The 144,179-nt window shown below is 43.9% G+C and overlaps 1 protein-coding gene across 1 annotated transcript; it reads left to right on the top strand.

Moving 5' to 3' along the window:
- The first annotated feature begins 7,933 nt into the window (after nucleotides 1-7,933).
- On the top strand, nucleotides 7,934-110,666 carry C1QL1 (complement C1q like 1). Its single transcript, XM_040435763.1, has 2 exons — nucleotides 7,934-9,218; nucleotides 108,243-110,666. The coding sequence occupies exons 1-2, from the start codon at nucleotides 8,610-8,612 to the stop codon at nucleotides 108,420-108,422; spliced, it is 789 nt and encodes a 262-aa protein (XP_040291697.1). The 5' UTR covers nucleotides 7,934-8,609; the 3' UTR covers nucleotides 108,423-110,666.
- Nucleotides 110,667-144,179: the final 33,513 nt, after the last annotated feature.

A 144,179-nucleotide genomic window follows, 5' to 3' on the forward strand; every position in this document is an offset into this window, starting at 1 on the left:
CTCTATTCACTATGCACAGCCCAGGGAGCCAGGGTAAGGACTGCCATCATGAACTGTGAGGACTACTACCGCCATCATAGCCACTACCCCTAACTTTTCCTCTAGGTTGCTGCACATAAAGCAGCAAAAGGCACAGTTTTGAGATATATCACAGAGTAGGCTTTTCCCAATAGTTGCATATAGGCAGCATAGGGTGCAGAACTCAGATCCGGATGGCCAATCCATCTCAGAAGTGTGGCAGGTGCCGGAGACAATGAACCCTTTCCACAGCAGTAAAGTCTTTTGCCATAAACAAGCATTATTTTATTGTCTTTATCCAAGCATGGCCTTGAAAGTGGTCATCAACCATCAAAAATGTCCGTCCTCTTTGTCTATGGGGTAGTCTTTCAGTTCAGCAGTTTTTTCAGGCAGGTTTCAGTCTCAGGACTTGGCCTAGTTCTCAGGAGCTCTAGCCAGATACATCCTTCCACTTGGCCTGCTCAACACAGTCTCAGTAACTAAAGGGAGGGACCAGCCCATCACCGAGGCAATTACAGGAGAAAACGCTGTCATTTACCTATTTGTTATCCATACACAACGATTGGGGGGATTCAACATGCACAAGTAAAAAGAGAACACTTTATAGCAAATATGCTTAGGCAATAAAGCACAACATTTAACTCTTTAGCAGTGATCCACTGGGTCACTGCACAATGAGACATGTAAAGGGAGGGAGACAGACACGTAAAGCCCATTTTCCACATTGGCCATGTATGATACATGAACTGACTGTATACATACACCCTCTCAGTCCTTTCTTCGAAGTTATGCATGCTCATACATTCTTGTAATTTGTAGAAATATATACATGTTATGAACTGGAGGTGTTAAAGAGGGCCTGTCACTTCTGTAGACATGGCTACTGTAGTAACTACTTCCATTCCCCATGTAATTACAATTCTGGAGCATCTATTATGACTCCTTGTTGTGCCACCCCTTTATTATTTCTACTAGGAAGTTCATGAATGAATTGTCAGCAGCCTGCAGTAAAGGTACAAATGGGTGTTCCCAGCCCGGAGTGTGTCCCTGCACAGTCTGACACAGCAGCACTCATTGGACAGAGTCAGACACACCGGCTACTTGTAACATCCAGCAGTATCTTTACTGCAGACTGCTGGCAATTTATTTGTAAACTTCTAGCAGGAATAATACAGGAATGGCAAAGCACAGAGTCATAGGGAAAGATGCTCCAAAATGATTACATGCAGAATGCAGGTAGCTACTAAAACAGACATATAAGTTATGGTGACAGGTCATCTTTAAAACTGCGGTCCCTAGCTCTCCGTATACAGTAGGACAGTCAAATATGCAGGGCAGCAAAACTGTGTCTTCCGACTACAGAAAGTAAAATGTAAAATTGGAACTATCTCTGGACTGCCTTTGGCGTCATTGCCACTATTAAACATGGTTCCCACTATGTTTATAGAATATCTATAGGATTTGCCATAAATGTTCATATCTGATATGACCCCACTAATCTAAAGAAAAGGGGTCCTGTATTCACCATATGTAATGGACAGGTGCACATGAGAATGCTTGATCATCTCCTATAGACAGCGATGCAGACTCATGTCACCTATACACTGCAATCCATGCACACCTGACACTGTGTGGCCTTCATATAAAATCAATGGTCACCATTTTCTAAACAGACAAAAATCTACCTCTAACCTGTTTATTGGTGAAAACCTTCGTCTCATACCATGTCGGCACTCTCAGAAGAGATTGACATAATGTCCCTTCTTAGCATTGGTCTGTCCCTGTCTATAAAGCTTTGATTTTGCATTATTATCTGTCGGTGCTTTCTCTCTCTGGTGCTAGTGGCAGTGTTTGCAGATGAAGGCAGCCAAATGTGCAGCAGAAAATGTATTATGTAACTGTATCTCTCGGGAGGGAAACAACTGCAGAACCATAAGGAACCAGATGGGTAAGGGACCAAGGGAGATCCATGTCCTTCATATTTGCTGTATAAGCACTGTATTGGAGGTAAAGGTAAATCAGTCTCATTGGTGGTCCTATATGTCCTACGTAGACCTACTGTTGATAAATATACAGAGAATGGCTTCATAAACTTACTAGCTGCAGTGCCAATGAAAGAGTAAAGAAGGTTGTGATTCTGATGTTTAGCAATTGTTTGACCAGACATGCCCCGTCTATGGCACATTCTTGTCATTGAGTTAGATGGCCCCTACAGTTCCTTTGTGTATCCAGGCATTTTCTTAGATGTTTTACTTTGCTTTCATTATTGCGTGTTTTATTTGATTTTGTAGTTATCATTATATATGTCTCTCTAAGACATTTTACGTGGACGCCTGAGCCTTTGTGGCAATTATTACACCAGCAAAAATTTTATTTTAACTCTCCAGTGTGGTCTTATTTTTTGATCCTCCATGTACAGGTCAGACAAGGTGTCCTGCAGTTGAAAATAACTCTCTGGAAATCAGCTCCTGGGAGTCTCTGGGTTACCATAACATTAAGGTTTTACTTTCCCTGCTGCTTCCCTTGCTAACCCCAGAACCTCCTTATTAGAGAAGAGGCCAACATCTGGAAGACTGAATTGTCTGAAGTGTCTACATTTATGTTTTCCCTTGTCTGGACAGTCGGCCTTGTCTGCAGCTCAAGTTTGGGAGATATCTGTAGTCCTTGATTTGTTTCTACATTTATTGAGAATTTCTACAGAAGGTAGAACTACCTGAAGGGGATCATTTATGAATACAGAGCTGCTACACCATTCCCTATGTGTACAAAAGAACATAGTGGCCAATGACGTATATATGCAAAGAGCAGCAGAGATTCAAGTTACTGTAAACTCTTAGTAAATAATTCTTAGCTAACTGTCCAATCTTGGCTAACTGAAATCTACAAGACTATGTGGATTTACCCAGCATTTACCTAGACAAGCGTGTCTGTACCAGAGATTATACACATGCTGCTTACATGGACATCAGTGTATGTGCAGCGAGCCCCTGAGGAGCCGGTGTAGAGGATAGGAGTGGTAGTGACCCTATGCCACGATGTACTCCCTCAAGCTCTTGCTTCGTGCACTGTAAAGGTGATTTAAAGACTCAGGCCAGAAGTAAAATAATAAGTCTCTCTTGTAGTACCGTACATCCAGCAGTAGGTGTTAGAGTAGGTCCCATCTGATTAGAAGCTTCCTTGACGTCTGGTAAATGGGCCCGACATATTTTTGATCAATTATATGTGCTAAGAGCTTCTACCCCGCTTAATAGTAAGTATGGGCATCATGTATTTGACCCTGTTCACACATTCACCTGTTCACCCAGTATTAGTGCATTTAGTAGTTTGCTGCTACTTTCTTCGTGTTTTTATATATATATTTTAGACCAATGAAAGGCATTTTAAGTAGACGGGTGCTCTCCTGTATACATGGCCATTAAAAGCAGGCATTGATTTTAATTATTTCATATTTCAATGGGGTTCGCTTGGCCATGAAAACAGCTAAAAAGAGGAAATGTCCTATTTTTTGACAGCCACTATTCACTGGCCATTTAAAAAACAGACATGTGAATAGCCCCATAGACTGCAATAGTTCTTGAAAACGGCAGTGTTACAGCCTTAAAAAAAAAACTGACTTTTTTCACTGTCATGTGCATGTAACCCAAGGCTACATGGACATGAGTGGAAAAAAAACTGCCGTTAAAATTTGACACACTGTCAGTTTTTCATGGCCATTTTGAAAGAGTGTGTGCAGCAGCATTCATTTTAACGGCCTTTAAAGACAGCCATTAAAAACGGAGGCATTTCATTGGGTTTTTATTTATTCTGAACTCCTGGAGCGCCATGTTTACTCTCGCTTCATCCAATATCTCTCTGTTAACTCTCTCCTTGACCCATTACAATCTGCCCTCACCAAAATGACCTCCTGACAGATAAATGCAGTGGTCTCTACTCTTTACTAATTCTTCTGGATCTCTCTGCAGCATTTGACACTGTAGACCACCATATCCTATTCAGCATACTTGATTACTGTAACTCATTACTGATCGGTCTACCCTTCACCAGACTCTCTCCCCTTTCCAGTCCATCCTGAACGCAGAAGCCAGGCTCCTCTACCTGTCTAACCACACTACTCCGATGTCTACGCCCTGTGTCAGGCATTGCACTGGTTGCCCATACATTAAAGGATTCAATTTAAACTGCTCATTTTCACCCCCAAAGCTCTCCACAGTGCTGCACCCCCCACATATGCTCCCTCATCTCTGTCCACCGCCCTACCAGTGCTCTACAAATGATTTACGACTAACATCCACCGTAATCTGAACCTCTCACTCCCGTCTCCAAGACTTCTCCTGAGCTTCACCAGTTCTCTGGAATGCCCTGCCCCAAGCAATTAGGTTAATTCACAACATCCACAGTTTTAGGTGTTCCCTAAAACACATCTTTTTAAGTTGGCCAATTACAGCTCCTAATCAAACTCTTTTCCATTCACCCCCGCTTTAAAATCCTTCTTCTGAACCTGATCCATCGTCAAACATCCACACCCCATGCACTCAGAAGCACTACAGATATCGGCTAGTGACTGGCTCACGCAGCTTTATATCTGCTCCCCTATTTTGTTTAGATAGCTGGACCATTGTACAAAACACGTCCACCTTCTGTGTCACCCCTATCTCCTCATAGATTGTAAGCTCTTGTGAGCAGGGCCCTCATTCCTCTTGTTTTAATTTTTGACTTGTTTGTTGCTATGTAATGTGTAATTTAGTTTGTACATGAACCCTCTGATTGTAAAGCGATGCGGAATATGCTGGCGCTATATAAATAAGGATTATTATTATTAAATTCCCACCCTAGAGTGGAATTTATTATGGGGGAATTTACCATTGCATACAGTATATGGCAGTTTTCTAGTGTACAAAAGTCGCAAAGTTTAGAGCAAGTGGCTGTCTTATTTGTTTGCAACAAATTTTGCAAATGTTGTACACCAGTTCTTAAAGAGGTTTTCCAAGACATTATAACTGATTACCTGTCTTCTGAATAGGACATCAGTATCTGATCAGGGGGTCCGACACTCGGGACCCCTGCCAAACAGCTGTTTGAGAAGGCAGCAACACTTGGAGTAGTACTGCGGCCTTCTCACAGCTTCTCCTAGGCCAGTGACGGCATGTTCATCGGTCACATGGCCTAGGGGCAGCTCAGCCCCATTAAAGTGAATGGGGCTGAGCATGATACCAAGTACAGCCGCTATACAATGAACAGCGCTGTGTTGGTAAGCTGCGAGAAGGCCTGTGAGCGCCGCTGCCTTCTCAAACAGCTGATCGGCAGGGGTCCTGAGTGTTGGATCCCCATGATCAGATACTGATGACCTATCCAGAGGATAGGTCATACGGTAAGTAAAAAAATCCTAGAAAACCCTTTTCATTTCTGTGCTCTGGCAAACAGGTGCATTACCTCGAAAGAGTCTATACTGTGGCTGCACTGATTGTCAAAAGTCCCACACCAGGTGATAACTTTAGCGCATTTTGCACCATATCAGAAAAACTATAATAAGAAACCACAACACCTAAAACAATGGCTGACTGATGCATAGCATAACAAGCTAATATGGTAATTAAAGACATAAAAATCTAATTACGTGAACAATTCAAAGCACCCCATTTTACATATAAAAATAGGCAATAAAAAAATTGAAAAAATTCACAAGCTATCAGAATATACAGATTTTTTTTCTAAAGTGTTAAAACACGAGAAAAGCTATATGAACTTGGTATCACTGTAATCATCCTGACCAACGGAATAAAAGTACCATAATTTTTACCGCATAGTGTAAAAACGAAACCCATAAAAAAATGGTAGAATTGCGTTTTTCTTCCTATTTCCTGCATCCTAATACATCGTATGGAATATTTAATGATGTCATTAGAAAGTACTACTTGTCCCAAAAAAAGTAAGTCTTCATACGACTGTGTGGACAAAAAAATAAAGTTATGGCTCTTGGAATGCAGGGAGTAAAAAAACTAAAATGAAAACGGCTGCATCGGGAAACGGTTAAGACATCTTGACATGTTTCAAATGTGCTGGTTAAAATGCATGTGTAAAGTAAGAAATATGTTTGAAATCCTTCAATGGACACCATTGTGCCTTGTCTAGTTATTTGCGCTATTTGATAAATGTGTTTTTGTGCTTTTTATACTTATTAGAAAGGTTCCATCAGTTTCTATACAACCAAGGGACTTGAGTGGACTCTTTCAAAATGTCGCAAGTGATAAATATCGCTAAAAATTTAACTCCGCCCACAAATCAAAGTGCCAGGAATGGCACAAAACACAGAAAAAATGTGGCAAACACTTCGTAAATTTGTCACATTTCCCAAGTCACAGAAAAAAAAAAAAACAGCTAAAACACTCCATTTTCTGATGCAAAGCCTTTCTTACTCCCTCAGTTTTGCTGGAGTCAGCATTATGACAAGTTTATGAAAATGTCACACAAACTTGATAAATCTGTTGCATCTTTAAATGTGTCTAGGGATTTTCCTTCAATTTTCACCATCCGCATACTGGAGTGAGATTGTGTAGAAACTGTGGCCAAACGGCAACCCATGCCTACTTTTCACTTCACTTTTACAGATCGACATGCATGAAGAAAATGGCTCTAGTTTCTGGTGCACATGGTTATCCCATGAGTAATGTAAAACATGAAAATCCCATGTCATATAGTACATGACTATCTCTTTCTAAGGGCTCAAGCTCACGAACATGTGCCGCCCGTTCCGTGCATTGGGGACCACAAATTGCATAGGTCTAGAAAGATCCCACTGAATCCTTTGCTTGGGGTGTGTCCTTTCTGCTACAGCTCTCTCTCCCTTTAAGGCCTCATGCACATGACTGTATTTTTAGTCCGCGTCTAATCCACATTTTTTGCAGATAGCCTGAGGACACATTTATTTCTATGGGTCTGCAAAAAAGACAGAGAGCACACGGATGTCACCCACGTGCTGTCTGCGGCTGGGCCGCAAATGATAGAACCTGTCTTATTCTTGTCCATTTTGCAGACAAGAATAGGCTTTTTGACAGTGGGTCTCGTGAAAATTGCGAGAGGCGCACGGACTGCATCTGTATTTTGTGGATCCATGATTTGCAATACTAAATTCTTAATTACATCCAAATATAAAAGTATTCAGATCCAGGTGCTGTTTCATCAATATGTAGAATGTTTTTCGTGGGACATCCCCATTAATAAATATGTCCTGCGGCTAATAAGACATTTTTGGAGTGAAATGTGCCAGAAAAAAGGTGCAAACACCATGATAAATGTGTCCATAACAAACTCATACCTTCCTTTTCTTTGTTCCCTGTATCAGCCATATAACATATAACTGCATGGTCTGGGTGCAAATTCCCTTTGACATCCCATAAGCTGCTGTGGTGTGCAATAGTTTCACAGGATGCATATACAGTACATTATAGCTGGGAAGTCATTGAAGAGGTTGAGATTACAAAAAAGGGGCTTTTATTTTTCTGGAAATCGCGCCACCATTGCCTGTAGACTGTGACTGGCCTTGCAGCTTATACCCATTCATTCGACTCATATATTTTTTTAAATCTCAGACGGCTACCAAACCCAGTATATGTATGAGAAAGTAACGCCGACAGACAACATATATTCTTCTCTCACTCACAATATTGCTTTATTTGCCTGTGATTAATGTCTCTTACATAATCTTTAAACGGAATATTATGCATTCTGTGTAACAGTCTATTGTCAGGGCAAATAGCATAGAAGATGTGTGCACCTATTCCTGGATATGTTACACCTATGTATCTCCATGCATAGAGCTGCATACTGTCTTTCAGCCTTTAGGGGGCACTGCTCTGTTTCATATATAAGATTCAGGATGTGCGGACCAGCCTCTCACAAGTTAGATTCTCTGCTGCCTTTCTGCTTTGCCTCAGCAGCCTTCACCCTTTCTCGTAATCTTCTTCTTTCCAGCTCTCGTTCTTCTGTCCCTGTCTGTCACTGCAGCTGCTTCTCTCTCTTCTTCCCACTTTAATCCTCTTCTCTTTAAGTATTCAAATTTACCTGCTCCCCCTCCTGTTCTCTGCCCTACCCACCTTCTTATCCTGCTCATACAATTCCTTTTCCACTCTATTCTTAATCATTGCTTTCTCCACCGTTCTGTCACATATTATCCATTCACTTTTTTGTGTCACACATTTCTCCCGGCTCTTGCAGTTTTGTACTCATTCCTCTCAGAGATCCATTTTCTTTCTTTTTTCCTCTATTTGCATATTATTTCCCTGCAAGTTCTATCAACTTCTCACCTGTCTTTATATTTGATCGCTTTCTTCTCACTTTTGTCTTCTTTTATCCTTCCTAGTGTTGCTCGTCCGTCTGCTTCTATTTTGTTCCCTAGTCTCTGCATTTTTCTTTTACCACATTACTTGTGGTGACTTCTGTAAGACTACCTATCCCCTTCTTTTCTGGAGGGGCCACTTCGCCTCTCCCCCACAACATTCGGCACCATAGCTCCCCCCAGCCGTGCAACACCCCGTCCCTTGGCCCCATTTGGCCTTGGGAGGAAGACATTGGTGGCAGTGGCTATTGGCGTCGTGATGGTTCTAATATTGGTCATCCTAATTCCAGTGTTGGTCAACTCAGTGGGCTCTGATGGCCACTATGAAATGTTGGGCACCTGCCGGATGGTTTGCGACCCCTACCTCAGCAAAGCAGGGGCAACCACCACTAGTACCAGCATCAGAGCCGGGACTGGAGCAGAACCCTTAAGTGACAGAGGACAACAAGCTCCATCAACTTTAGTGCAAGGTCCTCAGGGCAAAGCAGGACGTCCTGGCAAACCTGGTCCACCTGGAGAACCCGGGCTACCAGGTCCACCCGGACCACAAGGGCCACCAGGAGAACGAGGAGAACCAGGGAAACCTGGACCACCTGGCTTGGCAGGAGGAGGTGTGAATGGTGCCATAAGTACAGCCACATATACAACCATTCCCCGTGTGGCCTTCTATGCTGGTTTGAAGAACCCCCATGAGGGTTATGAGGTCCTCAAATTTGATGACGTGGTCACCAACCTTGGGAACAACTACGATGCGGCAAGTGGGCGGTTCAGCTGTACAGTACCGGGCACTTACTTTTTTACCTACCATGTCCTAATGAGAGGTGGAGATGGCACCAGTATGTGGGCGGACCTCTGCAAAAATGGCCAGGTGAGTGTGCAACAATGGATTATTTATAATTATTTTGTCAAAATTGTAATCACAAAACAGTAATTACAGCAATATAAATAGATTTGAAATAATCACATTACTTTCCCTGAGTTTTAAAATACACAAATAACTTATTTTGCAAAGCTATACATATATATATATTTCACAAAATAACAATTATTATAAGACAATAATTACATAGCAATACGATATATAAATATTGTCTAAATAATAATTGCATAGAAAACTCATAATTCTACATTTTTACAAATGACAAAATATTTTCTGTCGCTTACAATATAGACGATAAGACAATAATTTCTGAATAATAAACACAATATAAAATGAGCACTGCGCTGTGTATTTGTCACGCTAGACGCCTTTTCTCTTCACTTTCTTTCCACTGGGAACTTGAATAAACTGAAAATATTCATTTGAAATCTGCACTAAGCTGTGGATGTTCTGTAGGGTTTTATGAGTTTTTCTCTATTCAACTTCCAAAGTGAATTAAGTGATGTATAGTGTAAAGAGTTTTGTGAGAGGAAAAAAAAGAAAATATCAAGGAGAGGCTAGGGATATTTTAGAAATTGTAATGGATCCTTTTGAATAAAATCTTTGTCTATTCTAGAACTTCCGCAGAATCTTCATATGAGAAGCCCATTGAAGATTCTGCACTTGAAGATTGACACTATCATTATTAATTAGCGTGGAAAAAAACAGCTAGCCTAGAGGGAAAATGTGCAATAAAGATTTACTAAGCAGGCTATGAACTTACATGGGCCAGCTACATTGTGGCTGTCAAAAAGTTTTTTTTTACTCATCAGCATAATGTGCTGTGATCCCTGTAAACATACATGTTCTTATTACCCTATCCCTATTACTATCCCAACATTGATTGATGCAGATTTTTTTTAGGAGCAGGAACAATGGTCACAATGGGCGACTTATTAAATAGAACGCCTTAGGGACAGCGATTATCCCTTCTTCAACGTTTAAACGTTAAATCACCCACAGACAAGGGCTAGATAGCTCAGTGGAGCAGGGAAAATGAGTTTACCCAGAGGAAGTGAAAAACTAGGTGCCTAAAGAAAGGTAGACAGTTAGCACATGGTGGGAAAAAGATCTCGACTAGACAAGCAGAGAGGAAACATATCTGGAAAAAGTATTGTCAAGGACATGTGAAGTATCATCAAGAACAGCTTACAGTTTAAACAAGAGATATTTAGGTGATGACAAGGAGGAAGATACTAAATATATACCGATAGAGTCCTCAAAGAAGCTGGACTAGAACAGAAAAAATGGACAGTAGTCCAAATCCAACTGTTAAAATTATGTTTATGGATGTTCCAGCTAGTGGAAAGAAGGATCTGTATTAGCTGGACCAAGTAGAGGAGGCAAAACATGTCAAGCATTAATGATAGCTAGCCAAGTGTAGAAGATGTAGGACATCATGAAGACAAAGCTACAAACAGATGGACAGGTAGTTGACGAATATATAGATAGACACTGAGAAGGTTCAGGCTCCTGATGACAGAAAAATAGACTTTTGAGGTGAGAATGAGACCTGGTCCAAAATACATGAATATACTCAGTCATAGAAGACAAGTGCTGGCCATACATGGTATGATTTTTCTAAAAATGTTTAATTTTGAGTAATTTCAGGAAATAAGTTACCTAATATGTGGTATTGTTTATCTTTTTGGGCAATTGGTCATTTGTTTCAACAGCTACCTTAGCGATCACAGCCCAAAAAGAAAAAATGATCACCGCTGTCTATGAAAATCATGCGAACAAACACAAAAAAATGCACTACCATGGCAATCTCTAAAGGAGAGTTTAGAATGGAGGGGTACTTATTGCCCATAGAGATCATGACACCAGAGGATATAAATACTTGTGAACTGCATAAAAAAAAAAGCACACAAAAGTCTAGTACTATATTTCCCAATACAGTATTCAAAATTCTATACAGCTAACTTCCCAAAGGGGAAGGCAGATATTTTATTATGGTTGGGACATTATTGTATTTACAATGAGGTGAATAAATTCCCATTTGTCATTCTTCTCCTAATCAGTACTTTGTTAAAAAGAAAACAATAAAATGCAAATGATGCTAGTTCAAAGAACACAAAAGTACAAGGACAGAACTAGAACATGAAAGGAACTGAGTGGATAGTAGAGACATCTAACACAAGGATACAAAGAGATCCATTACTAAGACAAGAACTAGTCAAAAGTAGGGCAAAAATATTTAGTCCTATAGAGTAGAAGGATTTATTGCAGAGAATATTCCTACTGAAGAAAGACCTGAGATTCTGAGTACATATAGAGACAACACCATAATGAGAAACTAAAAGAAGATGACGCAAATGGATGTAAAGACAAAAAGAACAGTGGTAGAGTGAACCACTGACGGGGAGGGTTATGAAGAAGAAGAGAAGGAGAGGTTGCATCATAATGATAGGCAAGAAGGGTTTGCCAAACTCAGGAAAAAGATATTGGGGGTCATTTACTATCAGATATATGGCAGTTTTCTGGCGTATATATGTTGCGCCACAATCTGTGACTTTTCCCCATTCATGCAGGTCTAAAAAAGGGGGCGTGTTCTAAATCTATGCCAGCAAGGAAGCTGGCGTAGATTTAGACTGGTGATGGATGCACTGGGGGACTGGGGCACCTCTACATAACTTCGGCAGATCCACCACCAGTTCAGGGGTTATTAAGACCGGCATCTAAAACGTCTGTCTTAATAAATGGCCCCCATAGTTCTTTATGGCTCTAAAGAAGATTTTGAAATGAGCAAATAATGTCATAGTGAATAACCGGGCAACATGATAGACCTTGAGAACCAACCATGAAACAACAGAGCCTAGCGAGGGGCAGGGGAGACTTAGAACCTATTAATCATAGGTGCTAGTTGAACAGGCAGATATGATTCACGGTGGGATTGGAGAGAGAACCCAGTAAGGAGTAGTCATGGTTGTCTTATGTTAGGACTAAAATGAGCCAATGTGGGCTAAATGAAGAACTAGCTTATACTTAATCGGGGGTGATATAACATTTATGAGATAGTTTGGAAGAGTTCTAGTCAAGTTAAGGCTATTTGAACCAGTCTATAATATGTGTGCTAAGACAGGGAAAGATAGCCAGTGTCGGGATAGGATTAGGTAGAAAAATGTAAAGAGGACTAGTTCAATAGCTATTGCTCGATTGGCGCTATCACTGATAGTAGCTTAGGATGTTTTTAGAAGTGACAATGCTAGCTTCAATAAGACAGGAATCCTGATAATTGGTGAATGTGATGATCCTGGATATATAATGTTAGGATGGTAACAATCGGCCTCCAGAATGCACCATTTTTCTCTTTGCCTCCTGTCTCTAGGATGGTAACCATCAATTACAGCACTTGAATATCTTTAGCAGGTCAGGTCATTATTAGCTCTAATGGATCGGATCATATTGCATACTTGTATATATTGGTTGTTGCTACTTTAATGTTTTTCAGTTGCATCACTGAGGAAAAATTGTTATTATGAGCCTAACAGGGGATAAGAATCCACATACTCCTAGAGGCAGCTAACCAGCTGATGTGAGGCCCAGCAAGGCCAAGAAATGTAGGAAGAGTAAGGGTCAATGATCCTAACGGTGACAATCAGAGGCGACACAAGATGACATCATGTATGGCTATCCCATACTGTTCCTGCACCCAGTGCAGTTCTCCTCTGTTTAAATGCCAGACAAGGGTTTTACTTTTAGACACTCAAGATTATCAGGAACGAAGCGCCGGGGACAGGAGCGCTCGTTGTGGGAGAGCTATAGAAATCACATAGTTGCTATTGGTAACACAAGAAAGAAATTGCAGCATTAAAAGGAATTGACTATAGCAGATAACATTTAGGAAAAACAGATATTTCATTTATCAAGAAGTATAGAAAAATATACAATGCACAAATGCAGTATATTTTCTATATCGTTTTCCTGTTCCATCTGTCATGTGTTTTCACAGATAGGTAGATGTATGAGAGACAGTTGTATGGATGGATGTATAGATATTTAGATATTAGATAGGTAGAATGTAGGCTAGGGTTCCAAAGTGGTATCGGTACAGTCCTAAAGCATGATAAAATCTCAGCATAAGGGCTCATTCACATGACCGTGCCGTGTTTTGCGGTCCGCAAATTGCGGATCCGCAAAACACGGATGCCACCTGTGTGCCTTCCACAATTGGCGGAACGGAACAGACGGCCCATTATAGAAATGCCTATTCTTGTCTGCAAAACGGACAAGAATAGGACATGATCTATAATTTTTGCGGGGCAATGGAACGGAGCAATGGCCCCATTGCATCTTTTGCGGCCCCATTGAAGCAAATGGGTCCGCACCCGAGCTCGGATTCGGATCCAAACCACATTTGCGGCTCGGATGCGGAACCAAACCACATTCGTGTGAATGAGCCCTAACTGTGAGTCGTCCCCATTCTCAATGTTTTCCTATTAGGAGAAATGTTTGCTGCAATCACAAGCAATCACAATTTTTGCTATTATCACATATAACCTCTTTTAATCTCAATAAAAAAACATTGAGGTAATGCTGGAATTTTATCAAGACTCAATACAAATGTGATAGATATATAAAAATATATATGATGTGATATATAGATGTGAGATAGTATTCAGTAAGTAGGTATAAGATAGATAGATAAGAGGTAGATAGATACATAGAAGATAAGGATAGAAATACCTGTAGATGGTGAGAGATAGATAGATAGATAGATAGATAGATGGATACATAGAATATGATAGACATACAGAGATAGATATAGATAATAGAATTATTATAGAAAGAATGAGATAAAAACCTCTTAAAAACTTTCCAAATAACGAGAGCTAGGAATAGTTAGGGTGCATTCATACAACCATATTTCTGGGTCCGCATCTGTTCATTTCAATGGGGCCACGAAAAATGCGGACAGACAACCGTATTTCTGGGTCCGCATCTGTTCATTTCAATGGAGCCACAAAAAATGCGGACAGACAACCGTATTTCTGGGTCCGCATCTGTTCATTTCAATGGGGCCACAAAAAATGCGGACAGACAACCGTATTTCTGGGTCCGCATCTGTTCATTTCAATGGGGCCACAAAAAATGCGGACAGACAACCGTATTTCTGGGTCCACATCTGTTCATTTTAATGGGGCCACAAAAAATGCGGACAGACAACCGTATTTCTAGGTCAGCATCTGTTCATTTCAATGGGGCCACAAAAAATGCGGACAGACAACCGTATTTCTGGGTCAGCATCTGTTCATTTCAATGGGGCCACAAAAAATGCGGACAGACAACCGTATTTCTGGGTCCGCATCTGTTCATTTCAATGGGGCCACAAAAAATGCGGACAGACAACCGTATTTCTGGGTCCGCATCTGTTCATTTCAATGGGGCCACAAAAAATGCGGACAGACAACCGTATTTCTGGGTCCGCATCTGTTCATTTCAATGGGGCCACAAAAAATGCGGACAGACAACCGTATTTCTGGGTCCGCATCTGTTCATTTCAATGGGGCCACAAAAAATGCGGACAGACAACCGTATTTCTGGGTCAGCATCTGTTCATTTCAATGGGGGCCACAAAAAATGCGGACAGACAACCGTATTTCTGGGTCAGCATCTGTTCATTTCAATGGGGGCCACAAAAAATGCGGACAGACAACCGTATTTCTGGGTCCGCATCTGTTCATTTCAATGGGGCCACAAAAAATGCGGACAGACAACCGTATTTCTAGGTCCGCATCTGTTCATTTCAATGGGGCCACCATGTGCTGTCCACATCCGTAGTTTTGTTCCGCGGCCCCACAAAAAATTTAGAGCATTTCTCTATAGGTCTGGCCATGTGAGTTCAGCAATGTAGCCTTATGGTTACAGCTACACACTGTCCCTCACCGGTTCTACTCCTACAATGACTTTATATACAGTATGTAGCCTATGTATCTGCAAAGCATTGGCTGGTTTTGGAAGAAACTCTTATTTACCCAGATGTGGCAAATATATAACACCTTGTCTGAAACCCACCGAATAATAGCACTAACTCCTCGGCCACAGTGCTAGCTATCAATCTGTTTTAATGACAGAAGATATTCTGCAGTGAAGGAAGTTGAAGCTTTGTTCTATAGGTCTGAAGTAATAGGCTTCTGTCTGCTAATAGAATTGTGATCTCTAAACCCCTGTAAGTTCGGCTTCCCACCAATAATTCTCAATTTATCCTGGTTGTTCCCTGGAGAATGGCAGCAAAATCCATAAGCAGCAGCATAACAATTATTCCAGCAAGAATAGAAAACAAAAAGAAAGATCTTGGAACTGAGGAGAAGCAAGAGAATCCTTGTTAAGGTTTCAATATGCACCCTGCAAAATGGTAAAACCCTAAAATCCATTCACTTATGTTCCTTGGAGATTCCCCAGAGCAACTCATGTTTCAGTGATAAAGCATCTACTGAATGTAGATGCCAAAATGGAACAACTTCTCCAAAGATAAAATGAAACTTTGGGCATCTGTAATTAATAAAAAATGTGTAGAGCGGTGGATAAATCTGACGTAAGTCGTGACTCACTGACACGAGAATAAAGATTTTAGAGAATCACATAGTACTGACTAGAGATAAGCGAAGTGCATTTTTTTGTAAGTAGTGGGTGCAATGATAGGGAACTGCGATAGCGCCGCCCCTCATCATTGTACCCCTAAGATGCCGCGTTCATACATGATTGCGGCATCTGAGACTAATAATACAGTGCAAAATTAACAGGAAAAAAAATAAAATCATACTTACCGCCTCCATTTGCTCACGACGGGCTGGCCACCGCCATCTTGCTTGAAGATCTTGCGCCGTCCGAGATGCCGTCGTCAAGCTGGCCTCCGTGGGGACGTCATACAGGAGAACAGGATTTAGGCCGAGATCTTAAATCAAGATGGTGGTGGCCGGCCCATCACGAGAAAATGGAAGAGGTAAATATGATTTATTTTTTTGTTTTTTTTTTACACTATTTCAGGTTAAATCGATTCACTACCACGAAGCACAAGGAAATTCGGCTTCGCGGTGAATCGAATTTATCCTGAAATTCTGATCGAATTCCACTTTGTTTGTTCGCTCATCTCTAGTACGCACCAACTCTATCTAAAAAGATATACCATATACCTAACCCACCCACTAGGGAGATAAAGAAAGAAGGGTAAACACATTTCTACCTGCCGTAATATCTATCTATCTCATATCTATCTATCTATCTATCTATCTATTATCTATCTCATATCTATCTATCTATCTATCTATCTATCTATCTATCTACTGTATCTATTATCTATCTCATATCCGCATATCTATTTCATATACTCATATCTATCTATCTATCTATCTATCTATCTATCTATCTATCTATCTATCTATCTATCTATCTATCTATCTATCTATCTATCTATCTATCTATCTCTATCCATTATCTATCTATCTATCTATCTATCTATCTATCTATCTATCTATCTATCTATCTATCTATCTATCTATCTATCTATCTATCTATCTATCTATCTATCATCTATCTCTCTCATATCTATCTATCTATCTATCATCTATCTCACTATCTATCTATCTATCTATCTATCTATCTATCTATCTATCTATCTATCTATCTATCTATCTATCTATCTATCTATCTATCTATCTATCTATCTATCTAATCATCTACCTAGCAGGAGACTCTTTGAGTTAAATAATAACAGTGACAGCAGGGCACCCCAGAGAGAAGGCAGGGACCGTTCCTGCGTGTCCCTGCCTTCTAAATCGTTGTATACACAGCGCTCAACGAGGGGTGTGTATGCAGATCATGAACGCTTATGGGGGACAAAAAGTGTAAAATAGAAAAAAAAAAATTCCCCCCCAAATCCGTTATTTAAAAAATAGAAGAAAAAAATAAAATAGACATATTTGGTATCACGACCGGCTCTATAATAATATCATATGACCTACCCCATCAGGTGAACGCCGTAAAAAAAATTGCTCCAAAACAGATTTTTTTAGTGAGCTCACCTCCCAAAAAGCATAATGTTAATCAATCAAAAAGTTGTAGGTACCCCAAAATGGTAGCAATAAACACCTCACGCCCTCACACAAGACTATAGCCAGAAAAAAAAATATATATATGGCTCTAAGAAAATGGCAACACAAAAAAAAAAAAATTTTTCAAAAAATGTTTTTATTGTGTAAAACGTAAAAATAAAAAAAAACTAGACATATTTGGTATCGTTGCGTCCGTAATGCCCGGATCTATAAAAATATCACATGATCTACCCCATCAAGTGAACGGTGTAAAAAAATGACACCAAACTGCTTTTCGGGGACTTCACCTCCCAAAAAAGCAACCAGAAAGCCAAATGTACCCCAAAATGGTGCCAATAAAAACTAAAGCTTGTTTCACATAAAATAAGCCCTCACGCAGCTAATTCAACAACAAAAAAGTTATTGCTCTTAAAAACTATGACAGAAAATTCCATGTTAGAAAATCCAGATGCCGCTCCTTCCCTTCTGAGCCCTGGTGTATCCCCAAATAACAGTTTATGACCACAATTGGGGTGTTACTGTATTCAGGAGAAAGTGGGTACAAATTGTGGAGTGATATTCTCTGCCCTATCATATGGCGCTTCTTCACTTCTGCGCCCTGTCGGGTGCCCATGCAGTGGTTTACGGCCACATATGGGGTGTTTCTGCAGACTGCAGAATCAAGGTAATAAATATTGACGTTTGTTTTGTTGTTAACTTTAGATGTGTTCCAGGAAAAATTTATTAAAATGGAAAATCTGCAAAAAAAGTGACATTTTGAAATTTCACTTCTATTTTGCTTTAATTCCTGTGGAATACCTAAAGGGTTAACATTTCTAAAATCAGTTTTGAATAGTTTGAGGGGTGTAATTTCTAATGGGTTATGGGTTGGTTCTAATATGTAAGCCCCACAAAATGACTTCCGAACTGAACTGGTCCTTAAAAAAGTTGACTTTAGAAATTGTCTTCAAAATTTAAAAAATTGCTTCTCAAATTCTAAACCTTCTAATGTCCTAAAAAAATTAAATACATTACTAAAATAATGCCAACATAAAGTAGACATATGGGGAATGTTAATTAATGAATATTTCATGAGGCATCACTATCTATCTTAAAAGCAAAGAGATTCAAACTACAAAACAGTGAATTTTTTTCGTTAACGTTTGGATTTTTTATAAATAAAGGTAAAACATATCGACTCAAATTTACCATTAACATGAAGTAAAATGTGTCACAAGAAAACAGTCTCTGAATGGCTTGGATAAGTAAAAGCATTCCAAAGTTATTACCACATAAAGTGACACATGTCAGATTTGCAAAATTAGGCCTGGTCAGGAAGGGGGTAAATGGCCCGGTCTGGAAGTGGTTAAATGGGCTGTGCTTGGCTGTTTCAGTCAGCCCCATTGACTTTGAATGAAGTTGCAATAACTGCCACTCCACTGAAGCTTCCCCCTGCACTGCCCCATGTGCTGCCTTCTGTTACTTTCCTCCACAAGCTACTAGTATCTGTGGCTGGTTTCACACGGGCGTTGCGGATTGGGGCCGGATGCGTTCAAGGTGCGCTCAGTGAAACTCGCACTATTTTGCAAGCAAGTTCAGTCAGTTTTGTCTGCGGTTGCGTTTAGTTGTTCAGTTTTTTCCGCGCGGGTGCAATGCGTTTTGATGCGTTTTTCACGCGCGCGATAAAAAACTGAATGTTTACAAACAACATCTCTTAGCAACCATCAGTGAAAAACGCATTGCACCCGCACTTGCTTGCGGATGCAATGCGTTTTTCACGCAGCCCCATTCACTTCTATGGGGCCAGGGCTGCGTGAAAAACGCAGAATATAGAACATGCTGCGATTTTCACGCAACGCAGAACTGATGCGTGAAAAACAACGCTCATGTACAAAGCACCATAGAAATGAATGGGTCAGGATTCAGTGCGGGTGCTATGCGTTCACGTCACGCATTGCACCCGCACAGAAAACTCGCTCGTGTGAAAGGGACCTTATGGTCCATTCAGATGGCCGTAGGTGTTTTGCGGTCCGCAAATTGCGGATCCGCAAAACACGTACACCGGCAATGTGCGTTCCGCATTTCGCAGACCGCACATCGCCGGGACTATAATAGAAACTACCTTTTCTTGTCCGCAACTACAAAAATAAGACGTTCTATTTTTTTGGGGAATGGAATTGCGGATCTGGAAGTGCGGATGCGGACAGCTCTCCGTTTTGAAAATTGCGCAACGGATCCAGACCTAAGTTGCGGACGTGTAAATGGACCCTAAAGCAGAGGTTGGTGATGTGTCTTTTGCTGCTTCATAGGTTGCACGCCCCTAAGACCAACACTTATAGACATTCAATAGCTTTTGGGCAAACACTGGTTATGACTCCCCCATACACACACACACACATTCGGCATGGCCGAGCATGCATGTATTTTCAATGAGGAGAGAGGAGAAAGCACAGACACAGCTTTACCGTTTACCATAATATTCTTGAATATGAATTAAGGTGATTTACTAATATTGTACAAACGTGTGATAATCTGCAGCAAGTAATCAGCAAGTGCCTGCAATAAACCAGGCTGGCGGTACACGGGGTCTACAGCACATTCCTAATTACCCATTATTTCAGTGTGATAGCTGGTCTTCCCTATATCAGTGTCACACACATCAAGAGTTAAATAATCAGATGGATTTCTGTCAAAAAAGGCAATGATCCAGCTATATTATTAAAAAATACTAATATAGTGAATGATAGTTACCGTGGAAATGGCACACTGAGTGCACACTGGGAGTGATTGTGTATGTCATACCGCTTGAATGGATGATTTATAATTCCATCATTGGTTTTGGAAATGGTTTTATCATGTCGTTAAAAGGGCTTATGCCATGATTAATGTAAAAAACGTAAATCAGACATCATATAGTATGTGACAACCTCTAAGACTGCTAGAACCTGCCCTGTACAGATATCCCCATTCATTGCTCCAATTGCTCGATTTATTAAGCTGGCAGCTCAGGGGGGGTGTTTTTTTTTCTGGGGATGTGTTTTTTCTACTTCAGCTCTGTACCGATCACAGCTCAAGAGGTGTGTCCTTCCGGCTGCAGCTCTCTACCAATCACAGCTCAGAGGGAGTGTCCTTTCTGCTGCAGCTGTCTACCAATCACAGCTCAGGAAAATGTCCTTTCTGCTGCAACTCTCTTCTTGTAACTAATACAGCTTCTAATAGGCGATCTGGCTATTGGTAGATGAAGGATGGAAGGAGGCCAAAGAAACAGCAGGTGGCGCTATACAGATATCGATTTAATTAAATAACAGTGGCTATACTACATGTTTTATTACATACATTTACAAAATTATTTAGATTAAGGTGCTGGTTTGAAAAAGGTAAAATATTTTTTTGTGGGACAACCCCTTTAAGCAGGTTCTGCCATCACTGAAGTTTATGGCGTAAGCCATTTAAGACTGATTGAACAAGATCTGCCCAGGCACCTCCAACATTCAGATTGATGATACTGTCTAAAAGAACAACTGTCCTGGTTTCCATAGCAACTAATCACTGCGCAGTTTGATTTTTGTATTCTGCTCTGGAAAAAAGAAAGCAATGCTTTGATTGGTTGTTATACACAACAAAAACTGTTTTCCAAAAACAGAAAAGCTCATTAAACTCAGTATAAGGCCTCATGCCCACGACCGTTGTGTGCATCCGCGTCCGTTCCGTCATTTTTCACAGTTTAGCGGAGGTCCCATTCATTTCTATGGAGCTGTGAAAAAAAACTGATAGTCCTCCGTTTTGTCTCCGCGTCCGTGATCCGTGATTCCAGTCCGTCAAAAAAATATAACCTGTCCTATTCTTGTCAGTGGAAAACGGAGGACGGACCCATTCAAGTCAATGGGTCCGTCAAAAAAAACGGATGCACAACTGGTATGTCACCCGTGTCCGTGTCCGCTTTTTTCTACAAGACCTTGGTGCAATAAAATTACACTTTTCATTAACCTTCCTTTTTGTCCCTCCTGTCAGACAAAAAAAAAAAGAAGACACAAGGAAACACAACTGAAGCAAAATCGGACACGGACCACTGAAGCCAAATCACTGACAGTGAAAAAACACTGTTGTGTGCATGAGGCCTTAGAAAAAGAATAGTTAACAGAGGCATACACAGATATCGTAGGGCCCCATTGCAAAACTTAAAGAGGTTGTCTCGCCTCAGACATTGGTGGCATATTGCTAGGATATTCCACCAATGTCAGATAGGTGCGGGTCACCCTTCTGGGACCCACCCCTATCTCCTCAATGGGGCCATTGAAAGTGAAGATAGCACTGTGCTCTGCTTTTTTCTTAGTTCCCATAGAAATTAATGGAGAGCACGCCATGTGCACTCTCCTTCACTTTCAGGGGCCCGTTCTGGACATAGATGCAGATGGAACCATACCTATCTGACATTGGTGGCAAATCCTAGCAACAATGTCTGAGATGATAAATACCCTTTAATATGGCCCCCTAGTGAGATTTTTGACAAATTTACCCTTTTTTATTTGTGGAGGAAAAAGTGAAGCAGACGCTTTATAAATATCACACTATTTCTGAATACCATATCTCTCAATGTATGTACACCATATCACAGGTATAAATACATTCATAAGACTCCTCTATACACCTCTGTGTCTCCTGCTTTCCTTGAAACAATATAACAAAATTGGTTACCTGCAACCACCACTAGGGGGAGCTCAGTGCTTAGGATTTATACAGTTACCACTTGAGCTCAGTGGATGCTGTAAAAATCTGTTTGCGCCGAGCTCACCCGAGTGGCAAGTGCAGGAAAATACTGTAGTCTCCACAGACCCCATAGCAGTGGTGTGGTCTGCCTCCATAGTAAGTAGGCCACGGGTAGTTAAATAAGGATAGTTTGTTTTCTGGGTTAGCGTTAAACAGAACACTAGTCATAAACTGTATATTTTGTAAGTGAATACATCTATTGTTTGTAAGGGAATACATCTATTGTTTCCTATTATCAGGCGTTCCGTACTTTTACTGTAGCATCCTTCAATATGATGACAGAAAGCTCAGAAAAGCTCCAGCCGCCATGCGTGATGTTAGCACAAGTGCAGTACTCTAGATAGGGTATCTGTAATTCTTTATTATATATTGTAATGTCATATTATGTTTTATGTATCTGTATGCTTCAGGAATGATAAGGTATGCTTGGCATTAAGAATGGAACTTACCATTTGATTCCTTCCCTCTTGGTAGAGGTGGGCTGGTACAGATGACAGCTGGATGTAATGTAACTCATCCTTCTGCACTCAGTGAAGAAAAATGTTTGTTCTACGTCTGCCTGATCCTTTTTACACCACCTTTACCAAACCTCAGGGAGCATCGGCGTCAGGGAGTACACTGTGACACAACATCTCATCAGGGCCACCACCACTCCCATCCTCTACACTCGCTCCTCAGGGGCTCGCTGCACTTTTATAGGCTGCTGATTTTAGGTTTTGTGCTCCTTTAAGCATCCACTAGCCTAGTATATTTTAAAGGGACTGTTCAGCATTAGAAAATAGGTCTTTTTTCTTAGAGATACAGCATCACTTTTGCTTTTGGGACATGTCTGATATTGCAACACAGTGCCATTCAAGTGGAAGAGGCTGCAATACCAGATAAAGTCAACGTACAAAAATGGCGCAGCTTCCAGGAAAAAAAAAGAAAAAGCTACAACCCTTTGTTCTAGTCTGTGACAATCCCCTTAAAATGCATTCACTATGTCTGAAATATACATTCTGGAGAACATTTATCATTTGAAGTACTGTACAGTGTTTTTAGGGGTAATTTGTCTCAAATTTTGTCTTAAATAATTTTCTGCGCAAAGTCCTGCGACGTTTGCCTGTGTACGCCACAGTTCGCCAGTTTTCTAAATGGTCTAAATGTAAATTTAAGGACTAGAATTAAACCTGGATTATGCTGCATTTACTGTTTACTTAAGAGCTGCATCTCTGTGCCAGGCATCCCCCTGGCGTACTTTTACAGACATAGGCATACACCACATTGTTGTTGCGTCAAAAATATTATTACTGTGCGCCATTTCATAAATGTGGTGTAACCTCACAAGGCAAAAATAGACTTCAAAATGACCCCAAAAAACACCACAAATGATAAATTCCTCCCTCTACATTTCCATTGCATATCGTGCTCTGGTCTTAAACTATATCATGTCATCAACTCAGGAAAGGAAAGTAGTTCTCAGTACCACTGTCAAACTTCACCTGACCCCAACAGGATATCCAAATGGCAACCTTCTCCCTGGCTGGGACCCTCTCTGCTGTGATTGGATCGTGGCACAGCCAGGGAGAAGGAAACGCCCATTGAGAAACCCTAAGAAAAAAAAACACAATGCAACAGCACTCTGCAAAGCAAATAAAGTACAATAATACCATAGTAATAGAAAATATTCTGGTGCTAATGCTACGCTTATTTTGTAAATGTGAGATTCTTGGCAAATACATTTTGTACAAAATGATTTGGGCCCATCTGCCAAACGTCAAGGCGATCTCTATAAGATGGGAACCTAACACTAAATGCTACCTTTATGTGCCATAACGGCCACCATAAAATTCAGGGAGTGCAGGTTCCACATGCATGCTGGGTCAACTCTGCATTCCCTGAATTTAATGGAGGCCATTTTGGCACCAAAATTGATAAAAAGCAGAGTTGACCCAGCATCCATGTGGGGCGTAGGAGCCATATTTTATCCAAAATAAAACAAACAATAAAAGGTCCGCTTTAAGGCCTGAATTCAACACCTATAATATTTATATCATGTATTGTACAAACGGCTGGTAAAAAAAGAGCACAAACCAGCATGAACCCATGCCACCCAACTTTTTAGACAGTCAAAGAGGGACGCTTAATGCTCATTATGTGAAAGATCCAATCACTGGCTGAGGCAGGTCATGGCTGCAGCCACTAATTTTACTGAACAGTGTCCACAGCCATTTCCTGCTATGTTGAGACAGTAGCAGGAAGTGGGGTGCAGCCGGGGACCCGGGACCATCAGAACTGCAGTGGCGGGGTAAGGTAGGTATGAGTTCTTTGGGGGGGGGGGGGGGGGGGGGAGTTCTACATGCACAGCTCCTGGGACAGCTTTTTCTTTTATTGCCCTGGAATACCCCTTTAAATCTTAGCACAAAAATCATCTGATTATAGTCAAAATTGCAAATAATGAAAAAACATACTGTATAAAGTGAGGTCTCATGTGCAGGTAGGAGGAACCAAACAGTTTATTAATGCTAATTAATTTCCAAGATCAAAAAGGGGGACATTTAAGGAGCAAAGAGGGACAGAGGGACTTGGGTTCAAATGAGGGACTGCTCCTCCAAAAGAGGAACACTTGGGAAGTATGTGAACCTCGTGCTCAACCATATGTAAATTGCCCCTGTCCATGGTCCTAATCTGACTCTACATAACACCCTGTCCACAGGGCTTTATCCCTGCGTTATCCACTTCTAAGTTGATTATTTATTACAGGATAGATGAGCATGCTGCAGATGTTCTAGGTAGTTTTTCGCCCTCAGACTCAATGGCTTGTCACTTATCACAATGCTGCAATGCAATAGGTAACTATATAACCGCTAATTAGCCCATAGTACTGACTGTAGCTCCGACAGCTTATGGCAGACTTCTTGAGAAAATAGAGCAACAGATATGAGAAGGCAAGACTTGACAGCGGAGAAAGTTGCTGCATCTCAGTATTCTCCTGATCACCTGTTCGTGAGTACAAAGGTGTGGTGCAGACTACTTCATTGGGTTGTGCCCTTAGGGGAAAAGTGCAGAATACATTATGCAGCAGGGTAATTTTTAGAACTTTGTCCACGTTTCCAAAAATACTGAAACTGTATGCATACATATCTGTGTAGTAATGTCCGTAAATTATAACATCCATGAATAATGCCATTGATAAGACGTACTGAATGTACCAGCAAGCTGGGTTTTATACACCAGTGTAGCATCCACCGCAAGTGCTATACGGGGCCCAGTAGCTCATAAGCTAAAAATGTCTCAGTCTTTCATATTGAAGCCAAGGTGATCACCCTGGGTTCATTTTCTGGCACCTCAGGAAAGAACTGACATTAATAGAGGAAGTGGCCAGCCAGACATCTCCCCCGCTGATGAAATGTAGTACTACATTGGTGGTCATTCCAGTAAATGACACAGCTTGAGACTCTTGGAAGTTGGAACCACAATGACAGAGCAGCTCCATATTTTGGCTCCTAGAGGGTGCTTCCGAGCTTAAAGGGGTTTTCTGAGATTTCTTAACTGATGACCTATCCTCTGGATAGGTCATCATTATGTGATCGGTGGGGGTCCGACGCCCAGAACCTCCAACGATCAGCTTTTTGAGAAGGCATTGGAGCTCACCGTAGCGTCACTTCCTTCTCACAACTTTCCCTAGTCCAGTGACAACACATTCATCAGTCACATGGGCGGCCTAGGTGCAGCTCAGCCCAGATTCAAGTAAATGGGGCTGAGATGCGATACCAAACACAGCCTCTATACAATGTACGGCGCTGTGCTTGGTGAGCAGAGAGAAGGCCGTGGTGCTACTGTGAGTGCTGGTGCCTTCTCAAACAGCTGATCGGTGGAGGTCCCAGATGTCAGACCCCCACCAATGAGATATAACGTATCCAGAGCATAAAAACACCTTTACCGTCCACATCCACTTACAGATTGTCCTGACCTTTAATTCATCTGTTGATGGTTGACCGTGGTGAGAGAAGTGAACTGCTGATAGTGGACAGCAGGAATCAAGGAAGAGCATGAGTTAGAGTCCGAGTGTGCACCGTTCACATAGTGGGTAATTATTTTTTTGCATTTGCTCCACAATTCTGCCATAAAAAAGTTGCAAATGATGGCGCATTTGCACAATCATTTGTAGCATTTTGCTGTTTTATGCTCCCACAAACGCACTATCATTTGCACCAGAAATTGGCACAAATTATAGCGGAAATCGACACCTGCTCATAGTAGGTGTCCGTTACAATTTTACAATTTCTGGCACACGAACAAAGAAAAATGCTCAAAATGCAATAAGAGTCATACGCCTCAGTCCGTAAGCAAGTCTGCCCCAAAGCCTATAAGGAATGCGACTACAACGCCAATTCTTGTTATTAAGAATAAACGTAACGTGCTATGATCTTACTGTGTGTCAGCCCCTGCTATTTTATTCTGAAGCAAACATTTTGCAAAGATCAACAAACTCTGTTATAATCTGCTGGGTCAGCAAAGTGGAGAACGGCGCACATTTAAACAGGACGACAATTAGATTTTGATGTAGTTTGTTTCCCCTAAGGGATTATTCAGACGAGCGATGTAAAACTTGTCCATGTTAAAAACTAAAATGACCACTAAAAACGAAAGATTTTCCATCCATGTGGAATCAGTTTTGTCCCTGACTGCATTTTGTTTTTTTTTATTTTTTTCAGTCCATATGGCATTAATATATCATCTGGTATCCATGTTCGTAAAAACCAAAAAACAGAAGGATGCCTATCCATCCAGCAACCATCTTTGAAAAATGGGTTGGCGTCCCTGTGTTTTTTTTTTACTCATTGACCCTTTGACTTGAATGGGTCAGTTGAGTCTAGCATGAAAACTGTACTAAAATGTTGCATACTGCAATTTTCACTGCATGGACTGATGTGAAATTGGACAATGTGAATTGGTCCATTGACTTTAATCTGTCAGCGTTCAGTCCATGTGCTGTCCGTACTGCACTTGGACATTACACATACATGAAAATCACCCTTCTGATTGATCTCTTAAAGTGTAACTGTCCTTAAAGTTAATGTCTAATATAATGCAGGGACAGTTGTGTTAAACATTTTTGTAATATACTTTATCAGGGAAATATATTTCTTTGTACTAGAAAACAGAGTGTAAAGAGTCTTCTCAGCAAAGCTGTAATTGACGTTGCTGAGGAAAGTCTGTCTTCAGCGTTCTACTGAGTACTGAAGATGCCTGTGTGTCACAAGTTGGATCGGCAGGGTGATGGGCAGTGATAGAGCACATGTACAGTCAGGGCCATAAATATTGGGACATCGACACAAATCTAACATTTTTGGCTCTATACACCACCACAATGGATTTGAAATGAAACAAACAAGATATGCTTTAACTGCAGACTGTTTTAATTTGAGGGTATTTACATCCAAATCAGGTGAAAGGTGTAGGAATTACAACAGTTTGCATATGTGCCTCCCACTTGTTAAATAACCAAAAGTAATGGGATAGAATAATAATCAAACTTTAACTTTTTAATACTTGGTTGCAAATCCTTTGCAGTCAATTACAGCCTGAAGTCTGGAACGCATAGACATCACCAGACGCTGGGTTTCATCCCTGGTGATGCTCTGCCAGGCCTCTACTGCAACGGTCTTCAGTTCCTGCTTGTTCTTGGGGCATTTTCCCTTCAGTTTTGTCTTCAGCAAGTGAAATGCATGCTTAATCGGATTCAGGTCAGGTGATTGACTTGTCCATTGCATAACATTCCACTCCTTTCCCTTAAAAAACTCTTCGGTTGCTTTTGCAGTATGCTTTGGGTCATTGTCCATCTGCACTGTGAAGCGCCGTCTAATGAGTTCTGAAGCATTTGGCTGAATATGAGCAGATGATATTGCCTGAAACACTTCAGAATTCATCCTGCTGCTTTTGTCAGCAGTCACATCATCAATAAATACAAGAGAACCAGTTCCATTGGCAGCTACCATGACACTACCACCACCATGCTTCACAGATGAGGTGGTATGCTTAGGATCATGAGCAGTTCCTTTCCTTCTCCATACTCTTCTCTTCCCATTACTTTGGTACAAGTGGATCTTGGTCTCATCTGTCCATAGGATTTTGTTCCAGAAGTGTGAAGGCTTTTTTAGATGTCATTTGACAAACTCTAATCTGGCCTTCCTGTTTTTGAGGCTCACAAATGGTTTACATCTTGTGGTGAACCCTCTGTATTCACTCTGGTGAAGTCTTCTCTTGATTGTTGACTTTGACACACATACACCTACCTCCTGGAGAGTGTTCTTGATCCGGCCAATTGTTGTGAAGGGTGTTTTCTTCACCAGGGAAAGAATTCTTCGGTCATCCACCACAGTTGTTTTTCGTGGTCTTCCGGATCTTTTGGTGTTGTTGAGCTCACCGATGCGTTCCTTCTTTTTAAGAATGTTCCAAACAGTTGTTTTGGCCACGCCTAATGTTTTTGCTATCTTTCTGATGGGTTTGTTTTGTTTTTTCAGCCTAATGATGGCTTGCTTCACTGATAGTGACAGGATCTCATCTTGAGAGTTGACAGCAACAGCACACTTGAAATAAACTCTGGAACTTTTATCTGCTCATTGTAATTGGGATAATGAGGGAATAACACACACCTGGCCATGGAACAGCTGAGAAGACAATTGTCCCATTACTTTTGGTCCCTTAACAAGTGGGAGGCACATATGCAAACTGTTGTAATTCCTACACCGTTCACCTGATTTGGATGTAAATACCCTCAAATTAAAGCTGACAGTCTGCAGTTAAAGCACATCTTGTTCGTTTCATTTCAAATCCATTGTGGTGGTGTATAGAGCGAAAATTTTTAGAATTGTGTTGATGTCCCAATATTTATAGACCTGACTGTACATAGTCAAGGAGTGGGGTAGTGACAAGAGGCAGTCTAGAACCAACTGTACGTTACACATATGCATCTTCAGCACTCAGTAAAATGCTGAAGACGGACTCTTTTTAGCAACACTGTTGAGCTTTGCTAAGAAGACTCTGTATACTCTGTTTTCTGGTACAAAGAAACATCTTTCCTTAATAAAGTATATTACAAAACTATTTAACATCCCTGTCCCTACACTGTATTAAAAATTAACCGAAACAACAGTTACACTTTAAAGGGGTTATCCAACCTCTATAATGCCCCCCAAGATGCCCGGGCACCTCATACAGGTTATATTTACCCCACCACCCATGTCGCTCCTGATGCCCGCACGGGTGCGATGCTAGGAAGGCTCGTCCCCGTCACGGCCGGATGTTGCCGGATATTTTGATCTGCAAAATATGTTGCCGGATATTTTGATCTGGTCTTCTTAAAGAGATGATCTTTTGGAGAGGTTTCAATGTGTATCATCATGGTTAGCAAGGAAATTTGTAAAATTCCCCATTCCACTTTGTCTATCAATATCTTTTTACCTGTCTGAACTTTGTCTTTCTTCAGTCTGGATAAATTTACAAATTATTTGGGGGTGCTCAGTTTTGCGTTATGGCACTATGTGACTCATGGGTATGGATACAGAGCTGGTGACTGCAGTGCTGCTCCCTCTGAAGAGAATGGGAGCAGTGCTGCTGTTACAAGCTCCATCCACTGTACAATGGACGGAGCTGTGTAATTTCGATGATGATTTCCAGTGCTGGAGCTGCTCTGAAACAATTGATTGGGGAAGGGGTAGGGGTACAGGGTTTCAGATACCTGCTGACCAGATATTGATGGCCTATCCTGAGGTTAGGCAATCAGTAGTAAAGAAGCGGACAAACCCTTTAAGGCCCTTTTACATTGTCCAGTGTACAGGCAATTATTGGGAATGAACCCAACGTTCCTCATAATTTCCTGATTGATAAATTTGCATGGAGCAATCATATCCTCTGCATGGGGATCAAGCAATCACTACTGTAATGGCTTCTCCCCATACAGATTATTTTTTTGGCAGACGCACATGCCTGTTTACAAATTACAAATTTTGTGCCACATAAAAAATGCAGTCGTTCATCAGGTGATTGGCTATACTTCTACATGGGGCAATTATCTAGAATGAGTGTTTGAATTGATGCTGATCCCCAATAAGTACCCTAAACCTTGACCATGTAAAAAGGCCTATACTCTTTATTCATTGAGCTTAATAATACAACAGTATACAGTAATCTTCTAAGCTCCCCCTAGTGGTGGTTATGGGTAGTCCTATTTATATAATTTATCTCTATTGCTGTGCAGGGGATGAGGAGCGCTGTGTTATGGAGCTCCGACTAAAGATATATTTTAAAAAAAGCTAATCAACTCAGAATGTGTTAAAATCTGGACATTCTCAACATCCTTTAGAATCAGAATTCTGCCCCAGACCCCCCCCTTCCCACATCATATTGGATCTGGTGGTATTATCAGAGGGTGGCTTGAGGCTATTATTTTATCCAGTAGTATAGGAAGGACATGAAACTGAGCTACTGTATGTACTGCAATGAGATTCTAGAGGAGTTAATGCTTTTTGTGTCCATTTACTCTACTTTGCTTCACAGTCGGCTGTCTCCTTGTATAATTCTGCTTATCTCATCTCTTTCCCTCTGTCAGTTGTTATCTTTCTGTGTTTCCTTCTCTCTCTGTTTCTCTTTTTCTATCTGTCCGTTTCCGTCTGCCTGCTCACATCTGTCACTTTCCCCTTCTCCCTGCAGCCTCTTCTCTCTCTCTCTCTCTCTCTCTCTCTCTCTCTCACCCACTCACCCTCTCCTCTGCTTCATTCCCATCTCCCTATCCATTGCACTTAATTTCTTGCTCTTTTCCCCTCCCAGATTTGCATTTTTAACCCATTCCATCTAGAATTAATTAAAAAAAAAAAGTATTTAATATACACAGCTGTTAAAAATTGGAATAACAATAGAGGTAGATGCTCCAGCAACCTCTCATGGGTCCGTCTAGGGTACCCGGACCTAATGGTTTCCCAAGTATAATGTCTATATGATTAGGAGTGAAGATGGAGTTTAAGCATTTGAGGGACAGGTAGGAAAGAGAAAACTGGCATAATGAGAGCACAAAGGAAGAGATTGGCATAAAGAATTTAGAAGAAAGTAGATATTGTCATGAAACAGTTACACGAGTCTGAAGATTGGATATGCAATTTAGAGAAGAGAAGAAAAAAAGAATTAACCCCTTTAGCCCCCGGCAATTTTCCATTTTTGCGTTTTTTTCACTTTTCACCCCCTGCCTTCCCGGAACCTTACTTTTTTATTTTTACATTCATTTTTATTTTTTCATTACTTTTTATGGCACTGCATACAATGTAGTGGGAAGCTGGAAGAAAATCCAAATGGGGTGGAATTGGAAGAAAAACAAAAAAAAAAATCCATAAATCCGCAACAGTTTTATGGGTTTTGTTTTTACAGCATTGTCTATGCAGTAAAAATGACTTGTTACCTTCATTCTCCAGTACAATTATGGCGATACCACATTTATATAGTTTTTCTTGTGTTTAATAAATTTTTTCTTTTAATCACCATATTCTGACCCCATAACTGTTTTATAGCTATGTTTACGAAATTGTGTAAGAATTCATGTTTTGCAGGACAATATATAGTTTTTATTGATACTTTTTTGGAGTGTGTATGACTTTTTGATCACTTTTATTAATTTTTTGGGAGGTAAAGTGACAATAAAATGGCAAATCAGCCATTTTGATTTTTGTTTTTGTTATGCCGTTCTCCGTATGGGATAAATATTTTTAGATTTTAATAGTACTAGTATTTTTGGACGTGTGATGCCCATGATGTTTAGTTTTTTTTTATTATTTATGTTTTTTTTTATTCTAGGGAAAGGTTTTTTTTTTACTTATATATTTTTTTATTTTTCTTATATTTTTTAAAACTTTTTCTTTTTTATGTCTGTGAAGGTTCTCATTTATCCAGGTCATGGTATATATGTAAAGAATAAATCAAGGCAACTGGACTTACTATAGATTTCTTGAAAACATTTCACTCGTTCTTGCAAACAAGCTTTCTCAATTCTGAGAATTGAGAAAGCTCGTTGGAAGAACGAGTGAAACGCTTTCAAGAAATCTACAGTAAGTCCAGTTGCCTTGATTTATTCTGATCTCCCTTTAAGTTCACCACAGCATCTGAGGGGTTAAATGTCCACAATCAGCATTGCCGCTGATCGCAGTCATTACCCCAGGGCATCTGCTGTGTAAAACAGTAGAAACCTGTTGGCTATGGCGTTCGTGAGCTGGCGCCATTTTTAAAGACTGGACTTCCGGAAGTTTCAGAGGTCTAGAAAAGGTTACAGGGGTATTTCAATCAGAATAAGTTAGCCACTATAATCTGGAAATAACAATGCAGATGTTAGAATGCTAGGACCCCCACTGATCACAAGATTGGGGTTGATTTCCCCCATTTGAATGAAGCCCTGGTTGAGCATGTGTACTGCCACTGTTCAGCTGTTATCTATGGGATTTGGCATCAATTGTTCAATTCCCCTTAACACCACCACAATGGAAATTAGGAATTACATGATGTTAATCGAAACTGATTGGCTGTCCCTGTAATGTATAGACATGTTATGTCCTCCAGAGCGAGGGACTGGCTTACTGATGGGGGTTCGAATGTACTTCCATGCCCCCTATTAACTCCGATTGACTTAAGGGGGTATGCAACAATGGATTTTCCAAGCCATACAACCACAAAAGCGTTGACAATGGCAGAACAAAGGGTACATATAATGGAGGCCATGGTAAAACTAGAAGAGGTTTGTGTAGAATCTATTAAAAAGTTTGTTCAGGATTACAAAAAAGAGCCTACTTTTTCCCAGAAGCTACTACACTCTAAGGTTTAGCTGCAATACCAGATACAGCCATTGGGCAATAGTGGCACTATTTCTGGGAAAAGAAGTAGACCATTTTTTTTTTCTAATCCTGGACAACTGCTTTAACCAGTTGGACCACTTGTTGACTATACATGCCCAGGCAGTCTGCATTTAACTCTGAGATTGTGCAGCTGCTGAAGCGGGGACCCACTGTGAGCGACAGCTGGGTTCCCTGTAGAGATGTTTTTTTTGCTGTTCCTGCCTTCACTATTGCTCAATGAGCGCCGTGTATAGAGATCAGGAAGGAATTAGCGATCATTTGATCATCAGAGCCCAGGTAACTGCAGGAGCAGCTGGGTCTTGCAAACCTCAGGTGTATTCCCCTTGTAACTGGATCTAATGTCAGGGGAAATCAGAAAAAAAATAAAATAAGAATAATGTTAAAATGCCAGTGACGATCTTGTATGACATTATAGGGGTGGGGCACCAAATGTAATATAAATAATATAAAGTTAAAGAGAATTTAAAAAAAATACCACCACCATACTAGCCCATTCAGCAGGTTATAGTCCTGCCCCCAGCGACTGCAAACTACACTGCTCAAAAAAATAAAGGGAACACAAAAATAACACATCCTAGATCTGAATTAATTAAATATTCTTCTGAAATACTTTGTTCTTTACATAGTTGAATGTGCTGACAACAAAATCACACAAAAAAAAAAAATGGAAATCAAATTTTTTAACCCATGATGGTCTGGATTTGGAGTCACCCTCAAAATTAAAGTGGAAAAACACACTACAGGCTGATCCAACTTTGATGTAATGTCCTTAAAACAAGTCAAAATGAGGCTCAGTAGTGTGTGTGGCCTCCACGTGCCTGTATGACCTCCCTACAACGCCTGTGCATGCCCCTGATGAGGTGGCGGACGGTCTCCTTAGGGATCTCCTCCCAGACCTGGACTAAAGCATCTGCCAACTCCTGGACAGTCTGTGGTGCAATGTGACGTTGGTGGATAGAGCGAGACGTGATGTCCCAGATGTGCTCAATTGGATTCAGGTCTGGGGAACGGGCGGGCCAGTCCATAGCATCAATGCCTTCGTCTTGCAGGAACTGCTGACACACTCCAGCCACATGAGGTCTAGCATTGTCTTGCATTAGGAGGAACCCAGGGCCAACCGCACCAGCATATGGTCTCACAAGGGGTCTGAGGATCTCATCTCGGTACCTAATGGCAGTCAGGCTACCTCTGGCGAGCACATGGAGGGCTGTGCGGCCCTCCAAAGAAATGCCACCCCACACCATTTCTGACCCAATGCCAAACGGTCATGCTGGAGGATGTTGCAGGCACCAGAACGTTCTCCACGGCGTCTCCAGACTCTGTCACGTCTGTCACATGTGCTCAGTGTGAACCTGTTTTCATCTGTGAAGAGCACAGGGCGCCAGTGGCGAATTTGCCAATCTTGGTGTTTTCTGGCAAATGCCAAACGTCCTGCACGGTGTTGGGCTGTAAGCACAACCCCCACCTGTGGACGTCGGGCCCTCATATCACCCTCATGGAGTCTGTTTCTGACCGTTTGAGCAGACACATGCACATTTGTGGGCTGCTGGAGGTCATTTTGCAGGGCTCTGGCAGTGCTCCTCCTGTTCCTCCTTGCACAAAGGCGGAGGTAGCGGTCCTGCTGCTGGGTTGTTGCCCTCCTACGGCCTCCTCCACGTCTCCTGATGTACTGGCCTGTCTCCTGGTAGCGCCTCCATGCTCTGGACACTACGCTGACAGACACAGCAAACCTTCTTGCCACAGCTCGCATTGATGTGCTATCCTGGATAAGCTGCACTACCTAAGCCACTTGTGTGAGTTGTAGACTCCGTCTCATGCTACCACTAGAGTGAAAGCACCGGCAGCATTTAAAAGTGACCAAAACATCAGCCAGGAAGCATAGGAACTGAGAAGTGGTCAGAACCACTCCTTTATTGGGGGTGTCTTGCTAATTGCCTATAATTTCCATCTGTTGTCTATCCCATTTGCACAACAGCATGTGAAATTGATTGTCACTCAGTGTTGCTTCCTAAGTGGACAGTTTGATTTCACAGAAGTGTGATTGACTTGGAGTTACATTGTGTTGTTTAAGTGTTCCCTTTATTTTTTTGAGCAGTGTATATATGCTTCATTAAAATGACTGTAAGGGACTTCATTTTAATAAAAATGTTTTATTTGCAGTTTGTGCTATTTAAAAAAAAAGCTTACGGTACATTCCCTGGGTATAAAAAAAATACTAAAATAAAACTGAAATTAAAATTATGCCCCATATATCATAGAAAAAAGACACACAAATTACTTAGGGTACTTTCACACTAGTGTTTTTCTTTTCCGGTATAGGCTACTTTCACTCTAGCGGCACGGACCTCGGGCAGGCTGTTCCGTCGGGTGAACAGCCTGTCGGATCCGTCCTGCCGCTAGTGAACATGTGCCCCCGGACTGCCGCTCCGTTCCCATTGACTATAATGGGGGTGGGGCGAAGTTCCGGCGGAGGCACGGCAGCGCACGGCGAGAGCCTGCCGGAATAAATGTCAGACATGTCGTAGTTTTATTCTGGCAGCCTCTCCCGTACGCTGCCGTGCCTCCGCTGGAACTCCGCCCCCCGCCTCCATTATAGTCACACGTTCACTAGCGGCAGGACAGGTCCATCAGGCTGTTCACCCGATGGAACAGCCTGCCGGAGGTCCGTGCTGCTAGTGTGAAAGTAGCCATTGAGTTCCGTCCTAGGGGCTCTATACCAGAAAAGAACTGATCAGTTTTATCCCCATGCATTCTGAATGGAGAGTTAAGGCTACTTTCACACTTGCGTTGTTCTTTTCCGGCATAGAGTTCCGTCACAGGGGCTCTATACCGGAAAAGAACTGATCAGGTATGTCCCCATGCATTCTGAATGGAGAGTAATCCGTTCAGTTTGCATCAGGATGTCTTCAGTTCAGTCGTTTTGACTGATCAGGCAAAAGAGAAAACCGTAGCATGCTACGGTTTTATCTCCGGCTAAAAAAACTGAAGACTTGCCTGAATGCCGGATCAGGCATTTTTTCCCATAGGAATGTATTAGTGCCGGATCCGGCATTCAGAATACCGGAATGCCGGATCCGTCCTTCCGGTATGCGCATGCGCAGACTGAAAAAAAGGTGAAAAAATAAATGCCGGATCCGTTTTTGCCGGATGACACCGGAAAGACGGATCCGGCATTTCAATGCATTTTTTCGACTGATCAGGCATTTTTAAGACTGATCAGGATCCTGATCAGTCTTACTAATGCCATCAGTTAGCATACATTTTGCCTGATCCGGCAGGCAGTTCCGGCGACGGAACTGCTTGCCGGATCTCTCTGCCGCAAGTGTGAAAGTAGCCTAAGCCGTTCAGGATGCATCAGGATGTCTTCAGTTCAGTCTTTTTGACTGATCAGGACAAAGATAAAACTGCAGCATGCTACGGTTTTATCTCCAGTCAAAAAAACTGAGCACTTGCCTGAATGCCGTATTCAGCATTTTTTTCCATAGGAATGTATTAGTGCCGGATCCGGCATTCAAAATACCGGAATGCCGGATCTGTCCTTCCGGTCTGCGAATGTGCAGACCGAAAAAAAGGTGAAAAAAAATAAAAGCTGGATCCGTTTTTCCGGATGACACCGGAAAGACGGATCCAGCATTTCAATGCATTTGTAAGACGGATCAGGATCTTGATCAGTCTTACAAATGCCATCAGATGGCATACGTTTTGACGGAACTGCTTGCCGGATCACTCTGCTGCAAATGTGAAAGTACCCTTAAATAACCAAATAGAAAAATTTGTTATGGCTTTCGAAGACGCATGTACTAAAAAAAAATGGGAAATGCATCTGGTCAGAAGGGGGGATGGGAGTAAATGGCCCGGTCTTGAACTGCTTTACATTTTGGTTCTTAAAATGCCTGGGTTGTTGATCATTGAGGAGAAAAATGGCCGTGTCTAAATGCAGACTACAACAGACACAATGCAAAGTATGTCAGGAATATAGGGAAGTAATAGACCATAAGAGCCAAATGTTGGAGACTGTGTGTATAATTAGTCGTGGAAGGATAATTAGAGGACCTGGCTAATGAGTTGTAACTAGGGTTAGCCACCAAAGAAGCAACATATGCCAGGCAATCAGGATGCCAACCTTTAAAGTGCATTTTCCAAGTCCAGTCGTGCTCCTGCCCTTCATAAGCCAATGCTAGATCTGAATCAGTGCTGGTCGGAGAAGTATTGTGCCCGAGGAGCCCAGCAGCTTCTGTATGAAAAAATATTATCAATTTTAGTTTTCGGTATGCAACGCCAGCGTTTTGGAAAATTAGTAGGCAAGAAAAGGATGGCCTGCAGGAGCTTGTGTCTGTTTGATAAAGACATGGAGCCCCTCTTGTGTTAGGCAGATGTGACAGGCAGAGCAGATACATGCTGATCTCTGCTGAAACTCACAAGGGGGATTTGCCTTATTTCATTGAGGTGAACGAGGGAACTCAACACAGAGAAAGAAAGAAAAGAAACAGACGTTCATATAATAGTTTTGTACATTTCCTTCTAGTTTCCGTCTTTCCTGGTGTACAGTATGGTTATGGAATTAACTATCTAGATGTAGCAGAGCTACAATTCAGAATGTAGAAAGTAAGGAGTGAGGGAGCATGCAATCCATCTCCTGCACCTCCAGGCCATGTGGACCACAGAGGTGGCTCATCTAAGAGGACATCATTGCCCCAGAGAGATTGCAGGGTCCTAGGCTACGGGAGATTTGTAAACTACGGTGACTTGTATAAAATGCTGCATACAAATTTAGAGGCTATGGAAACCATTGGGGACATTTTGTATTATTGCATTTTACTTATCTTGGGCTGAAAATAATCTTTTCAGTTAATCTTTAATAAAGAGTTTCACTCCATCTGCAGACTGTTGCTTCTCACTGAATTCTGTAAGAGAGCTTCTCTGATGGTTCGATCTGTAGCCCTTACCTCTGAACTCCTGACAGTGCATGAACTCATTTAAGCTACATTAGTTTAAGTAAGTTTTTAAGGCATTATTCTGCTTATCTTTATATTGGTGCAATCAGTGTTTGGGGGTTGGTGTACAAAAACATTGTCTGATATTTCCCTGAGAACAGTTCTTAAAAGTTGGTTACCTTGGCTCAGTTACCTTTCAGGTGACTGATGTTAAAACAAGACCATGTAGATATGGATGAGCTTCTAAACAGACTGTACATGGATGTTGTCCATGTCCTGTCAGTTTTTCTCACAAACTCAATCACCGATGGTCCAAGTAGAAAATCACTGATGTGACTTGGCCCATTGACTTTAAAGGTGTTGTGCAAGTGCATAATACTGATGACCTATCCTCCGTATAGGTCATCAATATCTGATCATCGGGGGTCGGACTCCCATCGATCACATACTAATGACCTACGCTGAGGATAAGACTCAGTATTAAACACTCGGAAAACCCCTTGACTGGTTCAGTGTTCACTCTGGGTGCTGTCCGTTCTACACTCAGATAGCACTTGGACGTAAAAATCACTCATCTGAATGAGCCCTGCAATCAAAGGAAAAAAATATCACCCGATAGAAGCAAAGAATCTATGTTATTGTTGGCATCTATGGGCAACAAGGCCACCTCCTCCGAGGCCCATGTTGTGCCCTCTTCAATGAACTTTATTTCTTTTATGCAGTCCAGGAATGCAAAATTGATGTTTGCAATTTCAAGCTTGATTGTATTTCTTTTGTATCTATATCCGGTGGACTTTATACTGTTTACTTTATATCTCATTCAGAACCGCACAACCTTGGTTTTTGTAATAGGAGAAAATGGGATAAAAGCTGAACTGATACAGCACTTTACACATCTACACAAATATTTTATACATATCATTTATTTATTCAGCTGTCAAATAGTCAAACTCAGTTGGCTTTATCCAAGAAGTTATTACTGACAACTGTTCTCCTGATCCAGCATTATTAGAGTTAATGCTTAAAGTGAACGTTTACCTTTTAATACCATTATGTTTTTAGATGCAGAATTCTATCTTGACCTTTTACATGTGCGCTTGGCAGCTGAAGTTATCTGTGTTGGTCTCCTGTTCATATGTGCCCGCATTGCTGAGAAAAATGAGGTTTTAATATATGCAAATGATCCTCTAGGAGCAATGGGGGCGTTGCTGGTACTCCTAGAGGTTCTGCTCTCTCTGCAACTGCCACACCCACTCCTCTTTGATTGACAGGGCCAGGCGTGATCACATTTTCACTGCCTGGCCCTGTCAATCAAAGTGCAGAGGGCACAGCAGTTGCAAAGAGAGATGAGCCCCTAAGTGTAACCGCAACAACCCCATTGCTCCTAGAGGCTCATTTGCATATATGAAAACTTAATTTTTATCAGCAATGCGGGCACATATGCCTTCAGCTGCCAAGCACACAAGAAACAGGTCAGTCAGTTCTCTGCTGACAGATGCCCTTTAAATCTTTATCTGTATACCGTGTTTCCCTGAAAATAAGACATCCCCCGAAAATAAGACCTACTTCCAGTTTTGCCTCTTGCTGAAATATAAGGCATCCCCCCGAAAATAAGGCCTCCCCGATAATAAGGCCCCCCGGAATATAAGGTCCCAGAAGTTACTGTAAGGCGTCTGACTCCTTTGGATCGTAGCGGCGGGCGCCGCCGCGCAGCTCACTGATTGGCCGGAGCGCAGCCAGAGCTGTTCAGGCGGTGCGAGGTCTCTTTAAATCGGAGAGCCCGCGCCGCCGCCACGACAAGCTGCCCCCTTCAGCTCGCTCTGCCCTGACGGAGTCTGGCTGACTCACATTTAAACAGTGAGTGAGTTGTGCAGGGCAGGAGTCGGGCACATTGTGTGGAATCTGGCCGGCACGGACACAGGGGTGACTGAGGTAGGGGGGGGGAATGTCTGATAAAGTGGTTGTGGGATGTCTGGTGAAGGTGGGAGGGGGAGAGACTAAATAATCCACTGTCCGCTGGCACAGGGGAGGGGGGGTCACGTAAAATGACACAGGGGGATCAGAGGGGGGAATCAAAATGACACAGGAGGATAAGAAAGGGGTACTAAAATGGTAATCCCTCCCTCTGATGCTCCTGTGTCATTTTGATTCCCCCCTCTGATCCCCCTGTGTCATGGAAAAATAAGACATCCCTGAAAATAAGACCTAGCGCATCTTTTGGAGCAAAAATTTATATAAGACACTGTCTTATTTTCGGGGAAACAGGGTAGTTATTTTAATACAGAGCTGCAAACCCCTGTAAAGTAAAATTCTTCAGCAACCACTAGGGGAGCCAAGGAATTTACTGAATACTGTTTTACTGTAAACTCAGTAATAAAACGGTATGTATTAAAGGGGTATGCCAGTTACATCAAATTATCCCCTGTATACAGAATAGGGGACAACTATTAGTTTTGTGGAGATCCAATTGCAATGACCCCCATCGATCATGAGAATGGAGGGGCACTGTAGCCTGCAGGGACCTCCAAAATGAATGTGACAGGTCGGGCATGTGCACTGCAGCTCCATACATCTTTTATGGGACTGCCAGAGATAGCAGAATCATAAGAGCTTGACTATTTCCGGCAGTCCCAGAGCAGTGAATGGAGCGGCGGTACACATGCCTGGCCTGCCGCTTTATTTTGGAGGTTCAGCAGGGCATGATGCCCCCGTTCATGTTATTTGTGGTGTCAGATCTACATATAATGATCTGATCTGTGGGGTTGTGGGGTGTCAGAGCCCCACCAATCTGATATTTATTTCTTCAACATTCATTTTATCAAATGTGTTAATATGTAAGAAGACATTATTATTCAATTTAATTTGTAACTTCCAGGTTAGACAGCTGCAAAACCCAGCCACTGATTAATAAGGTAGTACAGGATGTACTGAGAATTACTACTGTTTGCTTAAGCATCCATCAATGTAGATGAAATTCTAACAAAATATATAATTGTAGATCCAGAAAACCCTGCACCGACATGTTAAATCAACTGAAATACCAGTTATTTTGTGTTATCAGAATGTTAGATGTGCACTAGACATCAATAATTAGTACTAGACATGGAAATGATCAGTGGGATGCAGAAGACATGACTGTGCTCAAATAGAATGCATTCTTGCCTCTGCCTTGGCTCCATTGTCTGTCTCAATACGAAGTCAAGCAGCCATGCGCACAGTGACCAGCAGAAGCCTAATGCGCATAATGACCAGTATAATCAATAACACTCTGCAGAATCAGACAGGGAACATTTCCATCCATAATAATTATTCTGCTCCACTCATTCATAGCCATTGCAGCCATTGGTTTGGGATATCAAGTTCTGGGATCTGGGATGATAACAAGACTTAGGCCTTATTCACATGTCTGTATCCATGATGATATCCATGAAAAAAAACTCATCTTTCATTCTTGACAATATCTGTGATTTGTCTGTGTTTGGTCTATTAGTCTGTTTTCGATCCTCTCTGTGTCATCCATTTTCCACATGCATTCATAGGGGTTTCCAATGATCTCCTATCAGTGGTCCATGAAATACAGACTGACCACAGATGGCCATACACATTCTACTTTTGTTGGCCAACACACTAATGTGTGTAGGGAGCTCCTGACTCTCCACCGATGATGTTGGGAGAGACAAGGATCGGTTGAATTTAATAATTTCGTCTGATGCTTTTGTTCCCCCTGGAGATAAACTGCCGCCAGAACTGTGTGGAAGTGGCTTTCTCAGCTCTTCCCACCGAATAGACAGACACGTTCGGCTGAGCCAAATGTGTATGGGGAAGCTGGGAGAAAGCCTGGAGAGATAGTGCAGTAAGCCGGATTGGGACAGATGCACACTGGCGCAATATTAATAGTTTTTAGTTCGTGACGCCAATTGCAGCTTGCGCAGGTACTGTAACAGGGCCCTTTAAGATGTTATCACTCACGTACCAGGTGAGGAATGCCAGAGGGGGATAATGTCTCTGTGTAGTGTCAAAGGTGTCTCCTACCTTGGTACGGCTGGACTCCTGGATCCTGGCTCACTTGCAATAAAATTAGTGTGGTCAATAGGAGTAATTGAGGAATTAATGCAATCCAGACAGGAAATATAATCCAACTCGTCTTTACTTAATGCAGCTTTGAATCCATACAAGATACAGCAATAGTCTGGGGTCCCAGCAGGTATTGGCAATATGTGGCAGGAATCTATATGTATTCTGCTTCTTATCATATGCCTAGTAGAACTGGCAGGTATCTATCTTCTGCTCTGTCTGTAGTCTGCTTAATATGGGCCTGACTAGCTGAAGGAGGAATTTGGCTTCTCCTGGTCTTTGGATAAGTACTCACAGGACTGCTCGCAGGTTATGATGGCTTCTTCCTGGAGATCTTTAGTTCTGGAGATGGCTGCTTGCTTGTCAACCAACTGAGGAAGATGACTCAGGCTGGGAAGGGTGATCCTGGGCCTCAGCCAAGGCTTGGATCCTAGATTGGGATCCCTGTTTCTGGGAGCTCCTACCAACACAGCCTTCCCCAAGGAGGGGGCTGGTACACACTGGATCTAACTGGTTTCTTCCCTCCCTATGAGGCAGGATGTGTGAACATTCCTCACCTCCTCAAAGAGGGGGGGGGGGGGGGAGCTAGATTGGAATGGACTATTCCAGTCTAGCAATACTAAACTGGCTAAGATCCTGTTACATACTGCTGCCACCTGCTGGTGTACATGGAAAATGACAGCAATAATATGAAACAGGCATAGAAAATACATATAATGGAAAATGCAATGTTAGACTACACAAGATGACAATACATATGCACCGGACATGTTGTAGCAGGGATACAGAAGTTTAGTGACATACTTCAGGATGTTACATACCCGCTTACTTTAAGATAAGCCGTCCTCGGCGGATGTTGAGGAGGTGAGGAATCAGCTCTGGGTACCCAATACGATACAAAGTGCTGCGTGAATTACATAAAATGACATACATAGACAAAACATTTAACGGCTTTCTCAAGGTTCCTGCCCGCTAGAGTAAGGTGTCCAACACACAGTTTCCTTCTCTTGGTATAACCAGGTAACCTAAATACTGCACAAAGCAAAACGTTCACTGACTGACTTTGTATGTCCTGAGCTCGGTAGACATCAAAGAAAGCATGGGGGGTGTCTTTACTCCGTAATCCCACCATTATGTAATGGAATGCCCGCAAATAGAAGGGTGGCTTTATCCTGTATTCTCTTCCCTGCACCATAGCCTGAAGAAATTTGGCTTGTAGCACGATCACTATGATGACTGAGAGGAAGCTAAAGTATGGCTCTAAGGCTTGAGGCGCCTTACCTTAGGCAAAAGGCTCAGAAGGGGAGGTATTTATCATCTCCGTACACTTCCGGCAAGTCACAGGAGGAGGTCCTTTAATCCCGTGCGCTCCTGGAAATGAGACACCTCCGGATGGAACAATCCGGAACATTTAACTAGCGGGAAGGAGCAGCCTAGGGCTTCTAACGATTCCCGAAGCAGCAGGGGTACCTGTGTAGTAATTGGATCTGCCAGGACTTACCACTTGGTCCTACCCTGGGTACTTATGGGTATATATCACCGCATATAGGCCATTAGTATTCAGTGTCCCTATGAAGACAGTCCATATGAAGGGGGAAGAGAACAAGAGCTGTAAAAAGGCACACTTTAGGTAAGTTGCTACATTTTTGTTAAGTGCAATGGTTAAGTGCAATCATTGTAAACAGTGCATAAATTCACATTGCGGCATCTGGAATGATAATACACACAATGGGCATGTTATCTTAAACGTTGCATAACTTGTAAACTTGAAAAATTAGTGCAAAAACATTATGCAAATATCAATGCAATAATACACTCAAATATCACTTGAGTCCTTTTACTTGAGATGCTTGACTGTGGACAGGAACAAAAAGTCCATAAGTCACTTGTAATCCAAACAAGGTAGTGGTTAATTGTTATAATGGGTAGTTTTCCTCACAGGAAAGTCTGGAAAACATCCTCCTGGATCCCATATTTCAGGATGCAAAAGTTTTTCTTTAAGCTGTCTGGTGCTCTCTGCAGCTGTAATGGTGCACCACTGCCATCTTGTGGTGTCTTTTGGAATTGGCTGAGCAGTCAGCCTGGTGAATGCAGCTGTGACATGCTGCAAGCCGGGATCCATTACCGGTGCAGAGGTGGACAAAATCTCTGGCTGAAGAGGCTCTGGTAGGTAAACTGAGGGTGCCTGTGGCAGCTTCCAGGGCAGAATGTAGGGTTGCACTCTGGGATTGAAAGTCAGGACAGAGTTATTTATTTGCTCCACCTGTAGAGTTGGAGCCGCAGGGATTTCAGGGCTCACTACGGGGACCTCAGGATTGAGACGTCCCGCTCTGGCAGTAGTCGCAGCACTGGGCGGCGGAGTGGAAGTTCCGGCCGCCTCCGCCGCACCAGTAAGTGTCCTTGGCGGAGCAGGCCTAGGCCTGTTTGGGGCATCGGGACCCCCAGGGAGCGGTGCAGGGGCAGGTACGGCCCGGGCCTGGGCCTCAGGGAGCGGGGTCCAATCACCGTCTGCGGTACAGGCTGGTCCAAAGCCTGGGCGACTGTATCAGCGGCATCCTCCGCGGGAGCAGGCTCAGCATCGGCGGCCATCTTGGTTTCCGGGTTGGCGGCCATCTTCTTTTCCGTCATGGTGCATGCAGGAGGTGAGGGTGGAGCCCAGAGGGAGGAGTCTGCACTCCCTTGGTTCACAATACAAAGTTCATGGTGGGCAGTCTTTAGTTTTCCCGCTTCTAGGGGGGCGTATTCGACATCTTCGCGCTCTTGAGAGGGTGTTCTTGTCTTTTCCCGCCTCCGACAAGCATGGAGAGGAGGCGCCATCTTGCGAATACGGCGAATTAACCCCCTGAGTACTCGTGGAGCACCGCATGGTGCTTTCTGGCACGGCAATAAAGTCAATTTTCTGGGTTTTTTACACAAGTTGCAGCTCCTGCAATACTGTGAGACATGCGATGGGATCCGTTTTAACACACAATTGGATCCGGTTCTGTTGGACAGGGATGGCACATAATTCAATCCAATCCTGTTCACAGTGACGCCAAAATACAGTCATGTGAAAAAATTAGGACACCCTTTGAAAGCATGTGGTTTTTTGTAACATTTTTAATAAATGGTTATTTCATCTCCGTTTCAACAATACAGAGAGATTAAAGTAATCCGACTAAACAAAGAAAACTGAAGAAAAGTCTTTTCAAGATCTTCTGTAAATGTCATTCTACAAAAATGCCTATTCTAACTGAGGAAAAAGATAGGACACCCTTGCCCCTAATAGCGAGTGTTACCTCCTTTGGCTGAAATAACTGCAGTGAGACGGTTCTTGTAGCCATCTACCAGTCTTCGACATCGGTCTGAGGAAATTTTACCCCACTCCTCAATGCAGAACTTTTTCAGCTGTGAGATGTTTGAGGGGTTTCTTGCACGTACAGCCCTTTTCAAGTCACCCCACAGCATCTCAATGGGATTCAAATCTGGACTTTGACTTGGCCATTCCAGGACTCTCCATTTCTTCTTTTTCAGCCAATCTTTGGTTGATTTACTAGTATGTTTTGGGTCATTGTCATGTTGCATGGTCCAGTTCCGCTTCAGCTTTAATTTTCTAACTGATGGTCTCACATGTTCTTCAAGCACCTTCTGATACACAGTAGAATTCATCGTGGATTCTATGATGGTGAGCTGACCAGGTCCTGCTGCAGCAAAGCAGCCCCAAACCATGACACTTCCACCTCCATGCTTCACAGTTGGTATGAGGTTCTTTTCTTGGAATGCTGTGTTTGGTTTACGCCAAACATGTCCTCTGCTGTTGTGTCCAAATAATTCAATTTTGGACTCATCTGTCCAAAGAACATTATTCCAGAAGTCCTGGTCTTTGTCAACTTTATCGCTGGCAAATGTCAGTCTGGCCTCGATGTTTCTCTTGGAAAGCAAAGGTTTCCTCCTTGCACACCTCCCATGCAAGTTAAACTTGTACAGTCTCTTTCTGATTGTAGAGGCATGTACTTCTACATCAACAGTAGCCAGAGCCTGCTGTAGTTCTCGAGATGACACTTTAGGGTTTTTGGATACCTCTTTTAGCATCTTGCGGTCTGCTCTTGGGGTGAACTTGCTGGGGCGACCAGTCCTGGGCATGTTGGCAGTTGTTTTGAAAGCCCTCCACTTGTAGACTATCTTCCGGACAGTGGAATGGCTGATTTCAAAATCTTTTGAGATCTTTTTAAATCCCTTCCCAGACTCATAGGCTGCTACAATCTTTTTTCTGAAGTCCTCTGACAGCTCTTTTGCTCTCACCATGGTGCTCACTCTCACTTCAACAGTCAGGAGCACACCAAACTAAATGTCTGAGGTTTAAATAGGGCAAGCCTCATTCAACATGCAGAGTAACGATCTACTAATTATGTGCACCTGGTGTGATATACCTGTGTGAGATCTGAGCCAATTTAATAGGGAATACATGTGAGGGTGTCCTATCTTTTTCCTCAGTTAGAATAGGCATTTTTGTAGAATGACATTTACAGAAGATCTTGAAAAGACTTTTCTTCAGTTTTCTTTGTTTAGTTGGATTACTTTAATCTCTCTGTATTGTTGAAACGGAGATGAAATAACCATTTATTAAAAATGTTACAAAAAACCACATGCTTTCAAAGGGTGTCCTAATTTTTTCACATGACTGTATGCAGTAAGCCGGATTGGGACAGATGCACATTGGCGCAATATTAATAGTTTTTAGTTTGTGACGCCAATTGCAGCTTGCGCAGGTACTGTAACAGGGCCCTTTAAGATATTATCACTCACATACCAGGTGAGGAATGCCAGAGGGGGATAATGTCTCTGTGTAGTGTCAACGGTGTCTCCTACCTTGGTACGGCTGGACTCCTGGATCCTGGCTCATTTGCAATAAAATGAGTGTGGTCAGTAGGAGTAATTGAGGAATTAATGCAATCCAGACAGGAAATATAATCCAACTCGTCTTTACTTAATGCAGCTTTGAATCCATACAAGATACAGCAATAGTCTGGGGGTCCCAGCAGGTATTGGCAATATGTGGCAGGAATCTATATGTATTCTGCTTCTTATCATATGCCTAGTAGAACTGGCAGGTATCTATCTTCTGCTCTGTCTGTAGTCTGCTTGATATGGGCCTGACTAGCTGAAGGAGGAATTTGGCTTCTCCTGGTCTTTGGATAAGTACTCACAGGACTGCTCGCAGGGTATGATGGCTTCTTCCTGGAGATCTTTAGTTCTGGAGATGGCTGCTTGCTTGTCAACCAACTGAGGAAGATGACTCAGGCTGGGAAGGGTGATCCTGGGCCTCAGCCGAGGCTTGGATCCTAGGTTGGGATCCCTGTTTCTGGGAGCTCCTACCAACACATCCTTCCCCAAGGAGGGGGCTGGTACACACTGGATCTAACTGGTTTCTTCCCTCCCTATGAGGCAGGATGTGGGAACATTCCACACCTCCTCAAAGAGGGGGGGGGGAGCTAGATTGGAATGGACTATTCCAGTCTAGCAATACTAAACTGGCTAAGATCCTGTTACATACTGCTGCCACCTGCTGGTGTACATGGAAAATTACAGCAATAATATGAAACAGGCATAGAAAATACATATAATGGAAAATGCAATGTTAGACTACACAAGATGATAATACATATGCACCTGACATGTTGTAGCAGGGATACAGGGATAGTGGCATACTTCAGGATGTTACAATAGCTGTCGGCCGAACGATCGTTCAGCTGACAGCTATTGAATGAATATAAGCTGCTTTAGACTTCTTTGGGCGTGTTTGGTCTACAAGGATGTGTGGCCAGACAATATACCACTTCATGCTGTATGTTTGGCAGAATTTGTGATAGAGTCCCCTAATGGAACCTCCACCACAGATGTGCACCTAGCCTTAAAGGGGTTATCCTGGAAATAATATTGATGACCTATCCACAGGATAAATCATCAATATCACATTGGCAGGAAGTCCAGTCACTCCCATCAATCAGCTGTTTCGGGAAACTGCTGTGCTTTCTGGAGCTCTGGTGAGCATAGCGGCTTCCCGGGCTCTTTCCAAGCACAATGTACATCGTATAGCAGCTGTGCTTGGTATTGCAGCTCAGCCCCATTGACTTGAATGGGGCTGAGCTGCAACTCGACCATGTGTACGGTGAGATCAGAGGTTGCGGCGCTCACGGAGTACCTGGCCTCTTCTAACGGCTAAGATATCCTGAGGATAGGTCATCAATATTAATTCCTGGATAACCCTTTTAATATGTGACCTACAGGTAGTAAATCTAGTTGTGCTTAAAAGGAAAAAATATCTTCTATCCCTTCTAGTGTATTACTTTACATATACAGTACACCCTTTCAGATATTATTTTGTTTGATATGTAGATGCTGCATTCTCATACAACTAAGGCCTGTTCACATCACTTTTTCATGTTTATCATTTACTCCGGGAAGACAGCCAACATATATGTTAAACGTGTCTATAGGTCCAACGCCCAATGGAGACCAAAAGAGTGTCCTTTTGGCTTTCAAGTACCGTAGCTGGTATACATCAGTATATTACAAAAAATGTATGGAATAGTGTATAAGTCTGTGCTGATCCATCTTAAAGAGTCCAGTAAAAATGTGTGCTTTTTTTAAAATATGGTAGCCTACAGGTAATCATTTAACATATACATCATGAGCATGGACATACACAGATCTCATAGGGCCTCATAGCAAAGTTTAGTATGCTCTCCACCCAGCGAGATTTCTACTGAATTTACAATATTTTTTACAAATTTTAGAGAAGACTTTATAATACTAAAAAGTTGCCTTCCATGTCACCCGCTTTACCCGTCTTTTGTGTTGGAAAAAGTAGAACAGGTTCTTTATTAATATGGCACTAGACACCATATTGCTCAATATATTTACACCAGACAACTGGCATGAATACATTAACAAATCTCTCTACTCCAACTCTAGATCCTCTGCTTCTCCTAACCTACTATAAGAGAAAATTGTCTGCCTGGAGCCACCACCACTAGAGGAAGTTCTGTGCACAGTTTATACAGTTACCATTGAATGCAATGGCTGCTGTAAATCTATTTGCACCGAGCTACTGGCGGCTGCACAAAAAATGCTGTGAATTTCAGCAAGAATTCACAGCCGGGCTACCAGAGCCCATAGTAGTCACGTGGTATGCCTCTATAGTTGGTACATGACTGGTCAGCTTTTTAATAGCTTCTCATGATATATCCATTATACAGATGCCAGTTATAGTCTATGGGTGATGGATTAATTACATGAATGCCTTACAGTGGCAGCTGTCCCTCTTCAGTTATATTGGCATCCATTTAACGAATACGTCATTAAAAGCTATTGAAAAGCTCACAACATTATAACCTATACATGACAGATGGCACCGTTAGGCATCCACTACATCTTAACATATACAGTTAGGTCCATAAATATTGGGACGTCGACAAAATTCGAGCATTTTTGGCTCTATACACCGCCACAATGGATTTGAAATGAAACAAACAAGACGTGCTTTAACTGCAGACTGTCAGCTTTAATTTGAGGGTATTTACATACAAATCAGGTGAACGGAGTAGGAATTACAACAGTTTGCATATGTGCCTCCCACTTGTTAAGGGACCAAAAGTAATGGGACAATTGGCTTCTCAGCTGTTCCATGGCCAGGTGTGTGTTATTCCCTCATTATCCCAATTACAATGAGCAGATAAAAGGTCCAGAGTTCATTTCAAGTGTGCTATTTGCATTTGGAATCTGTTGCTGTTAACTCTCAAGATGAGACCCAAAGAGCTGTCACTATCAGTGAAGCAAGCCATCATTAGGCTGAAAAAAGAAAACAACCCCATCAGAGAGATAGCAAAAACATTAGGCGTGGCCAAAACAACTGTTTGGAACATTCTTAAAAAGAAGGAACGCTCAGCAACACCAAAAGCAACACCAAAAGACCGGGAAGACCACAGAAAACAACTTTGTTGGATAACCAAAGAATTCTTTCCCTGGTGAAGAAAACGCCCTTCACAACAGTTGGCCAGATCAAGAACACTCTCCAGGAGATAGGTGTATGTGTGTCAAAGTCAACAATCAAGAGAAGACTTCACCAGAGTGAATACAGAGGGTTCACCACAAGATGTAAACCATTGGTGAGCCTCAAAAACAGGAAGGCCAGATTAGAGTTTGCCAAACGACATCTAAAAAAGCCTTCACACTTCTGGAACAACATCCTATGGACAGATGAGACCAATATCAACTTGTACCAGAGTGATGGGAAGAGAAGAGTATGGAGAAGGAAAGGAACTGCTCATGATCCTAAGCATACCACCTCATCAGTGAAGCATGGTGGTGGTAGTGTCATGGGGTGGGCATGTATGGCTGCCAATGGAACTGGTTCTCTTGTATTTATTGATGATGTGACTGCTGACAAAAGCAGCAGGATGAATTCTGAAGTGTTTCGGGCAATATTATCTGCTCATATTCAGCCAAATGCTTCAGAACTCATTGGACGGCGCCTTACAGTGCAGATGGACAATGACCCAAAGCATACTGCAAAAGCAACCAAAGAGTTTTTTAAGGGAAAGAAGTGGAATGTTATGCAATGGCCAAGTCAATCACCTGACCTGAATCCGATTGAGCATGCATTTCACTTGCTGAAGACAAAACTGAAGGGAAAATGCCCCAAGAACAAGCAGGAACTGAAGACAGTTGCAGTAGAGGCCTGGCAGAGCATCACCAGGGATGAAACCCAGCGTCTGGTGATGTCTATGCGTTCCAGACTTCAGGCTGTAATTGACTGCAAAGGATTTGCAACCAAGTATTAAAAAGTGAAAGTTTGATTTATGATTATTATTATGTCCCATTACTTTTGGTCCCTTAACAAGTGGGAGGCACATATGCAAACTGTTGTAATTCCTACACCGTTCACCTGATTTGTATGTAAATACCCTCAAATTAAAGCTGAGAGTCTGCAGTTAAAGCACATCTTGTTCGTTTCATTTCAAATCCATTGTGGTGGTGTATAGAGCCAAACATTTTAGAATTGTGTCGATGTCCCAATATTTATGGACCTGGCTGTATACATCTGGAGCTTTTGCTAGAGACAAAAAACTTGATATAAATAGGGCCTTAGAAGGTAATGTTTGCAAAGTACAGGATTGGTACATCAATGAACAGGTTTAGTGCAGTTTAACGGTTGAGAAAGAATCCCTGGTGTAAGCATAATCCTCTATATGGTTAGACTTAACTGTTATGGATCTGGATCGACTGGATATAGTGCAGAAACGCTGGTCCCCATCCATAATCCTACAATTTCCAGGTCATGGTCCTTGGACAATTCTTTATTTCATGCCAATGGTCATGCACCAGAAGAGCAGAACAGAAAACGTAGTGGAAGATAATGCTTCATTACCAGGAGGCTGCGTGGTGCCAGGCTGGTCTCAGCATATGAGAGTCAGGATACAAAAATTAAAACTGGAATCAAAGAAAAAACCAAAACCAAAGCAAAACCTGACAACTAAACCAGACAACTAAAGCAGGCAAAACCAGAACCAGTATCTTAACAGCCAGCTGGTTAGGGTCAGGACCAGAAGATTGAATCATCTTGTAATAACCAGCCAGTCAATGATTTCATAGTAACATGTTGAGACCAAGGGTCTATGAACCAGTGTCCTCCTATAATACAATAATTAAAGGGGTTCTGCACTTTGTTTAAACTAATGATCTATCCTCTGGATAGATCATCAGCATCTGACCGGCCGGGGTCTGACACCCGGGACCCCTGCCGATCAGCTGTTTGAGAAGGCAGCGGCGCTCCATCAGCGCCACGGCCTTCTCACTGTTTACCGCTGGCCCAGTGATGTCACGACTAGTATCAACTGGCCTCAGTGGGGCTAAGATTGGCTGATCGGCGGGGGTCCCGGGTGTCGGACACCCGTCGATCAGAAGCTGATGATCTATTCAGAGGATAGATCATCAGTTTAAACAAACTGCAGAACCCCTTTAAGGTATGTGCTGCTGTTATGAGATAGTAAGACTAGTGGTGTTTTTCTCTAAAGTATAAAATTCAAAGACAAAAACAGAATGGAGAACTGGAAAAGTTTAATAAAAGAGTAGTAGGTGGAAGTAGGACTCATACCGTGAAGATTTAAAACCATCCAAATATTGAAAACACCTCCCAGTAGTTAAGAACAAGTAATTAGCTAATTAAGCCAAAGACAGGCGCCTGTTTCCAGCATCGGGGGCGTGGGATTCAAAACATGCCATCCCTGGAGAATTTCTCCGGTTCTATGTCTAAAAAAATGCAGGAACATTTCCAAAGAACAGATGTCTTGGAAGAAACAGGATGAGAGATTAGAGATTTTATTATATTGATGTGGTAGAGCGAGGAAGAGGCTGGAAGTGACAGTCTTGGATGATGGGGATGTCATTAATGGGCCATTATTCTAGAAAATAAGGACTGTATTGGAAGTGACCTTTTACATAGGGTTATATCCTGCCATAGGAAAAGAATGCAAAGTAACATTTATTTATAGACACCAGACACAAGGCAAGGAGGGTTCCACATGAAGGGGGGGGGGGGGGGCTAACAAATACAGACAGGCATGAGAACTAAAGATACATTAATATTGGTGGGGGCATTTTGTCCTTCCCACGCCCTCCCCCAGTCTAGATTCTACATCACTCCTCCAGAACTTATTTTGACTTGGACATTGACCCAGGAAGGGACTATAATAATAAAAACCTAAAACAAGAGATTGGGCGTGTTAAATGATTGGCTGAATTTGGCCAGTCATGTCTTACACTTGCATAAAACCAAGCTGACAGATCACATTATTGACAGACAATGGCAATGACTATGGTGTATAATTTCAGCCGAGATTTATGTGTTTTAGCAGCTTTTCAGGGATAGTAGGAGATATTCAAGGATGTCTGGTAAGATTATTCTGGACCACTGCGCCAACATCATGATTTTTAGCAAAATAGGGGCATTCCTACCAAAAATGACACTACAATAATCAGTCATTGTGACGCTTAGCATTGATGAGTTTCCAGGAGCCGTTGTCTTTATTTATTAACACAGCTTATGGGTTGAGGTTCAAACTGGCCCACCAGAATACCAGAGGATCCTCCGGTGGGCCCAAGTTCTGACAATAACAGACAACCAATAAAAGGGGGCCCGTAAGGTCCTATATACATGGAGGGTGTCCTCCTTTTGTGGGCCCAAGGGACTTCAGTCCGACGCTGCATGGATTACATTGAATGGAGAAAACAGATGAGATGTCAAAAAATCTTTTATCTGCTACCATGTCCAACTGCAATTCAGGAAAAAGTGTAGAAACCCTAGTTGAACCAAAGTTGTGCCAAGAAACCCTAGTTGAACCAAAGTTGTGCCAATTTGTACCACTTTTTCGATAGATTTTAGGTTCAGATACATTAGTAAATCTGGGCCAGTGACATAATGTAGTAGTCTGGAGGTGCTGAAAATAGATCATTAGGAATAACCTGTTCACAGTCTCCCATCGACAGTGGACTGGATATTAGTCAGCATTTATCTAAATAGCTCTTACAAATTACTCTACAGAGGAGAGAATAATTTATAAAAATCCCATAATTGTTCTGTGCCCAAGTTGTAACACTCATCTGTGCATGATATATAATGTTCTATTTCTTGTAGAGGGCCCATAGAGAACTAGTGTTCATAAATCAAAATCCCCCCAACTGTAAGTAAATTACAGCCACGATCTTCCTAAAGCAAGAGGTATGCACATAAAAGTGAGGAATGTAATTCTTATCTCTGCATCAGACTTGTGAACAAGTATCTTTAGATGCTTTGGTTCCACCATGGTCTTCCATCTTCTGGCTTTTGGGATCTGGAGCTTTACTCTGCGTCAGTTATTTCACATGTATGTCACAATGTATGTATAAACAAATACAATACGTATAGCCCTCTAAAGGTATAATAACAACCAGAATTCGTCTTTCCATTCTTTGCATTACGTAATTCAAGCTGTTCCTATGCCCTCTCCACCTTTTATTCACACCATCATCCCAGTAGCGACTTTCTGTCCTTTTGTGTAAAAGCTTTGATTACTTTGGAATAAATTCTTTCCTTCAATAAGCTGCTTTTCAGTTGACCCCCCACATGCGTATGATAGGGGGGGTCCTTGGCACTTCCAGGCAGGTTCTTTATAGGACACCCCCCATACCCCCCCTTCTTCTCTGTTGCATAAAATGAATACATCTGCTCCACATAAACATGTTGGCAGCTGCTGGGACAAATCCACCTCTTCAAATGTCGCTTCTGATTAGCTTGTCTTGGCAAAGCTTCGTCCTTCTCCTGTGTGACAGAATATTCCTCCTTGTCTGCAGCTCCCCCTACCCCTCCTTCTCTTTCTTGATCCCTCATCTCCATCCCTTCTTTCAGTGGTTCCTCTGGATGTTTTCATCCTTCTGCAAATGCCTGCACTTTATCTTCAATCCCCTGCTCATTCCACTTCATTACTGCATGCATCCATATGTCTACATGGGAGACCATGGTGGAGCACTTACCTTTCCGTGTAATGTCTAACCAATTGCCTGGTATTCTGGTTTGAACTTTACACATCCTTACAAACATTTCTACAGTGTTGCCTCCATAAATGTACCGTATATGCCTACAGAAAATATTTATAGGGCACTAGTCTGGAGGATTCTGGCTATACTTTATATGCTTTGTATACATTCTATCTCAGGAGAAATGAGTAAACCCATAACATGGGCATAGTCAAAAAACATTGTTTGCTGCTACATTCAGTTCCCCAAAAAGCATACAAAAGACCACACTCTCCTGGATGCGTTTATTGACTTACCTTCTTGGTTGAGAGCCACATCTGATATACATTGATTTTTTCCTTGTATACATATGTAATGTGTTAATGCTGAGGTTAATAATATTGTAGTGCTACAAATTCGACAGTCCTGATCTGAAAGCATGTTATCTTTCAGTAAGGAACAATATGTTACATGGGATTTGTGACTGCCCCATTCTGTGGGAGCGTGACGGATTAGGTCCGGATGCGTTCAGTGAAACTCTCACCATTTTGCAAGCAAGTTCAGTCAGATTTGTCTGCAATTGCGTTCAGTTGTACAGTTTTTCAGCACGGGTGCGATGCGTTTTGATGCGTTTTTCCCACGTGTGATAAATAAACGGAAGGTTTACAAACAACATTTCTTAGCAACCGTCAGTGAAAAACGCATCACACCCGCACTTGCTTGCCCTGGACCCCCGCCAATCAGCTATTTGAGAAGGCAGCAGCGCTCCAGCAGTGCCGCGGCCTTCTCACTGTTTTCCGCTGGCCGAGTGACGTCACGACTTGTATCAACTAGCCTGGGCGGGGCTAAGCTCCATTCAAGGGAACAGAGCTTAGCCCCGCCCAGGCCAGTGATACTAGTCGTGATGTCACTGGGCCAGCGGTAAACAGTGAGAAGGCCGCGGCGCTGCTGGAGATCCGCTGCCTTCTCAAACAGCTGATCGGCAGGGGTCCCGGGTGTCGGACTCCCGCCAATCAGATGCTGATGATCTATCCAGAAGATAGATAATCAGTTAAAACAAACTGCAGAACCCCTTCAAAAGGGCAGGCCCATCGCAGATATCAATGGCGTATCACTAGGATATGCTATCAATGTCAGACAGATGCAAGTTCTACAACTAGGACCCATTCCTATCTTCAGAACAGGGCCCCTGAAGTGGAGGAGAGCACATGTGTGTGTGCTCTCACTTCTATGGAAGTTATGAAAATAGTCAAGCGAACATGCTCAGCCATTTTCCGAAGTCCCACAATGGTGAATGGAGAGTGCACATCGCATGTACGCTGCCTTCCCGTATTTCTCCACACATAGGCCAAATAAAACAGGCAATATGACCTGCTAACAGTACCCATTTGAAGTGGGTTCCATGGTTGTCCACATACAGTCTTTATAAAGTCATTCCATATACATAGATGGATTATAACTACTGTTTGGGACCTGTGTATGCAGGCAGGCTACAGACATGGCTTGTCAGATGATAACGTTTTTTGCAGGGTCCACATGGGTTAGACTTGTGGAGAGGGGTGGGTATCTACACTATAGGCAATATTTGGATGTTCCAATTTTTGCAGCAATCAGATGAATGGGAACTAACAAAAACTGTTTTAGAAATATTTCCTCTGAATCTTCAGTAGAGGTCTACCAACATTGCACTGTGCCATCCCAGCCTTGTGCAGAAAGCGGTTGATATACCTTTAATTGGTATGCATATAAATAAGACTCTAATTACTTGATGGTCTCTAAATAATTCATTGAGGGCAGCACAATTTTTTCATTGTTTTTTCCCTTTTATTTGAATTAAGCTCAAATACCAAAAAGCAATTTCATGCTCCACCTGCTTAGAAGCTTTACGTGGTCACTACTCTTTTATTTGATGGGAATCAAGCTAAGACATATTTTAAATGTGAAAGTCATCTGCAAAATATAGGTTTCGCCTATGACAGCACAATATTAAGGCCCCTTTCACACGAGCGAGTTTTCCGCGCGGGTGCAATGCGTGAAGTGAACGCATTGCACCCGCACTGAATCCTGACCCATTTATTTCAATGGGTCTGTGTACATGAGTGTTGTTTTTCACATATCACTTCTGAGTTGCATGAAAATCGCAGCATGTTCTATATTCTGCGTTTTTCACGCAGCCCTTGCCCCATAGAAGTGAATGGGAATGCGTTGCATCCGCAAGCAAGTGCGGGTGTGATGCATTTTTCACTAACGGTTGCTAAGAAATATTGTTTGTAAACCTTCAGTTTATTTATCACACGTGTGAAAAACACATCAAAACGCATCGCACCCGTGCTGAAAAACTGTACAACTGAACGCAATCGCAGACAAAACTGACTGAACTTGCTTGCAAAATGGTGAGAGTTTCACTGAACGCATCCGGACCTAATCCGTCACGCTCGTGTGAAAGGGACATAATAGATCCGTGGCGAGTATAGCATTCACATGGGCAGCTAGATAGAGACTTGGGACATGATACATACTGTACACTGATGGAACCTGAGCAGGATAGGGAGACCAATTTTGAAACGGAAGATTCTAGGAGTGGCTGACGCCCAGATTTCTTGGGCTTCTGAAACTGTAATGTGCCCAATTACGCAACTGTATATCTTCTGCTGCATATCTTGCAGGTTTGCCAGGCGGGGGTTTGGAAAAGCCAAGACACCGCTATGCAGAGTGAAATATTATTGGCGGTGAAGATTTTGGTGCAATTTTGTCCTACTGGTTTATCTATAATGTGGCAAATGCTACATTGTCTCTGCACTATATAATTCCCAATGAAAAAACTGCACTGCTAATATATGACGTATGGTAGACACAAGTGCTCCAGAGATATACGGTATGCATTTATCAGACCTGTTCTTAGCCAATCTAGTCAAGCGATTGTATGCAGTCCTGGAACAGGAGTTTAAGGGTGTATATCTTTGTTCTAGATGTGAGCAAATTACCCGTTTGGAATCGCAGATCGAGTCTCTAAATGGGCAAGTTGCAACACTGAGAGGCATTGATAATTTGCAAAAGAGTTTGCTTCTCACCGAGCAAGCACTCTTTGGGGTAGATGAGGGGGAGGGTGACAGAGAGGAGGCTGAGGAAAGTGAGGTAGCTAGCTGGGTAAAAGTTAGAAAATGGGGTAGAGGGAAGAGTGCCAGGGAGGCTAGCCCTGATCTGACACACCCCAACAAGTTTGGCAGATGAGGGGGATGTCAGTCCGGGGACGGCACTGCTGCAGCCAGACACTTCCTCTGCCAGTCAGGGGAATGTCAGCTCCAGTAAGCAGGGAACCAGGAGAGCAGGGCAGGCCAGACAGGTGCTGGTAGTGGGAGACTCCATTATTAGGGGAACAGATAGGGAAATCTGTCACAAAGACCGTGATCGCCGAACAGTGTGCTGTCTTCCTGGCGCTAGAGTTCGACACATCGCGGATCGGGTTGACAGATTACTGGGAGGGGCTGGAGATGATCCAGCGGTCATGGTCCATATCGGAACCAATGACAAAGTTAGAGGTAGGTGGAGAGTCCTTAAAAATGATTTCAGGGATTAAGGTCAAAAGCTGAGGGCAAGGACCTCAAAGGTAGTATTTTCCGAAATACTGCCTGTACCACGAGCCACACAAGAAAGGCAATGGGAGATTAGGGAGATTAACAAGTGGCTCAAGAACTGGTGTAGGAAGGAGGGGTTTGGGTTCCTGGAGAACTGGGCCGATTTTTCTATCGGCTACAGGCTCTATCGTAGGGACGGGCTGCACCTCAATGGGGAAGGGGCAGCTGTGCTGGGGAGAAAGATGGCTAGAAGGTTGGAGGAGTGTTTAAACTAGGGACTGGGGAGGGTAATTACGTTATAGGAGGGGAAGACAGTGCAGATAGAGACCGGGGGCAAGGTAATAAGAATGGGGGAGGAATGGAAGGAGGGACTAGAACAGTTCAGAAGGAAAGGTGTAGGGTAAAAAATATACATAAACCTCTCAAATGTATGTATACTAATGCCAGAAGCCTGACTAATAAAACTGGTGAACTGGAATTAGTGATGTGTGAGGAGGACTATGACATAGTGGGAATAACTGAGACATGGCTGGATGATAGCTATGACTGGGCAGTTAATGTACAAGGTTACAGTCTGTTTAGAAAGGATCGTCAAAACCGGAGAGGGGGAGGGGTCTGCCTTTATATAAAGTCCTGTCTAAAGCCCACAGTCCGAGAAGATATAAGTGAGGGACATGAACATGTGGAGTCACTGTGGGTAGAGATACATGGAGCTAAAAACAACAATAAATTACTAATAGGAGTTTACTATAAACCACCTAATATACCAGAGTCCACAGAAAATCTACTACTAAACGAGATAGACAAGGCGGCAAATCATAATGAGGTGGTTATTATGGGGGACTTCAACTACCCAGATATAGACTGGGAAACTGAAACTTGTACAGGGAGTGCAGAATTATTAGGCAAGTTGTATTTTTGAGGATTAATTTTATTATTGAACAACAACCATGTTCTCAATGAACCCAAAAAACTCATTAATATCAAAGCTGAATATTTTTGGAAGTAGTTTTTAGTTTGTTTTTAGTTTTAGCTATTTTAGGGGGATATCTGTGTGTGCAGGTGACTATTACTGTGCATAATTATTAGGCAACTTAACAAAAAACAAATATATACCCATTTCAATTATTTATTTTTACCAGTGAAACCAATATAACATCTCAACATTCACAAATATACATTTCTGACATTCAAAAACAAAACAAAAACAAATCAGTGACCAATATAGCCACCTTTCTTTGCAAGGACACTCAAAAGCCTGCCATCCATGGATTCTGTCAGTGTTTTAGTCTGTTCACCATCAACATTGCGTGCAGCAGCAACCACAGCCTCCCAGACACTGTTCAGAGAGGTGTACTGTTTTCCCTCCTTGTAAATCTCACATTTGATGATGGACCACAGGTTCTCAATGGGGTTCAGATCAGGTGAACAAGGAGGCCATGTCATTAGATTTTCTTCTTTTATACCCTTTCTTGCCAGCCACTCTGTGGAGTACTTGGAAGCGTGTGATGGAGCATTGTCCTGCATGAAAGTTCATGTTTTTCTTGAAGGATGCAGACTTCTTCCTGTACCAATGCTTGAAGAAGGTGTCTTCCAGAAACTGGCAGTAGGACTGGGAGTTGAGCTTGACTCCATCCTCAACCCGAAAAGGCCCCACAAGCTCATCTTTGATGATACCAGCCCAAACCAGTACTCCACCTCCACCTTGCTGGCGTCTGAGTCGGACTGGAGCTCTCTGCCCTTTACCAATCCAGCCACGGGCCCATCCATCTGGCCCATCAAGACTCACTCTCATTTCATCAGTCCATAAAACCTTAGAAAAATCAGTCTTGAGATATTTCTTGGCCCAGTCTTGACGTTTCAGCTTGTGTGTCTTGTTCAGTGGTGGTCGTCTTTTAGCCTTTCTTACCTTGGCCATGTCTCTGAGTATTGCACACCTTGTGCTTTTGGGCACTCCAGTGATGTTGCAGCTCTGAAATATGGCTAAACTGGTGGCAAGAGGCATCTTGGCAGCTGCACGCTTGACTTTTCTCAGTTCATGGGCAGTTATTTTGCGCCTTGGTTTTTCCACACGCTTCTTGCGACCCTGTTAACTATTTTGAATGAAACGCTTGATTATTCGATGATCACGCTTCAGAAGCTTTGCAATTTTAAGAGTGCTGCATCCCTCTGCAAGATATCTCACTTTTTTTGACTTTTCTGAGCCTGTCAAGTCCTTCTTTTGACCCATTTTGCCAAAGGAAAGGAAGTTGCCTAATAATTATGCACACCTAATATAGGGTGTTGATGTCATTAGACCACACCCCTTCTCATTACAGAGATGCACATCACCTAATATGCTTAATTGGTAGTAGGCTTTCGAGCCTATACAGCTTGGAGTAAGACAACATGCATAAAGAGGATGATGTGGTCAAAATACTCATTTGCCTAATAATTCTGTACACAGTGTATATCTCATAAGGGAAACAGGTTCGTGGCAATAACCAAAGACAATTACCTCTCCCAACTGGTTCAGGACCCGACTAGAGGGACGGCCATACTGGACTTAGTATTAACCAATAGACCTGACAGAACAACAGATGTGCGGGTTGGGGGACACCTGGGAAATAGTGACCATAAAGTAATAACCTTCCAATTATCATTCAAAAGAGCGTTTCTACAGGGAGGAACAAAAATACCAAACTTCAAAAAAGCTAAATTTAGCCAACTAAGAGAGGCCATAGGCCAAACTAACTGGGACAAAGTCCTCACAAATACAGACACAAAATGGGATATCTTTAAAAACATCCTAAAAACTCATTGTGAGAGGTACATACCATATGGTAATAAAAGGTTAAGGAACAAAAAGAAACCAATGTGGATAAATAGAACTGTAAAGAAAGCAATAAATGACAAAAAGAAAGCATATAAAACACTAAAACAGGAGGGTAGCACGGAAGCACTGAAAAACTATAAGGAAAAAAATAGAACATGTAAAAAACTAATAAAAGCGGCCAAACTAGAGACCGAGAGATTAATTGCCAAAGAGAGTAAAACTAACCCTAAAATGTTCTTCAATTATATAAATGTTAAAAAGTATAAATCTGAAGGTGTTGGCCCTTTAAAGAGTAATGAGGGGGGAGTCGCAGAGAGCGACGAGGAGAAAGCAAAGCTGTTAAATATTTTTTTCTCCAATGTATTCACTAAGGAAAATAAATTGTCAGATGACATGCAGAATGCAAAAATAAATTCCCCATTAAAAGTGTCCTGTCTGACCCAGGAAGAAGTACATCAGCGACTTAAAAAGATTAAAATAGACAAATCGCCAGGACCGGATGGCATACACCCCCGTATCCTAAAGGAATTAAAGGGGTTATCCGAGTTATGGGAAAAAAAATGAAACCTAACAAAATTAATCAGGATATACATATACATTAGTCAAGCTTGATTTTTGGAGAAAAAAAAAGATCTTTACACCTTTTCTAGGTTCTGTTATTGGTGTGTTTACATGCAGCAGTAACAACAATGACTCATCTCTCCCTCATGAATATTTGTGGGAGGGGTTGATCTGACCTTCTCCTCACCCTGCTCTGCACATACTGACCTTGCATAAACATCAACATCTTATATCTCACACAGGCAAAAGATTACCCTGTCACATTGCTGCCATCCACAGATCCCCCCTCCCCTAAACAGTGCCATCCACAGATCCCACCTCCCCATAAAAACAGTGCCATCATGATGATCATGGCACTGTAAAGGGGAGGGGGGATCAGTGGATGGCACTGTTTACGGGGGATCTGTAGATGGCACTGTTTATGGGGGAGATCTGCGGATGGCACTGTTTAGGGGGGATCTGTGTATGGCAGTGCCATCCACAGATCCCCCTACAGTGCCATCCACAGATCCCCCCTCCCCTAAACAGTGCCATCCACACAGATCTCCCCCCTAAACAGTGCCATCCACAGATCCCCCCTAAACAGTGCCATCATGATGATCATGGCACTGTTTAGGGGAGGGGGGATCAGTGGATGGCACTGTTTACGGGGGATCTGTAGATGGCACTGTTTATGGGGGAGATCTGCGGATGGCACTGTTTACGGGGGATCTGTAGATGGCACTGTTAATGGGGGAGATCTGCGGATGGCACTGTTTAGGGGGGATCTGTGTATGGCAGTGCCATCCACAGATCCCCCCCCTAAACAGTGCCATCCACAGATCCCCCCTAAACAGTGCCATCATGATGATCATGGCACTGTTTAGGGGAGGGGGGATCAGTGGATGGCACTGTTTACGGGGGATCTGTAGATGGCAGTGTTTATGGGGGAGATCTGTGGATGGCACTGTTTAGGGGAGGGGGGATCAGTGGATGGCAATGTTTAGGGGGGATCTGTAGATGGCACTGTTTAGGGGGGAGATCTGCGGAATGGCACTGTTTAGGGGGGATCTGTGTATGGCAGTGCCATCCACAGATCCCCCTACAGTGCCATCCACAGATCCCCCCTCCCCTAAACAGTGCCATCATGATGATCATGGCACTGTTTAGGGGAGGGGGGATCTGTGGATGGCACTGTTTAGGGGGGAGATCTGTGTGGATGGCACTGTTTAGGGGAGGGGGATCTGTGGTCTGTGGATGGCACTGTAGGGGGATCTGTGGATGGCACTGTAGGGGGATCTGTGGATGGCACTGTTTAGGGGGGAGATCTGTGTGGATGGCACTGTTTAGGGGAGGGGGGATCTGTGGATGGCACTGTAGGGGGATCTGTGGATGGCACTGCCTGCCATCCACAGACCACAGATCCCCCTACAGTGCCATCCACAGATCCCCCTCCCCGACGCTCACAGCAGCAGTACTAATCATTCACTTCATTTTTCTATGCAGAGCTATTTTATTATTATTTTGAAATCTATGAGTCTCTGACTCTTACTTTGGCTGAGCTCCGGTAACAACAGCAGGCAGTGCAGGCAGCGTTCATTCACTGACGTCACGCGCCTGCTCCGCCTAGTGGGAGGAGCAGGCGCGTGACGTCAGTGACAGTGAGTGAGCGCCGCCCCCCGAACTGCCTGCTCTGCTATTACCGGAGTACAGAGCCAAGAATGCAAGTAAAGAGCTCACTACAGCTCCCTGTATATTCTAACCCCCAGGCAAGCGTCCCTGTCACCATGGGAACGCTTGGGGGTTAGAATATACCATCGGATTTGAGTTTTTTACGATCTCACTGAGCTCGAAAAACTCAGATCCGATGGTATATTCTAACCAGGCAAGCGTCCCCGTCACCATGGGAACGCCTGGGGGTTAGAATATTTTATACCATTGGATGGATCTTGTGACTGTTACTCTGCTTGGCCAGCTCGGGGCCCCAACCAGTTCGGGGCCCCAAGCTATTGCTGGTTTTGCCTGACCTATTAGCCGAAGGGAGGAACTTTGAGGTAGCCGCGGCACAAGTGAGGATCGCGCATGCGCGATCAACTCACAGCCGCACGGACTGTAATCCAGAGAGGTGGGGGCGTGGCCAAGGCTGATGACGTTCCGTTTACATGGCTTAGTCACTCCGACAAGCAGAGAGCTCCATGTAAACGGAACGTCACAGCTGATGACGTGGGCGGTCACATGACTGTTTAGTGTAGCAGAGAAACGGCACAAGATAGGTACTGCAAGTTATTTAGGAAAACTAATGTATAGGGGAAATAAAGCCATAGAGAGAAATTAAGTTAACTCGGATAACCCCTTTAAGTAATGTCATAGCCAGACCCTTATTTCTGATATTTGCAGACTCTATACTGACAGGGAATGTCCCACAGGATTGGCACGTGGCATATGTGGTGCCAATATTCAAAAAGGGGCCAAAAACAGAGCCTGGAAACTATAGGCCGGTAAGTTTAACATCTGTTGTGGGTAAACTGTTTGAAGGTTTTCTGAGAGATGCTATATTAGAGCATCTCACTGGAAATAAGCAAATAACGCCATATCAGCATGGCTTCGTGAGGGATCGGTCATGTCAGACTAATTTAATCAGTTTCTATGAGGAGGTAAGTTCTAGACTTGACAGCGGCGAATCAATGGATGTCGTATATCTGGACTTCTCCAAAGCATTTGACACTGTACCACATAAAAGGTTAGTATATAAAATGAGAATGCTCGGACTGGGAGAAAACATCTGTATGTGGGTAAGTAACTGGCTGAGTGATAGAAAACAGAGGGTGGTTATTAACGGTACACACTCAGATTGGGTCACTGTCACTAGTGGAGTACCTCAGGGGTCAGTATTGGGCCCTATTCTCTTCAATATATTTATTAATGATCTTGTAGAAGGCTTGCATAGTAAAGTATCAATTTTCGCAGATGACACTAAACTGTGTAAAGTAATTTACACTGATGAGGACAGTATACTACTACAGAGGGATCTGGATAGATTGGAGGCTTGGGCAGATAAGTGGCAGATGAGGTTTAACACTGATAAATGTAAAGTTATGCACATGGGAAGGAAAAATGCAAGTCACCCGTACATACTAAATGGTAAAACACTCGGTAACACTGACATGGAAAAGGATCTAGGAATTTTAATAAACAGCAAACTAAGCAGCAAAAACCAGTGTCAGGCAGCTGCTGCCAAGGCCAACAAGATAATGGGTTGCATCAGAAGGGGCATAGATTCCCGTGATATGAACATAGTCCTACCACTTTACAAATCGCTAGTCAGACCACACACGGAGTACTGTGTACAGTTCTGGGCTCCTGTAAACAAGGCAGACATAGCAGAGCTGGAGAGGGTTCAGAGGAGGGCAACTAAAGTAATAACTGTAATGGGGCAACTACAGTACCCTGAAAGATTATCAAAATTAGGGTTATTCACTTTAGAAAAAAGACGACTGAGGGGAGATCTAATTACTATGTATAAATATATCAGGGGTCAGTACAGAGATCTCTCCCATCATCTATTTATCCCCAGGACTGTGACTGTGACGAGGGGACATCCTCTGCGTCTGGAGGAAAGAAGGTTTGTACACAAACATAGAAGAGGATTCTTTACGGTAAGAGCAGTGAGACTATGGAGCTCTCTGCCTGAGGAGGTGGTCATGGTGAGTACAATAAAGGAATTCAAGAGGGGCCTGGACGTATTTCTGGAGCTTAATAATATTACTGGATATAGCTACTAAAGAGGGGCCTGGATGTATTTCTGGAGTGTAATAATATCACAGGCTATAGCTACTAGAGAGGGGTCGTTGATCCAGGGAGTTATTCTGATTGCATGATTGGAGTCGGGAAGGAATTTTTTATTCCCCTAAAGTGGAGAAAATTGGCTTCTACCTCACAGGGTTTTTTGCCTTCCTCTGGATCAACTTGCAGGATAACAGGCCGAACTGGATGGACAAATGTCTTTTTTCGGCCTTATGTACTATGTTACTATGTTACTATGTTACTAATCTAGGGGCTTCAGCCTCTTTCTTTCCTAAGCTAATTACACCCATGCTTATTATTTAGCAGCATGCTGACCTAAATGAATAAAATAAAAAACATGCATTAGTATGGGCATACAGCATCAAAATTTAGTTTTCTTATTACATAAACCCCCACATACAAAAAGGAAAATTCAACTGCCTATGCACCTTCCCTGTAGTTGTGGCTCATCTGCCAAAGCTCATGGCATTGGCTAATAGAGAGATATTTCAAGCAGATTATACAATGTCCAAATGCCCTAATAGAGCTTATGTGCAGAGGTCGTCCTTATAGGACAACCCCTGTATTTACTGTATTTGGCAAAATTTTCTACTGGTGTCACACATGGAAAACACTATATTATGTAGGTAGATAGCTAGCACTGACAATGCTAGGCACATGTCACAGATGGAAAACAACAAATACAAGTTAGCAATGGAAAGCTAATTCTATTCTTTGCTGTGGCACAATGCGATTGTGTATTATATATGGGGCAGGCTCGGACTGGCCCACAGGGTTACAGGTGATTCCCCCGGTGGGCCCCTTGTCTTCCACCCCCTGCACAAATTGCATACAACACAGTACACTTACTGTACTACATATAGACAGGCAGTGTACAGCACCTCAACCAGTCTAAGTTCATATAAAAAACTGGGTAGAATATTTAAGAAACTGCCCAGTTTATTGTTAAACACGTTCATGTGGCTGAGATGACTTAGGCTACTTTCACACTTGCGGCAGAGAGATCCGGCAAGCAGTTCCGCCGCCGGAACTGCCTGCCGGCTCATGCAAAACGTATGCCAACTGATGGCATTAGTTAGGCTACTTTCACACTAGCGTTATTTTAATCCGGCGTTCAATTCCGACACCGGAACTGCCCGCCGGATCCGGAAAAACGTGTGAAAACGGATTACATTTGAATCCTGATCAGGATTTTGATCACAATGAAAAAATGCATTGGAAAAAACGGATCCGCCATTTATGGACTTTAACTTTTTTTTCACATTTTTCGGGTTTAACATGCAAAAGCCGGATCCGTTTTGACTGAACACACAGCGCCAGATCCGGCGTTAATGCAAGTCAATGGGAAAAAGGCCTGATCCGGCGTTCAGTCAAAGTGTTCAGGCTTTTTGGCCGGAGGTAAAAATACTGCATGCTACGTTTTTCTGAAAAGCCTGATCAGTCACAAAGACTGAACTGAAGACATCCTGATGCATCCTGAAGGACTGACTCTCCATTCAGAATGCATGGGGATAAAACTGATCAGTTCTTTTCCGGATTTGAGCCCCTAGGACAGAACTCAGCGCCGGAAAAGAAAAACGCTAGTGTGAAAGTACCCTAAGACTGATGAGGATCCTGATCAGTCTTAAAAATGCCTGATCAGTCGAAAAAATGCATTGAAATGCCGGATCCGTCTTTCCGGTGTCATCCGGCAAAACAGATCCGGCATTTATTTTTTTCACCTTTTTTTCAGTCTGCGCATGCGCAGACCGGAAGGACGGATCCGGCATTCCGGTATTCTGAATGCTGTATCCGGCAGTAATACATTCCTATGGGAAAAAATGCCGGATCCGGCATTCAGGCAAGTCTTCAGTTTTTTTCGCCGGAGATAAAACCGTAGCATGCTGCGGTTTTCTCTTTTGCCTGATCAGTCAAAACGACTGAACTGAAGACATCCTGATGCATCCTGAACGGATTACTCTCCATTCAGAATGCATGGGGATAAAACTGATCAGTTCTTTTCCGGTATAGAGCCCCTGTGACGGAACTCTATGCCGGAAAAGAAAAGCGCAAGTGTGAAAGTACCCTAACAGGTACAGAGGCAGGACAGCCAGTGGTCTCCTTTCCCAGGTACCTTGCTTCTAAAAGTTGCTGCAGGGACCACAAAATCAATCATCTTCTGGCGTCTTGCTGTCTGCTGCTGTGTGAGTAGGTAATGTTTGGATGTATCCATATGGTGGGCCCCCAAAATAAATTTTACTGGTGCGCCCTAGACAGCCTAGTCCAACACTGTATGGGGGTGTTGTATGATGTGTCTGACATGTGGTTTTGTGCTTTCACTGGACCTCAAAATCGTTATGCCCATCTCTAAACATACAGCTTTATTCACCCATAATATGTAGCTATCCAAAGTATTATTTCATACCAAGCATAAAATATCACTAAGGCCTCTTTCACACGAGCGAGATTTCCACGCGGGTGCAATACGTGAGGTGAACGCATTGCACCCACACTGAATCTGGACCCATTCATTTCTATGGGGGTGTGCACATAAGCAGTGATTTTCACACATCACTTGTGCGTTGCGTGAAAATCGCAGCATGCTCCATATTGTGTGTTTTTAGAAGTTAATGGGGCTGCGTGAAAATCGCAAGCATCCGCAAGCAAGTGCGGATGCGGTGCGATTTTCACGCATGGTTGCTAGGAGACGATCAGGATGGGGACCCGATCTTTATCATTTTCCCTTATAACATGGTTATAAGGGAAAATAATAGCATTCTTAATACAGAATGCTAAGTAAATTAGAGATGGAGGGGTTAAAAAAAAAATACAAAATTAAACTCACCTCATCCACTTGTTCGCGCAGCCCGGCTTGTATTAATTTTTCTTGTTTGATGACCTGGGAGGAAAAAGGACTTTTGGTGATGTCACTGCGCTCATCACATGGCCCATCACCATGGTGATGGATCATGGTGATGGATCATGTGATGGACCATGTGATGAGCGCAGTGACGTCACCAAAGATCCTTTTCCTCCCAGGTCATCAAAGAAGAAGAAAGAAGACAAGCCGGGCTGCGCGAACAAGTGGATAAGGTGAGTTTAATTATTATTATTATTTTTTTAACCCCTCCATCTCTAATTTAATTTGCATTCTGTAATAAGAATGCTATTATTTTCCCTTATAACCATGTTATAAGGGAAAATAATAAAATCTACACAACACCTAACCCAAACCTGCACTTCTGTGAAGAAGTCCGGGTTCAGGTCTGGGTACCAAACATGCCGATTTTTCTCACACGCGTGCAAAACGCATTAAAACGCTTTGCACTCACGCGGAAAAATTGTGCATTTTCCCGCGAGGCAACCGCATCCTATCCGACCCTTACACGCGACGCCCGTGTGAAAGAGGCCTAAGGGGCAGGTAGCTGTGCGCAGATTATGTATATAGGTAATGTATCGTGCAGTATAGACTTCATCTCAGACTTCAGCTCATCAACAAAAGTATTCCTGGATATTATTTTTAAAATGTTGGCAGCGATGATACGACACCTGCTTAGATTGAAACATAACCGCAAATACTTCATACTCTAATTCTGTGCATTCATTAACGGATACAGTTACTAGAGCAATGGAATGATTCTGATTCTGTGAAACAGATAAACAGCATATTGACATCTGTCTCTTTGAAAATATTTTACTTCACCGAAGCAAACATATCCTCAGTGTTTTGGTCAGCAGTCCCACGTGATGTGGGTCACATATGACATTAGCCCTGAAGAAAGGGGGTATGATCATCTATCTATCTATATATCACGGATGTCACTCCACTCACCCTGATCCAGTGGTCTGGAGAGCATTTGCTGCTTTTCTGCACTAGGTCTGGCCATCAGAATCCTGTGTATGTGCTTCCTGCAGGACACGGCCTGCTCCTGCTCCACAAAACTATAAGGCGCATGTGATTGCACCTTCCAGCTCTTGAAGGGCCAGCATGCACACCCTAGTTTGCCCCTGCCTATATCTGGTCATCTCTGGTTATTTATGGCACCTTCCCCAGTGGGAGGGTACTTGAACAATAGGTGTTTCTAGCTTGCTAGTCTCTACAAAGGTGTCCTGCTTAATTTATCTTCCCGTGTACTGACCTCTGCCTGATTCCTGACTCTGATTCTCCGCTACCTGACCTTACTTGTGCCCGATTACCGTATTGACCCTTTATTGCCTGTCCTGACCTCCGACCCGTTCCAAAGATCCTCACATACTCTGCCTGCCCTGACCTTGGCCTGTCCTTAACTACAAGTTTTGCCTGATCTCTTGGTGTCTCTGACCCCGTCGGTTGGCTGTCAATAACACAGGGACTACTCAAAGAGATTGTAGTCTGGTGGCTCCCCTACAGCAAAGTCCAGATTCTTGTATAGGAGTTAAAGGGTGAAAACCAGGGAACTGCTAGGGTAATACCCTTAGGATTAGCCCAAAGTTAAACCTATTGATTGACACAGTGGTTCCACACCCACTGCCCTGAACTATCTATCTATCTATCTATCTATCTATCTATCTATCTATCTATCTATCTATCTATCTATCTATCTTTGCTTCCATGTAAAGTTTGGTGGTTTTAAAGGTAACCCCCACAGAGGTAGTTTACCACAGTAAGCTGGGGAAACTGTTTGGTAAATGCCCCTTTAAAAAAAAAAGACATAAGCTGTCCTTTATAACTAAAAGGCAATATTGCTTTTTATTCTAGTTGACAGAGGTGGGATGCATATTGGGTCCTATTGTGCCTAATACAGTCGTGGCCAAAAGTTTTGAGAATTACATAAATATTGGAAATTGGAAAAGTTGCTGCTTAAGTTTTTATAATAGAAATTTGAATATACTCCAGAATGTTATGAAGAGTGATCAGATGAATTGCATAGTCCTTCTTTGCCATGAAAATTAACTTAATCCCAAAAAAACCTTTCCACTGCATTTCATTGCTGTCATTAAAGGACCTGCTGAGATCATTTCAGTAATCGTCTTGTTAACTCAGGTGAGAATGTTGACGAGCACAAGGCTGGAGATCATTATGTCAGGCTGATTGGGTTAAAATGGCAGACTTGACATGTTAAAAGGAGGGTGATGCTTGAAATCATTGTTCTTCCATTGTTAACCATGGTGACCTGCAAAGAAACGCGTGCAGCCATCATTGCGTTGCATAAAAATGGCTTCACAGGCAAGGATATTGTGGCTACTAAGATTGCACCTCAATCAACAATTTATAGGATCATCAAGAACTTCAAGGAAAAAGGTTCAATTCTTGTTAAGAAGGCTTCAAGGCTTCCAAGAAAGTCCAGCAAGCGCCAGGATCGTCTCCTAAAGAGGATTCAGCTGCGGGATCGGAGTGCCACCAGTGCAGAGCTTGCTCAGGAATGGCAGCAGGCAGGTGTGAGCGCATCTGCACGCACAGTGAGGCGAAGACTTTTGGAAGATGGCCTGGTGTCAAGAAGGGCAGCAAAGAAGCCACTTCTATCCAAAAAAAACATCAGGGACAGATTGATCTTCTGCAGAAAGTATGGTGAATGGACTGCTGAGGACTGGGGCAAAGTCATATTCTCCGATGAAGCCTCTGTCCGATTGTTTGGGGCATCTGGAAAAATGCTTGTCCGGAGAAGAAAAGGTGAGCGCTATTATCAGTCCTGTGTCATGCCAACAGTAAAGCATCCTGAGACAATTCATGTGTGGGGTTGCTTCTCATCCAAGGGAGTGGGCTCACTCACAATTTTGCCCAAAAACACAGCCATGAATAAAGAATGGTACCAAAACACCCTCCAACAGCAACTTCTTCCAACAATCCAACAACAGTTTGGTGAAGAACAATGCATTTTCCAGCACGATGGAGCACCGTGCCATAAGGCAAAAGTGATAACTAAGTGGCTCGGGGACCAAAACGTTGACATTTTGGGTCCATGGCCTGGAAACTCCCCAGATCTTAATCCCATTGAGAACTTGTGGTCAATCCTCAAGAGGCGGGTGGACAAACAAAAACCCACTAATTCTGACAAACTCCAAGAAGTGATTATGAAAAGAATGGGTTGCTATCAGTCAGGAATTGGCCCAGAAGTTGATTGAGAGCATGCCCAGTCGAATTGCAGAGGTCCTGAAAAAGAAGGGCCAACACTGCAAATACTGACTCTTTGCATAAATGTCATGTAATTGTCGATAAAAGCCTTTGAAATGTATAAAGTGTGTGTAATTACAGGGAGTGCAGAATTATTAGGCAAGTTGTATTTTTGAGGATTAATTTTATTATTGAACAACAACCATGTTCTCAATGAACCCAAAAAACTCATTAATATCAAAGCTGAATATTTTTGGAAGTAGTTTTTAGTTTGTTTTTAGTTTTAGCTATTTTAGGGGGATATCTGTGTGTACAGGTGACTATTACTGTGCATAATTATTAGGCAACTTAACAAAAAACAAATATATACCCATTTCAATTATTTATTTTTACCAGTGAAACCAATATAACTTCTCAACATTCACAAATATACATTTTTGACATTCAAAAACAAAACAAAAACAAATCAGTGACCAATATAGCCACCTTTCTTTGCAAGGACACTCAAAAGCCTGCCATCCATGGATTCTGTCAGTGTTTTGATCTGTTCACCATCAACATTGCGTGCAGCAGCAACCACAGCCTCCCAGACACTGTTCAGAGAGGTGTACTGTTTTCCCTCCTTGTAAATCTCACATTTGATGATGGACCACAGGTTCTCAATGGGGTTCAGATCAGGTGAACAAGGAGGCCATGTCATTAGATTTTCTTCTTTTATACCCTTTCTTGCCAGCCACGCTGTGGAGTACTTGGACGCGTGTGATGGAGAATTGTCCTGCATGAAAATCATGTTTTTCTTGAAGGATGCAGACTTCTTCCTGTACCACTGCTTGAAGAAGGTGTCTTCCAGAAACTGGCAGTAGGACTGGGAGTTGAGCTTGACTCCATCCTCAACCCGAAAAGGCCCCACAAGCTCATCTTTGATGATACCAGCCCAAACCAGTACTCCACCTCCACCTTGCTGGCGTCTGAGTCGGACTGGATCTCTCTGCCCTTTACCAATCCAGCCACGGGCCCATCCATCTGGCCCATCAAGACTCACTCTCATTTCATCAGTCCATAAAACCTTAGAAAAATCAGTCTTGAGATATTTCTTGGCCCAGTCTTGACGTTTCAGCTTGTGTGTCTTGTTCAGTGGTGGTCGTCTTTCAGCCTTTCTTACCTTGGGCATGTCTCTGAGTATTGCACACCTTGTGCTTTTGGGCACTCCAGTGATGTTGCAGCTCTGAAATATGGCCAAACTGGTGGCAAGTGGCATCTTAGCAGCTGCACGCTTGACTTTTCTCAGTTCATGGGCAGTTATTTTGCGCCTTGGTTTTTCCACACGCTTCTTGCGACCCTGTTGACTATTTTAAATGAAACGCTTGATTGTTCGATGATCACGCTTCAGAAGCTTTGCAATTTTAAGAGTGCTGCATCCCTCTGCAAGATATCTCACTATTTTTGACTTTTCTGAGCCTGTCAAGTCCTTCTTTTGACCCATTTTGCCAAAGGAAAGGAAGTTGCCTAATAATTATGCACACCTAATATAGGGTGTTGATGTCATTAGACCACACCCCTTCTCATTACAGAGATGCACATCACCTAATATGCTTAATTGGTAGTAGGCTTTCGAGCCTATACAGCTTGGAGTAAGACAACGTGCATAAAGAGGATGATGTGGTCAAAATACTCATTTGCCTAATAATTCTGCACGCAGTGTATATTTCACTACATCACAGAAACAACTGAAACAAAGATCTAAAAGCAGTTTAGCAGCAAACTTTGTGAAAACTAATATTTGTGTCACTCTCAAAACTTTTGGCCACGACTGTAGCTTAAAGGGGGATTACTTTTAAACATATAAGACATCTTTAAGCCCTACAGGAGAGGTTTTCCGGTGATTTTGGGCCTGCTTGTGCCAGACATCTTGGGTAGTCAACCAGACTTGCTCTGGGACTCCTCACTAGCATGGATATTTATGTGAGGCACTGGCCATCTGATCTTCTATGATGGCTTATAACTTGATTATGGCATAAGGATTAGGAAACTGGTCATTATGAGAAACAGAGATGATGTTAGTAAAAATATTCACTTTACTTATTGAAGTCCATTGAGGACAACACTTTGAATTCTTTGTAGCCATCTTGTAGATGCCAAGGTTGAAAGTGGACTACTCCCATCACAGGCGGACTAACATTGCTTGGATAACAAGGTCATTGACATAACCATAAATACATAATATATGTAAAATTCCAGAAACCAGTATAATTTCATTTTGACAGGCTGTTAGAGTTTAGTTTTTGTGTAACCAGCTGCTTATGACCTTGATTTCTTCAAACACTGCTCCACTATAGTCTCAGAGACTTGTACAACTGAGCAGGTGTTTGAATACAAAAGACAAATTATGAATACTGAACAAAAGGCTGGAATACTGAAAGCCAATTATGAAGAATGGTTCATATTTTACTATTAAAACTGGTGTTGAAAATGAGTGTTAAAGGGAGGTAACAACCCTAAGCCTGAGTCTACACATAGGGGAGCTGGGGCAACAATGGTGTATAAAGCATTCAAAAATTACATTAGATACAGCACAGGACATGGTTTGATAGTTGCTAGGTCATTATAGGGAGCTACTGTAAAGGGAGCAGTTATGATTTTATTATTCCTCTAGTTTTGTCACCACATTTGGCACTGTACATACCATATTTTAGCCCTACATCAAATATGTATGACCTGTAAGAAGGTACAAGGAATCATCGTGGATGATAGGTACGTGTCACTGAGGTTCCTGGCCTCGGTGGAGTAAGAGCCGCTTTTTATGTGTCAGCAGCAGTTGCTGTTTGACACCTTAATACTTAGTATGGCTGTATAGCTGATCTGGGACGGCTCTTACTGGGAGTAGTCAAAGAGCTGGGTGGGTGACTACTCCCCATGTTCCAGACCGGGTTTTGCCAGGCCTAAAAACCAGCCAGCACTGCCAGGTGAGGAAGAATACCTCAATCTGACACTGGAGTTCAGGAGGTGTGTGTGCTGGGATCTGAGGCTTGTGCACCCGTCTATAAGAGAAACTGGGCTCCTAAAAGCCTGCTTTGGACTGCTGCATGCAGAACTGCTAACAAGGTGATTTCTGCTATGTGGACTTTCCATTGTGTGTGAACTAACACCAAGACTACAAAGTGATGTTTTGTTTTTGCTTTATGTGTGAATAAACACGGAAGTTTGATTTAAGAACTGGTAATTTGCCTGTGTACTGCGTCCACACACCCTGTCTACCAGAGCGAATCCTCACATTTGGTGGAGGATGTGGGCAAGAGCAGTGAGGCTGGCGTGAACGCCGTTATTTTTGGGTTTTGCATTTTTCCAGGCACGGTTGTATGTTGTACATTAAACCAGCTGTATTACAACCAGTGCCCGATGACAAAATGGAGGCTGATGTAAAGGCCCTCATGGAGGCTAATCTGCAGCAGTGAGAGAAAAATCTGCATCAACACGAGGCTAATAAGCAGCAGCAGAAGACCAACCAGTTGCTGCTACAACATGTGATGGCTTTGCAGACAGCAGGAGCAACCCGAACGTCCACGATGCCCGGAAAGCAGTCCAAGCCACGATTCCTAAGATGGCCCCCGAAGACGACATCGAAACCTACCTGGCAATGTACAAGAAAGTGGCCATCAGGGAGAAGCTACCCCGAGACCTGTGGGCTGAGGTCGTCGCTCCGTTCCTGGCATTCGATTCCCAGTGAGTGTATTTCGACTTGCTGTACGATCAAGCGGCCGACTACCAAAAAGTAAAGGGTGAGATTTTGGCAAGACTGGGGGTGAATGTGTTAGTCCGGGCCCAGCAGGTACATCAGTGGGGGTTTAAGCCGGCGGAGCCTGCGAGACCCCAGTTCTATGACTTATTCCACCTCCTGCAAAAGTGGCTACAGCCTGATGTGCTGAGTCCCACGGCTATGCTGGATAGACTATTGGCTGATATGTTCTGGAGGGCTCTGTCCCCCCCTCTCCAGCACTGGATCGGCCAGGTGTCTCCTAGCAATGCCCTGGAAATGGTGGAGCGCTACGAGACTACTAAGAATCTTGTGGGGGGTTCTTTTGGGAGGGGGGCAGTCAAACCCCGTAAATCTCCATCCCAGACCCGGCGACTAGTACCAACCAAACCCACCCGGGATTTACCCCCTACGTACCTGGCTCCGATAGTCTGCTGGCGGTGTCAGGAGCCTGGCCATGTAAGAGCTGACTGTCCACATCAGGTGGAACCCATGGATACTAACTATGGCTACCATCAGAGTCTGGTGTCCCTAGTAAGGGCTCCTCTGGTAATGTCCACGGAGTATACTGGCAGGAAAGTCAGGGTCATGTGCATCCATGGAGATTTAAAAGACTATCCCACCGCTCTGGTGTCTCTAACACCAGGGGCCAGCCGGTGGACTCACGAAGTGGCAGTTGCCACAAATATGCACTACGAACTTGTAATGAATGTAATGGTGGGAGATGTAGAGGACTTGCCGCCGTCGCCTGAGCTGGCCGAGTCAGTGTTTCCCCGTTTTTTGGTTCATCAGAATATGTTTGTATCGGGTAAACCAATATTGAACATATTGAACAGTTAGTGGTGCCCCAGCTTATCGCAAACTCGTGTTAGAGTTATCCCACCAACATGTGCAACACACCGGCCACAGGGGGATAACTCGTGAAGTCGACGGTGTACCGAGGAATAATAAACAGTTAGTTCTTTAGTCACAGTTTTGACGCTCCCTGGGCCGGGCTGCAGTGGAAGGGGAGAACAGCACCAAATTCTCCGGGGCACACTCTATTACAGGGGCCAGGTGGTGATCGAGGTGCCCTTGATGGTGATTTGATTTTCTGGGTGCTTGTGCGGCTTGGCCCCTGAATTAGGTAATGTCGTGACGCCAGCACCTTAGTGGTGGAAAATGATGAGAGTGGTTGTAGTATGGAGATGGAAGAATGAGGCATGGTTTGAATCCAACTAAGAACTTTACTGTAAACAGGGTCTTCACAGCAATTTACATCCAGGTATAAACAGTCTCTCATGTATATGGAGGTTGAATGCTGTAAATCCCGGTAACAGGCTGTATATGATGCTATATTTCAGGCTATGGTAGGAGGTTGTGTACTCACAGGTATTTAGTCCTGAATCTGGTCCTGGTCTCAGTGACGGTTGTTTTAGGATCCCAATCTTCTACTTCAGTGTTGCTACACATGGTCCTTCCCCCTGCTCCTCACTCCTCCTTCTGCTACATCTCACCAACTAACTAACTAGGCCAGTCATAAAGCAGTTTTTAATACACATGCACGTTGGATGTGATGAATCCCAGTAACAGGCTGTGCTGGTAGTATGTTAGGCTAGCGTAGTTAGTTATGTACTCATTGATATTCAGCTCTTTGCCTTGCTTCAGTCTCAGTTGAGGCAGTTCAAGTCTTAATCTTCTACTCACAAGTGACGCAACAGAAAATCTTATCTGTCCTTACAATAACGGTGAGGCTGCCAGAAGCTAATAAGTCCTTCACCTAGATACAAAGGCGCCTAGTGCCTAGAATAATGGCTTTGTCCTTCCTTTGTCTTTATCCAACAATAAACTTGACCAGAATTCACTTGCTACTCCTGAAGAGTGAATGGTCGAATTTACACTTTCCTGTGCCTGTCTTTCCTGGCTTGGAACTGAGGTCCACGATGGCTCCTCTGGGCCGTGGAGCCCAAGAGATTGAGCTGAGAGGACAGCGGACCTCTCCTTCCCCCTAGCTCCTCACTCCATCTCCTTCTTCTTCTCTCACCAACTCCCAACTAAAAACTAGGCCTGAACTAAACTATATTGTCATGGTCTTACCTTCCTGCTGTTCTCCTTCGTTTGACATGTGCTGGCGGCCATCTTGGTTTCTGGGTTTCTTGTAGCCTTCCACCCTGCGGCTCCTCCTTCCCACTGGGAGGAGCTGGATGCCTAGCTCATATATATAGGAGGTCTGTGGCTTCAGTTCCTTGCTTGGTCCTCTTGTGTTCACATGCTTCTAAGACTGCTGCTGCTTCTGGTTCCTGATCCTGGCTTCGTCTGACTACCCTGCTGGTTCCTGATCCTGGCTTCGTCTGACTACCCTGCTGGTTCCTGATCCTGGCTTCGTCTGACTACCCTTCTGGTTCCTGACCTCTGGCTTCGCAAAGACTCTGCTCGGTTTCACCATCCGCTTGGACTTTTGCTTTACAGCTTTATTTTCAATAAAGCCTTCTTATTTTCACTTATCTCTTGTTGTACGTCTGGTTCATGGTTCCGTGACATTAGGACCAAGCCATGAATTCTGACGGTACAGGGCCATCCTCGCTACCCACGCTGGTAGCCAGACTTGATCAGCAGGATCACCTGTTGGGTCGGTTCGCTGTGGCGTTGCAAACCCTGCTTGAACGCACGGCTCATTTCGCTCCCGTTGCCGATGGGTCGGTTGTCGCTCCTGGGCTTGCTCCTACTGCCGCTCCGGTTGTTGCGCCAGAGTCTACCCTGACACCTGTTGTTGCGCCTGCGGTGTTTCGGGGTATGATCGGTTCTGCCCCTCTTCCACAGCGCTTTGGGGGAGAGCCAACTCAGTGCCGAGGTTTCCTTAACCAGGTGGGCATTTATTTCGAGTTGCTGCCACATGCCTTTCCTACTGAGAGATCAAAGGTGGGCTTCTTGATCTCGCTGCTCTCGGACAAGGCCTTGGCCTGGGCCAGCCCTTTATGGGAGAACAACAATCCGGTGGTTGCCGAGTTTTCCGGTTTTGTTGCTTCTCTTCGGAAGGTATTCGATGTGCCGGCTCGTGCTGCCTCTGCTGCGAAGCTCCTTATGTCCATCAGACAGGGTTCACGATCCGTAGCTGAATACGCCATTGAGTTTCGTACCCTGGCAGCAGAGGTGGGCTGGAATAATGAGGCTCTGGTCGCTGCTTTCTCTCATGGTCTCTCGGATGCCTTGAAGGATGAGGTTGCAGCTAAGGACCTACCAGTTGAGCTCGAGTCTCTTATTTCTTTCCTGATTTTGATTGACACCAGACTCAGGGAGAGACCTTCCTTTAAGGAGAACCTGCGGAGGTCTTCTAACAGATTGGTGCCTACGTTTGCTGTCCCACCCGTGCCTCCCTCTCCTCCCACGCCTCCTGGGGATGACTTGTCTGGGGGTGAACCCATGCAGCTGGGGTTTGCTCGCCTGTCCGAGGGGGAGAGGGCACTCCGGAGACGCGAGGGCCGATGCATGTACTGTGGTCTCGGTGGGCATTTTCGGTTGGCATGTCCGAACCGTCCGGGAAAACGCTCGTACCTGAGATCCTGTCGGGGGCAGATCTTGGGTGGAGTCTCCTCGTCCCCGGTTTCCCGTGTTGACAAACCACTGATCACTGTTGTCCTCTCCTGGGTCGGGGGCTCGGTGACGACCCAGGCGTTGGTGGACTCTGGTGCTGGTGGTTTGTTCATTGATAGTGTGTTCGCTGCCGCCAATTCCATTCCTCTGCAGGCTCGAGGTTCCCCACTGGCTCTTGAGGCGATAGACGGCAGACCCCTTCTGCCGCCACACGTGACTCATGAGACCCTTCCAGTGGGGATAGCCATTGGTGCCGTTCACAGAGAGTCGGTCTGCCTCCAGGTTATTTCGTCTCCACACTACTCGGTGGTCTTGGGGTACCCCTGGCTCCAGAAGCATAATCCGACTTTCGATTGGAGATCGGTCGAGATCCTCTCGTGGTCACCGCAGTGTGGGGCTAGTTGCATCCATGGGTCTGTCAAGTTGCTGTGTACTTCCTCGGACTCTCTGTTGCCTCCTGAATACGAGGAGTACCGGGATGTATTCGATAAGGTGCGCGCGGTTGCCCTACCTCCGCACCGCCCATACGATTGTGCCATAGAGTTACAATCTGGTGCCGTTCCTCCTCGTGGAAAAGTCTATCCACTGTCGGTAGCGGAGAATGAGGCCATGGAGGAGTATGTGAGGGAGGCGCTTTCACGCGGACACATTCGCAAATCTTCGTCCCCGGCAGGGGCTGGATTTTTCTTTGTGAAAAAGAAGGGCGGTGAGTTGAGGCCTTGCATCGATTACAGGGGTCTCAATCGCATCACGATCAAGAACGCTTACCCGATACCCTTGATTTCCGAGCTGTTCGATCGCCTTAAAGGGGCCACGGTCTTTACCAAACTCGACCTGAGGGCGGCATATAACCTGGTAAGGATCAAGGCGGGCGATGAGTGGAAGACCGCGTTTAACACCAGGACCGGTCATTATGAATCCTTGGTTATGCCCTTTGGGTTGTGCAATGCGCCCGCAGTCTTTCAGGAATTCATCAACGATGTTTTCCGTGACCTGTTGCAGCAGTGTGTGGTGGTCTATTTGGATGACATCTTGGTATATTCTGAATCCATGGAGGCCCACATTCTGGATGTCAGACGAGTGTTGCAACGGTTACGAGAGAACAAGCTGTTCGGTAAGCTTGAGAAATGCGAATTTCACCGATCCCAGGTAACCTTCTTAGGTTACATCATTTCCGCTGAGGGGTTCTCCATGGATCCTGAGAAGGTTTCGGCTGTCTTACAGTGGCCCCAGCCCAGTGGTCTTCGTTCCCTGCAGCGCTTTTTGGGCTTCGCCAATTATTATCGGAAGTTCATCAGGGACTTTTCCATGCTGGCCAAGCCTCTCACGGATCTGACCAGGAAGGGCAGTAATTCCCAGGTCTGGCCGCTCGAGGCCATCCGAGCTTTTGAGGCCCTAAAGTCCGCCTTTGTGTCGGCTCCGATTCTGTCGCATCCCAACCCTGGGTTGCCCTTTGTCCTCGAGGTGGACGCGTCTGAGACGGGAGTAGGCGCCCTTCTGTCTCAGCGTAGAACACCAGAGGGTCCTCTGCTTCCCTGTGGGTTTTACTCCCGGAAACTGTCTTCCGCGGAGTGCAACTATCAGATTGGTGACAGGGAGTTATTGGCCATCGTGCAGGCCCTCAAAGAATGGAGGCACTTGCTCGAGGGTTCGGTGGTTCCGGTTCTCATCCTGACGGACCACAAGAATCTGACCTACCTTTCTGAGGCCAAGAGATTGACACCACGTCAGGCCAGATGGGCTCTGTTCTTGTCACGTTTTAATTACGTGGTCTCCTACCTACCCGGTTCCAAGAACATCAGGGCGGATGCCTTATCACGGCAGTACTCCGAGCTGTCCAGGGAGGAGTCGATTCCGACTTCGGTCATACCTCCGAATCAGATCCTGGCCGCCATTCGCACCAGCCTGACCTCTCCCCTGGGTGAGCAGATTTTGGCGGCTCAATCTGGTGCTCCCTCTGGGAGACCCAACGGCAGATGTTTTGTGCCTGAGGAGTTGCGCACTCGGTTGTTGCGAACCTACCATAACTCCAAGACCGCGGGGCATCCTGGAAAGAATCAGCTGTCCTGGGCTGTTTCACGTCTGTTCTGGTGGCCTTCCCTACGTTCCGACATCGCTGCATATGTAGCGGCATGCTCCGTTTGTGCCCAGAGTAAGTCCCCTCGACACCTTCCGTTGGGCCTTCTGCAACCCATAGCCACCGGGGAGCGCCCATGGTCACACCTGGGGATGGATTTCATTGTGGACCTCCCTGCATCCCGAGGCCATACGGTCATTCTCATGATTGTGGATCGGTTTTCCAAAATGTGCCACTGTGTTCCTCTCAAGAAGTTACCCTCTGCACAAGAGTTGGCCACGATTTTTGCCAGGGAGGTCTTCCGGTTGCACGGTTTGCCCAAGGAGATTGTGTCGGATCGGGGGAGTCAGTTTGTGTCCAGGTTCTGGCGCGCCTTTTGCTCCCAGTTGGGGATTCATCTCTCCTTCTCCTCGGCCTACCACCCTCAGTCCAATGGGGCCGCAGAACGATCCAATCAGGCCTTGGAGCAATTCCTTCGTTGCTATGTCTCCGATCACCAAGACAATTGGGTTGACCTCCTGCCTTGGGCTGAGTTTGCCAGGAACACGGCGGTGAACTCTTCCTCTGGGACGTCTCCCTTCATGGCCAATTATGGGTTCCAACCTGCCGTGTTACCGGAGGTATTCTCTCCCCAGGATATTCCGGCTGTGGAGGATCACCTTTCCGTCCTACGTGCTTCTTGGGTACAGATCCAGAAGTCCCTTGAGGTCTCTGCGCAGCGCCAGAGACTCCAGGCTGATTGCAGACGAGCGCCTGCTCCTTCCTACCAGGTCGGAGACCGTGTATGGTTGTCCACCCGCAACCTCAACCTTCGAGTGCCCACTCCCAAGCTGGCGCCTCGCTTTGTTGGTCCCTTCCGAGTGCTTCGCAGGGTAAACCCGGTAGCCTATGCCCTTGCGCTTCCTCCTGGCATGCGGATCTCCAACGTGTTTCATGTCTCCCTGTTGAAGCCACTGGTGTGTAATCGTTTCACTTCCTCGGTTCCTCGGCCTCGTCCGGTCCAAGTGGGCAATCGTGAGGAATATGAGGTGAGCAATATCCTGGACTCACGCCTGGTCCGCGGTCGGTTGCAGTTTTTGGTCCATTGGCGTGGTTATGGTCCAGAGGAGCGTTCCTGGGTTCCCTCCGCAGATGTCCATGCTCCTGCCTTGCTCCGAGCCTTCCACGCACGCTTCCCTCAGAAACCGTTTTGTGCTCCGCGGAGGAGGGGCCCTTGAGGGGGAGGTACTGTCATGGTCTTACCTTCCTGCTGTTCTCCTTCGTTTGACATGTGCTGGCGGCCATCTTGGTTTCTGGGTTTCTTGTAGCCTTCCACCCTGCGGCTCCTCCTTCCCACTGGGAGGAGCTGGATGCCTAGCTCATATATATAGGAGGTCTGTGGCTTCAGTTCCTTGCTTGGTCCTCTTGTGTTCACATGCTTCTAAGACTGCTGCTGCTTCTGGTTCCTGATCCTGGCTTCGTCTGACTACCCTGCTGGTTCCTGATCCTGGCTTCGTCTGACTACCCTGCTGGTTCCTGATCCTGGCTTCGTCTGACTACCCTTCTGGTTCCTGACCTCTGGCTTCGCAAAGACTCTGCTCGGTTTCACCATCCGCTTGGACTTTTGCTTTACAGCTTTATTTTCAATAAAGCCTTCTTATTTTCACTTATCTCTTGTTGTACGTCTGGTTCATGGTTCCGTGACATATATATACTGTGGGGCTATCCCCATCTAGTGGTGGAATCTGTGTAGTGCACCTAACAGCCTGTTAACAGGGATCTTTATACAAAAGTGCAATACAACATGGTACAACATACAATATAACAAGATTTGCAGTGCCCACATATACTAGTGGGACGCTGCACATGTTCTTGGGGGTCATCTGGGAATGCAGAAAACACAGGACCGGATACTACAACATTTTTACTAGCCCAGTGTGTTTAGAGAGGTGGACGAATTCTGTAAATCTTGCCCGACATGCCAGGCCACTAGCCCCCAGCAACTTTTCCGCAGTCCCTTGATACCTCTCCTGATCATCGAGGTACCGTTTGAGCGAATCGCGATGGACCTCGTAGGCCCAGTACCAAAGTCCGCTAGAGGACACCAACACATCCTGGTCGTCCTATATTACGCCACTTGGTACCTGGAGGCGGTACCACTGCGACATACATCGGCTAAACCGATAGCTAAGGAGCTAATGGAAATGTTCTCCCGAGTGGGGCTACCTAAAGAGGTTCTGACTGACCAGGGGACCACTTTTATGTCTAAGGTCATGAGGGAGCTCTGTAAGTTGCTGCATATCAAACAGTTACGGGTGTCCGTTTATCATCCGCAAACGAACAGTCTGGTTGAAAGGTTTAATAAAACATTAAAAACCATGTTGAAAAGGGTGGTGTCTAAAGATGGGAAGAACTGGGACCTTCTTCTGCCCTATCTCATGTTTGCTGTGCGAGAGGTGCCTCAGGCCTCTACTGAGTTCTCACCCTTCGAATTGCTATATGGCAGACATCCTCGCGGTTTGTTAGACGTAGCCAAAGAGGCTTGGGAACAGCAACCCGCTCCTCATAGAAGTGTCCTTGAGTATGTTACCAAGATGCAACAACTGATAGAGACCGTTTTGCCTCTTGTCAGGGAGCATATGGAGGGCGCTCAGTGATCCCAGAGTCGGATCTATAATCGGCAGTCTCGGGTCCGGATCTTTAATCCGGGTGATCGGGGTTTTGGTTCTGGCGCCGACCGTGGACAGTAAGTTCCTGGCCAGGTGGCAGGGGCCCTACAAGGTGCTTGAAAAAATTGGAGAGGTAAATTACAAGGTACACCAGCCAGGGAGGCGAAAGCCGGAGCAGGTGTACCATGTGAATCTACTCAAACCGTGGAAAAATAGGGAAACCTGTACTGAAGACAGCCCGCGGCCCGGTTTTCTAGGGGAAGCAGTTTCGGACCCTCTTTCTGAAGCAAGGGAAGCGGCTGCCACAGTAAGAATTGCTGACAGCCTCTCCTCTAAGCAGGCTCAGAAGGCCAGGGAGTTTATTAGCCAGAACACGTATGTGTTTTCGCATCTTCCTGGACGCACTTCCACAATTCAGCATGACATTGTCACTGAGCCTCATGCGAAAGTCCGGATAAAACCATACCGGATACCCGAGGCTCGGCGACAAGCCATCTCCGAGGAAGTGCAGATGATGCTGAGGCTAGACGTCATTGAGGAGTCTAAAAGTGAGTGTGGCTAGTCCTGTAGTGCTAATACCCAAGCCGGACGGGACACTTCGGTTCTGTAGCGATTTTGGTAAACTGAACGACATTTCCAAATTCGATGCGTATCCCATGCCCTGGGTGGATGAGCTTATCGAGAGGTTAGGACAAGCCCGGTATTTTTATGCTTTGGACCTCACGAAAGGGTACTGGCAGGTGCCCTTAATGGAGGCTGCCAAAGAGAAAACTGCCTTCATCACACCTGAAGGGCTGTATCAGTACAAGGTGCTACCCTTTGGTCTGCATGGTGCCCGCGCCACTTTTCAACGGCTTATGGACATTGTGCTGCATCCACATCATGGGTACGCTTCGGCTTACCTGGACGATATTGTCCCAAAGTGCAGGCTGTAGTTGACTCCCTTCGGAAGGCGGTACTAACCGCTAACCCCAAAAAATGTGCGATAGGGTTAGAGGAGACTAAAAAACCTGGGTTATGTCATTGGGCGTGGAGTGATCAAACCCCAAGTAAACAAAATAGAGGCGATAAGAAATTGGTTTGGAAGAAAAATTGAAATTTAACGTGCTTAATTAGAAAACTTGATACCTTTATTAATAAATGGGTATGAGCAAGAGTGGTCGATATGCTCAGATGCTCTGATGTATAAAAAGAAGCGAACCTCCTATTATAGATAGGTGGTAAAATACTGAATCACTAAAGGGACGGGGGTAATATTGGGTCAGTCTGTGGAAAATTACTCTCCCTAGACGACCCTATGGAGCTATGTCCTTAGCACAGGGATGTCCCCTGATGGTGGAGACACCCTGCCCCCGTACCTAGGCCTAGATATGGCCCTAGTGATGCCCTACTTAGAAAAGCTGGATCGGGAAATATTGATCCAGTGAACAAAAACAAAAAGAATAAGTCTAATATAAATAAATATAAAGACACAACCCCAACGCGTTTCGGCTGCATACAGCAGCTCATCAGGAGGTGATGATAATGTACTATACGTAGGGAATGAAGAAAGCAAGAAGATAGTGCTTCAAAGAAAAATGGTACTTAGCTCCTTGGCATACTTGATGGCGCTGTGTATACAGATATGTACCTCTTGTCCGTATGTATGATGGAGTCTGAGGGTAAAAGGTATTCTATGTCAGATGTTTATGCAAATCAAAAGATATAGACGCTGTATGTCAGACATTAATTGCATTAGTATACTGATCTATAGTATATTAGTTGTATGTCCATTGATGCTTAACATAGAACAAACTGGTAGATAATGTTATGTATTCACACAGGTGTTTATGCAAGTCTGAAGATATAGACGCTGTGTGTAACACATTCATTGCACTGATCTATAATATATTAGTTCTATGTCAATTGGTGCTTAGCATAGAAACAACAGGTCCATGGTGTAAATGATGCTGTGTACTTACCAGACAGAGGGGGGCCCTTTAGAAGGTACAGCACGTATGCTAGGAGACTGGAGGGCTCATGGCATTGTGTCCGCGCTTGCTTTTTAAGCGCTGGTGCTGACACGTGTTTCCGGACGCCAAGGAGAAGGCACTTCCGGTTAGTGAACCGCATCGCAATGACGCGATGCGTCACTTCCGGTCCTTGGAACGCATATTGGAACGCATATGCGGCCGGCGATGCTGGAAGTTCCTGGTCTGTAGATACTTCTCAGTAACTATTGAATTGGCCAAAATAACTGGACCGAAGTGGTTGTATAGTCCCCTGCACATATAGAATTAGTTGTGGGAGGACTGTGTTATATATTTTGAGCCCTAAATTACCGCACTATGGTTGGAGGCATAAGTATGATATTATAATGTAGAAATCATTACGCCCATGTAGCTGAATTTATAGGAGCCACATGAACGTGAGGAGAAGAGATAGGAGTGACAATGATAAATGTCATCTTTCCTAAGGTGTGGTGCTTCACGCACCGGCATGGACAAAGGGGGACAACAAACTAGGGGTATTTATATAAGATAAGAACAGAGGAATAATCTCCAGTAAAGGAAAAAAAAGGGTTTAAGAAGAGATACATAAATCAAATGAAACATGTATATGTAAGTCGCTCATTGAGACCATTTGGCGACTGAGACCCGAAACGATAAATCCATTCGGATTCTTTTTGGAGTATCTTCCGGTCCCAGTCGCCTCCCCTTAGGGGTTTAGGGATAACTTCGAGGACTGAGAATTTAAGGGAACTCGGGTCTCCCATATGTTGATCATTAATATGATTTGCAACAGGGGTGTCTTTTTTCTTTGCTACGTCGTTGATGTGTTCGCAGACTCTACGTCTAAACTCCCTGATGGTCTTGCCGATGTAATCTTTCGGACAGGTACACTGACATACATAGACAACCCCCTGTGTTTTACAATTGGCGAAGGAGCCTAGTGTTTGAACGATGTTAGTTTTGGAACAAGTGACCGTTTTTGAAATGCGTATATATTTGCAGGCCTTACAGCCGCCGCACTTGAATGTCCCCTTAGGTTGTCTGTCCAGCCAAGTACCCTCCTTTTTTATGCCGGTGTAGTGGCTGTGCACAAGCCTATCTCTAAGGCTTCTCCCCTTGCGATATGTTATTTGGGGGTAACTGGAAATGGCCTTGGACAGATCTTTGTCCATCATAAGGATTGGCCAGTAAGTTTTTAAGATGGTATTAACTTCGCTGTTAGCCGTATCATAAGTGGAGATTAGGCGAATTATTGAGCTGTCCTTGTTGTCTTTGTTTTTCGGTATTAGTAAGTCGGTCCTATCTCTGTTTTCGACTGCCTGAAAAGCTTCTCTTAGAGTGGACTTGGGATACCCTCTCTGTAATAATCTCCTTTTTAGTTTCCTTGACTCCTGGTAAAAGTTTTCTTTGTCCGAGCAGTTGCGGCGCATACGTAAATATTGGCCTTTTGGAATGCCTCTTTTTACTGCTGGTGGATGGTGACTGTTCCAGTGTAGAATGCTATTGGTGGCAGTCGGTTTTCGATATATACGTTTGTTGTCAAATTTCCTGCCACACAATTTACTTCTACATCCAGGAATGTGATACTGTTAGATTTAATTTCGCTAGTGAATTTTAGTCCCACGTTGTTGTCATTGAGGGCAGAAACGAAATTTGTGAATTTTTCTTTGCTGTCACTCCACACTATCAAAATGTCGTCAATATAGCGGGTCCAGAAGACAATCCCACTGTTCCACCACATTTGGTGGTCAGGGAACACGAATTTGTCCTCCCACCAGCCCAGGAAGAGATTCGCATAGGCAGGGGCACACGGACTGCCCATGGCGGTCCCCCTGAGCTGGTGATAAATGGACCCGCTATATGTGAAAAAATTATGTGTAAGGGTATATTCCAGAAGGTTCATGATGAAATTATTATGATTTTGAAACTGAGTGCCCCTCGATCTCAGGAAGTGGGCCGTGGCTGCTAGACCTTTATCGTGTGGTATGGATGTGTACAAGGATTCTACGTCGATACTTGCGAGATGACAATGAGAATCGACGGAGATGGTTTCAATTTTTCGAAGGAAATCCATCGTATCACGTGTAAAAGATGGTAAACAGGACACGAATTCTTTTAGTGTTTGATAGAGGTATGTCCCACAATGATGGATCAGGGAATCCATACCCGATACAATTGGGCGTCCCTTAAGGGGAGTAACCCCCTTATGGATTTTCGGGAGGCAGTAGAATGTGGCCAGCTGTGGATTTTTTGGAAAGAGGTATGCATATTCAGATTTTGTAATCACCCCCTGTTCTAAGCCCTGCTGGAGGATCCCTTTGAGTTGTCGCTGGAAGACTAGACTAGGGTCATTTGGTAGAACTTTATAGCTGGTGGGGTCCCTAAGTAAATCAAAGCACATTTTTTGATAAATAAGATGGTCTAGAATTACTAGATTCCCACCTTTGTCAGATTGTTTTATAATGATGGTATTGTCCGTCTCGAGGTTCCTAAGGGCCATAGACTCGTCTCGGGATAAGTTATATTCTCTCGGACGGTTGACATTTAGTCGTTCTAGGTCATTGCTGACCATTTTCAGAAAAATGTCGATATGTTCCGAGTTCATAGGGGGTGGTAGTCTAGTACTCGTGGGGCGAAGATCGGTGAAGGGACCGTCTCCGGGATTTCTATTCCCCTCCTCACATAGATCCATGAGGTTTTGGAGATCGGGAAAATCCTCTAAGTCAATTCCTAGGTCATGGCATGTTTGTCTGTTACTATTCTGGTAAAATTTATGCCATTTAAGTCTTCTGCCAAATAAGTTGAGATCCTTAATCCAGGTAAAGATGTTGAACCTAGTGGTTGGCACGAAAGAAAGGCCCTTCTGGAGAATAGTGGTTTCAATATCTGTCAGTGATCGAGATGACAGGTTGATAACCTGCAGGTTATCATTTAAGGGCGACTGTCGCCTGCCCTCACCCGATCCCTTAGTTGGTAGGGGCCCTGGCTGTTGGTTAAAAAAGGAACCAGTGGTTGTTGTTGGCTGACTGTAGAGGAGGAGGAGGCAGAAGATGAGGAGGGAAGAGAGGGCTGGGATGGTCCTCTGCGTGTTTGACCTGAGTATCCCCTTTGTCTCCCCCATTTCTGCCACCTTCGTCCCGGTCTCCGACCCTGACCACCTCTATTATAATAGTTCGCACCCTGATACACCCTAGCTGGTTCAGAGTCCGAGAGGTCGGCTTCTGACGAGGACACTTCGGATTCTGAGAAGATTGGTGTCTTGGTCTCAAGATTATAAGCCCGGTTTTCTCGGAACTCAGCTAGGTCTTTTGTGAATTGGCGGTGCTTTCTTTCTTTCAGAAGGTTTTGAAAACGTTCTACCGATGTCTGCAATGAGGACTCTCTCTTATTAAATTCGGGGTCTGCTTTAAATTTTAAAACCCCTTCAGTAAGGTCTTTGAGACTAGTTGAAGTTTTCTCAAAGACTTTTTTCTCCTCTTCCAGAAGTAGGGTCATTAACCTAAGGGAGCTAGAGGTTAATTCCTGTTCCCACTTAGTGATCAATTGTGCTGAGAGGATACGGACAGCTGGTTTAATCGGAATGCGTAATCCTCTAGGAACAATTTTATGTTCTATATAGCTCTCCAGGGACCTGATCTCCCACCACGACTTGATGTTGTCTTTGTAGCCGGAGTACAGGTCCCTGAAGGCTATCTTGCAGGATGTAGATGAGGCTAAACCCGGTATTTCCTTATCAGAGAAGATATCTTTCGCTTCTCTTAATAATTCCTCTGTAAATAGAGTCCCGGACAGGAAACTTGCCATGCTTTATGTGAATTAATATTTGAAAACACTTAGAAGGATATCTATTGATAAATTACACGTGGGAAATACGTTTGGAAGAAAAATTGAAATTTAACGTGCTTAATTAGAAAACTTGATACCTTTATTAATAAATGGGTATGAGCAAGAGTGGTCGATATGCTCAGATGCTCTGATGTATAAAAAGAAGCGAACCTCCTATTATAGATAGGTGGTAAAATACTGAATCACTAAAGGGACGGGGGTAATATTGGGTCAGTCTGTGGAAAATTACTCTCCCTAGACGACCCTATGGAGCTATGTCCTTAGCACAGATAAGAAATTGGCCCGACCTGTCACCACTAAGCAAGTAAAGTCATTCCTAGGAATGATAGGCTATTACATGATATTTATTCCGCACTTTGCTACTGTAGCTGCACCATTGACAGGGTTATTGAAGGGACTCAAGTCAGTGATGGTTCACTGGAATGACCGGGTGGAAGAGGCTTTCTCTGCTTTGAAGTCGGCCCTGTGTGGGTCCCCAGTTCTGGTGACGCCCGACTTCAAGCAGGAATGCATAGTCCAGACAGACGCTTCCGAAGTAGGCCTCGGTGCTGTACTGTCTCAGGAAGTCAATGGGGAGGAGCATCCTGTTGTCTTCCCAAGCCACAAGCTCACCCCAGCCGAGACCAGGTACAGTATAGTGGAGAGAGAGGGCCTGGCTATCAAGTGGGCATTCAAGTCTCTTCGCTATTATTTGTTGGGGAGAACATTCCGCCTGGTGATTGACCACTCACCTCTCAAGTGGATGAGCCAGGCCAAATTGAGAAATGCCCGAGTCACCAGGTGGTTCCTGTCCTTACAAAACTTTAAGTTCTCCGTAGAACACAGGGCAGGCTGTTTGCAGGGAAACGCGGATGCCCTGTCCCGAGTATACTGTATGGCATGTGTTCACCCTCACAGGGTTGAACAAAGAGGGGAGGTATGTAAGAAGGTACAAGGAATCATCGTGGATGATAGGTACGTGTCACCGAGGTTCCTGGCCTCGGTGGGTAAGAGCCGGTTTTTGTGTGTCAGCAGAAGTTGCTGTTTGACACCTTTATACTTAGTATGGCTGTATAGCTGATCCGGGACAGCTCTTACTGGGAGTAGTCAAAGTGCTGGGTGGGTGACTATACCCCATGTTACAGGCCGGGTTTTGCCAGGCCTAAAAACCAGCCAGCACTGACACTGGAGCTCAGAAGGTGTGTGTGCTGGGATCTGAGGCTTGTGCCGTGCTGGAGGGCTGACACCCGTCTGTAAGGGAAACTGGCCCCCTAAATGCCTGCTATGGACTGCTGGAGGCAGAACTGCCAACAAGGTGATTTTTGCTATGTGGAATTTCCATTGTGTGTGAACTAACACCAAGACTGGAAAGTGATATTTTGTTTTTGCTTTATGAGTGAATAAACACGGAAGTTTAATTTAAGAACTGGTAATTTGCCTCTGTACTGCGTCCGCACACCCTATCTACCAGAGCGAATCCCCACAGACCATAAAACCTAGTTTTATGTTTTACTGCAATGAGATTTAAAATCCACCACTAGTGGGAGCATGAACACTGACTGCATACCCTCTATACATTAAACTCAATAATAACACAGTATGTAGTATGTTCCCTGTAGTGCCAGCCAAATGCAGTCAAGGCATGTTAAACTTTAAATGAAGGTCCACAAATTAAAAAAAAAAAAAAGTCTGTAACCCCCTTAAGCACCAAGCCTTTTTTAGCATTAGGACCCACAGAAATTTTTTCATTTGTGCACGACCTCACTCTCAGAGCCGTAACTTTATTGTTTTTCTGTTGACATAACCAGGGGCATTGCTAGGACCTTAAAATATACTGGGCCCAAGCCCCAAATGCATATGGCCCATATATCTAAGTCGAACCAATTGCCCCCCACCCCACCCCGCACACTCTAGCACTGAAGACATTTTACTATACTTTCTAAACAGCAACACATACCTGTCACATCCAGTGCCTCCCAGGTGGCGTCTCTTCTGATGTAGATCTTCTCTGTCATCATCGTCTCCATTCTGGCCTTGCCAGAGTTTTACACACAGACATCTTAGCTTCCTCACTTACCAACATAGAGTCCCAACAGTGCTATCCTGTTGCTTGCTGTGCTCCCCAATACCCCCAAATACTATCCTGAAGAAAAATAGTGCTATACGGATAGTCCCCCCCATAATAATACTGCCCCCTACAGTGCCCCCAACAGTAATAATGCTCCCCAAGCATGCCTCCATTAGTAGAAAAGCCCTCCAATATTAATAATGCCCTCACAGAGCCCCTAGTAGAAATAAGGCACCCCTATTGTGCCCAGAATGGTAATAAAAATCTCTCCAGACCCCTCAGTAGTAATATGGCACACCGCAGTGCTCTTAGTAGAAAAAAGTTGTATCTATAAGTCACTCCAATAGAGTCCTTAGTAGTAATAAGATCGCCTATAATGTCCCCTGTATTTAAAATGCCCCTACAGTGCCCCCAGTATTTATATTGCCCCCTGCTGTTATAATGCTTGCGCTGAAGTGTCCCCAGTATTTAAAATGCCCCCTGCAGTGCCCCTGTAGTTATATTCCTCCCTTTAGTGCCCTCAGAAATTATAATTCCTCAGTCCCTCCACCATACAGTCCCATGTAAATAACATTATTTTCCTCCCTCCGCCATAGAGTACCATGTAAATAACATCACACCATCTCTCCTGCCCCCTCCAAAAGCAGGGTTAGGTTATAAAATATCCCAAGCTCTGAACATCTCACAGAGCACTGTTCAATTCATCATCTGAAAATGGAAGGAGTTTGGCACAACTGCAAACCTACCAAGACATGGCCGTCCACCTAAACTGACAGCCCAGGAAAGGAGATCACTAATTAGTGAAGCAGCCAATAGGCCCACGGTGACTGTGGAGGAGTTTGGGCTTTATGGAAGAGTGGGAAGAAGAAAGCCATTTTTGAAAGCAAGCCATAAGAAGTCCTGTTTGCAGTTTGTCACAAGCCATGCAGGGGACAGAGCAAGCATGTAAAATAAGGTGCTCTGGTCAGATGAGACCAAAGTTGGATTTTTTTGCCTAAATGTAAAAGCTATGTATGGCAGAAAACTAACACTACACACACACACACCATCCCCACAGTGAAACATGGTGGTGGCAGCATCATGCTGTGGGGATGTTTGTATTCATCAGGAACATGGAAATTGGTCAGAGTTGATTTGAAGATGGATGGAGCTAAATACAGGGCAATCCTGGAGGGAAAACCTTGTAGAGGCTGCAAAAGACTTGAGACTGGGGCAGAGGTTCACCTTCCAGCAGAACAACGACCCTAAACATAGAGCCAGATACAATGGAATGGTTTAGATCAAAGCATATTCATGTGTTAGAATGTCCCAGTCAAAGTCCTGATCTAAATCCCGTTGAAAATCTGTGGCAAGACTTGAAAATTGATGTTCACAGATGCTCTCCATCCAATCTTTATTTATGTATTAAACATTTTGAAAACCATGTATCATTCTTTTTTCACTTCGCACATACTTGCTACTTTGTGTTGGTCTATCACATAAAATCCCAATAAAATATGTTTAAGTTTGTGGGTGTAACCTGAAAAAATGTGGAAAAGTTCAAGGGGTATCAAGGCACTGTGTATTTTTTGTCACAGCATTCCAAGAGCTATAACCTTTTTATAGCCATATAAGGGCTTCTTTTTAATGAGAAGAATTGTATTTTAAGTGCCACAATTTTGGGGTACACAACCTATTGATTAACTTTTGTTAACTTTTTTGGGAGTGGTAATGGAAACAAAAACGCAATTCCCTCATTGTTTTTTGCACTTTAAACTTTCAATGTTCATCGTCATTACTATTATGTTTCTTTTATTCTATGGGTCAGTACGATTGCGATGATAACAAATTTGTATAGTTTTATTTGTTCTTTACTAGATTTGCACAATCATGTAAAAAAATGTTTATAGTTTTTTTTCGCATTACATAACATCCATCCATGTAGTCGTTGGTGGGTCTCTTTTTTTCACTAATACCATCTGATATGATTTTGGAGTACATTAACATTTATTATCTTGGGGGGGGGGGGGTTGGTAAGAAAGGAATGTTGTTATTTTTTGAATTTTTCTACGAGTTTTAACCAGGCAGTTTAACTATTTTTATCAGTAACGCTAAGTAAGCAATATACACAGATGGTATTAAAAAAATGTATTTATTTTTTATAAAAATACGTTTAGGAGCATAAAAAGTATATAGAAGTTCTAAGGATGTAGAAGTTCTAGAGGATGAGATTCGAAATTATATATAAGAATCTTCTGAGGGATAAAGTTCAAAAATTAATAGAATAAAAAATATATAAGATCATAGGCAGCGGTGGAGGTGCACAGTAGAAATTGCGCAGGCGGCAGTGTGACAATGCGGTGATTGTCAGGTGGTGACAATACAGTGGTTGTCTGGTGGTAGTTTTCACCTACTGTAGGTACAATATATGGCTCTGTCCATTTGTGTACAGTTCATCAAAATGAAAAAATGTGGGAGTAAATATGTATAGGCAGACCGGAAAAAGATAAGTAAAAAGGTATGTAAAAAGGTATATATAAACGAAAAAAACATATATGAATATATGAATAAAAATGAAAAAGTTTGTAGCAGTCAGGTGCTGGGCTTAGTGTGGCGTCCCACACATTGGAAAGAGCTGCACCCTGACTGTGTACCTTCTTTGTGAGGTTTTGGATGTCCCGGCTGTTGGAGCGATCTCAAAGCGCTCTGTTGTGTCTGTTTCCCGGTCTTCTCGGCGTGCCGCGTGGGTATGACGTCACTTCTTTGGCGTCTCGCTTGTCTTAGTCGGACTTGGTTGAAGACTTTCGCTGGGGGTCTTTGTCGGTTGTTGGGAAGCGCTTCCAGGGTAGAATTCTTTTGGCAGTTAATAGAGGGAGGTCACCAGACGCGTTTCGAAGGACTTAGCTGCCTTCTTCATCAGTGGTAGCCCTCTGACTGCCGTGTATTACCTTTTATGCTGCTGGTGGATCTTGCAAAGACCTGGACTGGATCTCGTTTTGTATGGTCCAGACTTTTTTGTATGCTGGTACTATCGAAGATCTGGGTAAGTACTAGTCGGATATCTTCTTCTGTTTACTCTTTAGATACACATTCTTTATATACATATATATATATATATCTCAGCCCACCTCGCTGCGGTTTGATGTCCTTACTGGTTTAATCTTAGTTCTGTGGGTGTTTTCAATATTTATGTTTGTTGCGGTGCCGTTGTGTTTTCTGCTGGATGATCATTTCTATATGTGTGGGCCTGTTTGGGGACCCTGGTTTGGGTGCTGTAGTTTTTCTTTTGATGCTCTGTGTTTTCGGTGGTTTATTCTTTAATAGTTTTGTGATCTCTGATTTGAGCTGGATTCTGTGTTTTTGGGTTTTTCTGCAGTGTTAGGATTTTTCTGAAGTGTTGGGACTTTTCTGCGGTATTTTGTCCGTGCGGTGTGCTATCCGTGTGTCCTTAATGTTTAGGGGGCCTTCATGTGGTTTTTGTTGCCCTGCGGTATTGTTGCGTTTTCTGGTGCGTTTTTTTGTCGTTGCATTTTTGGGTTGCAGTGATCATGATTTTTTGCGGGGTGTGGGGGGGGGGGGGGTGTGTGGTGACTTTGGTGGCCAGTGGTGTGGGTGGTTGGGGTGGTGCGTTCCATCCTAGGTGTGTGTGTGGGAATAAATATGTGGTGGTGTGCTGGTTGTTCTATCTGGTTTTTGCTCATTTTGCTCAATTTGGTCCAGGATTTGGATGCGGTTTTTTGGGGATCCATTGGTGTTGTATCTGTGGTGTGTATTTTGGATTACTGGTGTCTGAGAATCCATGTGGAGGTTCTTGTGTTTTTGTTTGTGTGTTTTCTTGCGGAGCCTCTGCGTTTCTATGGTGCGTTTTTCCATGGTGCGTTTTTAGTGCGTTTTTCAGTGATGCGTTTTTTTGTTATAATTTGTGCAGGTTCTGGTGGTGCGTGTGTACAGTGTCTAGGGTGCTCTCTAGTGTGGTGCTAGTACTGTGGTTTTGGGAACCTGGTGTAGTTTTTATTTGTGTTTGTGTGCTTTCTAGCGGTGCTGCTGTGTTATTGGGGAGTGTGTGTGGGTGGTGACGTGTGTTGGGTGCTGGTTAAGTGATTGGCCTCTTTGTTTGTGTAGTCCTATGTGGTTTTGCTCTTTTTTGTCAATTTTGGATGTGGTTTTTAATTTTGGATGCGGTTTTTAGTTGCGGTTTTTAGTTTTGGATGCGGTTTTTAGTTTTGGTGTGTTGTGTTCTGTCAATGGTATGTTTGTTTAGATTGCTGGTCGTGGTATCTGGGGGTCTATATTGGGATCTCTCGTGGCATCGCTGCATGTTTTTGGATCCAATTGTGGGGTCCAATCTTGGGTTCTGCAGTTTCCGTTTGGCCTTGGAGTGGTGGGTTTCTCATCTTTGAGTGGCGTTTAGTATTGGTTTTTCCTTTTTTTTTTTTTTTTCTCAGCAGAACTTCATTCTTCAATGACAAACCCGAAAACAAACCAAAAACACAAACACAAATAAATGAAACCCCAAAGCTAATACTACCCTTCAGCTCACAACACAAAAGTATTGAAAAAATCATCAATACCCACTGGCACCACATCCAAAAGGACAAAACGATAGGCCCCTCCATCTCCACAAAACCTCACATCATATACACAAGGGCCCCAAACCTAGGCCTGAAAATTGCACCGTCTGTCAAAACACAACAGAAAAAACAAAATCTCACAATAAACACATGGCAAAAACTCAAAGGATTCTACAGATGCAACCAATGCTCCAATTGTAAAATCAGTACTGAGAGAGTACAATCTACAACCACAACACTAGAACATGAAATAAAAGAATTCCTCACCTGCAGTAGCACAAACTTAATCTACATCATCACCTGTCCCTGTAAAAAACAATACATTGGTAGAACAAAAAGGACTCTAAAAAAACGTATATCAGAACACATAAACAATATCAAGAAAGGTTTTGAAACCCACTCACTCTCCAAACATTTCAAAACACATCACAAACAAGACCCATCTGGATTATCATTTGCAGCACTGGAAAAGGTAAAAACAGACTGGAGAGGAGGAAACCACATAGCCAAGATGTCCCGTATTGAATCAAAATTCATTTTTGAGTTCAACACAATCATACCAGGAGGCCTAAACGCTGACTTCGAACTATTTGGGTTCCTATAAACTATCCCAGAGTGGCTGCCCCTGTTTGACTCGCAGTAGGCGTCCGGCTGCATACCAGCACCCCTACTGACACTCGATACGTGGTCGCCACCCCACAAAGCCAAAAGAAAAAGAAAAGAGGAAAAAAAAAGGAAAAACCAATACTAAACACCACTCAAAGATGAGAAACCCACCACTCCAAGGCCAAACGGAAACTGCAGAACCCAAGATTGGACCCCACAATTGGATCCAAAAACATTCAGCGATGCCACAAGAGATCCCAATATAGACCCCCAGATACCACGACCAGCAATCTAAACAAACATACCATTGACAGAACACAACACACCAAAACTAAAAACCGCATCCAAAACTAAAAACCGCAACTAAAAACCGCATCCAAAATTAAAAACCACATCCAAAATTGACAAAAAAGAGCAAAACCACATAGGACTACACAAACAAAGAGGCCAATCACTTAACCAGCACCCAACACACGTCACCACCCACACACACTCCCCAATAACACAGCAGCACCGCTAGAAAGCACACAAACACAAATAAAAACTACACCAGGTTCCCAAAACCACAGTACTAGCACCACACTAGAGAGCACCCTAGACACTGTACACACGCACCACCAGAACCTGCACAAATTATAACAAAAAAACGCATCACTGAAAAACGCACTAAAAACGCACCATGGAAAAACGCACCATAGAAACGCAGAGGCTCCGCAAGAAAACACACAAACAAAAACACAAGAACCTCCACATGGATTCTCAGACACCAGTAATCCAAAATACACACCACAGATACAACACCAATGGATCCCCAAAAAACCGCATCCAAATCCTGGACCAAATTGAGCAAAATGAGCAAAAAACAGATAGAACAACCAGCACACCACCACATATTTATTCCCACACACACACCTAGGATGGAACGCACCACCCCAACCACCCACACCACTGGCCACCAAAGTCACCACACACACCCCCCACCCCCCCACCCCCACACCCCGCAAAAAATCATGATCACTGCAACCCAAAAATGCAACGACAAAAAAACGCACCAGAAAACGCAACAATACCGCAGGGCAACAAAAACCACATGAAGGCCCCCTAAACATTAAGGACACACGGATAGCACACCGCACGGACAAAATACCGCAGAAAAGTCCCAACACATCAGAAAAATCCTAACACTGCAGAAAAACCCAAAAACACAGAATCCAGCTCAAATCAGAGATCACAAAACTATTAAAGAATAAACCACCGAAAACACAGAGCATCAAAAGAAAAACTACAGCACCCAAACCAGGGTCCCCAAACAGGCCCACACATATAGAAATGATCATCCAGCAGAAAACACAACGGCACCGCAACAAACATAAATATTGAAAACACCCACAGAACTAAGATTAAACCAGTAAGGACATCAAACCGCAGCGAGGTGGGCTGAGAGATATATATATATATGTATATAAAGAATGTGTATATAAAGAGTAAACAAAAGAAGATATCCGACTAGTACTTACCCAGATCTTCGATGGTACCAGCATACAAAAAAGTCTGGACCATACAAAACGAGATCCAGTCCAGGTCTTTGCAAGATCCACCAGCAGCATAAAAGGTAATACACGGCAGTCAGAGGGCTACCACTGATGAAGAAGGCAGCTAAGTCCTTCGAAACGCGTCTGGTGACCTCCCTCTATTAACTGCCAAAAGAATTCTACCCTGGAAGCGCTTCCCAACAACCGACAAAGACCCCCAGCGAAAGTCTTCAACCAAGTCCGACTAAGACAAGCGAGACGCCAAAGAAGTGACGTCATACCCACGCGGCACGCCGAGAAGACCGGGAAACAGACACAACAGAGCACATTGAGATCGCTCCAACAGCCGGGACATCCAAAACCTCACAAAGAAGGTACACAGTCAGGGTGCAGCTCTTTCCAATGTGTGGGACGCCACACTAAGCCCAGCACCTGACTGCTACAAACTTTTTCATTTTTATTCATATATTCACATATGTTTTTTTCGTTTATATATACCTTTTTACATACCTTTTTACTTATCTTTTTCCGGTCTGCCTATACATATTTACTCCCACATTTTTTCATTTTGATGAACTGTACACAAATGGACAGAGCCATATATTGTACCTACAGTAGGTGAAAACTACCACCAGACAACCACTGTATTGTCACCACCTGACAATCACCGCATTGTCACACTGCCGCCTGCGCAATTTCTACTGTGCACCTCCACCGCTGCCTATGATCTTATATATTTTTTATTCTATTAATTTTTGAACTTTATCCCTCAGAAGATTCTTATATATAATTTCGAATCTCATCCTCTAGAACTTCTACATCCTTAGAACTTCTATATACTTTTTATGCTCCTAAACGTATTTTTATAAAAAATAAATACATTTTTTTAATACCATCTGTGTATACTGCTTACTTAGCGTTACTGATAGATGTAGAGTGCCGGTCCTTCACTATATACATTACTGTTATAAACCGCCTTTTCTGACCGGGTGAGTCAGTTCAGAACCAGAGCACCTACCCATTGTATAGACCAGGTGAGCCACCAATAACCCACCTTTCTTCTTCTCAAGTTTAACTATTTTGTTATCTATATTATACAGGTTGTGATACCATCTATGTGGGTATCTGTATTTTTTCCCCTCACTGTTTCATAAAATTTTTTTTTTTTTATTTCAATAAATGTTATTAACCTTGAATTATTTTTTTAGTCCCACTAGGGGGACATCACAATGATCCGCAGTGATCTGTGCTCACCATGGGATCATCATGACGTAACTGTATAACCTGGAGGCTTGATACAAGCCTATCCATGATGTACATAAAGGTGGCTTACTGGGTAAAAGGTAGAAATTCATTAGGATATGTATCTTTTTTATTTTCTGTAATGGAAGTCAATAACATGGTGCATGTGGTATATATTTGCATATGTTCCCTTTTATGTAGTATATGTCTGACTTTGGGCATGCAACGTAGTTTGTATAGAGCCTTACAATTAAATCAGTTTATTATTCTATCGCATCAGCATTCCTCATAAACGATGACCTGTCAACTGTCATTCTGTAGGCAGAAACAAGTAAGAAGATCTGCACATCTGCAGAAAATACAAGTTTTCTTGTACCACGTGATGTTGTACTTAGAATATTTGCCCATATGTTCCTAACCATTCATGTAGGATGTGTGAAGTGTGCGGGAATGAAACAGATACTGCTGAAAATGCACACATATCACAGGTATTTAAAGAACATCTGTCACCATGATCAGCCCTATTAAACCAGGCATACTAGTTGGCTATGTTGAGTTTAGCTCTACCTTCCTTTCTGCAATTGGATGTTCTTTTTGTAGAGATATCTTTTATTAAGGCTACTTTCACATCTGCGCTTACCTTTCCGCTATGCAGATCTGTCATAGGATCTCAATAGCGGGGGAAAATGCTTCCGTTTTTTCCCCATTCATTGTCAATGGGGACAAAACTGAACTGCTGTCACCGCCAGTTCTGTGAGAAGGTCTGGCAGACGTCCTTCTCTACCTCTTGCATGATGTTCTTTGTTTTGGTTTCACTTTGTCATCTCCTTTCCTTCTCCCAGGTGTCACCTATTTAGACTAATTTCTATAGTCTCCCTTTTATATTCCCTCCCATACTGCCTCACTTTGCGGTTTATACTACTTCCTGGATGAAGTGTTCACTGCTGGAGGCTGCTGCTGCTGTTTACTCAGATAAGTCTTTTCATGTATTGTGTTTCCTTGCTGGCTTGATTCTAGGTGACCCTGACTCCGTCTATATTAAGTGCAGGGAGCCGGTGGTCGTGTCCCCTCACTATTATAGGGTTTTCAGGTGTCACACAGTCTAGGTACGTGGGCATGCAATCGTCTACCATTGAGACCCTTGCATGGGCATAGCAGTCAGGGAGAGCTCTTAGGGTTTTATAGGGCTCACCTATATGCTCCTTAGTTTGGGATCAAGCCAGTCGGATGTTTATTCATAAGTTCCAGCTATCTGCAACATCATCCGTGACATTATAAACCGCCGTAACCATCTTAAGCATGGATCCGGTTTCAGCCTTGATTGACCGCATGCAAGGTCTTTCGATGGAGGTAGCAGATCTCCGTAATACTGTGTCTCAGTTTCAGGTGACCGGTTCTGCTGGTGTTCATGGAGTTTGTTCCGAGCCTAAGATCTTGCTTCTGGATACGTTCTCCGGGGGTAGTGAGAATTTTGTTCGCTTTAGAGAGGCTTGCAAACTCCATTTTCGCCTACTTCCCCATTCCTCTGGTGATGAGGAGCAGAGGGTAGGGGTCATCATCTCGCTGCTCAGGGATAACGCTCAGTCTTGGGCCTTTTCGCTGCCGGTGGGGGCACGGCCCCTCCGATCGGTGGATGAATTTTTTTGTAGCCCTGGGGCAGATATATGGTGACCCGGATCGTATTGCTCTGGCTGAATCTAAACTGCGTCTTTTATGCCAGGGTAAACAGTCCGCAGAGATATATTGTTCTGAATTTCGGAGATGGGCATCTGATACTGGTTGGAATGATGCTGCACTCCGAAGTCAATTTTGCCATGGTCTTTCGGAAAGATTGAAAGATGCATTTGCTTTTCATGAGAGACCAGCCTCGTTAGAATCTGCCATGTCTCTAGCTGTTTGTATTGACAGGCGTCTTAGAGAGAAAGAGAGGAGACTACTCTTTCCTGTCATATTCAGCCCAAGGACATTCATTGTGCAGGGGTCTCAGTCTCTCTCAATCCCCTCTGAGGAGGAGGCCATGCAGCTGGGTTTGCTTGCCTCTGATAGTAGAGGATTCATTCTCTCAGAGGAGGGTTTGTTTCTGTTGTGGGGGTATAAATCATTTGGCTAATGTTTGCCCCTCTAGGAGATTCATGGAGTTTTCTGAGGGTAAAAAAACAAAACTAAAAAAAAACTAAAAAAATTTCCATTTGCTACTATTGGCAAGGTTGATGCGGAAATTGAAGGTTTGCCGTTTGCTTGTAGTTCCTGTTTTCTCCTACCTGCCAGGGTGGCGCTAGACAGCAAGAACATTGTGAGATTTTTGTAGATAGTGGAGCAGCTGTCAATCCCATTGATAATCAATTTGCAATAACGCATGGTTTCCAGGTATGCACGTTGGAAAAGGATATACTGTTTTTGCTATCGATTCCGCTCCACTTTCTCAAAGATCGTTAAAGGGCATAGTTCATAATATACGTTTGACTGTGGGTGACGCTCATGTTGAGGATATGTCATGTTTCGTCCTAAGCGGATTACCTACTCCTCTAGTGTTGGGGCTACCCTGGCTCACTAAACATAACCCCACCATTTATTGGCAAGCAAGGCAAATAAATGGTTGGAGTGAGTTTTGCAGAGAGAATTGCCTCACGGCGTCTCTTTCAGCGGTTTCTACCAAGACTGTACTATCTTTTCTCTCTGAATTTTCGGATGTGTTTTCCGAGAGTGGTGTCCAGGAGTTGCCCCCTCACCGGGAGTACGACTGCCCTATTAATCTCACCCCAGGCGCCAAGCTGCCAAAATCACTTTTATACAATATCTCCCAACCTGAAAGAGTCGCTATGCGTACTTATATCTCTGAGAGCCTGAGAAAGGGACACATCCGACCCTCAAAGTCACCTGTTGCCGCTGTTTTTTTTTTTTGTTAAGAAAAAAGATGCTTCTTTAAGACCTTGTCTGGATTTCAGGGAGCTGAACCGTATCACAATTCGTGACCCATATCCGCTTCCTCTGATCCCGGACCTGTTTAACCAGATTGTTGGGGCTAAAGTTTTTTCTAAGTTGGATTTAGAAGGGGCATACAACCTAGTCAGGGTCAGGGAAGGGGACGAATGGAAGACAGCCTTCAATACCCCTGAGGGTCATTTCGAGAATTTGGTTTGATGAATGCTCCGGCCGTCTTCCAACATTTTGTGAACAGCATTTTTTAGCATTTAATGGGGAAATTTGTTCTGGTGTATCTAGATGACATTTTGATTTTTTCTCCTGATTTCAAGACTCATCGGGACCACCTACGTCAGGTCTTGCTGTTTGTGCGGGAGAATAAATTGTACGCTAAACTGGAAAAATGTGTGTTTGCGGTTCCGGAGATTCAATTTCTTGGTTTTCTTCTCTTTGCTTCTGGTTTTCGCATGGACCCTGAGAAGGTCCGCGCTGTGCTTGATTGGGAGCTTCCTGAGAATCAGAAGGCGCTGATACGGTTTTTGGGTTTTGCCAATTATTACAGAAAGTTCATTTTGAATTATTCCTCTGTTGTTAAGCCACTCACTGATATGACTAAAAAGGGGGTGGATTTTTCCTCGTGGTCAGTAGATGCGCTTAAAGCCTTTTCTAGTATCAAAGAGAGTTTTTCTTCCGCTCCCATTTTGGTACAACCTGATGTCTCTCTACCTTTTATTGTTGAGGTGGACGCTTCTGAGGTGGGTGTGGGTGCGGTCTTATCTCAGGGTCCCTCTCCTGCCAAATGACGACCATGTGCCTTTTTCTCAAGGAAACTCTCCTCTGCAGAGAGAAATTATGATGTGGGAGATAGGGAGTTGTTGGTCATCAAATTAGCTTTTGAGGAATGGCACCATTGGTTAGATGCTGTATATTCAAATGGTGTTGTGACTTTTCACAACACAATCTGGTAAGAGTTTCTACACATCTCTTATCAATTTATTGTACAACACCACACATGAGGCGCTGCCTCCTGTCTTTCTTTTATTTTTACCATTGGTTAGAGGGAGCCAGACACCCTATTACCATGTTTACCGACCATAAGAATCTGGCCTACTTGGAATCGGCCAAGCGTCTGAACCCGAGACAGGCCAGATGGTCTTTGTTCTTTTCTAGGTTTAATTTGGTTGTCATGTTCCGCCCTGGGGTTAAAAATGTGAAGGCAGATGCCCTGTCACGTTGTTTTCCGGGAGGGAAGAACTTTGAAGACTCGGGTCCCATTTTGGCTGAAGGGGTGGTCGTCTCTGCTCTTTATCCTGATTTGGAGGCAGAGGTTCAGGCAGCCCAGGCAGAGGCTCCTGATCTTTGTCCTCCTGGGAGGTTGTTTGTGCCTCTCGCTTTACGACACAAGGTTTTTAAGGAGCACCACAATACTGTCCTTGCTGGGCACCGGGGGAGTAGAGCCACAGTGGATCTCATTGCTCGGAGATTCTGGTGGCCGGCTCTTCATAAGACGGTTGAGGGTTTTGTGGCAGCCTGTGAGACCTGCGCTCATGCCAAGGTCCCTCATTCACGGCCATTGGGTTCTCTCCTCCCATTACCCATTCCTTCCCGTCCTTGGACGCATCTGTCCATAGACTTCATTACGGACCTGCCTCGTTCCTCGGGAAAGACTGTGATTCTGGTGGTAGTGGACTGTTTTAGCAAAATGGCGCATTTCATTCCCTTTCCTGGGTTACCCAATGCTAAGACGTTGGCGCAAGCATTTGTTGATCACATTGTTAAATTGCATGGCATTCCTTCAGACATCGTTTCTGATAGGGGCACGCAATTTGTTTCCAGATTCTGGAAGGCCTTCTGTTCTCGCTTGGGGATTCGGTTGTCGTTCTCTTCTGCTTTTCACCCGCAGTCGAATGGTCAGACCGAACGCGTCAATCAGAATCTGGAGACATATCTGCGCTGTTTTGTGGCGGAGAATCAGGAGGATTGGTATTCTTTTTTGTCCCTTGCTGAGTTTGCTTTAAATAACCATCGCCAGGAGTCCTCTGATAAGTCACCATGTTTTGTTGCATATGGGTTTCATCCGCAGTTTGGGACATTCTCTGGAGAGGGGTCTTCTGGTTTACCTGATGAGGAGAGATTTTCCTCGTCTTTGTCATTTATTTGGCAAAAGATTCAGGGTAATCTGAAGAGGATGAGTGAGAGATATAAGCGTGTGGCGGATAAAAGACGTGTGCCTGGTACGGACCTGAATGTGGGTGATCTGGTGTGGTTGTCTACAAAGAATATCAAACTGAAGGTTCCCTCCTGGAAGTTGGGTCCTAAGTTTATTGGGCCTTACAAGATCTTGTCCGTCATCAATCCTGTTGCCTTCCGTCTTGATCTTCCTCAGACTTGGAAGATCCATAAGGTTTTTCACAGGTCCCTATTAAAACCTTATGTCCAACCCACTGTACCCTCCTCTTTGCCTCCTCCTCCGATTGTTGTTGATGGTAATCTTGAATTTCAGGTCTCTATGATTGTGGATTCTCGCATTATCCGCGGTTCTCTCCAGTACCTCGTTCATTGGGAGGGTTATGGTCCTGAGGAGAGGATGTGGGTCCCAGTGGCGGACATTAAGGCCACTCGTCTCATCAGGGCTTTCCATAGGTCTCATCCTGAGAAGGTGGGCTCTGAGTGTCCGGAGTCCACCCGTAGAGGGAGGGGTACTGTCACCGCCAGTTCTGTGAGAAAGTATAGAAGAAATCTTCTATACCATTAGTGGAGATTTCTCCTATCCCGTGCAGTGCTGGCTGATCCATTTACTTAGTTCTGTGAGAAGGTCTGGCAGATGTCCTTCTCTACCTATTGCATGATGTTCTTTGTTTTGGTTTCACTTTGTCATCTCCTTTCCTTCTCCCAGGTGTCACCTATTTAGACTAATTGTCTCCCTTTTATATTCCCTCCTATACTGCCTCACTTTGCGGTTTATACTACTTTCTGGATGAAGTGTTCACTGCTGGAGGCTGCTGCTGTTTGCTCAGATAAGTCGTACTTTATTGTGTTTCCTTGCTGGCTTGATTCTAGGTGACCCTGACTCCATCCATATTAAGTGCAGGGAGCCGGTGGTCGTGTCCCCTCACTATTATAGGGTTTTCAGGTGTCACACAGTCTAGGTACGTGGGCATGCAATCGTCTACCATTGAGACCCTTGCATGGGCATAGCAGTCAGGGAGAGCTCTTAGGGTTTTATAGGGCTCACCTATATGCTCCTTAGTTTGGGATCAAGCCAGTCGTGCGTTTATTCATAAGTTCCAGCTATCTGCAACATCATCCGTGACAACTGCGTCCCCATCGCGGACAGAATAACGCTGCATGCAGTGTTTTTTCTGTCCGCGATGTGGTGCGGAGCAAGACAGATCCGTCATGACACACAATGTAAGTCAATGGGGACGGATCCGTTTTCTCTGACACAATAGAAAATGGATCCATCCCCCATTGACTTACAACCGTCATGGCTATTGTAAAGATAATACAACCGGATCAGCTCAGAATTATCGTGACGGAAGTGGTTTTGCTGATCCATGACAGATCCAGTAAAAACGCTGGTGTGAAAGTAGCCTAATATGCTAATGAGGTGCTTTCTCTCAGAGCACCCATTCACCACAGCTTCTCCCTACTGCCACTCTGCCTCCGGCACTACTTCACATGGTCAGGCATCATCACTGCTCCGATGCCTGGCCCTGAAATCTCAAACTTGCTTTGGCAAGATAACAATCGGCATGATCTCATTCAGATGCCCCGCCCAAGATCCGAAGTGCACATAAGCAGATTGTCATCTCGCCGGCGTATGTGCAGGGTTCCCTACCCGAATGATGAACTCATGGTTAGATATCTGCCGGTTGCTGGCCTTGGTAATGACTACTTGTGTAGAGATTCTACCCAATAGTTGTCCGAAACTGTCCTAATCGCCTGTTACGGCAGATGTTTAGTTGTCTAGTAGAAAAACAAGGATTATTTTCCAGCAGGGAAGACTGACACTTTTAATGAGTCACATACTCCTCTTCCTTCTTGCTGCCTCTCTCCGTCGTTCTTTAGTTCTTGGCAGGCAAGCCTGTGACTGGAGACATTAATTACTAGCACAGTGAGCTGTTTATTCTCCATATTAACACACCTGTGCTGCTGTTCGTGTGTTAGGAGTCGTTGTCTCGCCTCACGTGTGCCTCCGTCCTGTCACAAAAACGCCTCACTTCAACTAGAAATAGAGAGTTTTGTGATTAACCCCTTTGAGGGCAATATATTCAATGCCCTGCCATTGATTTCCAATACAAATAGCTCTGGGATTCAGAGACTGAAGAGTCAAGGGTCCGTCTGCCTTCGAGACAGCGCACAAAAAAATACTGGCTTTCTGATGTATAAAGTGGAATTGGATTTCTCTGTCTCGCTGCAATTTTAAGGTTATTTTGATGGATTTTTGTAAGATTAAAGGACGTAGTAATTACATCTTGTGATTTCATCTAATTAGTTTATTATTTTCAGATTTTTTTTTTAAACCAAACCCTGCATTTCCTTTTACCCTTGTTGACAGATAAACAAGACCCACTAATTGTTCTTCTTCTCCAACCGCATTCTTAAAGCAGGGTTGCCAGCGCAGCCACAGAAAGTGAGACACCCATGAAATCTGCAGGAATTATGAATGTATTGAAATTAGCTCAGATCCATGTGGTTTATCTGCACCTAAATGTCAGACGATATGCAGCTTGCACTTGAACTAATTATTGCTAATTTAAAAGAATTTCTGACAACCATAAAAGTTGCGTTTCGAGACGTTAGAGGGTTTTTAAAAGGCGACTTTTTTTAATAGAAGAGGTGAAAGGGGGAAAAAGTAAAAAATAATCATTACTCTCTTCATAGATTCCCCGCCACTGCTGTGCTGGTACTCATCCAATCTCCACTGTTCTATTACCTGGTACTGGGTGTGACAGACAGGAAATGGTTTGGACTAACCAATCACTGGCCGCAGTGATGACCTGCTCAGCTTATTGGCCGAGAGGACAGTCCAAGCCATTTCCTCTCTGTGTGGAGGTCAGGACAAGGAAGTGAAGAGTAGCAGAGACTGGATCAGAGTTGGAACAGCAATGGCAGGGGCAGCATTAACCCATTCTGCCCTCTTTTTTTCCTCTCTAGGATTTTGGTCTATCCATTTTATTTAATAAATGTACCAACATATTCCATAGTGCTGTACAAAAGGTGCCTTTGAATTACTCTCAGCACCAGAGCTTAGGTCCAATAGAACCGCTGTACCCCCCCCCCCCCCTTCCCCCCTATAGTTTCTCAGGTGATTGGCAGAGAGCTGTGAAACTTGACAGATCTTGTAGCAGTCTCAGAAAATGTCTCAGATTTTCTCTAAATATAGAGCGAGTCACTCGTGACAATTCCAGTCTTTCTTTCAATGGCTTTTAACGTAGTCAATACAAATCAGAATAGACACTTGTGATCAGCTCACCGTATAAGGAGTCTTCACACTTACAGATTCGAACATTTAACTTAGCATCTTAGGGGGTCATTTGTCATTCTGAAATATGCCTAAATTACGCATATTTAAGGCGCAGATTGCAGCGCAACTAGGTGTTGTGCTGCAATCTGCGACTTCTCCCCTTCATGCCAGGTCTAAAATTGTGGGTGTGGCGTGGGCAAGGAAGGTGACCAGCTGGCAGGCCAGTCTCATTTACCATTTTCTACGCCTGTTTTAGATGTAGAAAAGGTCTAAATGTAAGACACCTTGGAAGCTATCTTACATTTAGATCTGGAGCTGGATGCACCAAAGTTATCCAGACCCACCGCCGACTTAGGGCTTTATTAAGACTGGCATCTGAAACACGTGCCCCATAGTATCTATATTTAAATCTGTATCATAACATAACATAGAATAAGCCAGTTTTAAAGAGTGGGAAATGAAGGAATACTTTGTGATGTAGTAGACAAAATAATTTAACTAGATGCTTTTTAGTGACATATATCCCATCTTATAAAGGCCTTCTACCACCAATGTCCTCCTTTTCTAGTCCACCCAGCAATTCAGAGATGAAAATCATCATGACATGACTTTAGAGTTTTCAAACCTCAACCAAAACTAGAACAATCCAATACTCTACCTTTTGAATAAGCTGTGTTTCACCATCTCTCCTTACTGTCCTCCAGGTTCGTGCCAGTGCCATTGCTCAAGATGCAGACCAGAACTACGACTATGCCAGTAATAGTGTGATTCTTCACTTGGATGCAGGAGATGAGGTCTACATCAAGTTGGATGGTGGAAAAGCTCATGGAGGCAATAACAACAAATACAGTACCTTCTCCGGCTTCATCATATACTCAGACTGAGAGAAATGTTCTTTGGACTACCCTATCTACACCACCAGGGAGCAAGGAGCCCCAGAGAGAAGCTTGGGACAGCTGCATGGAACACTCAAATTACCTCCATGGTGTGCTTGGGATTGTGTAGCTGCTCCCAATTGCTTATCCAGCACCTCTCTTGTGTCCTTGACCACTCCTGTATCATATCCCATGCATCAGTGTGTAGCTGTTCAATAAAGCCTCACTACTATACCCCTGGCCTAACTCATGCCTCTGTCCTTATTTGAGGCCACTTTCCCATTCAAAGCTAAATGCATACTAGCCAATTCAATTTAATGAATTACTGTCCATTTTTTATACCTTCTACACCTGTCATGTTCCTTTCAGCATTGGATCATAATACTGAAAACTGTTGTGGTGTCTTGCTGGTAAATTTAATTTCTGTGACATCTGTGCCAAACCATCAGTAGTCATTAGGCATTATTTCCACAAGCTTCAGTCTAGCACACGGATAGATGGTTCCATTGAGTGAAAAATGCAGGACAATACTCTTGTCATAAAACCGTCCACATAGCCTTGAGATTTGATCCCTATGCCTATCCATGGATATATACTGTACCTCCATCTAATGAGATACCTATATAACTCCAGCAAGCTTCATGGCTTTAACATTTCCCATTCCAGTAAACCTTCTTTAAGTCAAATTCTTGCCTTTATGTACTAAGACTCTACTACATAACTTTCCATAAAGCCACCTGCATGCATTTCTTTGGTGAGGATTGATTGTCATCCATACTCTGTGTCCCTTCCTCATTGTCCTCCTCATGAGCCATGCTCCTTCTACCAAGCCTCATAGCACCATCTCCACTAAGCCTAATACATTTATCATTGCACCATTTTTGCGCCTGTAATTTGTCTGAAATTCACAGAGATTTGCAAGCATCTCTCTACCAAGATTCAAGGTTCTGTGTCTTAAATATCCCTAATAAATGTAAAGCTTTCTTCCTTATCCATCAACTATTCATACCTTTGCAACCCCTGTCCCCAACGTCACCCCTCCTTTGGGCTTCACTCAAATCCATTCACCATCCACATTTTTGCATGTCAAAAAACCATCTATGTCCCTTCTTAAACACTATTCTTCAATTCCATCTTTGTATTTTCCTCTTCTAGCTATGACTGAATCCCTTCAACAACCTCAATGGCAACTCTATCTCTCATGTCAGTATCCACCTGGTAAACTTCATTTTCAGTTTCCTATCCCCAAAGTTTTTCATTTAAATAGTTAATTGAATTCCCTAGGCATCTAGTAAGCTTGTATTAGTCATGATACTATTCCTCAACTGTCTACCTAATAATTATATCCTAGTTGTAAATGTCAACATCTTACTCAATTTCCAATTATTGGTCCAATATGGCTACTGCGATTTCTTTCATCAGCCCTGTATTTGTTTCTTGTGCCTAAATAAATCCTAATAGCCCCCAGCGTTATTTTTCCCTTCTACCTCAATCTGTTTATTTCTAGAACTCCCAAATAAATTGTGTAATTATATATAGAGTGTTAAAGAAAGACAAGTGAATGACTCACAGAATATCTTCCCTCACAGACTATATACACTACAATATTCTTATTTTGTGTACAGGAAAATCTAACTGTACGCTCTGTGTTCTCCACCTTAGGCCTTGTCGGATTGTGACTATTTCCATTTGAAGACAGAATCAATCAGATTTAGCAGCAGCATCCTAAAAGCGTACCTAGAGACTTGCTAATTAAAAAAAGTAACACTTTAATGCTAAAATAATGGTTTTTACAGCACTTTATGTCCACATTTTGCAAACCTCAATTAATTTAGATCTGTGAAGTTTGACATCTATCTGTATCATTCTGTACTTACAGATGCCACCCTGCTGGGCATCAGATTGACCTGCACAAAACTATTCATTAGCAGATATAGCCCTCAAATCATCTGCATTGTGGAGCCCACAGAGGTTCTAGACTGCTTTGACAGGCTTACCAGTCATGGCTGTTCTGTTAGTTGGTTCTGTTTCTTGAAGTTTGAAGAGACTGACGTGGTGGTGCCACCATTTTAATTATTTGGGAAGTTTCACATGTTTGTTGGTCATGTCAGTAAGGGATGATTGCATGTTTTACATTATATCTACAGTACATGAGGGATGGAATACTACCTAATCTTACATTAAGATAAGACTTATGTGCCCTGTTTTTTGAGATCCTACAAGTTATCCCTGCTTGATATTTCATAGGGGTTGCCTATGTCAAAAGCTTTGTTCTTTATTTTGTCCTGTAATGATCCTGTGAGATATCTAAAGAAAATCTTGTAAATATAAAATCCTTATAGGAATTGTAAAAATATCATGTGTGGTTTTTTTTGTGCCATCTGAATGAGAAGACATTGAAAAAATGTGTTTATGCACAAAGTATCAAAACTGATGCAAGGGGAAGTTGGCATCATAACTAATTAGATTCCTGCTTGACTAATGCACAAGTTTTTATAACCCTCTTCCAATAAGAGGTTAAATCCAATAATCACATAAACACACAACCTACAACTTATTACCATATGGTTTGGGAGATGGGTACGTTGATGGGTACAGTGTCATTTTGGTCCATGACGTACACAAAAGTTCAACAAAGTGAGAAGAAGGAGGCACTATATGTCCTCTACCGTAAAATACATTTCGAGGTGGTCACCACTGATAGTAACTTCTTGAATTCTCAGTGACCAACCACATAAATATTTTGCTCATGGTTGCTAACATTGTCAGTAGATTTCCCCTTTAAGAAATGTCATGGAACCTGGACACTTGAAAAGGTTTATCCACTTTAATGCTAAAGGTCCTTTTCAATGGGCTCATAACCAGCCAAACAAGCTTTTATAAAGATGCCTCAGTCATTCCCAATCATTGGCTCATGTAAACATGGCGGTTTGTTTTCTGGCTGATTGCATGTCTGATGCGGACATACAAATATTCTTTGTTTGCAGCACATCTTTCTGTGTAAACATGACATATGCTGCCAACATTATGCCACCTGTATGGGGGACAAACGATCTGGTTAATTCTTATACTGTTTGCATCGGGTAGCGTAAAAAGCCCTTTAAACAAGAGCTGATTGACTTGCTATATTGCAGATTTGCACTCGTTATGGCCTCCCATCGGCCTGTGTATAAGGACCCTTATATCAACCTCTTCCAGCCTGAAATGCCTAAGAAAATGGAACAATAGTTTGAAGACAATAGATTGTAGTCAACTGCAGAACAGATGCCGATGATTTAATGTTTAGGATTAGGATTTAATTGGGTAGTTATTACATAAAGTCTAATGTCCTTGTCACATGTTGTTATGCCACAAGCAAGGCAGACACTTATGTACTGATTGAATATTGGGCAGTCACAACCAGCGCATTTTCTGCCCTGTACTGTGAGAGGTAGATGTTTCATGTGAAGAGAATGTGAGGGCTTTTTTTTGGTCTGAGAACCAAAGGCAGAAGTCTGGGGCTCAGCTGTTTCCAAGACACAGGGACACTGGCAACTAAATGAAGACACTGTGAGGACACTCCAGGGCTCAGGAGAAAGGACAGGACATGAGTGATCTCTCTGACATTAAATGTAGCCTTCCTCAAGTGTTATTTGGTTTTAACTCATCAATTTGTACTGTAGATTTCGACTATCTTTATGAATTAAAGAAAACTACAGTTGTTTAAAGGGCATCTGTCAGCAGATTTGTACCTATGAAACTGGCTGACCTGTTGCTTGTGTGCTTGGCAAAGAAAAATGAAATTTTAATATATGCAGATGAGCCTCTCGGAGCAACGGGTGGCGTCGTCTTTACTCCTAGAGGCTCTGCTCTCTCTGCAACTGCGCACCTTCTGCACTTGGATTGACAGGGCCACGCAATGAGGGTGCACTAGTAGCAGAGAGAACAGAGCCTCTAGGTGTAATGGCAACGCCCCCAATGCTCCTAGAGGCTCATTTGCATATATTAAAACATCATTTTTCTTAGCAATGCGAGCACATATGAATATGGGACCAACACAAATGCCTTCAGCTGCCAAGCGCACATGCAACAGTGCGGTCTTCATTATTAAATGAAAGGCAGCTGTGGGCTAATTGGCCGCACGGTTCTTTACCGCAGCACGGCCGCTCAGTGTGGTCATACCCTAAGGCAGAGTGGCCCGGGTATACCTGATTTACCTTGAGGGGTGTAGTTTCTTAGATGGGGTCACTTTTATGGAGTTTCTACTCTAGGGGTGCATCAGGGGGGCTTCAAATGGCACATGGTGTAAATAAACCAGTCCAGCAAAATCTGCCTTCCAAAAACCATACGGCGCACCTTTCCCTCTACGCTCTACTGTGTGCCAGTACAGTAGTTTACGGCCACATATGGGGTGTTTTTGCAAACTACAGAATCGAGGCAATAAATATAGTATTTTGTTTGGCTGTTAACCCTTGCTTTGTTACTGGAAAAAATAGATTAAAATGGAAAATTTGCCAAAAAATCTAAATTCTGAAATGTTATCACCATTTGCCATTAACTCTTGTGGTACACCTAAAGGGTTAACGACATTTGTAAAATCAGTTTTGAATACCTTAAGGGGTGTAGTTTCTAGAATGGGGTCATTTTTGGGTGGTTTCTATTATGTAAGCCTCACAAAGTGACTTCAGACCTGAACTGGTCCCTAAAAAGTGGGTTTTTGAAAATTTATGAAAAATTTCAAGATTTGCTTCTAAACTTCTAAATCTTGTAACATCCCTCAAAAATAAAATATCATTCCCAAATTGATCCAAACATGAAGTAGACATATGGGGAATGTAAAGTAATAACTATTTTTGCAGGTATTACTATGTATTATAGAAGTAGAGAAATTGAAACTTAGAAATTTGCAATTTTTTACAAATTTTTGGTAAATTTGTTATTTTTTTATAAATAAAAATGAACTTTTTTTTACTTCATTTTACCAGTGTCATGAAGTACAATATGTGACGAAAAAACTGTCTCAGAATGGCCTGTATAAGTCAAAGAGTTTTAAAGTTATCACCACTTAAAGTGACACTGGTCAGATTTGCAAAAAATGGACTGGTCCTTAAGGTGAAATAAGGCTGTGTCCTGAAGGGGTTAAAACTTTTGAGCACTTGGGAGAAGCGTTCCAGCTTAACAATAATTGGTGTCATTTATCAAACTGGTGTAAAGTAGAACTGGCTTAGTTGCCTATAGCAACCAATCAGATTCCACCTTTCATTTTTGACAGCTCCTTTGGAAAATTAAAGGAGGAATCTGATTGGTTGCTATGGGCAACTAAGCCAGTTCTACTTTACACCAGTTTGATAAATGACCCCAAATATGTTTTACCAGTTTGTTCAATTGAGACACCAGACTTATTTTAGGGGTTCTGGCGTACCTAGAGTACAGTAGGAAATGGAGGCCCAGATTTATTAATATACCTGAGCCAAAAATCTGTCTACAAGCCCTAAGGAGAAGATTTATCAAGACAGGCACTTCCTGCACTGGTCTTAATATCCCCTGTGCTGCTGGTGGATGCACCTAATTTATGATGAGGTGTACGCCTCGTCATGTATTAGTTGCATCATCTGGAAGTCCATGCACCTAAACAGAAAACTACGACAACTCAGAGCTGCCATACCTTTCTGATGTAAATGAAGATAAATTAATCTCTGCACTTGACCATGCCCCTTTTCTGCCTTTGCCACATACCCTTTTGGAAAAGTAATGAGGGCGGCGTAAAAAGAGGCACTTGTGACTTTTATTTTCAAAAACACAGCTTGCAACTTTATAAAACCACTTTTCTGGTGCAAGGGAGATGATAAATCTCCCTCAATATGTGCTAAATTCCACCACTTTTTTGATAGACTTTTGGCACAGATACATTAATAAATCTGGGCGACAACTTATAGAACCACTCAAGTGTTATGGAAAATGGGATTAGCTGGATGCTAAATACCTTCAAGGCCCCGAAGACTCTGAAAGGTAGGGTAGACTTACTGGGTTATGTTGGAGATCTTGTGATAGACTTCATGGGAATCTTGGCAACTGCAAAATTACTGTGGGGGACATTTGTTATGCCATATTTGCAGCAAAATTAGCAACTTTCCCCCTTCTCACTACTTTTTAGAAGTGACAAGAACAGGGGTGTGGTGAGTAGTCTTGAGAAACCAAAATCGGGTTTGGTACCGAGTTACTAGCCGGTACCAAGCCTGACTTTGGATTCCAACTTTTAAATGTTTTTAAAGATGCTGAAATGAATACCGAATGTATTCACCGAAGTCTCACGTGACTTCGGGTGAAACAAAACTTGACTCCACGGAGCCAATACATTTTAATGCTGTACAGAGACAGTCTTCGACCGAATCGACTTTGGATCGATGATCCAAAGCTCAATTCACTCGACATTAGTGGTGGGGCAGAAAAGAGCAGGGCCAGTAGACCCAGTACATTTTTCTGCTTTCATACTAGTTTTCTGAGGTGAATTAAGTCAGAAATCCACCTCAGCTAGGAGGCTGCCATAGATTTATCCTGTCGCACGGCCAGCGGGAGGATGTGCCAAATCTATGAGAGGCCTCCACCACTGCATAAATTTGGTGCATCCTCCAGCTGCACAGGGGGAATAAAGACCGGCGATGACAACACCAGTCTTTATAAATGTCCCCTTGTGTCATAAAAGAAAAATAATTGGCAAGCACTGGCTACAAGAGAACTCACCTAGTATAGCCTCATTGAATACAACTATATTGATGGGAAAAGGGAAATGGATGAAAAGGGGACTTCAACCAAATCTAAAAATAATGAGGAAAGTGGACTGATAGTCCAGTATCGGCATCAGATGCCTTGGTTAGTGTGTAGGGGGAAGGTGGATTAGCTGAGAAGCAACTATATGTAAAACCAGACCTGGAATTGGAGCTGGATTTGTAGGAGAGGTTGTACACTGGGGGAGGGGAACAATAAGGGCTACTTTGCTGAGGTATCGGTGGCGTCGCAGAGGACCTTGCTACATAGATAGATATCCTTTAGAGTATATAGTTCCTGGCACAAATTTCCCATCTGGACCTAAAATCTTTGGAGGAGAAAACACTGAGGAAACTGCACTAGCACTCACATACTGGTAAACCCTAAAGTCCCAGGAAGACAGAGGAAGTGAGAAAATAATACAGCGATTGCTTGATGTTTGCAAAGGTGAGAGACATTTGCAAATGTTAGTGTCGCAAGCACCATATGTCTACTTTTCTTTAATTTAAGAACCAAATCAACTTGTCTTACAGCTTTACATCCACATCTCCTCATTTAATTATTATGTGCCTTTTTTTTTTTTCATTTTGCTGTTGGAATTTAATACCTATGTGTTGTATATGAGGAGCAGTCTCTGGATTCAGTGCGGTAAGATTCTCTGCTGCTGTCTGCCAAACAACTGATGTGTAGCAAGCAGGTCCAAAAAGCAGATGTTCTTCCCTTCTGATACCTGCATTATCCTCACACCTATGTCAAAGCTTGTGAAATACTGACGAGTGCACCCCCACCACCCTAAATATACATCCCACCTCCAGGAAAATATCATTCATCACAGCCACTTTTTGGATGAGTATAGCACAATATAAAACTCAGAAGCAATCTGGTGTCACACATATGTGTGTTATTTTTTTTTATTGTTTTGTGGCATTTTGCAGTTTTTTTTCTTTTTCGCTGGTGTTTTTTAGGCAAAAAAAACCTCCAGATGTTGCATGGAAGTCTATGGGAAATATTAAAGTTAAGGACAAACATTTTTCTATAGTGCTGATTTTGTCACCCTTCATGTACATTTTTTGATAAATGGTATGCTCTGCGTCTGGCATTTTTCTCCCATAGACGTCCATTTTTTTTCTCCTGCTGTTTCAAAAAATTGCATGTGCGATGGCGTTTTTTTAATGGTGTTTTTCCATGGCATATTTTTTTTTTTTACTACCAATGCTTTTTTTCCCCATACAGCTCTACAGAGTAATTGGTATTACAGGGGGCACATACTTTCCTCTAATAAAACACTAGGCACACCAAAAACACTATACAAAACAGAAGGTGCTTAAAACTATATGGGCAAAAAAATATTTTAAAAAATACCTCAAAAAACGCTGATCACGTTAGGTGCTTTTTGAGGATTTTTTGACAAAAAGCGTAAGGGATAAAATTTGGTAGAAACTCGTAGCCTTGATGGACTATAAGACTCTGTATCTTGTGGTGCCAGCCTTCTGACAGCTTTTTGAGGGTAATAGTTACTTAAGGTATGGATTTCCAACTGATAGCATGAACGGTCTAATATTTGGAACGGTTATACAGTAACACCATATGCGCAAATATATTTTTCTACTTTTGGAATTGTTGGTATCATAGCAACAATTGTAAGAATTGCATTACATTTTTTCATTGACCCTCATTGGAGACTTTAAATTCATTGTTACATGCCAAAGTAGTGTCCAGGAGTCGTTTTTAAGTCAATCAGATAAATTTCATTAGGCTGGATCAATGGTATCTTCACAAATTGAACTTCTGCCATTGACTCCTATTGTAAATACCTTGGGGGTCATTTACTAAGACCGGCTTTTTATACGCTAATTAGGCATATCTACAGCAGTCCATGCTCCTGGTGTACTACTCTACTTGGTATTTTATGCCAACATTTACGTCTGTCTCCAGTCTTAAATATTAGTAAATTTGCTGGGGCTGGAATTACGGCCTTAACATAGCACCCAACACTCCCCCTCCCCACCCCCATCCCAATTGTCAAACATGACGTAAAATCGGCCATGTGACTAACTCTTGTCGCACAGCAAGTCAAACAAGGGTCTTGCGACTTCTCTGAAAAAGTTGCAAGTCCCTTGATGAATGATTTCTCATGTGTCCTTGTATGGTGGATCTGAATAGGTTCGGGAGGGGGGGGGGGGATTATTGATACTACAACATAATAGTATAGATTGGTTTTGAATTATTTTGTAGATTTAATTTCATTAATTTTTACACCACAGTTTCCAATAAAAGCATTCAGTATAAGATGCATGAGGCTGCTTTCATGGGTCAGATTTCTATCAAGGAAGGTTGGGATAAATGTGATGCTAACCAGCTAAATACGCAAGTTACCAGTGCTCGGAACAAGTAAGGATCAATAAGCAGATTGCTTTGTGCTCTTAGGTTGCCATGCTAGGTTGAAATGCTCTGCTTGGCAGCCATGAGAGAGTTAAAACAAAACAACTCAATTATAGATGGTTTTAATGCAGCAAATGTAGCTCCCTTCCCCCGGCTTGGGTCAGTTACTCAGATAAAATCACTGAATCTACAGATCTAGAGTCCCAATTAAGAGGATAGGTAGAAATCAGATAGGGGGGATACGAGCATCGGTGAGATGAGATGTCAGCTGGAAAATCCGATGGGAAGACAGCAATTACTGACTCAAATCAAGCGTCCTCCATACACCCTGAACCTGCCCGAAGTGTGCCGAGTCAGAATGTGTGTTCTGTGGAATGGGAGGGGTGAAGGGTGGGGGTGAGATGCACACACGTATATACTGTATATATAAACAAACAGATACCATATGATTATATTACTTTAATATCACCATAAATGTTCCATAAATTTTAATAGTAAAAATAATAAAAATTTAAAGTACTTAGTTGAAAAGCATAGTGGACTTTACAATTGCAAAGAAAATTAAAGAATCAACAAGACCTGATGCTGTCAGAAAAATCTCAATGATTCTCTATGTTTTTCTGTATAAGCAATACAGCAAAAGTTTATTTATATATAAATATATATATATTGTAGAAAGGCGCAAGGGGCCGTCATTGATGGAAGGTATGTGTCAGCGAGATTCCTGGCCCTCGGTGAGGTAAGAGTTGGTAGTTTTAAGTGTCAGCGGCAGCTAGTGCTGGTTGACACTGTTTGTTGTTAGTATGGCTGTAAAGCCGATCCGGGCCGGCTCTTACTGGGACTAGCCAAAGTGCTGGGTGGGTGGCTGCTCCCCACGCTCCAGGCCGGGTCTTTATTGGTCTATATAAAACCCAGCCAGCAGTCTCAGCTGGGTGTGGATGATCCTCCATCTGACAGGGAAGCTGTGGAGACTCTGTTTGTGGATCTGTGAATTGGTGCCGTGCTAAAGGATTGAAAATCGCATGCTGGAAAAACAGGCACTTAAAGCCTACTGTGGATGGCTGGGGGAAAAATACTAACCAGGTGAAGATTTTGTTCTATGGACATTGCAAGGTGTGAACAAACACCAAGACTGTGAGGAGTCTTTTTTGTGTTTCCTTATGTGTGAATAAACACCGAACTGTTTAACCCCTTAAGGACTCAGCCCTATTTCACCTTAAGGACTTGGCCATTTTTTGCAAATCTGACCAGTGTCACTTTAAGTGCTAATAACTTTAAAACTCTTTGACTTATCCAGGCCATTCTGAGACAGTTTTTTCGTCACATATTGTACTTCATGACACTGGTAAAATGAAGTAAAAAAATGAATTTTTATTTATAAAAAAATACCAAATGTACAAAAAATTTGTAAAAAATTGCAAATTTCCAAGTTTCAATCTCTCTACTTCTATAATACATAGTAATACCTCCAAAAATAGTTATTACTTTACATTCCCCATATGTCTACTTCATGTTTGGATCATTTTGGGAATGATATTTTATTTTTTGGGGATGTTACAAAGCTTAGAAGTTTAGAAGCAAATCTTGAAGTTTTTCAGAAATTTTCAAAAACCCAATTTTTAGGGACCAGTTCAGGTCTGAAGTCACTTTGCGAGGCTTACATAATAGAAACCACCCAAAAATGACCCCATTCTAGAAACTACACCCCTCAAGGTATTCAAATTTTACAAACGTCATTAACCCTTTAGGTGTTCCACAAGAATTAATGGAAAATAGAGATACAATTTCAAAATTTCACTTTTTTGGCAGATTTTCCATTTTAATAATTTTTTCCAGTTACAAAGCAAGGGTTAACAGCCAAACCAAACTCAATATTTATGGCCCTGTTTCTGTAGTTTACAGAAACACCCCATATGTGGTCGTAAACCGCTGTATGGGCACACGGCAGGGCGCAGAAGGAAAGGAATACCATACGGTTTTTGGAAGGCAGGTTTTGCTGGACTGGTTTTTTTGACACCATGTCCCATTTGAAGCCCCCCTGATGCACCACTAGAGTAGAAACTCCATAAAAGTGACCTCATCTAAGAAACTACACCCCTCAAGGTATTCAAAACTGATTTTACAAACGTCGTTAACCCTTTAGGTGTTCCACAAGAATTAATGGAAAATAGAGATATAATTTCAAAATTTCACTTTTTTGGCAGATTTTCCATTTTAATAATTTTTTTCCAGCTACAAAGCAAGTGTTAACAGCCAAACCAAACTCATTATTTATGGCCCTGATTCTTTAGTTTACAGAAACACCCCATATGTGGTCGTAAACCGCTGTATGGGCACACGGCAGGGCGCAGAAGGAAAGGAATGCCATACGGTTTTTGGAAGGCAGGTTTTGCTGGACTGTTTTTTTTTACACCCATTTACATGTCCCATTTGAAGCCCCCCTTATGCACCCCTAGTGTAGAAACTCCAAAAAACTGAGACCCATTTTAGAAACTATGGGATAGGGTTGCAGTATTGTTGGTACTAGTTTAGGGTACATATGATTTTTGGTTGCTCTATATTACACTTTTTGTGAGGCAAGGTAACAAGAAATAGCTGTTTTGGCAACGTTTTTATTTTTTGTTATTTACAACATTCGTCTGACAGGTTAGATCATGTGATATTTTTATAGACCTGGTTGTCACGGACGCTGCGATACCTAATATGTATACTGTTTATTTATTTATGTAAGTTTTACACAATGATTTCATTTTTGAAGGTAGTCTGAGAGCCAAAAATTTTTCAGTTTTTGGGCGATAGGGTATGATTTTTGCGGGATGAGATGACGGTTTTATTGGCACTATTTTGGGGTGCGTGTGACTTTTTGATCGCTTGCTATTACACTTTTTGTGATGTAAGGTGACAAAAAATGGCTTTTTTTACACTGTTTTTATTTTTATTATTTTACGGTATTAACCTGAGGGGTTAGGTCATGTGATATTTTTATAGACCAGGTTGTCATGGACGCGGCGATACCTAATATGTATACTTTCTTTTTGTTTATGTAAGTTTTACACAATGATTTCATTTTTGAAGCAAAAAAAAAACATGTTTTAGTGTTTCCATAGTCTGAGAGCCATAATTTTTTCAGTTTTTGGGCGATTATCTTGGGTAGGGTATGATTTTTGCGGGATGAGATGATGGTTTTATTGGCACTATTTTGGGGTGCGTGTGACTTTTTGATCGCTTGCTATTACATTTTTTGTGATGTAAGGTGACAAAAAATGGTTTATTTAGCACAGTTTTTATTTTTTATTTTTTACGGTGTTCATCTCAGGAGTTAGGTCATGTGATATTTTTATAGAGCCGGTCGATACGGATGCGGCGATACCTAATATGTATACTTTTTTTTATTTATGTGAGTTTTACACAATAATATCATTTTTGAAACAAAAAAAAATCATGTTTTAATGTCTCCATATTCTGAGAGCCATAGTTTTTTCAGTTTTTGGGCGATTATCTTAGGTAGGATCTCTTTTTTGCGGGATGAGATGACTGTTTGATTGGCACTATTTTTGGGTGCATATGACTTTTTGATCGCTTGCTATTACACTTTTTGTGATGTAAGGTGACAAAAAATGGTTTATTTAGCACAGTTTTTATTTTTTATTTTTTACGGTGTTCATCTCAGGGGTTAGGTCATGTGATATTTTTATAGAGCCGGTCGATACGGACGCGGCGATACCTAATATGTATACTTTCTTTTTATTTATGTAAGTTTTACACAATAACAGCTTTTTTAAAACAAAAAAAATGATGTTTTATAGTGTCTCCATATTCTGAGCCATAGTTTTTTTATTTTTTGGGCTCATTTTTTGTGGGATGAGGTGATGGTTAGATTGGTACTATTTTGGTGGGCAAACGCCTTTTTGATCGCTTGCTGTTGTACTTTTTGTGATGTAAGGTGACAAAAAAATGGTTTATTTAGCACAGTTTTTATTTTTTATTTTTTACGGTGTTTATCTGAGGGGTTAGGTCATGTGATATGTTTATAGAGCCAGTCGATACGGACACGTGTGATACCTAATATGTATACTTTTATTTATTTTCCCCTATTTTTACCAATTTTTTTTTACTTTATTTGGGGAAAATGTTTATTTTTACTTGAAACTTTTAATTTTTTTGGGAATTTTTCTTATTTTTTTAAACTTTTTTTTTCACTTTTTTTTTTGTCCAACTTTGGGACTTGAACTTTTAGGGGTCTAATCCCCTTTACAATGCATTCCAATACTTCTGTATTGGAATGCATTGGCTGTATGAGTAATACAGTGTGTATTACTCATACAGCTTCCTGCCTGTGAGATCCATGGGGCTGGATCTCACAGGCTTGTCACCGGAAGGCAGTGCGATGCCTCAGGAAGGCATTGCGCTGCCTTCCATGCCATCGGGTCCCCCCTACAGCCCCATGGGGACCCGATGGCACCACCGCACCAGGTAAAAGCCACAAACCGCAGGTCTGAATTGACCTGCGGTTTGCGGCGATCGCCGATGCGGGGGGGTCCCGGGGCTAAGCTGTGTTCACTTGAATGGAGCTTAGCCGCGCCCACGCTAGTTGATACTAGTCGTGATGTCAGTGGGCCGGCGGTAAACAGTGAGAAGGCTTCTGGAGCGCCACTGCCTTCTCAAACAGCTGATCGGCAGGGGTCCTGGGTGTTGGACCCCCGCCGATCAGAAGCTGATGATCTATCCAGAGAATAGATCATCAGTTAAAACAAAGTGCAGAACCCCTTTAAGTTAAAGACTTTCTGATTGCCTTTATACTGCGTCCGCTAGCCTGTCTACCAGAGCAAACCCCCACAATTGGTAAAGGATGCGGGCAAACGCAGTGAGGCAGGCCTGAAGGCCGAAAAGTTTTTAGTTTTTCCCGGGTACAAGTGCATGTCCTATATTAAGCCGTCAAGGTTACGACCCATGTCCCCTGACAAAATAGAGGCGGTCATGAAAGCCCTTTTGAAGGCTAACAAGCAGCAGCAGGAAACTAACCAGCTGCTATTACAACATGTAGCATCCCCCTTGGATGACATTGAGACCTATCTGGCGATGTTCGAAAAGGCGGCCGTGAGAGAGAAGTTACCCCGAGACCAGTGGGCTGAGGTCGTCCAAGGAGGCGTGGGAACAATAACCCACACCGCACAGAAGTGTTGTTGAGTACATCATCCAGATGCAAGGACGGATGGAAACATTTTTTCCTCTGGTAAGGGAGCATATGGAGGCAGCGCAGCGAGGCCAGAGTAGTATCTATAATCGGCAGGCTCGGGTCCGGACCTTTAACCTAGGTAATCGGGTATTGGTTCTGGTACCAATCGTAGACAGTATGTTCCTAGCTAGGTGGCAGGGGCCCTACAAGGTGCTTGAAAAAATTGGAGACGTAGATTACAAGGTATATCAGCCAGGGAGGCGAAAGCCAGAGCAGGTGTACCATGTGAATCTGCTCAAACTCTGGAAAGATAGGGAAACCTGTACGGAAGACAGCCCACTACCAGGGTTCCTGGGGGAAGCGGTTTCGGCCCCTCTGTCTGAAGTAAGGGAAGTGGCTGCCACAGTGAAAATTGCTGACAGCCTCTCCTCTAAATAGGCTCAGGAAGCCAGGGAGTTCATTAGTCGGAACACGGATGTGTTCTCGGACCTTCCTGGATGCACTTCCATAGTCCGACATGACATTATCACTGAGCCTCAGGCAAAAGTCCGGTTAAAACCATACTTGGTACCGGAGGCTCGGCGACAAGCCATCGCGGAGGAAGTGCAGCTAATTCTCCAGCTAGGTGTCATTGAGGAGTCAAAAAGTGAATGGGCCAGTCCGATAGTCTTAACACCCAAGCCGGACGGGACATTGCGGTTCTGTAACGACTTCCGCAAACTGAATGAGGTGTCCAAGTTTCATGCATATCCCATGCCCCGAGTGGATGAGCTTATTGAGAAGTTGGGCCAAGCCCGATATTTTTCTGTGTTGGACCTCACCAAAGGGTACTGGCAGGTACCTTTAAAGAAGGCTGCCAAGGAAAAAACGGCTTTCATCACGCCAGAGGGGCTGTATCAGTACAAGGTATTACCCTTTGGTCTACATGGTGCCGACAGACGAGTGCCCTCAAGCACACACTGAAGGAGCCTATCTGAGAGGGACAGCGACGGGGGTGAGTCTGTATGCTCCCACACCTTACCTGTGTCCAGGCGTTTCATAAAACAAGCCCTGGCAGAAGCTCTGGTCCCTCTTAAACAAGAGATCTCGGTTTTAACCCCTGAGATTCAGCATACAGGCCACAGGGTTGAGTCCCTGGAAACCATCCAACAGGCCGCCCTGGAACACAGCTCTGCTGTCTCTTAATCCCTCTCCTCCTGCCAACAGCATATAAATTACTTACATGCAGCTATGGAGGATCAAGAAAACCGAGGCCGGAGGAACAACCTCTGGTTCAGAGGCATACCTGAAACGGTGCCTAATGAAGAACTCATGTCCACCATTAAACAAATTGCTGAGACCCTCTTGGGAAATGGCAAATCTTCAGGTATGATTATAGAAAAGGCTCACAGAGCTCTTAGACAGAAGCCAAAAGACTCTGAACCACCCAGAGACATTATCTGCCGATTTCTGAACTACATAGATAAGGGAAAAATCCTCAATGCTGCTAGAGCCTCTAATAACATCACTTTCAGCGAATCGTCCATACCAATATACCATGACCTTTCTCCTGTTACCCTAAGAAAGAGGAAAACCCTAAAACCCCTTACCGACCATCTCCGCAGCAAGCATATCCCTTACAGATGGACCTTTCCCTTTGGCCTGACCTTCAAGTATTCAGGATGACAGATCAAGATTGCCACTTATATGGATTTACAAGAAGCATTCTCTACTAAAGACATTTCTCCATTGGACATTGCAAATTGGGATGCGGTGTCCGAAATCACCTCACTACCAGATCTCCTGAAGATGACCCCCTGGGAGAAAGCATCAACACCTAAGTGACAGCGCATGAAACACCGCAGCGGCAACCTGACCCCCAGGAGGATATCTCGATCTACCTCTTAATCCTCTCTCACTAGTATTGTTAGGATCATACATGCAATGCTAATGTCTCTATATTCATCTTTATCATGCTCTCACCATCTTTCTTATTATATGCTTTTATCCTACTTTTTCCTTCCCTTTCCCCCACCCCTTACCCTCCCCCTCTCCTGAAGTCCATGTCTCCCATCTTACTTAGTCCCCAAAATAGCAAGATCTCTAATTTGGGTTAACCCCATTCTCCCCCTCTCTCTGAAGAAGCCCTCAAGCTTCACAATGTTGATAATGCTGCTATTTGCTACATTACCGCTACTTTACTGTTTTGTTTACGGTTTTAGTTATCTTATATTTTCTTATATGTGGAACACTTGGGTATTACTTCTACAACTATAGGTCAATTGCAGAAGGGGTATTTACTTTCCTAGAGGCTGCCAGGAAACTCCACTCTCCTAGCCATGACTGACCTCAAATTAGTGTCCTTCAATGTAAAGGGACTCAGATCCCCATCTAAAAGATCCCATATTTTCTCCCTCCTATGGAAAGAAAAATGTTCTGTTATATTCCTCCAGGAAACTCATTATAAACAAAGTAATTATCCAGACCTTTCCTTCTCCAAATTCCCGAATTGGTATCATTGTGGGGCAGATGGTGGGGCCTCTAGGGGAGTGAGTATTGGATTCAGGACTTGGTCCCGACCTGTCACTACACAAGCAAGTAAAGTCGTTCCTGGGTATGGTGGGATACTATATGAGGTTTGTCCCCAATTTTGCTGCAGTCACCGCACCATTGACAGGTCTTTTGAAGGGATGCAAGTCAGTGACAGTTCAGTGAAATGAGCAGGCAGAAAAGGCTTTCTTCGCTTTGAAGTCTGCCCTGTGTGGGTCCCCGGTATTGGTGACGCCGGACTTCAAGAGGGAGTTTGTGGTACAGACCGATGCCTCTGAAATAGGCCTCTGAGCTGTACTCTCTCAGGACATCAATGGGGAGGAACATCCTGTTGTTTTCCTGTGTCGAAAGCTTACCCCTGCCGAGACTAGGTACAGTATAGCGGAGAGAGCGTGCCTGGCCATCAAATGGGCACTCGAGTCTCTCCACTATTATCTGTTCGGGGAAAAGTTCCGTCTGGTGCCCGACCTCTCCCCTCTCAAGTGGATGAGCCAGGCCAAAGAGAGGAATGCTCGGGTTACCAGGTGGTTCTTGTCATTACAAAACTTTTACATTTTCTGTGGAACATAGGGCAGGCAGGTTACAGGTAAACGCAGATGCCCTGTCCCGGGTACACTATCTGGTGGGTGTTCACCCCCTCAGGGTTGAACTAAGGGGGGAGGTATGTAGGAAGGTGCAAGGGGCAGTCATTGATGGAAGGTATGTTTCACCGAGATTCCTGGCCTCGGTGAGGTAAGAGCCGGTAGTTTTAAGTGTCAGTGGCAGCTAGTGCTGGTTGACACTGTTTGTTGCTAGTATGGCTGTAAAGCCGATCCGGGCTGGCTCTTACTGGAATTAGCCAAAGTGCTGGGTGGGTGGCTGCTCCCCACGCTCCAGGCCAGGTCTTTATTGGCCTATATAAAACCCAGCCAGCAGTCTCCGCTGGGTGTGGATGATTCTCCATCTGACAGGGAAGCTGTGGAGACTCTGTTTTTGGATCTGTGAATTGGTGCCGTGCTAAAGGCTTGAAAGTCGCATGCTGGAAAACAGGCACCTAAAGCCTTCTGTGGACGGCTGGGGGAAAGACTGCTAACCAGGTGAAGATTTTGTTCTATGGACATTGTATGGTGTGAACAAACACCAAGACTGTGAACGGTCATTTTTCTGTTTCCTTATGTGTGAATAAACACTGAACTGTTTAAGTTAAAGACTTTGTGATTGCCTCTATACTGCATCCGCTAGCCTGTGTACCAGAGCAAAACCCCACAATATATATATTATTTTTTTTGTGCTGTGGTCTTTTGTTGTTTATGGTTATTTGAATCATCAATTGGGATTAAGTACACTGGGTTCAAGTCTAGGGAATTTGGGAGCCAGGTACTGTAATACTTGGAGGTCTCTGTCATGCTCTTTAAACCAAATTTCGGACATTTCTAGGCATGTAGAGTGCAATGTGCTGTATCCAGAGTGTAATACAAGAGTCTAGATTTAACAGAATAAACATCTCTTTACTGTAAAAATAGGAGTGATAGTACATCCAACAACAAATACAGTTCAGTTTGTACACAGTGCAGTTCTCTCCCAGATAGCAGTGTATGGATTCAGGCAAGGATGGAAATTATGGTCCTCTATCTTGCTAAAATCTCTCTCAGTAGGACACCAAAAGAGAAGACAGAGCTAGCACACAATAATATTATATATAAACTTTATTAGCGTCTCCATACGAGACAAATGAACAATAAAATACATAGAAAACAGTATGATGGTGAAAAAAGAGCACCCCAAGGCGTTGGGGTTGCTGGAGCACCACATTGGTATACTTTTTATGGCTTTATAGTTACTGTCTAGCTCTAGTTATTCATGTACTCTATGACATTTGCACTATGCACTTCATATTTATATCTTCTGTATAGTGTATGATATATTTTTACTTAGTCCTGAATATATGTATTTGTAACATCTTGTTTGGCCCATACGCATAATATATGCTATATTTACATATTCATTGTTTGAATCTATTCGCTATTCCAGGATTAGTCCTCAGTCATGCTCCATGTCATCTTGTGTGCTCTTTTTTCACCATCATACTGTTTTCTATGTGTATTTTATTGTTCATTTGTCTCGTATGGAGACGCTAATAAAGTTTATATATAATATTATTGTGTGCTAGCTCTGTCTTCTCTTTTGGTGTCCTACTATACGTGCTGGCTTTGCACAGGTACTCACTATTGTGAGTCATTTTCTATAGGTGCTTATTAAAATCTCTTTCAGTAAAATATATGATAGGTGACTGTACTTTTTTGCAATTCTGCAGCATACAGGTCTAATGATACAACTGGCCAGGTCATTCCTTAATTGTGTAAGGTGTCTTAACTGTAATCCCTCTATGGCAGTAAAGTCTGTATTGCCCTCAATGGTGGTTACCAAATTAACTGACTCTTGTCTATCAGCCATGCAGATTTCTGAACCTTCTCCTTTCTCTCTTTTCCCTTTAGCTATAGATCTTGCAGCAATCATAGAGAGATGTGTCTCTGTGTCTCTGGAACCCGACTCCCGAGTAGAGGGAGCACGTAGACTTTGCTTCCTTTCTCTCCCTACTCCCTTCTCAGACTCCCTTAGAACACTAGAGCTATTGGTGGAGCCAGACACCACCTAGCAATCTCTTGCTAAGGGCTGTGTCAGAGTTAGTTAACTCCATCACTACCATACAAAACTATGCTGGGAGTATACATAGCATTACAATGCATAACATTACCTTAACATTAAAGAACAAACCATTTGCAGATACCCCCTGTACTGGGGTACTGCATGTATAATATGTGTAGTGCACGCTGTCTGTGTTTGTATACTATGCGTACTACACTGCTGGGTGTGTATGTGTCATGATCAAGGAGAATAAAAAAATACCAAAAAAAAAGGAAATAATGTAGCAGAACAAACATGGCGGGACACCACGGAGAAATGACAAGAGACACAATTTCTTGGATAGGTACATTTAATGAAGTGGCCACATGTGCCATTGCTGTTTGTTACAGTGGTCAGCAGATGACATACTAAGGTTAACCGGAGCCAATCAAAACTATTAACTCCCCCTACACTAAACCCCACAGTTAGAGACCTTGACCCTCTACCCCTCCACTTCATTATATCCCCCAGAGAAGGTTTAACAAGTAGAAAATAGATTTTTCATTTTCTGCTGTCTAAACCTGGGGTCGATGGAGGTCACTGATGGAGAGGACTGGTCACATGAGCCTCTTTCAGTAGCCATTTTGGGACAGGAGTGCCAGGCTATAAATAAGGGCCCTGTTAGGCCCACCTTTTTTTCTCCGGCATAAAAAGACAGAATAAAACGGAAAGTGACGATTTCGTTTTGTTTTACATTAAAGTCAATAGCATGACGGATACCTCCAATGAAATCAGTCATTTTATACCGTTTAACGGATCCGTTTTTTTTTTTCATGGATGCGCAATAGATCAATAGAACAAAAACTGATGCGTTAAAACAAGATCAAAACGGAAGTGTAAATAACACTTTGTTTAGCCATTAGGATGGATCGGTTAGATGGATCCAACACAGATGTGAACCCTGCTTTAGACTGCACAGTTTTCAGGCCAATTATCAGCAGAATGTTTGTTCGCGATAATTTGCCCATATAATGTGCAAATGCTGGTTTGTCAGCTGAAGTGCATTTTGTATCAAAATAAAATATGCCCTCCTGTGCTGCCAGTAATGAGCAGAAGAGTATGAGGAAGGAACTGCAGTAGCAATCATTCCTCCAGCATTCCGTTTGCATAGGCCTGTGTAATCAGGCCACAGCAAACGAGCGCTGATGGATGTGTTCTCATCGGGCAGTGAAACAATGAATGCTGTAAACAAGGATTAAACAATTTAAACCCCCAGAGATTATTGCAGACAGTCGGATAAGAGTGTATCACTAAGTGCCTTTATGTTCTGTTCACAACACATGTGCAGAAATAAAAATAGTGGTCAAACCCTTTAAGAAATGTAGAAATCATTTTTAGGCCTCATGCACACGGCCGTGTTCCACGGCCGAGAGCAGTCCGTGGTAACCCGGCCGGGATTCCTGCTGACAGCAGGAGCGCACGGCGTCATTGGTTGCTATGATGCCGTGCGCTTCATGCCACCGCTGCACTACAGTAATACACTCGTATGATCTATTTGAGTGTATTACTGTAGTGCAGCGGCGGCATGAAGCGCATGGCGTTATAGCAACCAATGACGCTGTGCGCTCCTGCTGTCAGCAGGAATCCCAGCTGGGTTACCACGGACCGCTCTCGGCCATGGAACACGGCCGTGTGCATGAGGCCTAATCCTGAGGATAGGCCTTCAATATCTGATCAGCAGAGGTCTGTCACCCCACACACCCACCAATCAGTTGTTACCTTACAGCTCTGGCACTGGAAGTTGGCCGTGGAACCACATAGCACTGTTAGGCCTCTTTCACACGAACGTGTGCGCTCCATGGCCGAATTGCGGACCGTATTTGCGGATCCGCAATACACGGGCGCCGTTCCGTGGGCATTCCGCATCACGGATGTGGACCCATTCACTTGAATGGGTCCGCAAATCCGGAGATGCGGAACGGAAGCACAGAACGGAACCTTACGGAAGCACTACGGAGTGCTTCCGTGGGGTTTCGTCCCGTACTTCCGTTCCGCAAAAAGATAGAACATGTCCTTTCTTTTTGCGGAATGACCGGATCGCAGACCCATTAAAGTCAATGGGTCCGCGATCCGCTGCGGCTGCCCCACGGACGGTGTTCGTGCATAGCGGGCCGCAGCACGACCACTGGGCGCACACGTTTGTGTGCAAGAGGCCTTAGTCTGTTATGTAGTGGACAAAGCTGGATACTGCAGTGCTGCTCCCACTGAGGTGAACGGAAACAGCACTGCAGTTACCATCGCCATCCACTAAACATCCGGTGAAGCTGTGTAGTTCCATGACCAATTTCAGGCACCAGAGCCACTATGAAACAGCTGATGGGGGTGCAGGGTGTCAGAGCATAGGTCATCAATAAATAAATTCCACAAACCCCTTTAAAATGGTTTCCAACACTTTTATACTGATGACCTATCCTCCCCCTCCATAGTACCCCCCATGTGTGCCAGTATATAAGATTGGGTCCCCATAGTGCCCCCCCTCCATAGCGGCCCTCATGTGTGCCAGTACATAAGATAGCGCCCCCAGTAGATATCTCCATGAGTGCCAGTACATAAGATAGTGTAAGAAACAGTCATGTAATGTCTCAAAGTTTCATTATCCTGGTAAACTGTGTTAAAATTTAATGTAAAATGCCTGCAGTATTCGTTTGGTCAATAGATGGCAGAATAGGATCAATTTGCATTGGAGTTTACCATAGAGAAAGTGTATTACTGTGATACTAGTTCTTTAAGGCAGCAGCTAAGTGTTGAAGTGACACGCCCCTTATGATGTCACCCTGCCTCAGTGTGAGCAGGAAGGAGGAAGAGAGACTTGAACTACAACTGCCACCATATTGGCAAGATAGAAAGCAAGTTCTGTGTTGTGTAAGACGTGTGTGGAGATACTAAAGGACTTCCCTGTGTGGCCAAGCTGTGTGAACTTCGGTCTAGAGACGGATGGAGTACAAAGTGCATTTAGTGAAGCCAAGTTAAAAAGGACTGTGTGCAGCAACTAACCTGTGGAGCCGACATTGGGCTGTGTGGATTGCCCCAAACAGTAAAGAGAATCACAGTGCTGTCGAGGTACCGGACAGTAACTGTAATAATCCTGGATTATATTCAACTGGTTTTCCGGCCCGCTGAGGAGGACTTCTTTGTTGCGGATCCTGCGCTGGTTAAAGGAAAAGGACGACATCGGGCCCCACCGTGCACTTCCACAAACTGTAAGAGGTCCACTTGGGCCACTGGGATAAGGGGGGTGCGCCCCCGCTTGAAAGTTAGGGTCAGTTAGGGACAGTTTCTGGGACTATTATTTCTTAGTGTCCGCACTGCGAATACAAAATGCCGGTGACAGGTTCCCTTTAAAGACAAAGATCCAGATAAAGAGAGTCAGACTACAGAAAGCTAAGTTCAGCAAAAAGGCAAAGTTTTTATTTAATCCTGACAGCATAGCAGAGCTGAATAGTACAGATGTAGCAAAGCTGATTGTGTTTGCCAGCCAAAACTTATGCTGAAATCTGCTGATAACCAAAATAAACCACAAAGGGGAGAAAATCCCTTATCTTGCTGTAGGACCACTTTATGGGCCAGTTTGTAGAAGCTCCCACTAGGGGCAATGCTCTGTTGGATCTGGTAATCTCTAATGAGGCAGAGCTTGTTGGAAATGTTACTGTTCGAGAAACACTAGGTAATAGTGACCACAATATAATTATATTCCCCCTAAACTATAAGAAGCAAACTCTGTCGGGCAGAGCAAAGACACTGAATTTCAAAAAGCATTTCAGGGCATAGACTGGGAGCAGCTACTGTCACATAATAATACTGAGGATAAATGGGAGAGCTTTAAATCCACATTGAGTAATTGCACTTAAAAAATGTATTCCTTTAGGTAACAAGTATAAACGGCTAAAATTAAACCCCCCATGGCTTACAGCTACCGTAAAAAGGGCAATAAAAGACAATAAAAGGGAATTTAAAAAATACTAATCTGAGGGGTCAGCTGGAGCATTTGAAGATTACAAAGGACTTAATAAAATCTGTAAAAAGGAGATAAAATTAGCAAAAATACAAAACAAACACATTCTTTAACTATATAAATGCTAAAAAAAACCTAGGTCTGAGCAGGTAGGTCAACTAAATAATGGTAAAGGGGGGGTAGTCACTGAGGATAAGGAAAAGGGCTTGTTCACACGAATGTATGGGTTCCGTTCCGTGCATTGGGGCTGCTATTTGCGGTCGGCAATGCACGGAGAACATTCGTGAGGCCTCCGGGACAGATCCAGACCCATTCAACTTGAACTTGAACTTGAATGGGTCCGCATCCCTCCGTTTTGCAAAAAGATAGGACATGTTCTATCTTTGTGCGGAAAGGAAGTAGGAAACCGAAACCCACAGAAGCACTCCGTAGTGCTTCCGTGGGTTTCCGTTCCATGCTTCCGTTCCGCACCGCATCTCTGGATTTGCGGACCCATTCAAGTGAATGGGTCCGCATCCGTGATGCGGAATGCACACGGAACGGTGTTCGTTTATTGCGGATCTGCATATGTGGTCCGCAATACGGCAACGGAACCCATACGTTTATGTGAACAAGCCCAAAGGCAGAGTTATTAAATGGGTTTTTAAGCTCTGTATATACAAAAGAAGAGAAAGGAGCTGATATCTGTGGTGCTGGGGCTGTTAGTACATCCTGTAATATACTCACTTAGCTAACTATAGATATGGTCCAAGATAAGTTAAATAAGGTAAATGTGAACAAGGCTCCAGGTCCAGATGGATTACACCCAAGAGTGCTTAAAGAGCTCAGTTCAGTCATTGCTGTGCCCCTGTTTATAATTTTAAAAGATTCTCTAGGTACTGGTGTAACACCCCAGAGTTGTGTTACTAAACTTTTTTACCCCGCTCGCTACAACCTGTTTACCTTGTCATCAGATATAATTTTATCTAACATCCTCACAACTGTGCATTATAAGCCTTGTTAAATGTATATTGTTGTCATTCTATATGTTCACCAGCAGGTGGCAGCAATGTACTGGCAAGGACTTAGTTTAGTTTAGTGTTTCTCCCTCCCCCCCCCCCCCCACACACACACACTCTGTGAGCAGAGTGGATTATTCCCACATCCTGCCTCATGGGGAGAGAAGGAAGTTAGTTGGGAGTGTAACCCACCCCCTGCTAGGGGAAGGGTGTGCATGTTAGGAGCTCCCTGAGATATAGGGATCCAAGCCAGGATCTTGTCTCGGCTGAGACATTGATCCCCATCCCCAGTCTGAGCCCTTCAGTCTCAGCTGGAAGACAGAAGCAAGCAGACAACTCCAGTTCCAGGAAGAACCATACCCTGTGAGTACAGACCAGAGACCCAGGAGAAGCCATATTCCTCCTCAGCTAGTCAGTCCCCCATACAGCAGAAGCCAAATTCCTGCCACAGTTTAGAGCTACAAAGCAGACGTCCTTCCCTGCAAAGCTCCAGGTACAACATGAGAGAGCAGAAGATAATTTCCTGACAACCATTGCCAATACCTGCTGGGACCTAAGACTAAAACTGTATCTTGCTTGTAAAAAAGCTACAACCAGTAAAGACAAGTTTGAACTTTACCCAAGGTCTGGATCTCAATTACTGCTGCAAATTCCTCTATTACTCCTACTAGCACTACATGAATTTTATTGCAAGTGAACCAGGATCCAGGAGTCCAGCCGTACCCAGGTAGGAGACACCGTTGACACAATTAATACTAGCATACAGAGACATAACACCACTCCGGCATTCCTAACCTTGGGGGTGAGTTATTACATCTTGGAGGGCCCTGTGATTGTACCCTGCGCACACTGCAATTGCCGTCACGAACAAAACTATAAACTATCACCTACACCTGACCCAGCCATTGCATATTTTGGCGTCAGAGTGCATACCCCGATCCAGCTCATTGCATTTTTGGCGTCACTGGAACAGGATCGGATTGAATTGTGTGCCTATCCCTGCTACAACAGAACCGGATCCAATTGTGTGCCAACAGGATCAAATTGCATGTTTTACAGTACTGCAAGATCTAAGAATTGTGCCAAAACCCTGAAAATTTACTTTGCTGCTTAATTGCTGTGCCAGAAAGCGCTAAAACGTGCGCCCCAGCACTCCAAGGGTTATTTCGCCATATTCGCAAAATGGCGCCGCTTCTTCATGCCTTTCAGAAGCGGGAAAACACAAGAACGCCCTCTCAAGAGAGCGAAGATGCCGAATACGCCCCCTTAGAAGCGGGAACTCTCAAGCCTGCCCACCAAGAACTTTGCAATGTGAGCCAAGGGAGTGCAGACTCCTCTCTCTGGGCTCCACCATCACTTCCTGAACGAACCCCGACATAGGAGCCAAGGAAGATGGCGCTCCCTTCACCAAAGTGGGACCAGATGGCAATTCAGGGAGAACTCGTCTACGAGGCGACCATACCTGAGATCCGGGTCTCCCAGCTCATGAAGAGAGCTGGCCCCTGCACATTTGGAGTGTCCCTGGAGCCTGCGCATGCCGCAACTGGTGGAGAGACAGGCGTCGACGACCAGATATCCCCCAAGATGGCCGCTGACACATCAAGCCTGCTCCCGCGGAAGACACCGCCGACCAAGTCGCCCAGGCATACGACCAACCTGCACCGCTGACGACACCTGAAGCCCCGGATGACCACCAGGAGGCACCAGAACCGGCCACCCGGCCGCGACAACATGTAAGAGCAGTCGCGCTCCCTGAGGCCCAGGCCCGGTCCGAAGCTGCCCCTGCATCAGGCCCTGTGGACCTCAATACCCCTGGTAGGCCCAAGTCAGCTCCGCCAAGCACACATACTGGTGCGGCGGAGGCGGACGGAATTTCCAGAGCCAACACCTCCAGAGCGGGACGCCTTAACCCAGAGGTCCCATTGGAGATCACTGCGCAAGCCCAGATGGCCTGGGAATACAAATCGGCTGTTGAGGAATGGGTAAAGCAGGTCATAGATGACCCCCGGCCAGGAGACCCTAAGCTTACCAGACGCACTGGGACAGTACTCTGGTTCTCAGTGGAGAGAGGCGTCTGATTTTTGCAGGACAATCATAGTGGGGAGGAAATATTTGTTGGCCGCCGCTCTGTCAAGCGTCACTACTTACCACAGGCCCGTCACAACTTGTATGCACAGGATCAAGTGGAGTATACCCCTATGCGCTCCATCCAAGGCCCGTTTGCTGCCGGTGTGACCTTGCTGGCCAAACCTTTGTCCCCTGCATTTACCCCAGAGTCCTGGCAGGAGGACTCAGGCTCTGCAGGGAAAGTCTGCTGTCTTCAAGAAACCCAAGATGGCAGATTGCGTTTTAAGGAACAGCTTCAGCTTGAACCTGAACCCCTCATCCCTGACCTGGCCGCACCACCAACCCTGCGGGTGGGCCAGATTAATAACTCTGTCCTGACTTTCAATCCCAGAGTGCAGCCATATGTGCTACCATGGAAGCAGCCCCAGGCACCCTCTGTTTGCCTACCAGAACCCCTTCAGCCGGAGGTATTAACCGCCTCTGCACCAGCTAGGGATCCCGGCTAGCAGCATGTCACAGCTGCATTCACCAGGCTGACTGCTCAGCCAACTCCAAAGGACACCACTAGAGGGGAGTGGTGCACCACCACTGCTGCAACCCTGAGCTACCAAAAGCAAGAGCACCCCCTAATGTGCTTTAGTAGCTCAAGCAGCGAGGAGGACCTGGACGTCCTTCTCTAAAAATGCTCCTTTTCAAAAATAAAGGACTAATGGGAGCCACGTCATGGACTGTTCCTGACGGGTGAGAACCCGTTGGCAATGTTTTAATGTTTTCTTTTACAGGTTGCCCTATTTTGTCCTCACCCTTATGGTCATGTACAGTAAGGACTCCCCCCATCATCATTTAACCCCTCATGTCCAAGTTCACATTGTTTTATCCCCTTTCTCAGGTTACTTGATAACCTTATGGAACTATGGTTCTAAATTATGCTGCTATTTTATGTGTTTTTATGACATTTTATATCTCCCATTGGATTACAATTAACTCTATAATTCCTGTGGATTACAATTGACTTTTTGCCTGTTTCCAGAGAATTCTACACTAAGTACTTCAAGAAAAAGGACTCAAGTCATATTTGAGCATATTATTGCACTAATAAATTTGCACTGTTTTCCAAAATTGTTTACTGCAACGTAAAAAGCTTGCACCCAAAGAAAAGACTCAAACGTATACCTGAGCTCTTTGTAATTTATATTGTGATATTATTGCACTAATTTTGCCTAATGTTTACAGGTTATGTAACGTTCAAGTTTTATTTACCCATTGTGTGTATTCTCTTTTAGGTGCCGCAATGTGACCCTAATGCACTTATTGTGAAATTGCACTTAACTTTGCACTTAACCAGATCAGTAGCAACTTACTTCTGTGTGCCTTACTCTATAGCTCTTGTTCTCTCACCCCTTTATACGGACTGCCTATACGGACGCTAAATACTAATGGCCTACATCTGAAGTCATATATCCCGGGTATCCAGGTAGGACCAAGTGGTAAGTCCTGGCAGGTCTAGTAACTACACGGGTAACCCTGCTGCTTCGGGAATGGTTAGAGGAGTTTTTGACCCCACCTTTCCGCTTGTTATATGTTCAGGATTGCTCCCATCCTGAGGTGTCTTCCAGGGGATTATCATACCCTCCTCCTGTGACATTGCCAGATGTGCATGGAGACGCTAATACCTCCCCTTCTGAGCCTTTGCCTAAGGTATGGTACCTCAAACCTTAGAGACACTTTAGCTACCCATAGTCACCATAGTGATCGTGCTATAAGCCTTATATTTTGACTTTGGTGCAGGGAAGGGAATACAGGAAAAAGCCACCTTTCCATTTGCAAGTATTTCATTACATAATGGTGGGACTACAGAGTAAAGACACCCCCATGCTTCCTTTGGTGTTTACAGAGCTCAGAACACTTCAAAGTTAGTCAGTAGTGATTGCTTAGTGCAGATCTTGGTTCACTGGTTATACCGAGAGTGAAACTGTTACTTAGGACACCCTACTCATACGGGCAGGAACCTCGGGTAGCCGTTATATGTTAGTCTTTGTATTTCTTATGTGTAATACATGCAGCACTTTGTACTTAATTGGGTACCCCAGAGCTGGTTTCTCACTCTCCTAAGCAAAAGCCGAGGGCGGCTTAACTCAAAGTAAGGGGGAATGTAACACCCCAGAGTTGTGTTACTAAACTCTTTTACCATGCTACAACCTGTTAAGAGTATTTACCTTGTCATCAGATGTAATTTTATCTAACATCCTCACAACTGTGCATTATAAGCCTTGTTAAATGTATATTGTTGTCATTCTTCATGTTCACCAGCAAGTGGCAGCAATGTTCAGGCAAGGACTTAGTTTAGTGTTTCTAGGCTGGAATAGTACATTCCAGTTTAGCTTCCCCCTCTGTGAGCAGAGTGGATTATTCCCACATCCTGCCTCATGGGGAGAGAAGGAAGTTAGTTGGGAGTGTAACCCACCCCCTGCTAGGGGTAGGGTGTGCATGTTAGGAGCTCCCTGAGATATAGGGATCCAAGCCAGGATCTTGTCTCGGCTGAGACATTGATCCCCATCCCCAGTCTGAGCCCTTCAGCCTCAGCTGGAAGACAGAAGCAAGCAGACAACTCCAGTTCCAGGAAGAACCATACCCTGTGAAGATAACTGTGAGTACAGACTAGAGACCCAGGAGAAGCCATATTCCTCCTCAGCTAGTCAGTCCCCCATACAGCAGAAGATAGACAGTGCAGAAGCCAAATTCCTGCCACAGTTTAGAGCTACAAAGCTCCAGGTACATGAGAGAGCAGAATATAATTTCCTGCCAACCATTGCCAATACCTGCTGGGACCTAAGACTAAAATTGTATCTTGCTTGTATAAAAGCTACAACCAGTAAAGACAAGTTTGAACTTTACCCAAGGTCTGGATCTCAATTACTGCTGCAAATTCCTCTATTACTCCTACTAGCACTACATGAATTTTTTTTGCAAGTGAGCCAGGATCCAGGAGTCCAGCCGTACCCAGGTAGGAGACACCGTTGACACAATTACTACTAGCATACAAAGACATAACACCACTCTGGCATTCCTAACCTGGGGCGTGAGTTATTACATCTTGGAGGGCCCTGTGATTGTACCCTGCGCACGCTGCAATTGCCGTCACGAACAAAACTATAAACTATCACCTACAACTGACCCAGCCATTGCATATTTTGTCGTCAGAGTGCATACCCCGGTCCAGCTCATTGCACTGGTACAGTGCCAAGTGATTGCCGCAAGGCAAACGTGGTTCCCATATTCAAAAAAGGATCAAGGTCCATCACAGGTAATTATAGGCTATAGGCTTGGAAAGTATAGTTTGTAATTGGATTGAAAACTGGCTGAAGGACTGTGTCCAGAGAGTTGTGGTCAATGATTCAGAATGGTCCCGGGTTATAAGTGGTGTACCCCAAGGTTCAGTGCTGGGCCCTCTATTATTTAATTTATTTGTCTATGGAAGATGTCCATATACTACAAGCTGACTTGAACACTCTGAGTGATTGGGCATCAACTTGGCAAATGAGGTGCAATGTGGACAAATGTAAAGTTCTGAATCTTGGTAGTAATACTCTCCGTGCTTCATATGTCCTAGGTGATGTAGCACTGGGTGAGTCACTTATAGAGAAGGATTTGGGTGTCCTTGTGGATGGTAGATTAAATTACAGCATACAATGTCAATCAGTTGCTTCTAAGGCCACCAGGATATTGTCATGCATTAAACGAGGCATGGACTCGCGGGGCAGGGATGTAATATCTGGAATATGCAGTTCTAGGCACCAGTCCACAGAAAGGATGCACTACAGCTGGAAAAAGTACAGAGGAGAGCGACTAAAATGATAAGGGGCATGGAGGGTTTTAGTTATAGAGAAAGATTAAAAGAATTGAAATTATTTAGTCTTGAGAAGAGACGTCTAAGGGGGGACATGATTAACCTATACAAATACAGTACAGACCAAAAGTTTGGACACACCTTCTCATTCAAAGAGTTTTCTTTATTTTCATGACTATGAAGGCATCAAAACTATGAATTAACACATGTGGAATTATATACATAACAAACAAGTGTGAAACAACTGAAAATATGTCATATTCTAGGTTCTTCAAAGTAGCCACCTTTTGCTTTGATTACTGCTTTGCACACTCTTGGCATTCTCTTGATGAGCTTCAAGAGGTAGTCCCCTGAAATGGTCTTCCAACAGTCTTGAAGGAGTTCCCAGAGATGCTTAGCACTTGTTGGCCCTTTTTCCTTCACTCTGCGGTCCAGCTCACCCCAAACCATCTCGATTAGGTTCAGGTCCGGTGACACTGGAGGCCAGGTCATCTGGCGCAGCACCCCATCACTCTGTCACGGAACCATGAACCAGACGTACAACAAGAGATAAGTGAAAATAAGAAGGCTTTATTGAAAATAAAGCTGTAAAGCAAAAGTCCAAACGGATGGTGAAACCGAAGCAGAGTCTTTGAGAGGCCAGGGGTCAGGAACCAGAAGGGTAGTCAGACGAAGCCAGGATCAGGAACCAGCAGGGTAGTCAGACGAAGCCAGGATCAGGAACCAGCAGGGTAGTCAGACGAAGCCAGGATCAGGAACCAGCAGGGTAGTCAGACGAAGCCAGGATCAGGAACCAGAAGCAGCAGCAGTCTTAGAAGCATGTGAACACAGGAGGACCAAGCAAGGAACTGAAGCCACAGACCTCCTATATATATAAGCTAGGCATCCAGCTCCTCCCAGTGGGAAGGAGGAGCCGCAGGGTGGAAGGCTACAAGAAACCCAGAAACCAAGATGGCCGCCAGCACATGTCAAACGAAGGAGAACAGCAAGAAGGTAAGACCATGACAGTACCTCCCCCTCAAGGGCCCCTCCTCCGCGGAGCAAAAAACGGTTTCTGAGGGAAGCGTGCGTGGAAGGCTCGGAGCAAGGCAGGAGCATGGACATCTGCGGAGGGAACCCAGGAACGCTCCTCTGGACCATAACCACGCCAATGGACCAAAAACTGCACCCGACCGCGGACCAGGCGTGAGTCCAGGATATTGCTCACCTCATACTCCTCACGATTGCCCACTCGGACCGGACGAGGCCGAGGAACCGAGGAAGTGAAACGATTACACACCAGTGGCTTCAACAGGGAGACATGAAACACGTTAGAGATCCGCATGCCAGGAGGAAGCGCAAGGGCATAGGCTACCGGGTTTACCCTGCGAAGCACTCGGAAGGGACCAACAAAGCGAGGCGCCAGCTTGGGAGTGGGCACTCGAAGGTTGAGGTTGCGGGTGGACAACCATACACGGTCTCCGACCTGGTAGGAAGGAGCAGGCGCTCATCTGCGATCAGCCTGGAGTCTCTGGCGCTGCGCAGAGGCCTCAAGGGACTTCTGGATCTGTACCCAAGAAGCACGTAGGACGGAAAGGTGATCCTCCACAGCCGGAATATCCTGGGGAGAGAATACCTCCGGTAACACGGCAGGTTGGAACCCATAATTGGCCATGAAGGGAGACGTCCCAGAGGAAGAGTTCACTGCCGTGTTCCTGGCAAACTCAGCCCAAGGCAGGAGGTCAACCCAATTGTCTTGGTGATCGGAGACGTAGCAACGAAGGAATTGCTCCAAGGCCTGATTGGATCGTTCTGCGGCCCCATTGGACTGAGGGTGGTAGGCCGAGGAGAAGGAGAGATGAATCCCCAACTGGGAGCAAAAGGCGCGCCAGAACCTGGACACAAACTGACTCCCCCGATCCGACACAATCTCCTTGGGCAAACCGTGCAACCGGAAGACCTCCCTGGCAAAAATCGTGGCCAACTCTTGTGCAGAGGGTAACTTCTTGAGAGGAACACAGTGGCACATTTTGGAAAACCGATCCACAATCATGAGAATGACCGTATGGCCTCGGGATGCAGGGAGGTCCACAATGAAATCCATCCCCAGGTGTGACCATGGGCGCTCCCCGGTGGCTATGGGTTGCAGAAGACTTACTCTGGGCACAAACGGAGCATGCCGCTACATATGCGGCGATGTCGGAACGTAGGGAAGGCCACCAGAACAGACGTGAAACAGCCCAGGACAGCTGATTCTTTCCAGGATGCCCCGCGGTCTTGGAGTTATGGTAGGTTCGCAACAACCGAGTGCGCAACTCCTCAGGCACAAAACATCTGCCGTTGGGTCTCCCAGAGGGAGCACCAGATTGAGCCGCCAAAATCTGCTCACCCAGGGGAGAGGTCAGGCTGGTGCGAATGGCGGCCAGGATCTGATTCGGAGGTATGACCGAAGTCGGAATCGACTCCTCCCTGGACAGCTCGGAGTACTGCCGTTATGGGGCATCCGCCCTGATGTTCTTGGAACCGGGTAGGTAGGAGACCACGTAATTAAAACGTGACAAGAACAGAGCCCATCTGGCCTGACGTGGTGTCAATCTCTTGGCCTCAGAAAGGTAGGTCAGATTCTTATGGTCCGTCAGGATGAGAACCGGAACCACCGAACCCTCGAGCAAGTGCCTCCATTCTTTAAGGGCCTGCACGATGGCCAATAACTCCCTGTCACCAATCTGATAGTTGCACTCCGCGGAAGACAGTTTCCGGGAGTAAAACCCACAAGGAAGCAGAGGACCCTCTGGTGTTCTACGCTGAGACAGAAGGGCGCCTACTCCCGTCTCAGACGCGTCCACCTCGAGGACAAAGGGCAACCCAGGGTTGGGATGCGACAGAATCGGAGCCGACACAAAAGCGGACTTTAGGGCCTCAAAAGCTCGGATGGCCTCGAGCGGCCAGACCTGGGAATTACTGCCCTTCCTGGTCAGATCCGTGAGAGGCTTGGCCAGCATGGAAAAGTCCCTGATGAACTTCCGATAATAATTGGCGAAGCCCAAAAAGCACTGCAGGGAACGAAGACCACTGGGCTGGGGCCACTGTAAGACAGCCGAAACCTTCTCAGGATCCATGGAGAACCCCTCAGCGGAAATGATGTAACCTAAGAAGGTCACCTGGGATCGGTGAAATTCGCATTTCTCAAGCTTACCGAACAGCTTGTTCTCTCGTAACCGTTGCAACACTCGTCTGACATCCAGAATGTGGGCCTCCATGGATTCAGAATATACCAAGATGTCATCCAAATAGACCACCACACACTGCTGCAACAGGTCACGGAAAACATCGTTGATGAATTCCTGAAAGACTGCGGGCGCATTGCACAACCCAAAGGGCATAACCAAGGATTCATAATGACCGGTCCTGGTGTTAAACGCGGTCTTCCACTCATCGCCCGCCTTGATCCTTACCAGGTTATATGCCGCCCTCAGGTCGAGTTTGGTAAAGACCGTGGCCCCTTTAAGGCGATCGAACAGCTCGGAAATCAAGGGTATCGGGTAAGCGTTCTTGATCGTGATGCGATTGAGACCCCTGTAATCGATGCAAGGCCTCAACTCACCGCCCTTCTTTTTCACAAAGAAAAATCCAGCCCCTGCCGGGGACGAGGATTTGCGAATGTGTCCGCGTGAAAGCGCCTCCCTCACGTACTCCTCCATGGCCTCATTCTCCGCTACCGACAGTGGATAGACTTTGCCACGAGGAGGAACGGCACCAGGTTGTAACTCTATGGCACAATCGTATGGGCGGTGCGGAGGTAGGGCAACCGCGCGCACCTTATCGAATACATCCCGGTACTCCTCGTATTCAGGAGGCAACAGAGAGTCCGAGGAAGTACACAGCAACTTGACAGACCCATGGATGCAACTAGCCCCACACTGCGGTGACCACGAGAGGATCTCGGCCGATCTCCAATCGAAAGTCGGATTATGCTTCTGGAGCCAGGGGTACCCCAAGACCACCGAGTAGTGTGGAGACGAAATAACCTGGAGGCAGACCGACTCTCTGTGAACGGCACCAATGGCTATCACCACTGGAAGGGTCTCATGAGTCACGTGTGGCGGCAGAAGGGGTCTGCCGTCTATCGCCTCAAGAGCCAGTGGGGAACCTCGAGCCTGCAGAGGAATGGAATTGGCGGCAGCGAACACACTATCAATGAACAAACCACCAGCACCAGAGTCCACCAACGCCTGGGTCGTCACCGAGCCCCCGACCCAGGAGAGGACAACAGTGATCAGTGGTTTGTCAACACGGGAAACCGGGGACGAGGAGACTCCACCCAAGATCTGCCCCCGACAGGATCTCAGGTGCGAGCGTTTTCCCGGACGGTTCGGACATGCCAACCGAAAATGCCCACCGAGACCACAGTACATGCATCGGCCCTCGCGTCTCCGGAGTACCCTCTCCCCCTCGGACAGGCGAGCAAACCCCAGCTGCATGGGTTCACCCCCAGACAAGTCATCCCCAGGAGGCGTGGGAGGAGAGGGAGGCACGGGTGGGACAGCAAACGTAGGCGCCAATCTGTTAGAAGACCTCCGCAGGCTCTCCTTAAAGGAAGGTCTCTCCCTGAGTCTGGTGTCAATCAAAATCAGGAAAGAAATAAGAGACTCGAGCTCCACTGGTAGGTCCTTAGCTGCAACCTCATCCTTCAAGGCATCCGAGAGACCATGAGAGAAAGCAGCGACCAGAGCCTCATTATTCCAGCCCACCTCTGCTGCCAGGGTACGAAACTCAATGGCGTATTCAGCTACGGATCGTGAACCCTGTCTGATGGACATAAGGAGCTTCGCAGCAGAGGCAGCACGAGCCGGCACATCGAATACCTTCCGAAGAGAAGCAACAAAACCGGAAAACTCGGCAACCACCGGATTGTTGTTCTCCCATAAAGGGCTGGCCCAGGCCAAGGCCTTGTCCGAGAGCAGCGAGATCAAGAAGCCCACCTTTGATCTCTCAGTAGGAAAGGCATGTGGCAGCAACTCGAAATAAATGCCCACCTGGTTAAGGAAACCTCGGCACTGAGTTGGCTCTCCCCCAAAGCGCTGTGGAAGAGGGGCAGAACCGGTCATACCCCGAAACACCGCAGGCGCAACAACAGGTGTCGGGGTAGACTCTGGCGCAACAACCGGAGCGGCAGTAGGAGCGACAACCGACCCATCGGCAACGGGAGCGAAATGAGCCGTGCGTTCAAGCAGGGTTAGCAACGCCACAGCGAACCGACCCAACAGGTGATCCTGCTGATCAAGTCTGGCAACCAGCATGGGTAGCGAGGATGGCCCTGTACCGTCAGAATTCATGGCTTGGTCCTAATGTCACGGAACCATGAACCAGACGTACAACAAGAGATAAGTGAAAATAAGAAGGCTTTATTGAAAATAAAGCTGTAAAG

Source organism: Bufo bufo, chromosome 6 (genome assembly GCF_905171765.1).
Source record: "Bufo bufo chromosome 6, aBufBuf1.1, whole genome shotgun sequence".
Taxonomy (NCBI): domain Eukaryota; kingdom Metazoa; phylum Chordata; class Amphibia; order Anura; family Bufonidae; genus Bufo; species Bufo bufo.

Excerpts from the sequence above, each read along its gene's own strand:
- C1QL1 (XM_040435763.1), top strand. The coding sequence starts at position 8,610 with ATGGTTCTAATATTGGTCATCCTAATTCCAGTGTTGGTCAACTCAGTG. Across the intron at positions 9,219-108,242 it reads ACCTCTGCAAAAATGGCCAG|GTTCGTGCCAGTGCCATTGC; the intron begins GTGAGTGTGCAA and ends ACTGTCCTCCAG.